Source organism: Anas platyrhynchos, chromosome 4, assembly GCF_047663525.1.
Source record: "Anas platyrhynchos isolate ZD024472 breed Pekin duck chromosome 4, IASCAAS_PekinDuck_T2T, whole genome shotgun sequence".
NCBI lineage: Eukaryota > Metazoa > Chordata > Aves > Anseriformes > Anatidae > Anas > Anas platyrhynchos.
The window spans coordinates 45,468,268-45,595,315 of record NC_092590.1 but is presented as its reverse complement, the minus strand read 5'-3'; the positions used below and the strand labels follow the sequence as shown (position 1 = coordinate 45,595,315).

General features: G+C 38.6%; 1 protein-coding gene and 1 long non-coding RNA gene across 5 annotated transcripts; both read right to left on the bottom strand.

The window, feature by feature from the left end:
- Positions 1 to 5,519: 5,519 nt before the first annotated feature.
- ANKRD50 (ankyrin repeat domain containing 50) lies at positions 5,520 to 68,685 on the bottom strand. 3 transcript variants are annotated; one of them, XM_005015559.6, is made up of 5 exons: positions 68,530 to 68,685; positions 45,280 to 46,569; positions 22,835 to 23,064; positions 10,908 to 14,455; positions 5,520 to 8,560 (listed from the first exon to the last, which is right to left on the bottom strand). In XM_005015559.6, exons 2-4 carry the CDS (start codon positions 45,756 to 45,758, stop codon positions 10,911 to 10,913), a joined length of 4,254 nt encoding a protein of 1,417 aa, XP_005015616.1. In that variant the 5' UTR covers positions 45,759 to 46,569; positions 68,530 to 68,685; the 3' UTR covers positions 5,520 to 8,560; positions 10,908 to 10,910. The 3 variants fall into 3 exon arrangements, with proteins under 3 accessions (XP_005015616.1, XP_027312621.1, XP_027312622.1); XM_027456820.3 differs by lacking the exon at positions 68,530 to 68,685 and adding an exon at positions 47,272 to 47,431; XM_027456821.3 differs by lacking the exon at positions 68,530 to 68,685 and adding an exon at positions 47,222 to 47,428.
- Positions 68,686 to 106,854: 38,169 nt separating this feature from the next.
- LOC106015733 (uncharacterized) lies at positions 106,855 to 123,917 on the bottom strand. 2 transcript variants are annotated; one of them, XR_011809139.1, is made up of 4 exons: positions 123,811 to 123,917; positions 112,036 to 112,126; positions 108,631 to 108,679; positions 106,855 to 108,552 (listed from the first exon to the last, which is right to left on the bottom strand). It is a non-coding gene; the product is annotated as an uncharacterized lncRNA (long non-coding RNA). The 2 variants fall into 2 exon arrangements; XR_002400226.4 differs by lacking the exon at positions 108,631 to 108,679.
- Positions 123,918 to 127,048: the final 3,131 nt, after the last annotated feature.

The following is a 127,048-nucleotide window of genomic DNA, read 5'->3' as shown; positions in this document are numbered from 1 at the left end:
CTTTTGTCTCAAGATACCCTTACTTGCTGTATTATATGTTAACATGAATTGCTGCATATTTATTTCATACCATACGTGATATTTTTATCATATAGATCTCTGGTATAAATCTACTTAGGGATTAAATCTTGTGTTAGGTGGCTGATTGCTCAGTGGTCTTACTCTTAAAGAATAAATATTAAATACTTCTTCAAAATAATATTCTTTTTCCTTCTCTGCTAGTATGATTTAGTTAATATTGACCAATATGTAAAATATAGACAAAGGCACTGCTTTGGGATTTGGAAACCCTCAAACCACAAATCACTGGAGAGCACTCAGGACAAAAATCATTACAAGTTTACCCTGTTCTCACACTCTTCTCTTCCCATCTGGTACTGGTAATTGCTAAAGACAGATTGCTGGCCTGGATGGATCTCTGATTTGTCCTGAAATGGCCCTTCTTCAATTCATCATCACATCTTGGCAAAGGGGAAGACTTACCCTTGATAAAACCAGGCTTTGTGTAAATGAGCTGGCAGCATGAGCCAAAAAGCGCCGTAACATCAATCCAGGCGCAGGTCTTGCCACCCTTCCTCCAAGTGAAGGGAGCTGCGTGAGCCCTTGAAGTCCTGCTGAGGAAATCAACGCAACCACTCAAGGAAGGAGTTTCTATTATTAAGAATGCCCCTGGATGATTTTGTTCATTAATTTCACATGTTAAAAAAGTAATTAGTGGAATCATTTAAAAAACAACTTCATCCAGTCCCCTTTTGGGAAATCTCAACAGAAGACTGAATTACCAGGTAGGTTGTTATCAGGGCAAGCATCTCAACAGAGCCAGTGCAAAGGCGCTTCTGCATCGTCCCTTGTCTGCAACAAACACCTTCTGTGGACAGAGGAAGACTCTTGCTCTTAATTACTCACTCACTAATAATCTTGAGGTTTGTTCTAGTAAGAAAGTGTTTTGGAAGTGGCAATTAATGAACGGTGTTTTGATGTCTTCTGAGATGCCATGAACCTTTCTTTCCCCCTGTTTTTCTTCCCATGCAACCAAGGCTTGTACTTCAATACTTCTTGTGCTTTCTGCTCCCCTCTTTTCAGACAAGCGCAACTGGAAAGACACATAGACAGCTTGGTCCTATCAAGCTTATGAAAAAAAATCTATTTGTTGGGCATTGTGTGCATAAAAGACCTTGTTTCTCAATACCATGAATGCCTTTAAGTGACAGCCTTTAAACGACCCATTAGTTTGTCAAGAGACTGACAGCTAACCAAGGCCAAGGTTACCAGAGATAGAAACAATCATGTTGCTTTATTTTCAATTTGATTCAAAATATTACGTCAGGAAAAAAAAAAAAAAAAAAAAAAGGAAATAAAAATGGGTACCAGACACAAAGGCTGGGATGCATGCCCACTATTGCTTCCCACAACATCTGAGCAAACTCTGGGGTCTCCCCACAGCTGCCAGTCAAGTTCCTGGCTGAGTCTGATGTCTAAGAGGGACTTTTGGAAGATCTGATTGCAGTAGCACAATGACTATATGTGCTGTGCCCTGTCCAACCTCATAAAAGTCTGCTGTCTGAGAGGCCTCTGAATCCGAGCTGACTCAGCCCTGACCTCACTCAAACGGCTGGCCAAAGAGCTTGAGCTGGCTGCACCCAGCTGCGTGAATAGCCTCCAGTGGGTGATACTGCAAATGCACAGAAAGCAACTAAAAAAAGCAGGAGATGAGTTAGTGCCAGACAGCAGGTTATTCAAGGCGACACAGTTCCTACTGCTGGGAGAGACCCAGGGGCTTTTCCTGACTCTGTCTGCGTCCTGTTTGGTGGCTGAGAGGGCAAAGATTTCTTTATCTCAATCCTGCTCTCGTCTTTTCTGCAAAGTGTTTTGAGATTTACTGGTGAGAGGTAATACCTTACAGAAGAGCAATACAGAAAAGCACCAATGCAATTATGACATTACTCTTATTAAAGCAATCTCAAGCGCTGTAGTGCAGCATTTTGTCCAGATATACTGCTGAATAAGACTGGACTGTTCTCTACTTGGGGAAAATAAAGCAGCAAATCAAATGGCCAGTGTAATGAAAGAAGACAGAATAAATCATAATAAAGGTCCACTCTGTCTTTATCATCTATGAATAAAGCTTTACATTTTAAATAGTCTTCCTATGAGGTTGCTTAATGTTTGCCAGGACATAGCAAGTACACAACAGCTGTGCTCATGGCCTTGACTCAATAATGGAAAAAAAAAAAAAACCTTTATTGCTTACCTGAAAAATATTTATTTTTCAATTCTCTTCCCCCCTAGCAGATGCAGGCTAAAAACAACATACATCAAAATAGATAGGAAAACAAGCAAACAAACCCAACAGCTTATTCTCTTTTGTCCCCTAAACTCTCCTCTCCGTAATCTTGCTATTTTCAGAGGGTCAGCTTCATCAAGAAACCTGTAATGTCATTGGGAACTGAGGTGTTTGTTTTATTTTATTTTATTTTTTTTTAAATAAATGCACCAAGCACCTTCCAAAGGACTTTCCAAAAACCTCCTGCCCACTTTGGCAGTTCCAGATAAAGTAGTCTGCCTTCTCTGTATCAGTCTGGCAGTACACATTATCATCAGCCTTCTGGCAATTAAAAAATTAAGAGCTTTTAACAATATGGCCCCTGTGTTACAACCCTCACCAGCTAATTTTACACCACTTCTCTGTGGCACAGACTTTCTTCTTGTTTGCTAGCTTTGCTTGCAGAAGAATACATTGGCTGATATACAGGTGCTATTCCCCAGCAGAAGGAGCCTACAATCTGCTGCAGGTCTACAAATAACAAAACTTAGAAATACAACTTTATCTTTAAATCCAACCATAATCTTTAAATCTAATCATAATTCAACTACCAGGCTTTCACTGGAGAAGCTATAATAGGTGCCCAGGAGGGCAAATGTCACGTTGTTCCCAAAGGAACTTGTGAATCAAAATTTTCGAAAACCCCAAAATTTCCTTAAATGCATTACCTTATTTAGCTGAAACTGCAGAATTGTGGTTTTCTGACTTTTTGATTTGCAAATGCCAAAGGCGGGCCCTTTTATAAGTTCAGGTCTTCCTCTCTCTCTTTTTTTTTTTTTTTTCTTCTTTTGGTTACCATTTTATGGAGTAGTAAAATTCATTCACGAATCGTGAGGGTTTTGCAGACTCAGTTGAAAACTGCTGTTGATGGGGGAGCAACTTGACCACACTATGTGAGTCACCTTAACGTTGAACTATCATCATTTTAAAAAATGCAGGGATGATAAACAGACTGAAGCAAGGGTTTCCTCGCCTAGTTAGCACAGACCTCCAGCAAAGAAAGCTGAAGAAGCTCTGTAGCAGACTGTCATGTTGTAATACCAGTTCTGAACACGGCTGTAGACCTGGAAGCTGAAGATTTTAATCCCCATGAACAGGGTCAACCAAGTTGTATGCTGCTTCTTGATATAACCGTTTTCTTTAAAAAAATTTCTTTGACAAAGCCATTTCCACTCCCTTCCTGAAAGAGCAGAAGGTTTTCTGAGTGATCCTTTAGAAAAGCTGTAGTGACTCTTACTGGAGATGCACATCTACCCGATACATCAACTTCTCCTTTTCCTTGCCTCTGGCTACAGATCCAGTACCCGTCTGCCAGTGGGATTTTAGGGATTTGGACATAAAACCCACAACTGCATTGCAACTGCAAGCAACTGTTAAACCAGAGATAACTTGATGAAAACTTCCAGATTTTAAAAAGTAGTAATTACTTTTCCTTCAGAAAAAAAAAATAAAAATCTGATTATTTCTATCTGGCATAGCTATTTACTGCACCATCCCCATCCTTGCCACCTCCCAGTTTTTCAAGGGTACACATGTGAAATGGCTGAAAGCTCTGTAGCTTTGGCAGTCCCCTACTCAAGTGCTGGACAAGCCCCCAAAGGCAGATACAGATCAGACTGGGGAGCTAAAAATGACCTGGTGAGTCAGGGAGAAGAAAAAAAGGTTCCAAACCAAAACACAAAATCCTTTACTGTGTTTTTAATCAGTTAGAAAGGGTTACAGACCACAAACTAAAATCCCGGAGAGACAAGATTATATCCAGGAGCCTGTTAGAAGTTGTTTTTCTCTAGCTTAAAATTCACCTGTAATTGTAGTTCTGTGACTTGGCTGGCCTAATACAAACTTAATATTTTGTAAGAATTAAAGTGAGAATGGTAGGTCTTTCTGGGACACCAGTAAATTAAATTTTCATCATAAAGGTCAACTTGTTTACATTAACTACATATAACTTTGGAGACTTGTTTAACAAAATGATTTGCCAAGTAGATTTCTCAGTCCCATGCCCTATTACTGTGACTCTTTGTAGCATACAATGGCTAGGATTTAGATCAATGCCAAATTCTCATTGCTGTCTCTCAAAGGGCCCCCGACTGCAAAGCTTTGCACTTGTTCACTGTGCCAACTAGTCCCAGCTTTCATTTGGAAAATACATGTAATGCACAAGCCAAACTGTTACAAAGATCTCACAGAAGATTTGAAGAACTATTCATCCTGATTGTTTATATTCCATAAAATTAGAATTAAAAAGGATTTGGAATTTAAAACAGGTGTTGAATAATTATATTTAGATATTATTAGAGATTATCTGAATAAAATCTCTATGGAACACAATAAAAAAATATTCAATCAGTAAAAATAAGTCTCTGAAAAAATGCCACTGAACAAATACATCTCATACTTCGCTATTTCAGACATAAAGAACTTAACAGAAGAGTGTCAACAGTTACTGTGGGAAACCACAGAAATACTACACACAAAACAAGTGAATAGGTACCAACAGTTCTGCTTGTCACTCTCCTAATCTTGCAAACCAGCCTACCCCTGAGCACCAGCAGCTGCAGTCAGTGTGATGCAGTGTACATGGAGGGCAAGGCGAAGCATCACTGGCAGAAGGCACAGTCAAACTCTCCCTCCACACTCGAAAAACCCTGCAGAGAAATCACCATCAGTATACAACCTGAAGACAAGATCATTGTGGCAAATGAAATCATTGTAGTGACTGGAAAACTTCTCCCTTCTCTTACTATTTCTACTAATTTTTAGTAACAAGCTCAAAGAAAATGAGTAGGCACTGCCAGGAAGCAAGCTTAAGCCAAAAATACTACAGAAAAACACCGAGCAAAGAGAGGATTAACAAATACCATGCAAAGTAGTAAAGAATTAAGAGCAACTGAAATATTTAATTTTTATGCCCTCTTGCTATAGCTGGTATAAATTGTCATATTAACCCAAGTAACATGCACTGATTTTCCTGCTGCAAATACTGAGGGTTGACTCACTTTTAATGTGGAAAAAAGAAAGGTCACCTGAGTGATAGGCAGGTGTGTAGGAATTAATGTTGAGGTCTGAGTTTTGCTTGCCTAGACTGCCTGATGCATACGTTTTGTTCCACAAAGTACGATACAAGTGTTAATCACATTTAATAAGCTTTTCCTGAGATGTCCTGGGAAATGAGGTACAAAAATTAAAACAGATGTATGCTGAAAAGCAAATATATTTATTATGCACTTTCATATACACAGGGATTTTCGCTTAATATAATACAAGGAATAAAATAAAAATTTTACAATGTGAAATTCATTCAATGTACATTAAAGGCTATTTACAACCCACTCCAGGAAAAAAACAGTCTATCTGCAAACCAAGTTAACTGAGAAGTTCAGATGGGGAATATTAAGCAATACAGATGTTTGCATAGCAGAGTAACTGAGGAGGGAAAACACCTTTTTATTTTTAAATAAATGGTAATGTTTTCAATACTGATCACAGAGAGGACAAAAATGCATCATTGTGCCTCTACATCTCTTAACGCATTGCTCTTTTGAAGAGTTTTTCCACATGCATACAGTATTGATGCCAGTGTCCACAAAACAGTCTTTTCCCTAGCTTTCCCATTAGGAGATTTAGGTGTCTTGTGGAGGTGACCTTGGGAGGACCAGTGAAATGTGATGATGAGAAAGAGGATTCATGTTTTATTCAGGCTTTTTGGGTCGGGAGAACCGGTACATTGCCAGAAGCAGCTGTGCTGAGTCACAGCTACGCAACTCCATTCGCCTCCACTTGATCGCGCGGATGTGACGGAGCAGAGCAGGACAGAGAGGACAACGGGGGAACAGCGACTTGCCTTTGCACACAGGAACCTCACAAATGTAGAGATTAAGAATCACACACGACAGCAATGTGGAATTACACAGACCTTCTGAGAAAGTAGATGCTTTAAAGCGATTCGTGCTCTGTTCCAAAGTGATGTTCAAAATCCGTAAGCATTGTTATTTTCCTTCTGAAAATGTTTTCAGCAGGTCTACTTTCTGCTGATTTGGATATGGGGTTTCCCCACCAGCTGTTTCAAATGTAAATACTATTCACACAAAAACCATCAGGCTATCTATAAATGGTGGCCCCTTGTGAAACTGGCCATATTTTTACGTCCTCTGTCCACAAGGTGCAATTAATAACACAATAAAATTAAATAAATATAATCCCAATGACAGTCAAGGTCAGTAGAAAAACGTTAGCATTCAGGGATCCCTTTCTACAGAACAAAACATACATCTAACAACTAAGAAAAGTTTTATTCTTGCACAGCATTGCAAATGGACTGTACTTGAGGTTTGGAACAAGTTTGCTGAGAACATTTTGGTACTATCTCTTTACCGAGCCACTCTTAAGGCCGTTTTGCAAGACTTCTGTCATGTCTATTTTATAATTGTCCCACAGGGACAAGAATTCAATACATGAAACATTCAGAATAATCAATATTGCTGTGTGTCAACTTTTAACATTTAATCTTACTATGCACTGAATGCCTGACTATAAAAGATTCTTTTTACATTTAGTAACAAGTGAATAAGAATGGAGGTGCAAGATATAAAAAAACAACAACAACAAAAACCCAACACTTCAAAAAAATATTCTGATGACAAGAAAATGTTATGATAAGACACTGAGCCCTTTAGTGCCTTAGAATATGCACTACACATACATCCAGGGGCCATTTATCAAAGTTTAGGGATAGCCACACATCTAGTTAATCCTCTATGAAAAATAACCTCAGCTTTCTATCTTCTTATTTGTGGAATGATCAGAATTAGAGTATGAAAAAGACGAATCTCAAGCCTTTAGAAGAAATACTCACGTATAAAAATAGGCTTATTTTCTAAAGAGCAAGGCTGTGTAATGGTGAATAGTAGAATATAGCTTGCATTTTTAGGAGAAAATAATCACTTGTTTAATTCTATCACTCAGAGCTGTGCAAATAAGATATGCACATTCAAAGGAAAAATTCATTCTGTTCACTTGCACAACAATGGGCTTGATTTTGCTCCCCTTTATATAAGTAATCTTTTTCTGCTGTAAGAGTGGGAAATTGTTTTTCTGTTACCTACATATGGACTACCCAGGTTGCTGACCAACCACACACACAGGCACTACCTAATCCACCAGAAGCAGCAACCACATTCATACAAGTTTGTGCTTTAAAGAGTTATTGTCTCAGGACAGGGCTAACTCAGTAATCTTCGTCCTCCACAGACAACGGTATCATTAACCTTTTCTTTCTCCATTATACTTTCAATGCATATTCTCTCAGCCTAACAAAGCTTCTGTATTTTCTGCGGTTGGTTTTACCGACACATTCTCAATACAGTCCTCTGCCTTGGAAAAATAAAGAGCTGTTTCTAATGTATAAAGATGTACATGAAAGCAGGAGCAGACCTTTTACATTAGCACCTAAGAAATACCCATATTCAGTTACCTCATTACCATAACAATAACTGAGGCTATTTAAGATCAGGTGTCCAAGACCAAATTTACCCATCGCTTCCCGTGGTCACAGGCTGCCATCCAGATTTGATGCTACGGTACCAGACACAGAATTTTGTTTCTTAAAAATCCCAAAGATACTGCAGATGGCTGCAGTTTGACCCCTTTGCTACCACGGACCAGCTATTACAGAGACAGAACACACAAGTACAGTATTTATAAAATACTGCTACAAGATTTGTATTTCTCAAGAGGACTTCTTGAAGTACACAGGAAAGACTGACCATACGTTACACCAATGCAAATGTGACACACTGTCTGCTTTTTTCTTTAGCCACAGGAAAATAAATACAAAAAGCACTGCCTTTTCATACAAAGTTCACTGTGGCACATGCACTTCTGCCAAGCGTTCTGGAAATCAGAAATTCCTCAATCTTACAATTTTCAGCTGTTGTCAGGGAAATACCGCGTGTATCTTTCTGCAATTAAAAAAAAAAAAAGTGCTCATTCTGTGTATTAAATATAAAGTACATAAAATAAATTTTTGAAGCACAGAGGGTAATACGGAGAAGGCAGCCTGAAAATGTAGGCACGTTACAGTAATTAAGGTAACTGTACTGTGGTATAATCACATTCTTGAATTTCCAGGCGGACTAAACAAGCATTCATTGGTGTTTTCATCAATGCTTTCATCCCAGCCAGCTGATAAATCATTCGGAGCAGAAGCACTTCTGTTCGTGGCATCATGGAACTGACCTAAAAACACAAAACAAAACCGTGAAGTTTTGAAATATTCCACCATAGATGCAGCGCTGTCAGCCAGGCAGCTATGTAATTTCTAACTCAAGTTAAAAGCACACAACAACATACCAATGACAAAAAGCATTTCCTGTCTAACTCAAATCACGTGATGGATTTCCTGTGCTTGCTACCGTCCAAAACAGCTACAAGGATCCTGCAGCAAGAAAGCCTCCTGAATACAGCTTAAAAGAGGCAGCCAGGGAAGGAAAGCTGGTCCTCAGGTGCTCTGGCAGGGTATTTCTGGTGTGATTCTGCACGTGTGACTAATGCACTCACCGGTCAGGGAAATTACTGCTTTTGTGCTCCAGACATGGCAAAAGAGGAGGTAAATTACAGTCTGAACTTGTGTGCAGTTAATAATGCACACAAGTTGTTTTAAACTTCTGTATTTAAAATTAAGCTACGTGAAAGCATTAGAGAAAAGCAAAAGAAAAAAAATTAGTTATCCATCACCTCATTATGCTTAATACATAAAATAAGTACTTCAAAGAGGAAAACCCCTGACTTTGGAAAAAAGCCCTATACGTTCCTGGTAAAGCAAAGCTCAACATGAGTTTTAAAATTATACACAAAACGTGTTTTTTTTTTTTTTTTTTTTTTTCCGTGTTTTCTACATGTTTTAAAATCTACACCGATGAAAAATTCATCAAAACTCATCAGCTTCAAGGACACAGGTTAAGTTGAAACAATACATTTTAGGTCAGAATTATATACAAAATGTAACATGAAAGCTAGCACTGAACATCAGGCACCTGTGTATGGAGGTAGGAAAAAACAAACAAACAAACAAACAAAAAAACTCTGTTTTGGACAGGATTTAGAGCTGTAGGAATCTATAGCCCTTTTGACTAAAATTTAGGGTCCATTTCCATTTTTACACCTGCTTACCCCCCCCTCTCTCTGCTCCTGTAGTTCTACCCCTTCGCTTTTGTCTGCTTCACAGCTCACCGGACCCTTTGATAAATAACACAAATATTTGCATGTTACAAATGTGCAGGCTCTATTATGTAGCTTTGTGAAACACTGTATTGTTTCAAATATTTCAGTTTAACCAAAATAGGAATCCCACAGAAACATTTTAAGAGTCCAGCACAATATCTCAACACTCTGCAGTTCACAAGAGATCCCAGGTACACCTGGAGAGATGCATTCTGTTAAAGTGAACTCAATTTCTCAGACATTTCAGAGAAAAAACAGAAAATGTCAACATGCTTTTGGCAGCTCAACATCTCCCATTTGTGCATTCTGTTCCATCTGCAATTGCCCTAGAAACCTGCAGTCTTTGGTGGCCTGCAAGAGAAGTGAGTCAGCTACCAAGAACATTCTGGTTCTACGGAGCAGCAGTCTGGTCTGTAAAAATGCAGTGTTTATACAAACAAAATGTATGTTTTCAGAAAAATACAAATAAGCAATGAGAGCTGCATACATTTCATGTATGAAGATGCTGCTTCTTTGAAATTCAAATGGAAAATACTACTTATGAATACATTCCAAATACCCCAAAAAAGAAAAATTCCCCAGGATGAGACAGAGAAATGGTTCTGTTTTAGCTGATTTCCTTACTGACAATTCATACTTGAAAAAGCTACATAATATTTATTTTTCAACATAAAATTTAGTATGGGAGAGAAAATTAGAAATCAAAGTGAACTCCACTGATTTTCAGCTCATACTTAAGAATTGCAGAATGGTGAGGAAATTGAAAACAGATTTGTACCTTGCTATGAGGAATGTCATCTCTTTGTAGAAGGTTATTTCACAGTAACAGAAATATAAAATTAAAGCTTTAGGGTAGCTTCTAAACTTTCACATTTGTGGATAAATTTGAGTTTTCACATTCAGAATCCAAATTCACAGAAGTAAATCTGTTGCCTGTAACTTGCAAGAATCTTCACAAGCTTCCCGAGAAGCATCTTTGTAAATATGATTAATTACTCAATATAGGGGGAACTGCATGAAATAATGAGTGTATCTGAAAATACCACATAATAAAATTCCCAGCTATTCTTATACTGGTAAAGAAAATTCCAGATCAAAGCTACATGAAACTTAGCATTTCATTCAGTAATATACTAAAGACAGTGGGGCAAGATTTAAGCATTTGGAATTCAACAGAAAATACATTGATAAACCAATTCATCCAAGGCTGATGTTTTTAAATTACAACCAACCAAATACTTGTCATGGCTTTCATTAAGAAGATAACTATGATGGTAAACTACAATGAAATGTATTTTGAGCTTACTTCAAACACACAGGATGAAATACATGCATTTTACTCCTTCCTGACTAGATAGTTTACCTTTTATAGTGGCGTTTCTTTCTTGTAGTTGAAGCTTGGGTCACTACCTTCAATCTGAAGTTTTAAGGCTTGCTTAAGGCTGAGTTCTGTCTCTGCGGGAGGGTAGCCTTCCAGTACCTCCTGATGCCCTCTATCCTGCACTGTTCGTGGGACAGAAACCCTACCAAGAAAAACCTGATTGCTTTGAAGATGATAATTGGGATTCGTCATAATTCCGTTTCTCTTCTTCTGCTCCCCACTCTGTTGGTGAATTAGGAATTGCTGCTGAGATCGGCCAATTTCTTGCTGAGCTGGTGGGACCAAAATTTTGCACTGTGACTCTGCCGGCATTGACTTGAGCGGCACACTCGTCCCAGATTTGGCAATAGGTACTCGTTTATCAAACTGAGTCATTTCATACTCTAACACTTTTGGTTGGGAGGAACCACTTTGTTTAATTTTTTTTCCAGCTGATCCAGACTTGCTGGAATTGTCCGTTCTCCCCCCTTTGTTAGCTTTAGTTGATTTCAAACTAGGTTTCACTTGGCTCCATTCAAATTCGCTACTTGGTGAATTGTGATTTTGACTTAGGGAATGAGTTGTGGAAGAAGGAGAAACAATAGACTGCCTACTTCTGCTGCGTGGCAGGGAATGCTGCTGGATTTGTTCGGTAAAGGAGAGGCTATGGAAACTATCGATGGGCACAGTCTGAGCGGTTGCGGTCGATGATGTGGTACGGAGAGAAGAATTTTTGGAACTTTTCAGGGAATTATTTGACAAAGATGACTTCTGACGGTCAACTGTAGAATCAGGTGACTCTGAAGGAGAGCTGAATGCATGAGCAGGCCCATTAGATAAGCCACGCATACTAGGCTGCATATCTCCACCAGTACTCCCTGAACTATTTGACTTCATTGTTAATGACTGCATTTTAGAAGAGACCGACTGTAAGGGTTTTTGCTCCATTGTGTGGACTGGAGACGGAGTACAGCCATTCAGAGTAGATGCACCATATTTTTCCAGTAATTTAATAATCTGAGAATGTCCATTTTTAGCTGCGACACGCATAGCAGTGCGCCCAAACTGGTCGGCATGATTTGGATCAGCACCATGCTCAAGTAATATTTGGACAACATCAATGTGCCCTTCTTGGGCTGCGATGCAGAGTCCAGTAGCACCTTGGTTACACGTATGATCAACCAGAGCTCCATGCTCGATTAGAAGCTGCACTACCTTCACATGACCTTGCCATGCAGCAGACTGCAAAGCAGATCTCTTCTCATTATCTGCAGCATTCACATCGGCATGGTATGTTATCAGCACCTGTACCATCTCCAAATGGCCCTGCCAGCAGGAAACATGGAGTGCTGTTCTTCCTTCGGCATCACTCGCCTCTACGTTTGCACCATTTTCTAAAAAATACTCAGCCATCGTGAGCTGGTTTTCTAATGCTAAAATATAAAGTGTTGGCCGGCCATCAGCATCTTTGTAGTTTACATCTGCTCCGTGGCTGAGCAGTAGTTCAACTATATCTCTGTGACCTTCTAAAGCAGCAACCCGAAGAGCATTTCTCCCATCATAGCCTCTCTGATCAATGTTGGATTTGTTTTCCAGTAATATCTGCACACAATCATAGTGACCTTCTTGTGCTGCTAATATGAAAGGTATACGTCCATCGTTATCAATTTCGTTTGTTCTAGCACCTTGTTCTATAAGAGCTTCACATATCAACCTGTGACCTTCAAAAGCTGCCATATGCAAAGGTGTCCAGCCTGCATCATCTCTATGATTTTCATCTAGCCCCCTGTCCAGCAGAGTCCGTACTACTTCAACATTGCCTTGTGCAGAGGCTATGCTCAGAACTGTTCTCCCTTCACTATCAATGCTATCAACAGCCGCACCCCAAAATAAAAGAGTATTTACAACTGAAGCGTGGCCCATGGAGGCTGCTGCCAGAAGCGGCGTACGACCATTGTTGTCCGTGTGATCAACATCTGCTCCTCCTTCCAGAAGTAGATCAACAACGTCTACGTGTCCTTCATAAGCAGCTACCAGCAGCGGAGTCATGCCATCTTTATCGCAGTGGTCGACCTCAGCACCCCGGTCAATCAGAAGACTAACCACTGAAGCATGCCCCTTGCTAGCTGGTACGCAAAGCGCAGCGACCGACAGCGCAGTCCTTCCGTCCACATCCTCGTGGTTCACCTCTGCACCATGGTCCAGCAGGTGCTCCACGATCTCTTTATGCCCCATGTATGCAGCTGCAATCAAAGCTGTTCTGCCCTCGTTATCCGCTTTATTAACTTCAGCACCATGTTGGAGCAGGTTCAGCACAATATCTTCGTGCCCTCCCCAGGCTGCTGCTCGCAGCGCTGTTCGGCTATCGGCATCCGCACAGTCCACTTTGACTCCGGCATAAAGGAGCGCAGAAACTACCTCGGTGTGCCCACCCCACGCCGCAGACCGCAGCGCTGTCCAGCCATCGTGATCGGTGTGGTTAACATTAGCCCCGCATCCGATCAAGCAATTCACCACCTTGGTATGCCCCTGCCGCGCAGCGAGGGTAAGTGCTGTTTGCCCGTGCGTGTCTTCTACCTCTAAATCCGCTCCCCTCGAAACCAGCAAGTTAACGACATCGAGGTTGCCGCTGTACGCCGCGTTGGCTAGGAGCGTCCTCCCGTTTGAGTCGCACTGGTTGACTGATGCCCCGTTGTCTAACAAGGTGCGAATGGAGTCTTCTCTTTCCAGAGCCTGCCTCACGATGCAAGACGTGCGGTCGTCTTCGCTGTTGACATGAGCGCCGGCTTTCACCAGGAGCTGTAACACTTCTTGTTCTTTAGGAATGAGGGTCGACAGGGAGTCTTTGACAGGCGTGCCATTCCAGATCATCCACAAAGCCAGCTCTGAGGTCTCTAACTGTAAATTTGAGTTGATTAGATGCAGGGCAAATTCTTGAGCTTCTAAGGGCGTTAAATCCTTTGCCCGGCAGGTGTAGCTCATCGCCAGCATTCTGTGTCCCTCTGCTGCATTGCACAAGTATTTCTGCGTACAGTGCTTTACGTCCAGCAACCACTCCGCAAAGCTGTAATGAAACAAGATTTTTGTATTTCCAAGTCCATCAATGAGGACTTTTGACAGGACATCCAATTTGCGTTGAAAATCCTCCATAGTCAACGTCATATTTTTGGTCCACACTGCATGATACAATTCTGTTGTGGTTAACGGCCTGCAGGCTGCAAGAATCACATTGAGAATAGGCTGGACTTTTGCAAACTGTTTTCTCACAAAAAGTCTCTGACAGAGCCAAAGGTATAGGCCATTTAATGTTCCCGGAATATCACGGATCTCTCGTAACATAATAAAATTCTCCACAACTCCATCTAGGACACGTTCCAGATACAAAAAGCAACCGCTGCTTTTGATGTGGAGCTGATTCAGCATTTCTGCAGTTTCTTTTGTGAGATGTTGTCTCAGTGCTTCTTCCTGATCTAAACGATGTAAAATATACTGTTGCACGTCTTTCACAATATATGCCTTTCGTAGATCATCCAGACTTATTTTTCTAAAACCTATCAAAAGAGAAGAAAGTTGTTATTTATTTTTGATCTGGTTTCGCTTAACTTAAGTCTTTAAAAAAAAAAAAAGCAAAAAGGCATTTTGGGGTAGGGCACACCCACCACAGTATGTTTTGTATGCAAACATACTGAATGTAAATCATTATTAATAGCAGAAAACACTTATTTTTAATCCTAATCTACTATAAGCAGAAATACATGTTACTAAAGACAAACATTTTAAAAGTGACTTGAATCAGACATTGTGTGTCTGCCTTGGACAATACTAAACACCTAAGCAAAAAGAAAAATAAATGAAAAACAGAACTGCAACTGAAGTGAGATTATTAAGTATTATTATTTTATTAAAGGGATAATACTTTCTCCAATGTGGTTAACAGTGAAATTCCAAATAATTTTCAGCTATTTAGATTAAGACAACCATTATATTAATATAATTACAGAAGATACTATTTACACCTGGTGAATATTCTTGAAATGAACATAAATTACTTTAACATGATCACCTTAGTTTCTTTTAAAAGCCTTTATGATGTAAAAGAGAGAGATATTCAAGAACAGCTTAAATGCCTTTACATTTCTGTGCACTAATTATCGTGTATTTTTTCAAATAAGGACTTTTAGATAAACACCCCAGTTCTTTGGTAGCTGAATCACTGCATAAGGAAACAGGCTTTCTGATAGTCATAGGATCCCATTGTTTTTCCAAACTATTTACTCTTGAGAAGAAAAAGGGAAATTTCATATATGCATAGCGTGTACGTCTCCTCCCTACATGCATACACGTAAAACCCCACACCCTCTTGCAGAGTAAAGAACCCTGCTCATACAAACAGGTGAGGAACAGTCTCCAGGGCAATTCCAGTAGCTGAAAGCCCTAAAGAATAAGGCGGAATGGAATATGTGAATGGCATTTCAGTTCCATGGCTATCTCATTTAAAGCACTGGTTTTGATAGTACCAAACTGTGTGTTTGAGGAATACCTACCTTCTTTGTTTAACAAAACATTATGTTGTCTGAATGCTACTTTTCTGAAAGCTACAGGAAAACTGCAGAAGACACAGACAGAGTGTCTTGAACTACTGAGGTTAAAACCATATTTTATGCCAAAATTATTCCTCACTTCTCCAGCGACAGGCTTTAATCTCATCCTCCAATGTAGCAGCTTGCACACATTTCCTTTAGAGTCAGCTCATCTTGTCAAAAAAAGCTTTGCTTTGCAAACCAAAGCAGTTACTAACCCCCAAATTATATTGAAGGAAAAGCAGCCACCGAGCAACCCATCCAATGCAATCTCAGTCCTAACTTCATGGAACAAGTAATTGGAAGTGACACTCTGAAGAAGGTCATTTTCAACTCTATGTTTTTATTGGATTAAAATATTCTGTGGATCAAATTGCTCACTCTGTGAACTTGTTCCAATAATTGAGCTTTGTTTCTTGTTCCTGAATATCTTCAGCAGAGGTTCTGAACATGATGTCCAGCTCCTTCTGTTAACTATTTAAGAGTTAAGTCTTCCCAAGCACTGTACAAACACAACAGCCTAGAACCAAGATGCCAATTACAGTGATGTTACTAAAATAGTAAAAGAAGCAGAAATATATTAATTATGGTAGCACGACAAATCTAAGAGGACTAAATCGATAGAATACAAAAGTATGCTTCCCCTCAAAATAAAATCATCGGACAGGATAATTCTGCAAATGCTAAGACCACACTAATGACATTATAGACTTGCAGATTTTTGAATGCAAGGGCAAGGAGGCAGAAAATAAGATCTGGGAGGATCTCTCTATTCTAGAGGCATTTTTTAATGTCTCTCCAAAAAAAAAAAAAAAAAGAACCATCTTTACCCATCACAATTTGTTACCACAACTTCAAATAATGTCCTAACTTGACCTGCAGAATGGCATAATTCACTGATTTACTGTTCATTTGGTTAAAATATTCTGTATGTAACTTTGTAAAGCCCATAATTCATGTACAGAAGCCAAATAAGAAACATTGCTGAGTAAGGACAGCTGGTGCCCTCCCATTCTGCCGATTCCAAGCTTTCCTTTCAAGGAAAGGCTGCTTCTGCGAGCTTTCAGAAGACAGAAAAGCAAAAACAGTGGAGTTAAAAATGAAGGACTGCTTGGTGCATGCATTCACAGTCGTATGCGTGTACAGAGCTGTCATCACACAAGCGTTGCTTTGGTTGTCTCGCCTCATGTGTGCAGGCAGCAGCTCTATTTTGCTCAATTCAGAGCAAAAAGCAACCAGCACAATCACCTTGTAGTTCTTTAAACTCCTCTGTTAAGAGTGAAGTAAACACTTCTGCGAGTCAGATCTGTATCTGTCACTTGGCTGAATGAAAATAAGCACAAAGTTCTGCAAAATCCTTCTCAATGTGTCTAGTAATAGGTGACTCTCCTCACGACTCTCCTAGCTCTCACATCAATTCCATGCCCACATCTTTCCTGCTCACCTACATTTCCATATCTAAGTTACTTTTATTTTTAAATAACTCCAATGCTTCTTCAAGTTTTGCAGTGGTTGATTTCACTTCACCCCAGCAAGAAAACCCCTGACAGACCCACACAACAGCAATCCTAAGACTTCAGCTTATGCTCTGTGTTGACTTATGACCGCTCTTCACCTCCCTTGACTCTCAGCCTTTGCAAGAAAAGTTGCAGAGTCGTAACTGCTCAAACATCTCAGATCCCATACTCGTGCTTCAAAAGCACAAAACTATTCCTTATCTTGAAATGTCTTGAAATACCAATCTCCATTTTGCTGTTCAGAAGGGGTAGGGAAGTCAATAAAACCATTTTGGACATGATCCAAAAAATAAAACCAGCCCAAAACCCCAAACCCCTAAATGCTCCAAGTTTTTCAAATGTTCTTCTTAAGGAAATCCTATATATCGTATCTGAAGAGAAGATCGTATATACAACGAACACACTACAGCCATACATGTCTTCACATGTCCTAAGGACAAAACATTCCTTAAGGGCTGGGATTAATAAACTTCCATTGTAACAGGCTTTTGAACAGAAATTAACTGTTATATTTAACCACTGCACCATGCCATTCTACAATAAATACTCCAAGGAAAGTTTTACGGATAGAAAATATTAAAAAACAACAACAACAACAACAACGATATTCTTGTTGTTAGCTTGAAGGAGTAGAACAAAGCTTTTTTTTTTTTTTTTTTTTTTTTGCCCAACCTTCTATCTAAATGAGCTCATTTTACATTTCCAAACAAAGATCTTGCAAACTTGCTTTTCCACCCTACCAGACACAATAAGTCACTTTCACGGACAAGAAGCATCAAAACACTAGGAGAAAGTTCATTTTGTTTCAGATGCATTCCCATGAACTACTTAAGATCAGCAAAACAGGAGCGCAGCAGACAGAACTTGCAGTCCCACGACCCTGCTTTTTGCATTGCTAAGATTTTTCTTACAACACATCACTTTCAACCCAATGGGAGCTCCAATATGGATTTTCCTGATTTATTAAATTCCTGGCAGTTCTGTAAACAAATCAGTTCCAAATGTATTTCTTGGCAAGGTCTGGGGTCATTCAAAGAAAAAAAAAGTATCTTGGTTATATAAATACTTTTACAGCATATCAACATTTTCAAACTTTAATAATAAAAATAAGCTATTAACTAGCAGGTTCCACTAACTACTTAAAAATAACCTTCAATTTTCATATCCTTAACAAAATATATTTTATTGCATTAAAGTTTTAAATACACTTTAATATTTTTCATTTAACTAAACTGTTAGCTTTGAAATAATCTAAATGATTAAAACCATGGCAACATTTAGGCATTAATAATTTACACTGCTGATCTAAGTATATAGTAAGATCAGTATTTCTCTGGCTATTTATGTACATCTGCTCAAAAAGAACAATGTATCCAGCACAGTAAATGCACCTGAAAACTGCAGCAGCACCCTTAGTTTTTAATGCATTCGCAGCGTACTACGTGCTACAAATTGCATTGCATCTACCACAGGTGCTAAGAGATATTGGAAGAGTCTTGAGGCTGAATTCTGCTGCCGTCACTGGTCCATGTCAATGCATGGAGTTTTATTTTGTTAGATTTACTGAACTACAGACGTAATTTAGTCTTGCCTCTTTAATTACAAAGCTAAAAAGCTGAAAATGCACACACAACTTTTTATTAAAAAAGAAGAAACTCCCTAGCATCAAATTTTGAAGCGTTGATCAGAAGAGTGAGAAAAAAGGAAACAGTAAATAATAAAGTCATGTTTTCCTCCTAACGGAAAAGAAAACCACCCTTATTTCCCAAGTCTCCTGAATGATTTTTTTCAAAACAAAACTGCAAATAACTTTTTCGCAGCTGTAGTCATAATATAGGAGTAAATTTTATAACTATATAAACATTTTAAAATCTATATAAATTATCCTGTATTGTCAAAATCCATCTCCTATAAAGACTTTAATGTAACACAAAACTGCCTAAATAAATTTTAACCTACAATGAAAAATTAGAGGACAACGTAGTTGTTTTTTTTTTTTTTTTTTTTTTTTTTAAGCAATCTCTCCCAAAGAGGTCTCATGCCATTTATACTCTGGGCAGCTGATTTGGAAAGGTTCGGTTCCAAATCAGGCAAGTGATTTGATTTGGGGATTCAGCACTACAGCTACCCAAGCAGCTTCAATAACCAAATAGTCTGAATCTTCTGGGTGCAGAAAAGATGGTTTGTGATTTTTATTACATTTTCCTTCAGTTTTCACATTTTTGCTCAGTTTTTAATTTTAGGAAATGCTACAAGAATGACCCTCCTCACCTATCCAGATCAGAACTAGCAAATTGCAAAAATTGCTGAGACCCATGCTCCTAAGGTTTCCAATCCAGAGCAAGTCTGGATAAATAAAATATCAGCTCTTAATATCTGTAGGTCTGGAGTTGCATGATAGACAAATACAAGAGTGAGAACAGCCAAAAGGTCCGCTTTTGCCTATAGATAAGTTGAAAAACTTATCTATAGGCAAATCGGAGCTGCCTCCGATGCTAGAGTGAACCCTTTCATGTCCATTTTTCAGTCTTTTTATTGCAGTTTCCAGTATGTAACGTTATCTTCACGGTAACTATGACTCTGTGAGATGTGTCATCTGCATGGGTTGTACCATGCTGGTGCCTTGTGCACAAGGAATTTGTTTGATCAAGAATGTCAGTGTTTAATTGAGGGGTACAATCAAGCCGGATGCCACAGATAATATCTTCTTTAAAGATAAAACAAAGAAGTACATGCCCATTAAAAAGCCTCTTCAGACCACTGAATAGAGCATTTGTACATATGCAGTTCTGCCTGTTTATCTTTATGTTGTTAAATGAGGAAATATCCACTTTTTACTCAAATTTATCTAAATAAAATTGCCGGAATTTAAAATGCCTAAATTATTTTAAAGAGGAAATTAGTTTTGCAAGAATAGCTGCTTTACTTCCAATATTTATCCTCTTTTTAGGGGAAACAGTTTAATTATCTAGTTAGCTGAAACATAAAAAAACTATACACATTGTATGGTCTGTGCCACTTTCAGGGCAGATGTTTTTTGAGTTATTTAGAAAATAAAAGAAAGAAAACAGGGAAGAAAAGGAAATAAAGTTTTCTAAAAAAAAACTGTAATAAAAGGATTGAAAAGACTGTTTACTGCAGCTGCTTGACAGTCCACACTTGTTGCCAAATGATAACAAATGACTACGTGGGAGATTATCTGGACAACTATGGGCACTAGAAGGAAAACAGCTAAATTTGGGGCAGAAGTCTGTAAGAAAAGCAGGCAGGCATGATGTGGCAGTTGGTGACAGTGTACATAGAAGAGAAGTCAGGAAGACACGCGTTATCTGTTCCCCCTCTTTTTTTACTCAGTTGGCTGGCTTTTGCTCACTGTGGAGGGTGACCGCAGACTCATGCAGGCATCAATTTACATTTGGTTCATATTTTTGAGGTTGTCTTTGCAGCCACAAGAGGCAAAAACTATTTTCTTTTTTTTTTAATTAATGAAAGCTGAGAATCTGGAGTAAGGGGAAAAGTCTGTAGCACATTGTGCTACTACAGAAACTCCAAACACACAGGGGCCACGAACACGGGGCTGCAGCAGAGGCAAGCACAGCTATTCAACCTGCATAAATAAGTCACCAGCAAAAGGGAAGGAATGAGGACTAGAATAAACTCCCCTCCTTTCTAGCAGTGGCAAGATGACGGTGGATGAGGAAAGGCTGGACTCTTTCTTCCATGTCATGACTATTTTTGGCAGGAGAGATGCTTGCAGAGCTCTCGCCTGTGTTCAACACCCAAAAAAGAACATCGTCGGGACCAAGCAACTGCAGCAGCCCTGCTCCCAATCATTTATACCACATGCTGACATACAGTCTTAGCTCTCATTTCAGCACTTTTGTGGAGGAAGATTTCACACTTCAAAATTATAAGTGAAACCTGATATAAACTGACTTATCAAATTAATACTGGCTAGTATATATTCCATACCTTACTATAACATTTTTTAGCAGAAAAAACACCAGATGGGACTCGTTTTCCTAAAACAATGCTAAAAGGATTCCAATCTATCTTACGAAGTTAGAGTGAAACTGATTTTTTGTGCCAAATGGAAGAAACATCTGAAGAAAACGACCAGTGACTACATTAGCGTTACACTTGCAACCATTTACTGAGAAACTGGAAGCACAAGAAATTCAGTGTAATGGTGTCCCAGAGTACAGTGCAAATTACTGTGCACACCCTTTCTTCTGTCACAAGTACAAAAAATGCTCATGGTAAATCTTAAATTCTGCCTGCCTGTCAATTAACTTTTTTTTTTTTTTAAGCTCAGCTAAAAGTAAACATTCAAATACCACAAAAGAAGAGAAGAGTTTGCCCCAGAAGTGTTAACAACAACCTATCCTTTGCAGGCTAAAACCAGAAAATCAACATTATCTCAAAGTTTGCAACACAAAGTTGCAATATATATGTGTATATTTATGAAGTTAACAGAAGCTTCAACTATGTTGCAACATCTTTCACAAACTTGAGTATTGGCTGTAAACAAGAAAATCACCCAGAAGTGCACTGCTAGATGTAATGCCACAGTTTGCTCTCATTTTGGGAAAAAATCCACCACCATTTCTTACAAATAGACCCTAAAATTTAATCTCAAATTGGGTCCAATTACTTTGGGATTCATTCTTTCTTTTCTGCACCTTTTTGCACAGTGAAGATAGCATTATAATACCGCGAGCCAACTCCCTTTACACTATTCATCAAATCATTTGCTGTGGAAATGAGAAATTAACTCATTCAAGTTAAATTTATTTTAAAGGCATACCCATTAGTTCTGCTGATTTTTTCTGTCAAGAATTCCATCTGGAAACATACTTAGAAGACAACAGCAATTTTTTAGGACTAGCCTGAAACATTATATGATTCAATGGAAAGGAAATAAAGCTGCTCTGAAGAAAGTTTTGTCTGTTTTTTGGCAGTGACAACGTATCTAATCAGCCAAGCTCTGACGAAACTATTCCCATATGAACTTCCAAAGGAGCCCTATGAAGTTACCCCAAAGTTTCCCTTAGTTCTCACATACTCCCAAATACCAGTGTTCGTGTCTGCTACTGATTAATACAGGACTCCATTCCAGAATGCAATTATCACATTGACCTTTTGCCACAGTAGAAATGAGCAAGCCTATGGGGCTGTGTTCTATAATCACATTTTTGTCCTAATTGTTGCCTTAACACACACAGGCTTTATACATAGGCCTGGAATCCAGTCTAGATATTGCCCTTTATTGCATTTCAGAGAACGTCCAGTAACAATGTCATTATAGTGAAGAAACGTTTTCATGACACAGTAAAGCCTGGATGAAGAAGTTGTAAAGAATTCTTTACCACACCATCTTTGCCAAAAGTATACTCTAAGAATCCACATCGACAGCGTTACCCTCTCAAGTTGCACCTTCAAAGGTTATTCACTGCTTTCTGAAAATAAGGGGAAAGTTTTTAATGGGAGATGAAAAAAATCTTTTGAGGTTGTGAGGAATGGGCGTATACAGCTGAAATACTTATGTACTTACACATCACCTACACTGTTTCAAAGCTTTTTAGAACTAGCAAAGCAAGAAGAAAACTCAAAGTCACCAACAGTTGTATTGTGGACATAATTTACCTCTGAATTACTCTGACGATTTAAGCTTTCTGTAGGTCTCAGTAAACTGGAATGCGAGGTTTTTAGAATTACCATTTTTGCCACTGCAGCTTTTTAGAACTAAGCACGCATTAGTGTTTTCAACAGACACCAAGGGTCTTGAGGATACTAGATCCTTATTCCGATGCTTGCTGGGGTCTGCACTCACCTGTAAACATTTTTGTAACAGCTTTGCTCTGCTTGCGGGCAGAACATAGAAGGAGCAACCAAGGAGGGAAGAACTCAAAGTGGCCAGCCAACAGCTCTGCTATCGTCCCAGATAAGCTTGTAGAAGTCTGTTCACCCTCAGAAACATTGCAGCCCTCATCAACTGAGTCTACAAGCAGGAAGAGGCTCTGCTGAGGGGGCTTCATTCCCAAAAGAGGAAGCAGAATGCACCTGGAAGGAACATGAAACAAAAACAGTCTTAGATTTAATAATGTATTTATTAATTGTCATATAATCATTAAATTAAAGCTATGATCAACCTAAAAGGAAAGGTTATTTTTAAATAATCTAGGCAATTTTCTACATGGTTACCACAGAAAATATAGTTAGACTGAACTAACTAAAGATAGCTTGAATAGTCTGTGATGTAATTCTTGCTTAGGCAATATTACATTTTTATTAACTTAAAATTTATAAGAATATTTTAAAACAATGTAACATGGTTCAGTGCTCATTAAAAGACTTTGAAAAAATTTGTTTTCATAAGACAGAAATTACTTGGCCTAAAATTTAAGAAGTTCATTACTGTTGTCTGTGCCAAACCTGCTATTATTGCTTATCTGAAGCTAACAGTAAACGATAGCTGGTCATGAAATAGAACCCTAAATAAAAGACATCTGAAACATCAAAACTCAAAGAGTTCATGTCTGAATGAGCAAGTTTTACAAAGAACTGAATTTCTGCACTTGTAGTACCGTACGTTAACAAATTAAATGTAAATTAATTTAGTAGCAAACTGAGGCTGGCGAGGTATTATTTTTTATTTCTATTGAAGTTGCCACGTTCCCATTACTGAAAAAGGATTATCTGCATTCTCAGGACACCAGCACCTGTACTAATGCATCTCCATAGCTAATAACCAGAGTTCTGTCTCATCTTTACATGTATTGTCGCCATCTTTAACGGTACTCCTTAAAATATATATAACTGCACTTACACATAACTGTCATGTGCCTACCTAGTATTTCCATGCTGCACTACTATTTTGGGGGATGCTCCATTTAGGCTCTTAATTCCCACTGACTAAGTTATCTTTAAATACATTTAACAAATAAAGTTTGATTTGATAGTAAAAAGACTCAGAAAATGAAATAAGGAATGAAAAAAAAATAAAAAAAAATATATATATATATGACTGTTTCCACTCTTTAGCAGACTTATTATCTGCATGTGTCCAGATGGCATCCAAATCATAAGTACTTTTTGTTTTACTCAAGGCCATAATAATCTCCTTCCATTTGTTTTACTGAACAAATTTATCTTCAGAACACTTTGGCCAACACATTAATTATTACCTACCAAGCATGCAAATTAGAACACAGGCAAATCTTGCCTGTTAATGGAAAAACACATCCAGAATCAGAAACGATTCATAAGCACTGCTAATAGAATGTTATTTTCTGGTTTTCTGACCGAGAAAAAGACAAAAGGCAAACGCAGTGATGCATCCTTGATAGTAACAGCGGGATCGAGCAGAGCCAGCTATGTGGTCTGTTCCAGCTGGATGAAATGTTCCCAAAAGTATAAAAAGGAGATAAAAAACCTGAAAGCATTCTGAAATTTTTTAGTATTGGATGGACTTATATCCCTAACATTGGCCTCCCATTTTTCCAGATTCACAAACCTACTTTGGGTTCTTTGGTACTTCCCCAAAACCAGCCACTCTTCCAGAAGATGCCTGCAGTACAACTAAAATCACTGCTCACCAAGACAGGAACTTAAGCAGCTACCAACTTACGGGGCAGGAAATTAAAGTAGCCGTAAGGTCAAAATTGCTTTCCAAAGCAATGCCAATCCCACAATGAAAGGAGGTAGTTGAAATGACCACATTTTCCAGCACTTCCCCAAGCAGAATGCTGCCTTGTCCCCTCAGCTATTAATGTCAAGGCACTTTCTCTGCAACGTTTCTCTTTCTATCAAAACCAATATTCCTCTCACATCGGTCTCTGCATGAAATTAGTTTTCAAGAACAAACGTTACTTTGAGGTGTGATAAAATGGTAATGGTATCTTGAAATAAAATCTCACCTAAAATCTGAGTGACCCTCCTCGAACGCCTACAAAATACCTTGGGAGCATCTGACAATGTTCTTGTGTTAGTACTTACCTGGTGGGAATACCAAGAAAAACTAATTTTATACTGCTGAATTCCTACAGCATGCAGCAGTTGGCTGCAGCAGGTCAAATCAAAAAGTTCATCCTGCCTCCAAATAAGAGCAAATGTCTAAGGAATAATGTAATAAAAATAGTGCAAGCACTACACCACATCCTCTCAGATCTCTCCCAGACTGCAGCAAACAGTGGTTGCAGGTTCTGAAGCTTCACTGCCACTAGGAAAAATGTATGCATACACGCAAACAGGCATGCATAAAATGAGGCATGATGACTTCAGCTGGCTTACAGCTGTATTGTGAGAAGCATGGCATTGACAAGACATTGATAAGGCGTTCTGTGAAAGTGCCCTTAGGAGACATTTGATAAACTTCTGTTCTGTCTAGACTTCTTGTATCTCTGGGTTCAGGGTAGATGCCAAGTAACATAACAGGGAAATTCTTCAGAGATGGTAAGTCTCTGAAGCCAAAAGTCCTGTCATGTTTACCATAATGCGACTTAGTAATCCCCACTTCCCTGCAGTATCTTGCTTGCATATGAAAATTACATCAATCAACACAGAATTAATTAAAGGACTTCCGTGAATGGTGATTCATCTACAGATTGCTTAATTTGCACAGTGCAACTCAGAAGATGAGAAGTTGATTTCCTCTACCTTCTGAAAGGATAACAACAGCCTTATCTTTAAAACTTTTACATCTAATACAGGCCTTAAAATGGTTCTCATTACATGACAACTTCTTGCTACAGAGTATTTCTGAAATAGAAATCTGGATTTAAAACACTAAAATGCATTACTCTGTAGAAATACAAAAGTTATAGAGAAAACAGCACAATTAGGTATCTTAAATGATGGGATTCATCTTAATGGCAATGTAAAATAATGACTTATTTATGCAGAGCTAAGATATTTTCTGTGCTCTCGAGCAAACTGCGTTCTCAGAACAATGAACCGTCCCACAGAATTCTTCAGGATTGCTACTGAATTAACCGAACCCACACAAATATGATTTTCCACATATGGAAGGAATATATAACAGCAAGGCTGAAGTGCTGCATATGATTATCCTTCAGATTTTTAGCCTGGATCCACAAAAATGCTGAGCCACAGCAGAACAAAGTAGCAGGATAGCGGCAGTGTCCACAAAGATTGAAAAGAGAGTCCCAGTGGAATGCACATACTTGTTAAACAAAAAAGGAAATATGCCATGTAACAATGGCATGTTAATGTAATAATGATGAATGAGCAGTCCTAGAAGCAGAAGGAATGATAAAGCTTCATTTCTTATGAATGTGCCCTGCATCTGAATGACTCTGGTGTGTCGGGAAGTCAGAGGTATCAAAGAATGTAAGTGGGGACGCATCTGTTACAGCACGAACAGAGCTTATCCCTCAAGACCCCAGAAGGGTCCCTTTTTCTCTAGCCAGCTGCCAGCATTCACTACTGGCAGACACACAGAGCAATTGTACAAAACTCATCTCCTGGGCAAACCAGAAGGAGCAAGAAGGAAGAACAAAGATCAAGTATTTGTCTGAGTTTTTGATACTTCTGTCTGAGTGTTTGCTACTTTTACCAAAAGACAAAATATTTCAAATTTCATAACGATACAAATGAATTCGGACATTCTGTTTAACTACTAGTACTGCTCTTACATTTCTTTTTCTACATCAATATGACATTTCTTTAAAAGTTGCCTTTTGAGACACTTCTTTGCTCACACTTTGTAGCTGAGCACTTCTGTTTTAGTTACAGCCACTGACACCATGACAAACCATCAGAGAATTACATGTGATATACATAATGTCTAATGGGTATAATATGTAACATTTACAAGCTTTGTTCTTTTTGAAGAAGACCTTTAAAAAGGAGGCAGCATACTTATCTTGCACATATTCAGAGAGGAAAAAAAAAAGCTATAGTTAGGGAGCCAACTTCATGCAGCCTAATGACTGGGGATGCACATTGCCCTCTAGCAAGGTGCTTTGCACCATTTTGCACCGTGAAACTGGTATTGTGTAGGCAGACCAAAAGCCTAGCATTTTCACCTGTGTTACAGAGTGAAACCACTGCCCTGTTCCAAGCTTTGCTGTTACAGCTACTGGACACCAGCACAAGACAAGTAAAGCAGTTCTTCCCAAAGTGGTATTTCCAAATGCTGCTAAATGCTCTGCAGTGATGGCTACTGATGCCTGTCTGGCAAGGCTGCTACTATATTCTCCTTCAGCAAATCTGTCTCCTCCATTCTGTTATGAGTTTTAATATTTCATTAAATTGGCATTCTTCTGCTTGAGAGCACCAGCACCCTTGCTGCAGAGATCTCTACATACTCTCTTTGGAAGAGCGCTGGTATTTCAAAAAGGAAAGCAACAGACATTGCCAGTGAGACAGTCTCCTTGTGGTATTTACAGTTAAGTTGATACTAATGCCACATCACTTGCATCTACGCTGACTCACAAGAAACCATACTCCCAGTAGGTGATCCCACAGAGTACCGGGAAATATCTGCCAACTTCAGAAAAACACTTCCTTGAGGATTGTAAATATCCACTGAAAAAAAAAAATAATAAAAAAATGTGGCATAATACATTGAAAAAATAAGTTTGGCAAAAATTGAGCTGATTAACTGGTATCAGCAAAGTCGTATTGAATTTTACCTGAATTTATTGTTCAAGTGGGCAAAAACTTGCCAACAGAACCTCATAAAACATTCACCTTACTTGAAAGGCAGCACACAGTGCTGTCCTTGCCACAATATGAGTGCCTTGCAGAATTTGCTACAAAATTAAATCTGATTTAAAGAACTACCAAAGATTAAAATAATGACAAAATATGTCTATATATATACCAGATGGATATATTTATGTAAATGTATATAAAGTTTAATAATACCCAAGTGTATAATAAAGCAGACATTTTTTCAAACACTATTCTCAATCTTTGGAAAAAGCAAATGATCATTCTCCTTACGGGTGACTTACACCAACATGATATATCAAAGCAGTTTGCTATACAACTTTTATGGCGCTCATTTCCATTTATGTTGTATCAGAAAATAGAGAAAATGAAGTATATTAACAGTGAAACTGTAAGTAAGCCAATTAAGTCTGCTTTGCAGTAATTTTTGTCAGCAACATAAGAAATTGTTTTGATAAAAATCATATGCAGCAGCCCAGCTGGAATCCCAAGCACAGTAAGCAGGAACCTGACTCTGTCTCTGTTGTCTCTGAATCAGGTGTAGCAGAAGCTTCATCTTCCCCAGGGCACAGCTGAAAGGAATTACATTATACAGACACTGCAGGGGGAGCCCAAACCACTGCAAGGTACCTAAAGATATCTAAGGGCACAAAGCTGCAGGCAATGGGGCTTTTATGAGTTCCACTGCTTATGGAATAAACATAAATGCTTTAAAATTTAAAATTCACTTTAAGAATAGAAGACAAATTGCAGAATTCCAGATTTTATCATCTGTACTTACAAAATTTCCACAAGTGACTGCAATACCCCACCTCACTCCCCACTGTCTCACAAACCCATTTGTATATTATAATCCAGTGGTTGGCTAGCAGACTGTAAACTGTTAAAACTGTGTCCCATGGTTTGTAATTTGCATTTAAAAGAATGAAGCCGGTGAGGATAAAGCTGTTAAACATTGTTAGAGACTTCAGCAAACGCATACGTAAGCCAGGAACTGAATTTTTCTCTCTTTTGTTTTCCAAACTGCATAGGAGGACACAGGTCACAATAAAAGAGGCAAAGGTAAATTTCACTTCTAATAAAATTGACAATTCCAGCTGCTCAGCTGATGAAATATTAACCTCTCCCTGAGAACACTTTCAGGATTCACACAGGGAAAAAAAAATAGACACGAAAACCAGTATCTTCCCCAATTACTTGTAGTACTGTTTGTAGATTAGTGAGCTCTACCTTGTCCTGTGACAAGGCTTTTGTGTGTCACGGACCACTGACAGCAGCAGCCCGCTTACCTGGATCATGAGGTATCCCGACTAATGATTACACCAGTTCTGAACTACAGGTTGTGCAAAATTCTGATGGTAAAGTCCAATAGCTGCTCCCTGTCAGAGTGAAGTTACCTGCCTTGATTTTGTGTGCACACCTGTGTACATACTTACTCATTTGGTCAGATGACTGAGGTAGCTGTTCTGTCACTTTTCAGCCTGATAAAAGCATGCCTGCAAGTGATTACAACTTTCTGACTAAATGCAATACAGGAATTATACACACTCGTGGACTACAGCGTAATCCAGATTATTGTTTTAAGTGAATTATTCATTCACGGGCTGCACAGAAAGGCAAACCAGCTCTAGCAGGTCTAACCAACTGAAGGTAGTCTTAGGAGAAAAGAAAGCCTTATGAGGCAAGGAAGCAGAAAAAAGGCAGAAAGCAGAAAAGAAAAAGACACTGAGAATCACTCATTAGGGAAGCTCCAGTGCATGCATGTAGATTTGGGGCCTGGGCTTTTCAGAGTAGAGAATTAGAAACAGCAGGCAAGGCTTGCTGTGCAATTCAGCACCTGATTCTGCAGTGTCTTCTGGTAACCTGAATTTTATCTGTAATTGTAAAGCAGATTTGTAGTCCCACGAGGAGAGCACAAAAGCTAGCTCCAGGGTATCCGGCCTGACAAAAGCAGAGTTTATCATACAACCAGCACCATCAGTCACACACAAACAGGGCATGCTGGACCCCTACGTATTGATTAGAGACCTCCTACTGTCTCTTACAAATAACATAGGTGAGGTTTTTTTCTATAAAGCACTGGCAGCCAGTGGATCTACTGGCAGATTTGCTAGGTAATTCACAAAATATAAACCATAAGAGCAAATATTTTAGTTGTATTAGTTGGAATGCCTAGAACAGTTTGCACACAATTCAGATGTTATACAAGAAATACAACAGTGGCTGAAAATCAGTCACATCTGCTACCACTAGCACGTTGACTCTTTACATATTTTTAAACAATGCATTCGCCTCATCTGCTTACACACACAACATGTTCTGATTACTCAGAATCTGACATACAAAAATCCGTGTCCCTACCAAAGGCACAGAGGAGGAGCGTACAGGAAACCCTGCAAAGAATTTCCTGAACACACAGTATGGAAAAGGAATTTATTTTGCACAAACTCCCAGACCTATTTCTCAGCAATTGAGGCCACCTAGCCCACTCTCTCGCACACGGCTGGAGCAGCGACAGCCCTCGTGCCGACTTGCAGCGATCAATGCTCTGTCTCCCCTAGCAATCTATGCTGGTGCTTCAATAGCCCTGCAGAAGGCAAGTCTTCCCCTTCCCCGTGTGTCTAACCTTTAAACTCAGTATTTCTTGTGCTACTGCGGGTGCGCTGTGGATCCACAAGCCCCTCGTGTTCAAAATTTGGAACATTTCCCCCTGCTCAGTCAGCCAGACCACTGAGGAGCCAGCATGCTGAAGAGACAGACAGATGCAGGACAGACCTCAGCGAAGCCCAGCAGGATGTGCCACGTCCGATGGAAAGTGACCGACCTACTGACAGCTGCTCCCTAGGTACTCCAATCTTCCTGCACGTAGCCCAGTACAGATCTACCTACAACACAGCCTGGTTGCATGAGCATCACGAAGATATCAAAGCCTTTCTGAAGTCAAAATGATATTTATGGTTAGCCCTTCCCCACAAGTACTATTGTTGTCTTCCATAGGAAGAAATTAGATCAGGTTTGTCAAAAACAAACCACGTCATTCCACGTGTGCTGGTGCTTAAACTCTTATCTTCCTGCTGCTTGCAAATAGTTTGATTATTTGTTCTGGCATTTTGTAGGCAATTGACAATGCCTACACTTTCCCAGTGTCTTTCTGTCCCTTTACAAAGTAGGGCATCTTTTTCTTTCATGTCCAAATTTCCCGAGAAAGATAACCTGTCCTTTGAAGACAACCAGTAACACCTCATAGACTGAACGATTTGAAAACATTTCACCTACTGTCTCTTTTTGTTTGTTTTCTTCTGTCCATGCTATGCTTATCTATAATCTTACTTCTTTGTTGCTAGTTCTCATTGTTAGCTGTCTGACTGCAAAATGACTGCTAAAAAAAGGGGTGGGAGAAGCAATATACATAACCACTGAACATTTCAGCTTTCTCAGAGCTATCACTATTTTTTTCCCTAGGAACCGTGGGCCAACACTTGGTGGGTATTGTCATTTTTCAGCTAACACACAGAATTATTTCCTATCACCAAACAAAATGAACCTGCCAAGAAACAAATAATGCCTTGAACTCTCTGTTTTGCCTCATTTTCATGTTACTCTTTTACATTCACATTCAGCAGTTGATCTGCTTTCAGTAGACTTTGTTCCTGGGTTTAACACATGAATGATGAGGAGCTCAGTTTCACTGCACTGGACGTTTAATGTACTGCTCTGAGACTCTGCTGTTCTTTCCAGCTAATTCCTGTCGTTCTTTATACTTGTCTTCACTCTTCACGAGAAAATTATCACAAATTATCTGAGGCCTAAGTCCACTGCTTTTAGTTTGTTCTTCCTCTTTCTCTTCTAAACATCACACATTTAAGATCATTTCATAGCCACCATCACCAAAAGCTGCCTTTCTATTTTCGCAGCTAGTTCTTTCCAATCTGCTTGAAGCATATTTTTGTGTCTCCACTAGTCTTCTCTTTCACCTTAGAAATACGGTCACTAACAGATTCTTGTTTCCCAGCTGATGCTCATCTCCAATTTCTTATGGCAATTCAAAATTTTAACTACATTGACATTCTCATCCAAACCCTTACTTTGGATAATTTCATTTATTCTCTTAAAGAAGCTTCGTTTACTTGATCTTGTTGGTTTGATAGAGAAAAACATGAAAAACATTCACATTTTAGGAAAGACTTGGTTTAGAGGTGAGGGAATCTCCCCATTGCTCACAACAACTATACTTTGCCAATGCAGATAAATTTTAAGACATGCAAGATGGTCTGGTATGGGAGTCTTATTTATAGTCAGTAAAAATGACTTTTTCTACAAATCTTTAAGTAGATATCACAGATGCAAAGCCATCCCCAAATGTAGCATCTCTCTTTATTCACAGACTTTATAGTAGCTTTAGTTTATTCTACAATTCCAGGCAAGTGTACGATACAGAAAGTAACTCCTAAACAAGTTACTTTTTTTTTTTTTTTTTTTAACATACCAGTCACACAAGTTATCCTGAGAGATCTTTAATAGTATTTAAATCAACCTTGACTGCGTACTAAGATTTCCAGTTCTGCCTGTTTATGCCCCATACCCTTTTTCCATTAGTATAAAGACACCAAAGACATTTGATTAACTGCCTCTCTCATCCTCCTCTCCTCCTCTTTGTCCGTCCCATGACCCTATATCAATACCCCTATTTCCTCTCCTCCTCAGTCCCCAGTTTTTGAGCCAATATCTGAGATGCTGTTATTTACCCCTGGGATTTGTCATCCACCATGTGTTGCTTTAAAGAGCTCATTTGTTAGGGTCAAAATCACTGTTTTTCTTTTTGCATTAAGCATTGATTATATTCTCATTGTTTCTTTCCACAACTCAATCTCTAAATTAATTTAAAAGAAGAACATCAAAGAAACTGCATTTTATATCAAATGTATGAGATGAAAGCATCAAATCAGACTCCCTATAATCTGTTATTAGCTGAAATGAGAGAATACCCATTCTGCACTTTATTTTTTATACCTGTAAAGTTAGGATAATAGCTTTGTAAATATTCAGAAGTCTATGAGTGAAATGAAACAGGTAGGAATAGGGTACCATAATAAGAAACTGTCAGATTTATATATGCAACAGAATATATTAAAATTGCAAAGTTAGTTTTAAATCATTTACGAAATGAAAGGTGCAGCAAAGTGAAATATAGGCTTTTCAGTTTTCCTCATTAACTATTTGGTCCCTTAGTCATAAAAATTAACCTCTATTTGTTAATCAAATATAGCTTCTACTACGAGTAGTGTTATCTGAACACATTAATATACAACTGTATATATATTCCTGTAGCTTAACAGGCAATTTAAGTTGCTGGTATTATTCTGTTTTGGAGACAGACAAAATCCATTTCTTTCTTGCGTCTCAACGTATGCAGAACGTAAACAACCACAGAGACGGACCTGCTTTCCATGTACAGGATTGTATTTGTTGACATGGGAGAAATACAAGCCACAAAAATTGAAACAAGAAATCCCAACAGATGGGACAGGTAGAAAGCTGCACTGGATACTTCAACTGCATGGCTTTTGTCAGGCTATATCCTAGGTTACTGTCCAGCCAGTCGTATTTTCTAATATTCCATGACTTTGTAACAAAAGACAACAGCATAATGCAAATAAAGCAAAACCAATCACAGTTATTACTCCAGTTAAGTCTGACAATCCTATAGTTAATTAGCTTTTTCCTATACATCTGATTTGAGTAGATAAGAATGCATTACTGATTGGGATGTGCAGAGAAGAGGAGCTGCAGGAGCAAGCTGTTTCTTCAGAAGAGAGGGGTCTTGAATTGCCCGCCTGCTGGAACCAGGAGAAACACCAAAAAATGTTTTGAAATCTTGGTCATTCCCTAGTCAGGTTGCTCTGGGCCTGCCTTTCTCATTTCTTGCACATCATTGTAAAACACCCCATGCTTCAACCACTGCACTGATCACAGGATTATGCTGTCCAACCTCATTTCCAGAAAATCCTCTGCACAAATACCAGATGAAAAGCTGTTAAGATCCTACCTTACCAGCCAGGCACTTTAGACAGCTTTCCTTCTACATTTGCATTACACCATGGATCCTTTTCCATCTTATTTTCTCAAGCCAAAAGGATTGTCCTAACCTTTAGATGCACTGTCTTAGTTGATGAGGCAGCAGAGGGAGAACAGCTTTCATATGTCCCGTTCAAAATTATTCTCCCCATATTCCCTGAAGCAGAATCTAAAGTGTATGTTCCTCTTGCATCATTCAGGGTCCACATATGAATTACCTGGTGCTTTTTTTTCTCCCTCTCCCAACTCCAAACTTGACTTTCTTGAACTCCCTTGACTGTAAATCTCCTATTGATCCTTTCTGTATCTTCTTTGTAATTTACTTTCAAAAACCACTGCCAGGTTAGCACCTGTGCGAACCTAATTCTATTATCTCGCAGCAGTGACGCAGCGTTTAGCCTTGGAAGCAATTCTAGAGCTTCGTATTTACTCAGATCTATTTTTAACCCTAACTATAACAGACAATGTGAAATAAATTAAATTCTTTTTCTTTTTTCCCATACCAATTTAAACACCAACAAAGAAGTTCACTGTGGATAGCAACTTTATCATGAATTAAAATAGAAGGGAAATAGTTACAAATAGTTTGTAACATCCTTACCTAAATTATTTGCCTGGCTATTTAAGTTTCTACCTGGTAGAAAAGGTAGAGCTGATACCCCTTTCCTAACTTGGGGCAATTTATAATCATGTTAAGACAATTTCTCTTTCCACCTATCAGCCCTGCTTGACCTACAAATACAGCTTTTTTCCACCGTCCTGTTGAACTCTACTTCATGGAAGTAGACAGAAAGTATAGACACTAGTGATTTGTGTCACTGCAGGCGAGCTAGTGCAGTTAAACCAAGATTTTTTAATTAGGTGCTATGCGACTGAGGTGATGTTGTAATCCCTTTCTCAACAGTTTTTGCCCATGAGGCTCATGCATACCCACTTGTTACTGTCATCTCTATACTGCTCATATTTCCCTTACCTAATGAGATCTCTGAAAAGTTTTCTGTTTCTTCCAGGACAAGTCTATGATTCTTCAAATAACCCTAAGTACGATGCTGCCCTAACATCCCCCTTCCTCCTAATCTCTTCCATCTGCCAAGGTAACTCCGACCTTTAGCACACAGGCTCACTTCTGTGTAAGATGGGTGCCCTTTTCTCCTCTTCACATGCCACACTACTGCTGAATACCATTAGTACATGAAAAAATCAAAATGAAACAAACAAACAAAAAAAAACAGAAAAAGGAAAAGATGTCACAATGACCCTTGGTCTGAAAGTCTGCTCACATATGGTCCTTTATTCCCACTCCTGCCCATTTAAAAACAGTATCCAGAACTGATCCAAAAAGTGTGATCACCTCTATCATAACAAGGACATTTTGGTCCAATGTGTGAAGGCAGAAGCAAACGCACCAGGGACACAACTTTGATTGCAATTGCTTTCCACCGCATTCACTCCATCAGCTACGTAAATTTCCTTATTTTGCTTTCTTCTCTTGATCACATTTTCAGTTCTTCTTTCATGCTATCCTACCACATTTTGATGTCACTCAAGTGTACCAAGAATCCACACACCTACATTCTTTGCAACACTTCCTCTGCAACACCTTTGAAATAAGGATTGGGTTATATATAGGTGTTCAATACATATTTTTTCTACATCACACTCACCCTAATTATTTTTTGAGCAGCAATTCTTCAATCACTGTTTCTTCATCAACCATTTAAAACACAGCTGCTCTTAAAGCATGGAAGGTTTATGAGCATTCCCAGTGCATTGCACACATCATCACATGGCAGAAACTGAAACCTCTTCAATGCATGGCTTCACTAACACTTTCAGAAGGAGATATTTCAATACTATCTTTTCCCAGTATATTAGACACACTAAGTCCTTTCTACTTCACAATCCTCCAAATCCTTTTCATTTTTTCATTAAAAAGGAAAAAAGAAAAGAAACTTAAACCCTTGCACAAGCTATGACCATGTGCATAGAAAACAGGAGGGAAGGGAAATAATTAACAAGTGAGAATTGCTATGAAGGTCCATCTAACTAAACAGCTTATAGGAAAACCTGCAAGGTTTAAGACTGAGCCACATAGATTAAAGGCAAAATGTTAATGCCTATAGAAGTAGAAGACAAAAAGGCCTATGTGAGTTGTCATTATTAAAATGCCTTAGGGAAACTTTCTTATGGTAATTCAAACTGAAAAGGTTAAAACCTTAAGTGGTATTATGTTCAGTCTGTATGCAGAGCTTCCATACAATGAAAGAAGAACATACAACTTGCTCTTGCAGAAACACTGACTGCTGCTATGTGACCTGCTAACTCCACAGATTTAAGGGAAAAGCCTAAAGAGAAACATGCCACCAAGTGCTTAAGCTTCAGGCAGTGTTCAACTTTCTAATAGTGCAGAGCATGAGAACACAGCATTTTCTATGAAAACCTGTGTCGGTAAGAGTCTAAAGCATGTTACCCATAACATGGACGTGCTATGAAGTAAAATGAGTGGAAGCTCCACCAGAGTCAAGATGCTCTCCAAACACTGTGTTTCTGAGATACCAATCCACCTCCTAAAAATTCAGTTTCACCGAGTTGGGAAATAGAAGCTGAGCTGGCTGGTTCTTTTCAACATCTGCATGTTCTTAGAAAAATCTCTTTTCTCCCTTCACTCATGAATCACTAAGATTTTCCATCAGTGTCCTGCCTCTAGTCTAATTTCTGAGTATAAAATAAATCATGGTAGTGAATAATTGAAAAGTAGGCAAATGGTCTATTTACTGGAAGTCTCTGTAATGTACATGACACAACTATGTAAATACTTATAAATTAACAGACCACACGAAAGTGAAAGTCAGCACAGAAACTGTATTCATAATTACTTGAACTGTTGCAACTAGTAAGCTACATTGAAGATGAGCAGCATTTTACCACACGTTTAACATTCATCCACTGTAGTTGTTTACATCTTCAAAGTGCACCACCACACAGGAGACAATATTAAAGTTCAGCGTAATAGATTTTTTTGTACTGTTCCTTACTTCTTTCACACAAACTGTCTTGTTCACCACTTTTCTTCATTAGATCTCAAAAGACCTTTTGATCTTGCAGATATCAGCTTACATGTAGCTGCTTCCTATGAAGGATAGTAAGAGGCTTTGTGCTGTGAAGGCTGTCTGCTGTTTTAATATTTTATGTTTCTCCTACATGATCACTAAGTTTAAGCCTCCACAGCCTGAACATCAATCTACTAAGGAGCTAACGAGTAAAACCATCCAATCTTTCTGATTAAACCCGTAGAAGTTGGGCTGAAAAAAAAGTAGTTTATTAAGCAGTTTTTAAATAAACAGTCCCTCAGCCACTTGATGTTGAAGGTAAGAATTTTTGACACCAAGTTTCTTCACCAGAAATCAAATGTTAAGAGCAAATTATAATTGTTCCATTACAGTTGAGTATGTAGCACTGTCAGTGACATGTTCCTTAAGTTTTGCCATGACTATGTTGGACAGTCTTAAAATTTTCAAGAAGTGGAAAGACTTGAATCTTTTTATGAATCTAGCCTTTAATCACACAGAATTAAGAACCTGTCATTCCAACACTCAGCTTCTGTCCAACACCCTGCTTCAAAATAAGACTTGCACGGGCAGAAGACTACATGGGATGGACCACCAAGATTAAACCTAAAAAAGAAAAAGGAGAGGGATAGGATTTAGAAGGCTACTCCAGCTATCTTCCTACATATACTCTGCAAATTAGAAATCTGTTACCTAGAACCCTTTTCCACCATTTAAGACCTAATCCCTTTAGTATGAAGTACATGGAAGAGGAAGAGATGACAGCAGTGATTCCTTCCAGAGAAAAATTGTAAGCAACGCTTCCAGACAGCAAGAGAAGGCAACCAACTTTATTCAGAGACAAATACTGTTGTGATCTATTTGTTCCACGAACTTAAGAGGAGGATGATGAGAAAGATATCACAAAGTACTTCAATTTTGAGGCAATATTAAGCTTTCTACAATGCTGGAGAGGACTACAAGGTAATACCGTACCTTCTACAAAAGCTCACTGATTATCTGAACTCAGTAACAGTCAATACAGTAACAGAAGAAAGGTTTCAAAATATTTTTTTTTTATACCATGTGTACAAATTTTATCATCTTGAATTGAAAAAATCTCTATACTACTTGCAACGGCAATCAAATCTAATTCTCCTACTAATTCCCTGAAAAGTATAAAGAAATGGTAAGTTCTTCTGTCTCTTCTAGTGTAATGATACAAAATGATACAATTTCAAAAGAAAGAATGGAAGTATGTCCCACTCCACAACTCTGTGGCTAGCTCCTAGAAAGCAAAAATGAGATGAAGCCCTCCCTTGCTAGAGCCCTGCCTGCACTTCTCCTTTGGCAGGTTGTAGGTGCTGAGATCCTGAACAATTCATCGATGCATCAATCAAAGCAAATCTACTGAAAGATACCTAACACAAGATGACTTGCTCTCTCAGCTTGCTTTTAACTGAAAATGTTTATGGCCACTATTATAAGCAGAATCCAATCTTGTACCAGACCAAGCTACTCTGGGCTAGGATCCAACTCACTTCACAGTTCTAGTCAAGCGTAAGTGAATGACGTTGGAACAGACAAAATTCTGGGAAAGTATGGAAGTAGAATGTTACATATTTACACATCTGAGATATTGCTAATGAAACTTCCCTCTGCATACAGAGAACTTTATTTAGCTAAGGGTTTTTTCTTAATATCACATTCCTAGGTGTGACCTCTGAGGAAAGACTAACAAGTTAGCATTACGTAGCTTAAAGATGAGATGAAAGGAAGTAAGACCTTCAAATAAGTAAAAGGCTGTCTCAAAAAAGAAAAGAAAGAATCTATGCTCAATGTCTTGGCGAATACCATAAGTTATAACAAACTTATAGCAATAGATTACAGCAAGAAAAACTCAGGTTAGACGTACAGGAATTTTTTTCTGGTAAGAGCAATGCAGCATAAAAGCAGATAAAGCAAGCATCTCTCAGACTTGGTGGCTTCTGTCCAGGACAAAGAAATAGACTTGACTTTCTGAGGTCCCCTCCAAGCCTCCCTCTCTAGGTGGAAGTCAGTTACTTGCACATTTGAACTTTACATGTGGTAAATGAATAAACACGCTGTGAAGTTTAAAACCTTTCTTCTTTAAAGGGTCTTGTAAATGATTTCATTATGTATTCAGATCTTCCTATGAAATGGGATATAGTTAGTCCTCGGCTTTGTTTCTACCATTTATAGCTCCATGAAATTAGAGTCTGACAAGATCTGTGTTCATACTACCTTGTAATTGTGGCAAGGCTACAGCTACCAAAATGGTATTGGCGCTGCAGAGGCAGCTGGAAGCCTGTGTAGCAGTGCCTTGCAGACAGCAGGAGGTCAGAGAGAAAGATGCAGACCACTTCCAGAGAGACTGAGACCTGGAAGAGAAAAGTCACGGCACCTCTTTTGTACAAAAACATTTGTTCTGCATGATGTTAGCAACTCAGTATTAACTGGTAGAAAGTCCAGCAGCTTTCAAGTTTCCAGTAGCCTGAGATCAAATACCTGTGACTCCAATGTGCTGCCTCTCAGTTTATCTTTTATTTCAAATCCCTCTTAAATTCATGGTAGAAACTTACTAAACACATTTAAAAAAGAAAAAAGCAGCCTGAATACCACACACTACCACCTCACCACCTCCAAAGCAAAACAAATATTGCTTATTTTCACTGAAATTGCAGAACCATGGCTGTCAATGAAACTGTTAGAAGTTTCCTATATATATCCTTTCCATGCTTCTGCCAGCTGCAAACAGCAGCATGTACTGCAGTTAATTCACTAGAAAGGACAACACACAGTTTGTAGGGCAGTATTGAAAACTAACCCTTCTTGCTTTCATGGAAGTCAGGGTACTCTAATCTCTTGCCTCAGTCGTTAAGGTGGACTTGAAACCTTCTATTAGCTAAAGATAATGTGAAAGTAAATGGTTAAAAGAAAAAAGAGAGAAAGAAAAGGAAAGATGAGGAGCTAGCCCTCTACTTTTCAGATATACTCCAAAAAATGTTTAAGCTTTTGCAATTAAGAGTAGGCTACTCCAAAACAGTGAAAAGCTGACTAATTAATTGCTCAATAAAGTCTACACGATCCATGATAATTATATTACTGGCTTCAAGGATAGTACAAGGAGTTCCAAAAAGAACAGCTTCTTCATGTTTCATCTATCACATACAACTCATTTTCTGAACCTTCTCCTTCATCTATGCTAAATAAAAGGCAAGAAAAATGGCATTCCAGTACTGCAGATTTAAAGACCCTGGACAACTGTCACAGAACATTTGCTGAACAAACCTGTTTTTTTCTATAATTTCAGAGACAACCTCGAACATGAAATAAAACTTGTTTCCCCTTATCATTTAGATAAAGGTCAAAGATCTTCTGAACACATAAATTTCGCAGCTTTCTGGCCATATACCACTCTTGGGGGTGGAACAGAAGAAGAAAAAAAAAGGAATTGGTAGCATGGAAATCCAACACATATAAGGAGGCTGAACGGCGATGGAAATACTTGTAGCACTGATTGACAATCTTATATTATTTTTTTTTAGACTGAGTTTTGCCATAAGATTTCCATCACATTGCCAACTATAAAACACCAGAGGCTCAATCCTTCAGAGTTCTCCCACAAACTGGTCAAAGTCACTTCACATAGATAACAGTTATTGGCAGAAGATTTGTTGTACTTTAATGCTGTCCAAACCAATGATTCATGCAAGAAGGTTTTCAATTTTCATCAGTATAAACCACAGCTTCAAACTGACTGTCAGCATAAAACCCTACATGACCTCTTACACATATTACAATCAGGTCTGTGGATATTTGCATATGCCACAGAATTATAAAACTGCTTCATTCTGTAAATCATCTAATGTTGTTGGTCATATTCCACTACAGTGCAAATTCATTGTGTACTCGGACACATAGGAAGTACACCACAGGTACACACACAGGCAACAGAAACTGCAACATCCCACTTCAAAGTTTTGGTGTGGGTGATCTTAGTTAATCTTAGTTAACTCTTAGTTAACTTAGTTAATCTTAGTTAACTCTCTGGGAGTTTTCTTTTCAAGTAAGTAGCACAGATCAGGAGTTAGAAACAGAAGAAAAGCCGTGCTTGCTTGACAACCTGCAACAAGAACCATGACACTGAATTCAGCATCACCATTCATGGAAGAAGGGAAGTCTATGGTGTCTTTTCTGCCATATGCATTCTTGGTAAAGAAGATACACTATCAGCTTGAGACAACTTCTGTGAAGTTCTTACACAGTAACAAATGTGTTCAGCAGCTTTTATTTTATCCTTCTTTTCTTGGGTCCCTACTGATCCAGCACAGGTAATTGCATGGGGATGCAATCTCAGCAATGTAAATAAGCAGAAATCTGAATTCATAGCTTTGTTCTTCCACAGCCTACACCTCTTAGATCTCATCGTACACTACAATTATTGTATAGATATAATTTAATACTAAAGTTTAGGAACGCTGCACAATAACTTAACTGCCCCAATTCAGCATGTGAAAAACACCCATGTGCAAAACCTCACAAGATTTGAAGTTCCTTGAGAAGGCATACAGAGGAGAGCAAATGATTTTGTCTGAGAGTGACAGCAAAGCATCTCCACCCACATCAACCTGCTGGGAGATGTGGCAGTTCAGTTTTTAGGGATTTATTGGTATCATCAGTTCACCCAAGCACTACACAGCATTGAAACTTCTGCTGCATACCACAGGTGAGCTTAGCACAAGCTTGACCACGCGGCGTTATTTAGCAGACAGCTGCTCTCACTCTAAATTCCCTGAAACTGACTCCTGAGCGCTGCTCCTGGATGGCTTTCAAACTCAGAGCACTGGCTGGAAAAGAAATCACTACGTGGTATAAACTGGTTCAACGCTTCCAGTCCGGTCCACTTTCTGGGCTGTGAATTGACCGAGCTCTGCCTTCCGCCACCAACCCTAGCCACAGCCCCACGAGGCAGATGTTAGATTGCTCCCCGCTGCCTGGAGCAGTCTAACGCCATTCTCTTTTTCCAAAAAATATAAACCAAGACCTTAAATTTAGACTAGTTTAAATAGCTTCATGGTTTGTATCTGACTTACTTCCTTGTGGCCCTGGATAACTGACAGCTGCCTGTGTTCCTTCCAGTCGCTGGCAGTATGACCTTGTTCCAACAAAACTGAAAACAACCCCCATTCACAACCTAGCCTGGCAAAATTCAGGTTATTCTGGTTATGATTTTTCTATTTAAATGGGGAAGAATAGCCTAATAGACCTTTTTCTATTAAATGTTTTACACATTTTTAATCTGTCTTTTGGAGTATGTATCATACTTGGCCGTTTCCTTTATACTTTTCTGCTTAGTTTTCACCTAAAATTTGAATGTGAGGCTTCATTGCTCTGCCTTATGTTTAAGACTGCTTTCTGCTCCAGAACAGCATGGCTGGAGAAGAGAAGTGGCTCAGAAGCAGTGCCATAACAGCACTTCTTTCACTCAGCTGTCGGCAGCCAGAAATGCTAAATACACTTGTATGTAGCACACCTTCCGGGTCCGCAATTCTGCAAGATCTGACCCTGAAAGAATATTTATGGCAATTCAAGGTTATAAATAGGTGAGAAAATTTTAAGAGAAGACATTCAAATAGGAAGAGAAAAGTCCTAACTCTCCGGGTAATCACTTGCACATGTACCGCTATGACTGCAAGGGTTGCTGAAAACTTGTTTAAAATATTCTTCCTGAAAAGATTCACTCTTTTGACCAATGCATGTTACGTTGCATAAACTGACACTTTACAAGGCACCGTAAAGTTCTTCTTTCTCACTATTTCTAGGACAATTAACACAAAGACCAGAACAGTGTAAACTTGTTCAGCTCTTCTAACGCCAAGACTTTCCATTTTAGGCCATGAACGTGTAGCAGGGCCTGGAGCAGCCGTGCAAAGCAAAGGAAAAAAAACGACAGTGCCTTTCAAGAAAGGTCTGTCCCATCTTCTGCTGAATAAAGAAAATTAAAATAAGGTGAAAATCAATGGAGCATAGAGGTGGGGGTTTTATACTGTTTCAGGGCCTTTGCACAGTGTGAAAGGCAATCAGCTGACTTAATTCTTCCTAAAACTCATTTCCCATTGCAACAACTTAAATTTAACAGGAAGCCTATAAAACCACTGCAGGCTAGAATGCTCCCTGACAGGTCTTTGGAATCGTGAAAAATTCTTACTTATAGCTTTAGTAAGCATTTTTTCCCTGCTTTATATATTAACAAAAGCTCCATTAAAAAGCAATCAAGGCATTTGAGGGCGAGGTGGTGTCACCAAGATCCTCATGTCTGTGGACAGCGGCTGCAGCAGAACAAGCTGGCGGTGCTGCTGTCAACAGCCACCTCCTGGTCCCTTGCCACAGCGCTGAAAACTTCAATTGCCAGGAAAGCATCTTGTCTCTAACACCTCATCTCCCTTAAATCTGAAATAGGAAGATAAACACCAGCTACCACAGCTGCTTTGGAGAGCAGGGGATCAGGGCAGGTGGGCAACACTGGAGTACAGGAAGGGCCATAAATAAATAAAGAGAAATCCTTGATCAAAGCTGATGTACTACATTGCAAGTATTTTTAGCCTAACAGTAAGAGTTCACAATCACTGCCCCAAAATTTGAGAGAGGAGATAATGGTACCAAACGTTGTCATCTCATTTCTCCAGTACAAACCCAAGAATCCCATATAAACACCTAAATACTAAAACAGCTTGTCATTAAACCCTGCATTCATACAGCAGTCTTATCTAAAAAGGTCTGACTCGCAATTATCTTTTATATTTCTATATTGCATTTTTGTCTAAAGACATTTCTTAACTCCTGTTCTTCAGAGCAAGGCAGTCGGGTTTAGAGCAGAGGCAAGATTCAGGCTCTTAGACAGAATTTGCTCTAAATTAGTAAGATTTCTTTGTAATAGACTTTTAAATGTAAACAGGCTCTTATTCACCAGATTAATCCACTTCCATGATTTTAAAAGACTGCCTAAAGCTAGACAGAGAGTCTGCTATTCTGTTTATAGACACCTAATTTCACCCCATTTTTAGTCATTAGAGATTGAGAGGGCTTAACACTTCTGAAATGAGGGCCTTAATAGCTGTTAGAAGTTGCATCTTCACTTAGCAACAAACAAAAAAATCCAGAAATAGTCTCACTTTGGTCTACTTGTTTTGCTTTTAAGACACTACACTGAAAACAATGTAGACCCGCATCCTGTTTATTTACCAGACAAGGATATCACAGCCACCTGAACTGGAAGGTTCTTTTCCAAACCATGACAGTATGATCAAGTGCTACAGTTCAACCTCAGTGTTTGTTTACCCAGCCTTAGTAGACAGGAAAAATATAAAAGGAGACGGGATTTCTTTTTTATACGATGAACATCATCCAGTAAAACCTTAAGCACCACAGAAAGTTAAGTCACTTTGCAACAGTAAAGAAGGTCAGTTTAACTAACAGCCAGGAAAGTTTCACACCACCAGCAAAACCAGTAGAAGCTCTATTGCTAGAGACAATCCTTGTCCTTTCTGAATGTTCCTTCATAGTGACCCAAAGGAATAAGCTACTGATAAGACACATGCTTGTGAATACCACGCTCAAGATGGCAGGCACTTTTAAGGAATCTACAGATATACATGCTTATATACACCATCACCAGTACCCTCAGAGAAATGCAAACTCAATGACATACTGAAAAGACTCTGGTTTGTTAGGGAGCACTACATAGTATGTATTTTGCTTCATTTTAGCTGACAAACCTTCTAAGGGGCAGGATGGACCCTCTTGATGAGTTTCTGATCCACTCAATACTTTTATTTTTGTGTAAGTAGTGATAAAGTCTTGGCAAATCCATCCACATTGTGAGAAGTAACACCAGGAGTTAATGGACATTTTCCTACTGCGTATTTTTAGACAAAGATAAAACTGGTGTGCTGGATCAGACCCAGAGATCCATTAGTCCAGTTTCCTCTTTGTCAGAGGACAGTACTGGAAGCTTTACAGAGGGTCCTGAAAGGTCTGTTTCAGGTCTATGAAGACCTTTATGGCACACGAAGGCCACTGACTTCATCCTACCTGTATCCAAGCTGTCATCCGCTCTTAGGGCAATTACTTCAAAGTCTTTCCAAAACCCCAGTTACAACTGAAGATATCACTATACAAATGTAAATAAATTCACTATTAATAATAAATTTTGTTTAAAAAGAAAACATTTATTTATGTCAGCTATAAGGACAAACTTCATTTTTTTTCCACAGTGGGTGTGAAAGCTCTGAGAGTAATTCATAGAGATAACAAGCCAAGAGACAAACCATCTATACCGTAGACTCTTTGGAGTCTACTGCAAAACCTAAATAGAAAACAGTACTGCTTTTTATTTGGGTTTTACTTTGGGTAGGGTTTTCTTGTTTGTTTTTACCTTTTAAATGCTTCAGCAGGGTTCCTCTCACATTCCCCCGGTTGTAAGAGACTTTGAATGGCAGGATCTCTTAGTTTGTCCTCATATCCCTGGATCAGTCCACTGCGGCAGATCTGTGCAACTAAACCTCTAATGAACCCTCCAACACAGAGCGTGTCAGAGTCTTGGGCCCTGCAGAAATGGAAGGCTAGAGCTTGACGATGTAAGCCTCTTTGAAGGTTTGCAGGTGAGCTTGGCCACAGTAACTCAGTACAGAGGGCTGTCTTCCCACTACCAGGCCCTCCTACCAACAATACACCCCAGGCAGCTCCTTTCCCAGAGACAACACCGGTATTATTCCCAGAATTTGCTACAAGAGATGGTTTGTTGGCAGCACTACTGCTGCAGTTAGCTTTCTCCTGGAGGCAGTGCTGAAGCTTGTGGAAAACCCACTCCCTACAGTAAAACTGCTTTCCCTGCAGCAAGCTGGTTTGAGCCATTTTATAAAGCTTCTTCTCTTGGACTTGTCATAAGCAGCAGTACACCTTCAACACCTGAGCACAAGGAGAAACGCGTTCATCTTGCACAGAAAGGTCTTCTGCACAGAACTTGACAGAGGTTAAGGTAATCAGTTAACCTTCCTCGTGAAACTAAACAGCCTCTTCCCGGAAAGGGTGTCACTCCATTTGGGTGCTTTATTATGATTAGCATAACACAATCACAGTTCAGCTGACATCATGAAGCAGCGTCTGATACCAGCGCTCAACAATACTTCTCCTATGGCTCAAAAGTCCACACAGCTCCATGACTACATCTGTAGTTTATGCAGTTGTGTATGTTCCCAGTGTACGGGGGAGACAATACATCTGGAAAAACTGAGGCAAAGCCAGCTTTTCAGTATACACTAAGTGCCTTTCAACTCTAGGCATTAATCTCTCTGGATGTAAATCCAGAAAAAGCTGTCCATAATAAAGCGTTCCTTCTGGGAATTTTATACAGAAAGTGATTTTTCTTCAGAGTACTATATACACATCCCAAACACGCGGATATGTGCTATTTACTGAGAAACGGTCAGTTTGGACAGAGAACTTTGCAGGCAGACTTCGTACATCTGGGCAAGTGTCTGGGAAGTGCTTCGGATTATGGTTTCTTATGCGGTACAGATGACAGGAAAAGAAGCGCGTTTACAACTTCTTATTTCAGTACGTTCATTCGTAAGCGTCTCCGTCGGGAACCGGGATTCTTACTGAACCTGTTCTCAGGTATCTCAATCGCAAGATGTCAGGAGAGACAACATCATCCCCTAGAGCCCTGAAATAAAGGAGACAGCACTTTTAACCCTACGTGCAAGCCGGAATTCAGTCAATCGCAAAGCAGACAACAAAGAGTAAAGTCAATAGCTATTACTCCTTCTGTTAAATTAATCCAAAAATGATCTTTTAAAGAGCATCGTTGAAGGGTGCAACTAGCCACGTAGGAACACAACCTCACAAACAATAGATATGACAGCAGCCTCCCGGATCCCGGGAGCCCCACCGAGCGCACCCCTTTCTCTCTGGCGGGTCCCCCCCAGCCCGGTTTCGCCGCCCAGCCCAGCCCAGCCCAGCCCTCCCCGTGCCCGACCCCCTTCCAGCTGGCCCCGGCTCGGGCTGTGCGTGGGGGGGGGCTCCTCCACACGCCAGCGCTGCCCACGGCTCCTCGCCTCGCCTCGCACCCGTCTTTGTTCCGTGCTCGCCGGCAGCGGGACACGGGGCACACCCGGGGGCCGGGGCTCTCCCCCACCGCCACCCCGGGGCTCTGCCCGCTCCCTCCCCACCGCCCCAGCCCCGGGGGCACCACCCCGGGCACGCCCCGAGCCGAGCAGCGCAGCCGGGAGCCCCCCGCGCCTGTGCCCCACGCCCAGCGCCCCCAAACCCCGCACAAAGCCCCCCCGTTTCCCCGCTGTCACCCCCCGCCCTACAACCTCCAGGCTGTGCCGGAGGCGAGGTGGGGTCCCCGCCGCCTCCCGCTCACCTCCGCCGGCGCCCCCAGCGCGCCCCTCCTCTTCCTCCGGGCCGCCGGGCTCCCGCCCCCCGGGCGCCGCCGTGCCAGGGCCGCGGCCAGCCCCGCTCCGCGGCCGCCTCAGCCCGCCCGTGCGCGCTCCGCGGCGCCTCCTTCACCCCCGCCGCCAGGCACCGCCCCGCGGCCCGCCCCGCAGCCCGCCCCCTGCCCGCCGGCCGGCGGAGAAGTAGTGCTGGGCGGAGGGACACGGCGGCGGGGACGCTGCACCGCCCGCCCCCTCCTCCCGGGAGGGACGTGTCCGTGTGTCCCGTCCCCCGTCCCCCCCTCCCCGCCCGGCGGCGGGACCCTGCCCGCGCGGCCCTGCAGGGGGCGGCAGCGCGGCTCCCGCCGCCGGGGCCTGGCGCCCTGAGGGGAGCGGCGGGGGGCGGAAAATAAATACAGGCGAGGAAACGTTTCAAGTGCAAAAACGGCGAGGGGCGAGAACAATGGGGGTCGGATCACGCGAGGGACACTTGGCTTGGCGTCCCCTCAGCCGTCTCTTTGATGCAAGACCGGCTTTTCTCATTTTTTCTTAACCAAGCGTAGACCTAAACGCTTTCATTTTTTTTACTTCTGCCACTCCACTGCCTTTTCTCATTTCGCCCTGAACTGGCCCATTTCAGGCAGGGTTTCAGCATGCAGCCTCCCAAAATGCGTGCAGTGCCAAGCAGTTTGTTGCCCCCCAAGCGAAGCCCCCCCTTTTCTCCCACCCTGCGCTTAGCCTGAGGCCCATGTTGCTGGCCCATTCCCATCTCATACACTCTTCAATGTAAGAAACTCTCCCTCAGCTCACAGACCCCTCAAGGCCCACATCTTCAGTGGTTTTAGCAGGGATGAAACCACCCTAAGGTCTTTCCAGTGACCTTCCTCAGGCCCACACCCTGGCCGAAAGTAGGAGCTTCCCTCCATCTTGGCTGCCTGAGGGCGAGGGGGGAAAAGATGTTCATTAAAACGTGACCTCCTGGAGCTGACTGCATTATTTATGATACGGCACTTTCCCCTTAACTTCTTGATCAACGTCTTCGTGGTTTCTGAAGAGAGCCTTCGTGTTAGCACAGCTCCGTATGGTTTCAGACACGGGGTAATTAAAGTGTTGTGGAGCGCACACTGTGTCCACGCGATGCTGTGCACTCATGAACTGCCCTTCAAGGAGCGTCCCGGGATTCTTTGTAGGAACAAAATGAAAAATTAAATTCATTTGGTATACTGAAGAGCTTAGAAAAACAAGTCTGCCTACTCCTGAAAACCAGTAGAACAAGTTTGAAGAACCTTTGGAAGCAGTGAATTACAAATTTGCAAAGCAATTGGGAGTGGGGGAGAAACAGAGAATCAGAAGTCAAAAAGTCTTAAAAAAAAAAAAAAAAAAAAAAAAAAAACACTTTAGGCAAATAGCCTTCTCCATTTTTTTTTCTTTCCTAGCAGTGCCTAATTTCCAGTGTGAAACAGTGTAGAGGCTACGACTTAGAAAACTGATGCTAATACAAGTTCCAAGAGACTTTGAACTGCAAAATTCCCCCCCTTGTTTTTCTTTTAACAATAAAAGAATAGCAATAGATAACATTCGGAGTGATTAAATTGCAGTTCTGGTCAGTTAAGTTGGCTAGAGACAAAAGAGGTTGACAGTAACAGGAAAAAAAAAGCAAAACTCAAAACAAACAAAAGCAAGAAATAATTGCAGATTCAGCATCCTAAGAGCCAGATCTTAGGCAACATAAATATTAGACTGCTAGGTGTTCCAGGAAAAAAAATAATAATTTGAACAATGGTGAAACCCAGGGGAAAATGGAGCTCCCACTTTCCTGACAACCAGGACACAAAGGAAGACCCAATTTACATGAAAAGTTGTCATCAGATTCCACAACATCTGACATGAACATAGCACAGCAGGAAGAATAATAGCATGGTTTGCTAAAATGAGATATTTAAATGTAATCAAGATTGCATTATAGATAATGACTGTAAAACACTAATCTTTCCATGCTAATGTATAAATTCTACAACTGAACAGATGACGGTAATTTGATTTTAGCATGGGACAGAACTCACAATAACTGTCCACACAAAAATAACATGTAGTGCATTTGAGCAAAAACTTCCCTTCAGAATACCAGTTATACAACTAATATGAATATAAATTAGCTGTGGGAGTGGCATAGGGAAAGAAGCAGAAAGGAGGGAATAAAAGTAGGAAAGAAATGCAGCAGGCCTAGAATGTAATTGCACCCTAATCAGTAGGAGGATTTTTAGTTTTTCTTTCAGAAGAGGACAAAATATTGCAAGATACAATGTCCTGCACACTTATTTCCAGAAGGATGCATGTTTGAACTAAAGGTGAAGGTTCATTGTGGCCTTGCGTTGACCCCTGATTTACTGTTAGGAAGCAAAAGCATATAGATACTTGGGGTGATAATAAGAAAAAAAAGATAAAATTTGTTGGAAGGGTTAAAAAATGAGATTGCCATGAAGTAAGCGGCACAGCTCCTTAGGCTGAGAGCTTTCATCTGTACACAAAAGAGTAAGACCCTAAAGTCAACCTTCAAAAGCAAGGAGGGCATTTTGTTATCAAGCCTATTTGCATAGTACCTCCTATTTATAACGTGACAGCCTACATGACATCATCCTGGTGAATTATTATAGCTAAGAGTCAGATATTACTGATACAATTGTGCAATGCTGTAGTTAATGAGACAGTCTCAGGATAAGAACCAAACCTTATTTTGTGGTTTTGTATAACTCAGCTTGACATAGATAGCAAACCAACCATGATATAATTGGGTGCAACCTTGCAGACTCCAAGACTGACAGATAAGACCTAAAACAGACATAAAGAAGATGAAACATATCAAAATTTCCCATCTGAAAAAATACTTTCTCTTCTTGAAGCTTCAGTGGTCTGAGGCTGTAATAACCTTGCTGCTTAAACTGAGCTGCATTTCAGGACCTAGTCTTAAAACACAACATGAGGTTTCTGTCTTGCAGTTTTCGGCGTGATTTTATACTTATCAAATACTAGTTAACACTAAGAACATGAAGATAAACTGTTAGTAAAAAGATGAAGTTCTATCTTTATGGAGTCTATGCCAACACTGGAAGGTCTAAGGGATGGATTAAACAAAGGTGTGACACTTTCTAAATGACTTGCAGCATCTTTCTTCAGAATGTTAGAAAGGACTGATGATGTGCTTTTCAGTTATTTTGACAGTTAACAGTAAAATGCTATTTAGATATGAAAGTTTGTTTTAAGATAACGTAGTCAACCCTGATAGGCAAAGGAACATGATCAGTTGTGATGACAAACATAGGACAAGGCTGATATTTGAAGTCATCAGAATCTGAGTAACCGTATGCATGTTAAAACTTTTGTTTTGTACATGGTTTGGAGCAGCACTGTTGGTTTGTCTGCTTTCTGGTTCATGCATGACTCACACCCATTACTGGTCCCACAGTCCGGGTGCATACACATCCCGTTCGGGCTGGTGCCAGCTCTGCAGGGCTGCAAATCCTGGGGAATCTCGTAAAGTCTCTGGTAAAGCTTTCGGTAGACAGCCATTCACATCCAAAAATAAATGTTTTTTTATGGGTGGGCCCGAGGCACCATTGTCGACTTAAACACGCAGCAGTCATTTTAACTACTTTTCTGACTTTAACTTACTGGTTTTCATGCATAATTATGTATTAATTCAGCTACTTTATTTCTCTGACAGGTAAAATTAGTGAAGTTGATGGTAAATAAAGATAGTGCAGACTTAATGTAATGTGAGAAAATTAACATAAGAAACATGTTATAATTTCCCAAGCAAATAGTGGAAGCCTTATCACATGAAATGCTTAGGCAAAGACATGAGTGCATAATTTCTATAATGCTGACGTTTAGGTCCCAGTTCAAAACCTACCTGGAGTGAGAGGTTCTTTCATCTTAGGCCTCACAGTATCGCAAAATTTCTCCACAGAACAGCCTGGAAGCCCTGTGTGTGGGAGGCTTGTGTTCAACCTGACACCCACTGTCATGTCTGTGGGTCCCCTACGGCAGGGCTGCTGCTCCACTGGTGGCTGCTCAGCCTGTGGAGGTGCCTGGGGTTATTCTGTCTCTCCCACGCAGAGATCTGCATGTCTCCTTATTGAACTCTGAGGCTGTTGCTGTTCTGGTTTTGAACTTCAGCAAGGTCCCTGTGGATTGAAGCTCTGCTATTTGCCATGCCAGCTACTCCTCCCACATACTACAGGGATATCCACAGGCTCACTAGTGGTGTGCCCTGCATCATTATTACCCAGGCTGGCAATGCATATGCTGGAAATCATCAGCCCTCGCTATCAAGCTTGGAGCCCCTTGCTAGTCACCGGCTGCCAAATGGATGATGCCAGTCATCAACCAAGTGGGATAGGCTTGTTTTCAACCCTCCAAACAGCCTGTTCCTCCAGTCCATGCTTCCTCAGCTCCTTCATGAGAATGCTGCAGGGGATGTCAAAAGCCTTTGACATTGCAGTCACCATTTCCTGATCATCCGGAGAGCCAGTCATAATATCAGTTGTGCTGGTAAAGCACAAGTAGCCTACTGACTACTTGGAAATGAAATCTGAGTGCTTCACGATGTCCTCAAATTGTGGTGAAGTTGATCACATAGTTCCCTGGATCCTCCTTCTTGCCTCTTTAAAGAAGATAACTAGAAAAAATAGCATTATAGATTGAATTATCATGGACTTTCCCTGATTGCTGCAGTTTTGAACAGGTAAAGGTAATAGTGTTATTTTATGTTAGAATATAGCTAGGAAGTACATTAGTTCCTTTCATTTCCTTCCTCAAGCCTTCCTCATTACCCAGTAATTTGGGTAGGAGTACTATCTATCCCATCTTTTCAAACAGGATCTCTGTGAACAAAGGATGCAAGAATGATCGAGCTGAAGTGAAATTAAACAAAAGATCCTGGACACGATAATGCAGAGGTTCAAACACTTGAATGGGAGAGGAAAGAGATGTATTCTTATTCCTTCTGAAAAGGAAATTGTTCCCACTTCCAGGCTGGCATCATTAGTTTCTAGGTTATTATAGAGCTGCTGTACTTTGAAAGGCAAATTAGATTTGATGCAGACAGGTCAGGATCCATGCCCCCTTTAAAATGCAGGATCTGTTCTGTAGCCATCAAAAAAGGAGAGAAGGAAGCTTGCATACATGTAACCCTTGTGAAAGTACATGCATGCACAGAATACCCCAGTGATGGTGGGGGTCACTTCATAGCTCAAGAACAGCGCCAAGACAAGCTCAAACTGCTGTGCTGCCAATGCTGCCAAGACTATACAGCAAGGTACAGCAGCAGCATTGCAGGTATAATTATACGAATAGCTAGTACTCTGGGTATCACAGAATCATCTAGGTTGGAAGAGACCTCCAAGATCACCCAGTCCAACCTCTGACCTAACACTAACAAGTCCTCCACTAAACCATATCACTAAGCTCTACATGTAAATGTCTTAATGTCTTTTATCTTTAGTATCTCAGTTATAACTGCACGATACAATCATCCTACTAGTGCAATCGCTCATCAGTGCTACACTGTGGGAAAAAAAAAAAAAAGCTCCTCCAAATGGCTGTTCGTGATGGAAACCCAGTTTCAAAGCTCTGAAGTGCTTCTGGAGTAGCCTTTCTCTTCCTCTCTTGACATGAGAGCACCACCCTCCCAAATTAGGCATGGGGATTGCACACTAAACTTAACTGATGTGCTGGGAGACACTTTTATGCCTCTTTGGCAAAACCCCAACAGCTTTCTATGTTGCTGCAGCATCTTTTTAATATCCAAATATGCTCATACACAGCCATAGGAAGAGATGAATCTTCTGTTTAATTATTGATATTCAACCTCTGATCCTTACTGGGCTTGGCTGGTTGTCCGGACAATACATTACAATTTTTAGGCAGCTAACAAAAATACTCCAGAACTGTGACTTTGAGTCTAAGAAAAGCATGTTAATGTAATGCTCTGTGTCTGCCCTGCCTGTGCCATTCTGACCTCAGTTGTAGCGTGCACAGGGGTAGGAACATACTCCAGCTTCCTCCTACCATAGAGTAGCATGTAACCCAATATTTGTGCAATGTGAATTCTGATGTAACATTACCATCCTATTTAATAACAGTTGACAGCACAAGGTCAGTCAAAATTAATAATTAAGTATAATATTCTGGAAAACAGGTGCTGCAGTAGATAACTAGTTCTGCTGCATGAAAATACATGAGGAGCTGCAATGAATTTAAATATCTTACATGATGGTATGAAAATGTCTATGGAACAAAAAGAAAAATCCATGAGCAGTAAGCCATAAAACTAAATCAAGAAAGTGACCTGATGTGAGTTGGACCAGAAATATATGCATCAAAAAAATTTTTAGACTATGCATGAAAAAAGATAACCAGATGTCTAAGGATAAGAAATATGTAAATGAAGAATTAGAATTATTACAGTAACAGAAGAATTTATGCTGAAGCAAGATTTCATATGAACTTAGCAAAATTTAAGTATTTATGTGGGAAATAAGCTTTAAGCACTGGGAATTTGTGTGTAGTTTATGCTCTTACTATATGTTCCTCATGTAATCTCACTGCTTTCTTCAGTGTCTGAACGCTTGCCCTGACCCGCTCTGTGATCTTGAGCAACTCGTGTAACCTTATCCGCTTCTGTTTCCCTGTCGGTGCAATAGGATAGTAAATCTTTCCTATCTCCCCTTTTATGCCTGCTGTGCCTGGCCAAACTTCAACCTAAAGCAAGATTTACCAAAATATTTTGTACTGCAAGGTAGTGTTCCTCTAACTGGCTAAGTTTGGCTGAAGTGACATTGAATCAGTGTGAGCTATGCAGACTAAACCATAAGCAATAAGTAACCAAAATACTTCTTGCTGTATTGGCTCTTGCAAACCTCTGCCCTATGCTCACTGTGTGAGAAGTCATGCTGATACACTCTATAGTCAATCTAACTCATTTCTCTCAATGTAGTTTACCCTGTTGCAAGACCATTTCTTGGTATTTGTGAATTCATGCATTTTATACGCTGTTCTGCAATCCTTGTGGAGGCAAACTGCCCATTTGACAAAATCTCCCAGGTCACTAAGCACTCGCTGCTGGACTTGCTGTATTAAACCCTAAGCACTTCTGCTATTCTTCCAAATTTGTTCGTGCTCCACAGATCCTCATTTTTCTCCTGAGTGAGAAAATTACAGGATTTTGCCCGTCCTTTTAAACTTTGCCTGAATGGGATCAGCCAGCTCCATCTGACATGGGATGGGTAATTCTGCGATTTGTTTCAATGGCTACAACTAGCTCTATCAAATAGAAGTTCATCTGTAACTCTGGAAGCTGAGCTTACCAGCATTCTGGAAAATATGGAATGTTAAGGAATAAAGTTGGACATAATTGCATAAGGCATCCTTAAAAACTTTTCTTATGAGCAGACTCAAGTACCAAAGCACATACAACAGCTGTGTTCCCAGGATCAGGAGGGAAGGTGGTAAAACAGTGCTGCAGCATCCATAGCTGCACTGAAGTCTTTTTTTGAAAAGTTATACCTGCTGCTTGTAGAATTATTTATATTAATGTTGTAAGCATAAATATAATCAGCATAATTCTAAAGAAAAATTTTTCATCCAGGCCACTACAGTGTTATAGACACTCAGTGAATGAAGTTGTTCATGACAAATTGTAATCAACAGGGCTAAAGATACAAGGGATTTTGGAGCTGTTTTGCTGCATCTATAAAATCACTTGATTAGTCCTTTTCTAAAAGGCTTCTGAGCACAGAAAATATATAGTAAGATTATGAATTTTTAAAGCATGTTTTGGATAAGTTTGCTTAGATTAATTACAGATTTTTGGATCCAGAAGGGGAAGCTAAAATATGTTCCTAGAAGTATGCTTTTAGACTTTGAAAATAAGATAAATTAATGTTGATTGAAAGAAGCTTTTGCATTTAGTGTGGAAATGAATTTTAGTGTGATCACACATCTCCTTTGATAACCATAATTTTATTCACTTTCCCTAAATAAGAAACTATTTTCCACCTCCCATTTTAATGTAGTTTAAAAATCCCAAATAATTCATCTATAAAAGGAATAAAAAGTAAAAAAAAAAAGTAAAAATCAAATTGTTTTCTTATTCAACCATTCAGAATCTTATACGCATATTAGAAGAGAAGGTTTAGTTGCTTTGACATAACTTTTCCGCTTTCGTTTTCCCGCCATGATGAAAAACAGTGTTTTATGGGCTAAATTTTACCTGCCAAACACAGAAATTGCATGGTTTACTTATAACTTTACAAGCTGAAGGTAAGTCAGGAGAAATTCATCAGGTACCTAAAACTGAACAGAAAGGTGAAGTTAAATTGAAGTTAAAAATTGATTCAGGGCAGATACTAAATATGGTTATTAAATATTTCTGCACAAATTCACAAATAATTGTTCTAAAAAGGAAAATGCCTGCAGACATGTAGATGCTATCAGTTAAGATGCAGACATAGCTACAGAAAACACTACAGCATGTACCAGAAGAGGCAGAAGCAGTGCTAAGAATATTCTTCTCTTCACCTCTAAAGTGTGCAGTAAGCTACTGCAAATTCAGAGAAGCTAACAACCCCAACAGCTTCCACAAATACCCTTTTACAATAAGTGGCAAAATGTTCTCCTAAATGAAGAGTACTATCTTGCCTCCACAAGGATTACAGAGCAGCAACTATTCTGTCCAGTAGGTAGGCCTGTGGCCTTTGTTTTGCCCAGCGTAGTGCACTAGGAACATGGCAAACAGACACGACCATGGCCCTGTGGTAGCTCTTTGCCACCAAAGAGTGCGAGGACACATTACTGAATATTTTCTATGATCTCCTACTATTCAACACCTTATCAAATAGCCAGCTTTTTCTCTGTTGCATTAGCACACTGTAATGCAAACTGAAGTCAAAATCCAGGCCGCATCTTTACAGCCCAAAGGGTTCAGTTCAGGTTGTTTCCATGAGTGCCTCATCTTCATAAGACCCTGTTAACACTCTTAGGGAGCAGGCACAGAAATTGAAACCTCAGGAGAGATGACGATCTGGTTTATGACCATGAAATTCTGTCCAAAAATATTAAAGGGTATTTGGATGTGAAGCAAGGTTTGTCTTGTTTTATCTTTCTCTCAAAAGCAGGTCTAGTCAGAAAAAAAATAAAGACTAAAAACCAAAGATAATAGAAACAAATACTTGTTTAAAAGAAAAAAAACTCATTAATTTGAAGATGCAGTTCTGAAAAATAACACTGGTCTATGCTGAAAATGTCATTATATTAAGCAGAATACAGTCTGGCCTATTCACCTCTTGTAGCTGGGTTCCTGTGATCCTGAACCTGCAGGTAAACAGAAAAAAAAAAAGGAAAAAGCATAAAGCCTATTTTGTTATAGTCATAACTAACAAGGGGCAAAAGACAAATTGCCTTTATTTTGCAGGCTCTATTGAGTCTTAGCAAGAGGAGTCCAGTACCTTTGTGCTGGTTATGACACATTAAGAGATGGCACATAGGACCTTGAAGCTGAGGATTTAGCAGAAGAAATAATGGAAGGATTTAAATGGATTAAGTGTGTGATGGGACTCAGGCAGAAGGAGGTGGAGATAACTTTAGCTATCTAGTAAACGAGAAGAAGGAGAGATGATAAATGGAGTCCTGAAACCTCCACAGATTAAATTATCTTGGTGGGAGGCAGGTGTGAATTACTGGGGAAGTGTTAGGACTAAAGGGATTTTTTTTTTTGTATTTGCTGGCATAAGATAAGTTCCCATTTATGTGACATGGTCACAGTAGTGCAACTGCTTGGAGCTGTGTATACCCGTATACATGTGTTATCTAAGGACTGGGGAATAATTCTTAACACAAGAAAAGGAACTTCCAGTGTCTCACTAGAGACTCAATGAAGTGAAACAGTAGAGCAGCAGGAAGATTAACTTTGACATACATAGAAAAAAGGTATTAGTCACCATGGTAAAGACAATCTTACTGTAACGGCAAGTAATGAAACTAGTCTGAAGAAAGTTATACAGCAAATAGACAATGCTGCAGTTGTTGCTAGAAATCAATTACACGACCTATTTCTGTATTTGTAACATCAGTGGTTTTGCCATCACGTTGCTACAAGTCTTTCACAACTATTTTCAAATCTATTTGTGTTTCTCAAGCAGTAAGAAACTGTTTGGAGCTGAGCCCATTATAGTGTCTATACCCTGTTTTGCTACATTTTTCAGAATATACATGTATTTTCTTCCCATTTAACTTCTAATAGAGTAATCACTATTACCCTTATAGTAACAGGTTAAAATTGGGTTTATCAGAAGTTGAGTCAGATTTTATCAAAAAGGAAAACAAATTCTATGTCTTTCTAATTTAGAACTGCAATTTATGTCCCTCTATTGAGCCCATAGTGCAATTGTTCTAATAGAAAACAAAATTGTTTTCCTACTTTGACAAGTGGTCCCAATTTCAGAAATTGCTGATTGAAAGTCAGTGAAATTTTAGTAAAACAGGAAGTTGAAGACACTTTCTACTTTGCAACCATTTAAGAAAAGCAAACAAAGTAGCTGTTTTCTAGGAGTTTTAGTCTTAGACAGGTTCTTTTGCACTGCATTCAGAGCATTATACTCAGTGGAAGAGGATTAAGTGTTTTGTTACTAACTCAGTCTTATTCCTGGAGGTAATAGCATTCGTGTGTATCAACTGCTAGACTGCACACAGTTTATAATCCTATTGACATAAACCAAAGTCAGATGTGAGCAGTACACAAGAGCAGCCCTGACCATGACAGCTGTCCCAGCTTTATCAGCCAGCAAAACTGTATGCTTTCATTTAGTAGAAATATTTATTTCTAATTTCATGCCTTTTTTTTCCTAGGTTTAAGCTGTTCACCCTAGCCATCTGCATGGGCTAGTTATGTTCTTTAGCACTTTGACTGCATTGTCAGAGGGTTACAGCCACCAGCTCTGCTACTGGCAAGCTTGATTTTCTAAACACTCCTTGAGATCCACCCACACCATGAGGAGTACAGCTCCCCAAATGAAATCAATTTATTATTGTGAAACTTAATGATGCTATGGCAATGGGTACTTTTTGAATGTCATAGATTAGATAGATTAATAAAATGCTTAGAAGGTAGGTGGTTGATACTGGAAAGGCAAAGTGTGTTTGCAGCGTACGTACAGATAATTCCAGAACTTCTAGCCAAATCAAAAGAGATTTGCATCGGTACTTCTAAAGAGAAATAGATTAGTGAACAACATGCAGTTAAAACAAAGTTTTAAAGCCATGCTGATGAGTACAAAATAGTGTAAGTTTTCAGTAAATATTGCATTGCCAGATGCTGAGTTCTCCGATATTGATGCTTGACAGCTCCAATATTATCTCTGTAAATGTAGGATTAGTTATGCAATTCATCTTTGAGAACATTATTAACTGTATTAACATCGTAATTGACTCAATATATCTGGTTCCTAACTACCTCAAAGTCAATGCCTGGTTTTATACATAACATTTGGGTAGGAGACAGGATAACAGGTATGAGTGGAGTTACAATGCGAAGCAAGTATTTTAAGAGCCTGATTTTCCTTAACTTAGCTGAGGCTTGAGATGGAACTGTTTCTAGCTCTGGAAGAGAGCAAGACCCTGATGTAAAGGCAATCCTTTTGTGGGTTCCCCAGAGCAGGGAGCTGCCACTGGGAGAGCACAGCAGCAGCAGCCCTTGCGGGTATGGAGTCAGAACAGTGCATGTATATAATTATATTCATGTTCTGATTATAGAGCCAGATGACTCAAACACATGTTGCTGCTGTTCCTAAGAGCGTAGAAAATTTAGACCACACCAGTCACCACAAAAAAGGTACATGACGACTGTCATTGTGCTGGTTTGTAAGCAAGGCACATTGTCACCTTTATGAAAATCTGCTTCATTAAGAATAACATCAAAGTGACATTTTCATTTCATACTAATGACTGCATAATTATTAATTACAGTAGCTACAGAAGTAAAATCCCAAGGAAGTCTCAGTCATTCTTCACCATTGCCAGGTAGTTCTGGATTGCTTTATTCAGTGGGAAAAATAATCCACCATGATTTTGGGAGAACATTGCATGTAGAAATTTTGCTACTGTCAGTGAATATCCTTCTATGCCAGTCTTTAAAAAAAAATAGAGCATTTATTAAAGTGTTACCACAGCTCAGTTAATTCTAATCATACCTTGCATTATCAATGTTTTGAACATACAGAACAATCAGAAGATTGTTCAACATTGGGCTGAATCCTGCTAAGTAGTAACCATGATTCCCAGTGACAGTTGTACATTCTATTATTAATATATTCTGTTACTAATAGCATCTCTGCTAATTTAAATTAGTTCTTTTTTTTTTTTTTTGCCTTTTTTTAGATATTTCATTTAGATATTTCATTTAACTTGGACAGTGAAATAAAACTAGTGTTTTGTTTTCAATGAGTTTCAGATTTGATCTGTGCTCATTACAATTGAAAAGCCTCCTATTAGCAAGTCAAGGTAGAAAGACTGAAATTGCAACCACAGTATAATTTTTTACAGTACTTTTTTCAAAATGATAGGATACTTTGAAAGTAAGAGCATCTGATGCTTCTCAAATTTGTCTGTTTACATACGCTCTTGCTATTTCTTTGCTCTTTTTGTAGCATTAACAATTATATTCTTAGAGTAGAAGCTAGTAGAGTAGAGATGGTATAATTCAATGTTTTCTTTCCATACTGAAGAGCCAAAGACAGAAAAAAGTGGATGAAAAATGGATTAAACTACACTAATTGTTCTCACTGAAAATAAAGTACCACCATAATGCCATTTTCCAACAAATAATTTGGCATTAAAATTAACATTTTAAAACCACTTTGTGAAATTTTAATTTTGAAGAATGGCAGCTGCAGTCCAAAGTAACCTTCTGATAACTTTCATGCTTCCTCATATGTATTTTAGATAAAGCATACAGACTATTAAAATATGGTTCTAATTTCCACTCACAGATATAATGGCAAGTATCTGAGTTCCACCTGTCCTATTGGCCTGTCAGTGCTTTAAAAACTGAACATTCGCATAGCAGATCTGGATTTGTATCCTAAATAACAATTTGCATACTTGCATGTGCAGAAACATCTAGCATATGTATGCCTGTTTGCACCAGAGGAAATGTGCAGACAGAAGTTTAATGCATGTTTACCTACCACACAAAAATATTTGTCCAGCTATGAGAACCCAGGTTATTCTGTGAAGAGATATCTGTACTGAAGATACTCAGGATCATAGCTATAGACACCTATTAATTTGATCTCTAAAGTTGATTTTTTTTCCATATTAAGTATAAGCATGTATTCATCAATTTGTATATACTAAATATTTTCATACATCAAATTCTACAAATCTATAGTGAAATTTAAAGCCCTTTAAAACTTAAATTGATATTAAATTTGTGCCACCATGGTATATTGGTCAATACAAATAGGAAAACTTTATGAAATACTTGGTAAAGAAAGAGCATTCACGAGCAAATTTTTGCTTAAGAATGGTTGCCCCTTAACATGCATCAGCTTTGTAAAATTGAAAAATGCTTATGAACCAGCACTCAGAGAACATCAGAACTCCCTAGATATGGTAAACAGATGCTGGTTAGCAAAATTATATCCCTGAAAAATGGTAAGGATATGCACTCCAGTCAGGTATCATACAGCAGTGCAGTTTCAAGAACAAGGACATCTTTTAAAAAAAAAAAAAAAGAGGTACTTAAAAGGCTGACTTAAGGAGATAAGTATGCATTTTGGTGGCCAAACACAGGAAAATCTGGAAAGATGTTTTTTGTGGTCATAAAAAGACCCATAGGACTGCTACAGGGTGTCTGGGAAAGAGCTGTGTATTGATACACTGAAGGTCCTCATAATCAAAAAAATGAGACAGTAGAAAAATCAAACTTTGTCAGGGAGACATGAAGTCCAACTAAAGGATATGGATTTGGAAAGCTTTGTTGTAAAGGTGAAAAACCATGGTTAATAGTAAGAAAAGATCTTGGAAAGGGGGAATTTAATTACAACACCAGTTATACACTCTGTAATGAGTTCTGGGACATGAAAGACAGTATGGTGAAAAGGAGGACAGTGTAGGCTTTAATTAAACACAGAGCATGGACCTGGCCCTCTAAATCAATCATTATTTCTAGGAGGCAAGGAGGAGCGCTGAGCTGTGTGAATGTGTGAACAGAATTTTGGGTAACAGCCCTGCAGACTTCTGAGGAAATACTTTGACAGATGCTGAGTGGGACTACTACTCCTTATGTTCATCCCAAAGGCAACAAAAAATTAAAATTACTTCATGGTATCCAAGAAAAATCTAAAAAATATCTTAATATAAGGCTTGGAGTTTATTTTTTTTTCCCCAGGATTGGAGTGAGGTATTGGAAAGAAAACACTAATGTTCTGGTTCGGATGGAACTCACACCCTACTTCTGGCAATTCAAGATAACTTTCCTCTCATGCAAAAACTAATTCTCTTGCCCTTGTTACATACTTAACTGCAATTAAAGCATAGATCCAACTCTCCAAGCAGTTTAAACTTGTCTACCTCCATAAACATGAGCAGGAACATGCTTCTTTAACATTAGCTAAGGATTAGCCCACCACCTATATAATAAATGGTCTAAAACAGCAGTCTCCCAAAAGATTGGAAAGTACGGTTATCATCTTTATGCAAAAATCATAACAAAATAGTTCTGAGTGATAAACCATCACTCAATCTTTTCAGGTAAGTCAGCAAAAACTCCACATTCACACCAAGAAAGGGCTCTTGCTAATGACATTTGAACATCTATAATCAGGTAATATGACATTTGCTTGCAAATTGTTTTACTTGTTCCTGGTTGACTGCTAAGTATTGATGATCCCAATTCCTGTTATATGCCCACTTTATCTTTTGTTATTTTTGTTTACTTGCTGGAAAGGAATTATTTAACTGGACATAAGCTTAGGATTAGAAGACTCCAGGTTTTACAAGAAAGCAGAAAAACAGTAAAAATACTTCCAGGGCATGTTAAAATCTTCCTTTAGGCATTTTCAGGTAACACTAGTTACTAGGGAAAAGGTTTTGAATCAAACATCTGGAAGCAAATCAGTCACAGCATTCCTGCAACCTTTGAAGCAAAACAGAATATATGGCAGAAGAGAAAAAATGAAATTTCAGAAAAAGTTACCATCTTCCATTCATGGAAAACTCATACATTTATCTCATCAGTTGGGTAGGTCTGCACAAACTGAGAACAAACAGCACTGAGGAATGACCCACAACTGACCACTACAGCCAGCCGTGGATATTACATCACATCTCGATTATCGTGATCGATCTTTCAGGTCTTTATTTCTGTTAGTCTAATGGCACAGATGCTCTTTACCTGCTTCCACAAACATTTTCCATTTTCTTTGGAAAAAGTACTTCCTTTCAAACCTCTTTTCACCACAGGGGCCAGAGCTGGAATGTAAACCTATTGCCCCAGGTCAGACCAATGGCACTGGATCATGCTGACGTAGTAGAGAAGTACATGCTTTACCAAATGCAGAGACTAATACTCTAATCAAGTAGCTAACTGCAAGTATAGTAAAGCAACAAAATGATAAAATGTGGTTTACTTCAGCTTTTCTTTCCAATAAGTGTAATAACCGAAAGCTTCCATATCAGCTAGATAATCATGTTTCTCCTGTGTGAACTATCTGGGGTCCAGTTCACACTATAACTCTTCCTTCACTCTGGACATTTTTTTTTTTTAATATTCTGCCATTTATTTCCACAGAACCTGTGAGAATTTTGCATTACTAGGGCTGTTACTCTTCAGTGAGATCCAATTTGAAGTGGTTAATGAATTCACAAGTACTGACTGAGCTGTGGACAGGCAAACATACATTCATGAAGAATGCCTGATTGCACGAGACATGCTTGTCCTAGGAAGACTCACTGGAAAAACTTGAAGTTTCTCTGTTCAAGTCAAGTAGTGAAGCATGCTCCCAGTTCCAAAATAAAATATCTGAAGATAAGGCCAAAGAAATGTGTGGTTAAATATCAAGGCATCAATCCAGAGATACCTAGGTCCTCAGCAGTAGATATAGAAGTTTTTAAAGGAACAGCTTAAGAATGGCTAGATTTTTTTCCATACAACAATTAAAACATACGATAATTCATTTGCTCCAAACCCAATTATTAATATGACTTCCTGGCTTGTCAAGAAGTCCTAAGAAATATTCTTAAATCTTTACACTTGTGGGATTTGAAAATTGTACTTAAATCTTTATATTACTTTTTCCCCTGAAGAACTGAATCCACCTGTTATTGTGCAGAAAATATATTAAGCTTCTATTATAAATATTAGGTTTCTAACACCAGCTTGTCTAATTCCAGCTTTTTTAAAAATAGAAACCAAGCTATTTCTAATGAATACATCACATAACAATTGTGAAAAGTAATAGTGAAATGATCTTGCTGGATCATTTTAGGCATTAGCTCTCATAAGTCAGGCTTTACAAGTATAGTTGTATTGAGTGGTTTTTATGGAGCAAAGGATAGGTAAAGATTACGTGTATGTTCTGCCAACGAAAAACCCTTTCCTCCTAGGGAAAAGCCCTGTACAACTAAATGAGTAATAATATACGGAAATGATTATGCTTTTTTTGCTTAGACCCTTTGCATAATAAGGGACACAATATTGCAGCCAGAGTATTTTACATCTTTTATTTTTAATTGAATTGTTTAAGACAAAACCCTTCCTTTCCATTTATTTTAATGTCTACAATCAACATTGCTAATTGCCTGGATTTTATGAGCTTACTTGCAGGGACAGGTGATTTAATGATATTATATTGGGTAAATACCTTTTCCTGGATGAAAAGAATCCCTAGGGAATAAAGTAAAACTGCCTTCTTTCCCTTTGTTTTGTCTTGTTCCTGCAACAACGGTTTCACTTTTCAAAAGTACAGCTGAGAATACCTTCAATCACATACAACATTAAGACTGCATGCTCATATACGCTTTAGGAATTGTTTCTACACTTTTGAATCTTAAATATCTTCCTGGTGCATATAGTAAAGACAAAAATCTCAAACAGAAAGTGTTTTGAGGATCTAGAAATACCAAGAACTGGTTGATTTCCCTACCTATGGAAGCAACTCTAGAACATGACTAAGGCACTTAAGCTCAATTTTAATAACCTTTCTGGCAATTTGTTCTATGCCACACATTTCTACTGAAGTATTATATACTCAGTCCTAAGAGGCTTTTGGGCCTTATCCCTACATTGATTTAGAGTAACTTAAGGAGGATATTAAAATATAAGCACACTTATGCAGAGAAAAAGATGAGTTGCAACAGAAAGTTAATCAGCTTGGCTTTTTCACTAATGACAGAAGTTAGTATAACAGATTGTTAGATGCTGTACCCTTCTGAACAGTTTCCAACTTTAGAGATTACTGTATGGCTCATGTAAAAGGACCAAATTAAACATCTATTACAACATTCTTCTCGTCTTTGGTAAGTCAATATGTCAAACAAAATATTGTTCAGGTTTCTAAAATTGGAATTTTTAAAAGTGCTTAGATTACTTATTACCCATGGCAAAATTCCAATTTGTAAAGAGCTATTAACTGTTTCAAGCAGTATTGGAGTAATTTTGCAGGTGCACTTTGAAAGCAGTGAAGATGCTTGAATGTTTCTTTTTTAAAGAACAGTAAGAAGGGATATTGCAAATTATTTCTAGAAAGATCTAAATGGCTTTGCAATTCGGCATCTTATTGAGAAACTGCATGAAAAATTGCATTCTCAATCCACTATCAATTAATCACTACAGCAGTTAACTCCTTTTCATATATCTTATACACAATATAAAAAATGTGTATCTATTGCTGACTAATTTCAAAAGAACAATTGAGTTTTTCATGTTGTCTGAAGTTTTCTAAAAATTATGTAGAATTTAAAAGATAAAAGTGAGAACAGTGAGAACAAAGTGGGACTGATAGAATACTTTTGCCTGTTACCTACTTGCTCTGGTGTTTCTGTGAATCTCATCAGAAATGTTTGAAATTTTAGGTTCTCCAGTGCTCTTGTAGATGTGGCCTTTCATTTTCAGAAATGTGTGGCAGAAATATCAATTAGGCTGTTTTTAAGCGAACATTTTCCCTTTAACAAAATTACTGTATTCAGAAGACAGGAGGTACTCCTAGCAGTGAAATTACTACATTTTGACTCCAAACATTGCTGATGTATCTCAAAAAGAAAAAAGCACATGGATTACTTTTTCAAGTGTCCTATTTTACAGGTTGAATAGGCTAGATTATATGTCATACAGTATTGCTTCCAATTCTTTGGCTGCCTTTTCTATCCCGTGAAATAATAAGAATTATCTATCCAGTAAAATAATAAGAATTACTTTAATTACACCTCCAAGGACAGCAGGAAGCATGATGTGCTCCTTCTTGTACCTTGCAAGCAGGAGGCCCTTCTTGTGTGCTCTATCAGATCTCGGGAGGGATGATACCTTGGGGTGGCGTAGGCTCTGCATGCATCAAGGGGAACCAACCCTTCCCATGCAAACACCCAAAACATCAGGTCATCTCTTTCCTAATACAAGCATTCTAGGCAGGGAGAGATGCAATTATCTGATGACAGGCTGGTTTGGTAGGTCCTCCAGGTTCAGATAGCCAAGATAAGCATCTCATGCCCCACTTACTCCCCACTCTCCTGCTGTAACTTCTCCCCAGCCTGTGGTTTTCCCCTGTGCTGGCTGCCTTGCAGCATTTTTTCAGTAGCAGCATGTCTGGTGCCTTTCCAGCCCTGCTGCAGAGGGGTGGCACTCAGCAGAGGCTGATGGAAATCACAGCCAGCTCCATATCTGTACCTACATCACCAGAGACACTAGCCACAGCTGTCAGCTTCCAGCTTTCTTCCTTTGATTTGGCTACCTCAAATTCAAATAAACAGCAGCTTTCCATAGGCTGACATACTGCAAAGGGAGCAAGATCTTCCAGGGGAAAGACCAGTGGCGAAGACAAAGTGCAATCGTGCTATTCAAAACATGCAAGGAATGAAGTAATATGGGCTATTCCTCCCACTCCTTGCAGGCTTTCATCAGAACTGCAGCCAGCTGAAGGCATTGATCTCAGCCTGTAGCTTTCTTGGAAGGCAGTCTAAAGAAGAAAATTTATTTCCAGAAGAATTAAAGCCTATTTCAAACCTCAGCACCCTCCACCATTCAAGCACCTTTTTCATTTTTTTGGCAGCCTTCGCTTTATAGAGCCACACAACTGAAACAAGCTCATTCAAATGTTTTCCCCTTAGGAATGCAGAGAGACATTCATTACAGATGTTATCATGTAGGCTTACCTTATACTGAAATACAGTAACAACCACAGGTATTGGTGCACATGAAAGTGAATAAAACTGACATCCACTTGTTAGCCTACCTAATGAAGGAGGAAAGGGCCAAGTCATGGCTGAAGTGCTATGGCAGGAATGCACTATTTGGCCTTCCACTTAGCAGAAAATTCTGTTCAATTACAGCTGGTCATTTAGCACACAGCTTTACAATTTACAGCAGTGAATGCAGTAGCCTTCAAATTCCAGTTATAAGCACTAAGCTTTTCCTACGTGCATTTTAGTCCATATAACACGATGGCTAACAACCTCTAATTTTTCTACTTTCTACAGGACAAACATTGCAGAGATATACAAATGCTTCTATTCATGTGACTTAACTTTAAGTATAACATATCAAAAATGCAGAATACATAGCAAGACTGCTGAAGCAGTAAATATGCAGCATACCTATCAAGGCTCCAAAGCTCTTTTGACCACACACACACCCTTGCTCTTGCTCATGTAAAACAATGAGTCAGCTCAACTGCATGAAGGAATTTGTACACTATTCACAGGAACAACATCCCAAAATATTATGAGTTCATGTTTTAATAGTCATGATTTTAAAAACCACGAAGTATTTCATTTAAATTCCAAATCTCCATGTCTCCTTTTGAGAAACTGTTCCTGATGATATCCCACTGATAAGATTTTCCATTAGGAAAAAATAAAAACAAACATCACCAATACCTGCAATACATTTTCTGCATGTCTTTGTGCTAATCAGCCATCTATGTATTTTCTCTCACAAATGCTTATTGTGTCATATGGCTTATTCAGAAGGGCAAATGATGACATTTGCCTCAGAAACTGAGCTTCTTTCTTAGACATCTAAGAATTATACCACATAAGGTTTTAAATAGTACTTTGCATGATTCATCAGTTCATGACATCCATACATCATTACTTCTTAAAGCAGGTTATGGCAATCAGAGTTTTATTCTATATTAGCAAATGCAAGTAAAAGGAAAACAAAACACAGAATGAAAAAAGATCTTAAAGCTACATATCCTGCATGTTTTCCAGACAGAAGATTGGAAGATCTCCAGTGGAATCTTGATTTAATTCAAATGGTGGAGACTGCACAACTTCAATTGCTATTTCTCTTTCATACAAAGTAAAGCCTTCATCCTGACCTTGAAAAAAAAACATCTAAAGAGGCTTTTTTCTTCCTTAAGAATACAAATAAATTTTATTTGTTGTGATTATTTTGCTCATTAGTCAGTCTTGCATTTAAAAATAATCAAAGCCATAACTTTTCCTCTGATGCTTTTGAGGGAGAAAAAAAGATAACAATAATTTGATCTTGTACTTGTCAACGTTTTTCTTTATGTGGTTTGAATCTGCCTTTAGCACACTCTGAGATGAGAACCAAAGAGTCACTATTCAGAGTTGCAAAATTCAAACGATGTATGAACTCCAGAAAACTCTTCCTTGTGCCAGTAAATACATAACTCTAGAAAAAAATTGCAAATGGCACATTGCTATATTCTCAGAAGATCTGTAAAGCTTTAAATGGAAAAATTGGATAGTAAGGTTTATCAGCCAAAGTCTCAAGAAGACTGTGCTGTGATGGGAGCTAGATCACAAGGTCTTCCATAATAGCCAGCCTAATCTAGGAAGTTAGTTCCTTAAAAAAGTTTCACAAAACAAGTTTCAGCAACACTGTTCAGGATGATATTCTTTTACAACATAAAACAAATCCATTCTGAAAACGCTCTATAATGTTAACTTTTCTGTTTTCAGCAGTTATTAACTCTTCTCTATCAAAGTAGCATTTAGTTTTGCTATACCTTCAATACCCTTCATCCTTGGGATTTGCCCAAGCAGCCCAGGACAGAGGACTCCAGTATCCCAAAACTCTCCTCAGCCTGTAGCAGCCAGCACACTGCTCCAGGAGGACTAAGCAATAATTTGGGAAGAGCTCCAGGAGCAGGGACCCTCACAGCACCACTCAAACCAGGATTAGAGCCAGGGCTGGGCTGAAATAGCCCCTGAGGCAAGGGATGGGGTGGGGGCATCAGGTGCTTCTACTTGGGCAATTAGGAAACATTGGTTCCCTCAGGGCACTTGGTACCAAATCTTCATAGAATGGGGAAGGTGGTCTTGTAGTTATGTGAATGGTCTAAACTCAAACCAGGTGTTCAACAATAACTTAATGTCCCCTCCCTTGTTCTTCAAGACAAGCAGTGGCTCCTAGGGGCTTTGAGGCAACTTGATATGGTCACTGAGAGAAGGGTTTGCCCCCTTTGCCACTTAGAAATTTTTTTGAATTTTTTGGACTGTTATCCCCAAGTGGTTTGATCCACTGATAGCAAGGCCACTACAATGTCTTGAGTGGTCTAAGGCAGTTCAAAATTGAAGATACTATTTTATTTCTTGATATCTACTTATTTATTGCTGGTTCTCAGGAAAACCTTTTTGTGCTCCCACGGAATAAATTGAAACACTTTTTTCTTTTGATGTAATACATAAGGAAATTCCCTCCCAAATTTTCCATAGATTTAAGTATCTGCCTTAAAAATGTCAATAATCAATTTTTATTGCATAACAGAAATGTTCTCAGTATTCCTTTATTTATTGCACATTGTGAAAAAAAAGTGAATATGCACACTATAAATTTAAGTGGAATAAACGATGGACATACAGGCACATAAACTTTAAACTTCTAAATTTCCTTAAACAAGATGCTCACTGTCCCTTATAATCTTGGAGTGAGAGGGGGCTGTTTCTTGTTTTGGCAGTGACTGTTTCTGTGGTAATGTTAACCGAGGCCGGATCATTGTTCTGATTTTAATTACTCTTGACATATTTTGTTTAAAATTCCACACTGCTGTTGTAAGACACTTTTACTGTAGACACTGCTTACTGATATTTTTCCCTGATGAAAACATCACAGTTAGAGGTCTATTAAGGTCAAATATTTCCTGCTGCAGTTCTGGAAGTTCAGGAACTTCCCATCACATTTATTTGTGTTTTGTTTTCAGAAAGACTTCCCTTAGAAAAAATATACAAACCTTAAAATTAACTCATGGTATGTAGGCAAACAAATCTTAAGGGATAATTTAATGAAGAAAATTGGCAGTTTCATTTTACCTTTCTTACTTATTAGCAGAATGCATACAATTGTAATCTTTTTAGGTTAATTTATTTCTATACTTCAGTTTCCTCTTCAGATTCAGAGGATCATAGAACAAAAATAGCATGCAGCTGGAAAAGATGATGTGAGTTATTGAATCATATTACAAATAATCCCATCATTTATCTTCGATCCAGCTTAACGTGGTGAGGTGTATTTATGTGCAGATGCAAGAGTGCACAGAGGGACAGCTATGTGGAGGCTCTGTGATATTAAGTCTTCGAAGTTGCTCAGTATTTTCAACAATCTTAGGGACACCAGGGAACATTGATTTCTTCTCAAGGTCTTAGGGGGATACTCTACTGTATTTATAACATGGAAAGAACTTTCTTTTTTTTTTTTTTTTTTTTTTTTTTTTAAGGAGCTCTGTGCTTGTGCTTTCCTAGGCAAATGCATTTTCATTTCATTTAATGTTTTGCACTATATGTATATTAGGTATATCTCACTACAGCCAGGAAAGACCGTCGCATCTTGGCAGCGTCTTTAGCCATTTGGTTCAATTTAATTTTCACATTCAGAATTTGAAAAGTAGGGTCAAAGGAAATACAATAGCTTTGAATTGCTGCATGTTTACAGTATTCATCTTACAGAAGCATTCAAATGCATTTCTGTACTACCCATTGATGGTAAGGATCTCAAATGAACAATAGAGAAGACTGAATGACTGAATGACTTTTTTTTTTTTCATAAAAAGTCTTTTTTGCATATTACATAATTTGTGCAAAAGTATTTGATGTGATTATTTTGAATGTACTGCATTCATGTCCAATTTTACAGTATTCTCTTTGTACTCACAATTTGGTAAAGTGACTCAGTATCATACCACTCCAATCTCATACGCATGAATAATTTTTTCCATGAACTTTACTTTCCTTTGGACAAAATGTTAGTTGTAATAATAATAACAACAAAAATATAATTACCAGGAAATATTTTTATTAATAATAAGTAATAAATACAAATGGCACTAATTTATGTATATTTGACCAAGCAATCTTGAAATGTTTTTGTGTGTTTTTTAAGCTTTTCCAAATAAATTTTCATGGTTTTCATATGCAAGATATTTAACAAGCCTTAGTTTTGGCTAGATAAACACATCTATTCTTAATCTGGTCTAAAAGTAAGTTCATTATGCTTTTCCGTCTGTTTAGTTTTGCGAAACAGAAATAATGCCTTAGCAGAAAGAACTGAAAACTTTGGCTTTTACATTATCTGTCTTCTCCAAAGACAACCCACAAGTATGTTAGCTAGTTGCAATTCTCTGAAAATAGATGTACTAGTGAACTCACTTCAGTGTTGGTTCCTGAGGAGTATTCTAACTAAATGGAAGAATGCTAGTTTTAATCCTTTTCTGTCTTCCTTCATTAGATGCTTTGTAACATAGTTTGGAGATGTAAATACTCTTTCATTAAATTAAATTCATAAATTAAATTCATTAAATTAAAAGTGTAAATTCACTTTCTACTATCATGACCTAAAACCTAGTTAAGTCAGTAGGAGTCATTCCAGGGATTTCAATGGTTTTTGGATTGAGCTGTGGTAGAGAAACCTCTAATTGATAGAGGATTATTTCTTCCATGTTTATTTTGTATACCATATGGAATAAACCTCTGGGCTACACTACAAGATAAAGTAGGAAGAATAATATATGTTTACACCTACCATCTAAACTAGCTATGTAACTTACAGTCTGTTTAGTGTGAAACTGTAGAATGGAAGCAGGTTTCTTTGTGTGGACTGTAATGACAGTGCCTATTTTACCTTACTGCTGCATCATGAATTTCATTTACATAAGCTGATTTATTGAAACAGATGATGTTCAGAATCAAATGTATTTTACACTCTGTATTAAAATTAGGCTCACAATTGCTCACTTAAAGCCAAGCACAGGATAAAAACATCTACATTTCAAGTTCACTTATTTTGGAAATGAAAAAAAATAAAAAAAATAAAAAATAAAAAAATAAAAAAATCTGACTTTCTTATCCTCACTCCTTAACAAATACTGCAGTATCTAAACTGAGGATTCAAGAATGTAAAGTCCCATTTCTTCACTGTAAGTGTCAAGGATCACTAAAAAGTGTAAATGTTAGTTATTTAAACACTAATCCATTCTACCATACTATGTTTTAGGATTAAACAACTATTTACCTTTAAAAAATCATGTATGTACATTTGTCAAAGAATAAAGAAAAACAACTGAACACATTATTTTTAGAGTTTATTTTGTCTTTTACTTTGATTTCTCCTTTCATGTGCATGTAATTGAGTCTGGAATATTATATTACTTTGGCAGGTAGTTTTACAAGAAGCTAACTGGCTCTGCTTTTCAATATTGTTTCATATTTATATACTGTCTGCTATCCCAGAGGATACCGGACCTGTTTTGCAAACTAACTGCACACAGCAAAAGTGAGCTGCAGCTGCCCTGGTATGAAATTGGCAGACAAGAAGCAGAAAGTGTAGTGCACAGCTGAGAAGGGAAACAGCAATTAATGCCATTTAGAAAAAGCTGAATCTTATAAAATGTTCTGCTGGACTGGTAATGTTTTCACAGTGACCAAAAGAGAGCAAAACCAGTCACCAACTCCAGTCTCGGGTTATTCAATCTAATACTTATCTAATCTTAAAAGCAGATCTGAAGATGCACCGGGGGACTTGTGTATGGTGGTGGGGAGCATTGCTGTGTGCGGGTATTGGGTTACCAGCCCTTGGATTCAGAATGCAGGGTGAGGTGCCAAATTCTTCCTATAACAACATATGGTGAGAGTTAAACTTCTGAGGAGGATGCAAAACAGCCTCTGTGCTGAGCAGGGAGAAACATCAGTTGGTTTGATATAAAATGCTGGTGAGGACGTCCCCTCTCTCCTTGTCTTGGGTTTTTACCCATTATTTTCCCTTATGTGCCTTTAGGATCTATCTAAAGCTATTTGAACTCCCTTCGTAAGGACAGAAATGTCTGAGAGAGATGCATTTCACTTAGCTTAGACAATTACCTTTAGGTGGAAATAATCCTTTGGAGGTTCTTCTTTCCCTGCCTGTCTATTACTTCTAAGAAAGAGCCTGCAAAGTGAGAACCCTGTCAGGACTCCTCTGCCAGCTGATGGATCCCCTCTCTGGAGGCTGGTGGTATCTCAGCTATTTCTCCCCACTTCCTTTCTACAAGTGTTTTATTTTTGTTTATTTTTTTTTTCTGCTTTTCACAACATATTTGAAAGCAATCTTCTAGCAGCATGACATCTGTGTGGAATGTATGGTGATCTTCTCTACAATCAGAAAAAGCTGACACACCTCAGCTAGATCTGCAACTAGGCTTAAATAATGATATTCTGTACAAAAATCTGTTTTCTTGTGGCTCATTTGTCTGTTCACCTTTAGGTAAGCAAGTTTCATTTTCAGATGGGGTTATGCGAAAATATTGTGATGACAAATGCAATTTAGAAACAAAGCCTTCACATTGGAGGCATTATCCATTAAAAGTCCGCTTTGAATCTCATTTTTCCTAAATATACTCAACTAATTTGAATAATTAAAAAGCTTAGCATGACTTGAACTTCTACATACAAATAGTCTTGAGAAACTTCAATCAGTCCAGTTAGTGAACAGAAGCAACTTTTAATAAGGGACTTAATAATTGCCTATCACAAAGTGAAATTTTTAATATAGTAACCCAGTCTTTAGAAACTTAAAACCATCCTTTGGATATTCATTGATCAATATTAGAATTGTATCTTTTTATGCAGAAGATTAAAAGATTAAAAAAGAATAACTTTGTCAGACACTTATAATGGGTAATGTGAGCCATTATTGTGACCTTTGTACAGCAGCTTCTTAATGCTGTACTACATATGCTGCAACGTGTAAACTGCTGACTGACTGCAAAATTTGTCTGTACCTCTAAACAGAGTGCTATATAGCCAATATGTTTCTGGTGCACTGGATTTTTTTTCTGAAACAAAGTAATTGTTGAAACTTAACTAAAGGAAAAAGTCAATTCTTTGACCTAAAAGTCTGTTATATCTTGAAGTGTTAACAATGAAGAAGAGCCCTCAGTTACAAAAGAGAGTTTCATATAATAATAATACAGATGGCAATAGTGAGAGATTTCTATTTAATTACGTGATTACAATACTTACATTTATTTACAGTACCTGTTATTAAGAATATAAAATTCTCAGGGATGAGGTCAGAGGACAATTTGCTGATGATTTGGATAGGTCCTAGAAAAAAAAACACACTGTATACATGGTTAACTATAGAAAACTGTGAAGGGATAACTCTATACTTTTAAACTGAATTCACAACAGTATCCTCAATTACAGCATTTTATGACTTCCAATATCCTAATAACAATTCAGAAAACTGAAAATTTTTAGTTGACTCACTATGACCAGAAATAATGGGTTGAAACTGGAATGAGTCACAGCAGGCAGTAAGAAAAGTTTACTGTGAGTGAAGTTTTGGAAGCACTGAAATAGGTCACCTGGGCAGGGCTACAGTCCTCATCCCTGAATGCCTTGAGGAAGAACTTAGATAATTATCTAACATAAAGGATGTGAATCTGATTGGTCTTCCTCATACAAAGTGAATTCTGAAATGTCTTTCACCTCCAGGATGGCATTGTACAGAAATAACACATAGCCACTTGCTACTCATGATGTCCAGATCCTGGTCTGAATCCAGACTTCTACAGGGATTTAAAGATGTTCAGATACCATGTTAGGCAGGGGATCATCCCAGATTGAGTCAGAAGTCTCAGATTCTCCATGTTACAGACTGAATTTAAGTAGCCCTGGTTCAGTCTGCTCCTTGGAAGACTCTGTTTCAGTAATTATAAAGTGTGTTATGTTGGTTAAATTTGACTTGAATTTGCATTTACAATTCTCTGTTCTTTTTACTATAAAGAACTGATCAAAGGTACATACTGCTTTGAATTGTACTTGTGAAATATGAGTCCCCATCTGGAAAGCTTAGAGTTAGCTAAAATATGTGTGGTTGCATGCACCTCTGACTTCAGTTCAAAGCAAAAAAGGCAAAGAAAGGCCAAGTGATTTCTGACATTAATTGGTAAACTCAAGCTACAAAATGTACTGTAAGGGAAATGATGTCTCAAATCAAGCATTCAACCCTACCTGTAATTCCACTGAATTAGGCAAGAGTACTTGTATAGATAGTGCTTACAGAGAGTAAGAGTGGAAGGATCAAGCTCCCTAACTTGTCTTTGTTTATTAATTTCTTGGACAGAAAATCCCCACACAGTACCAAGTGTATGATTAATGAGTTAGAACTATTTAATAAATTCCTGGATTTGCATTCAGGCATTGTTTCGATGTATCTCTTCCAAAGAGACCAATAATCCAAACAGTTAACCTTGATCTTGCTAAAACTCCCTCCTTGTTAGAAAGTAAGGCTTAGAGGCTTTTTTGTTGTTGTTGTTGATTTTTAATTAGTAAAGTTTATTTTTTTCTTTAATTAGTAACTAACAGTTGTTTAATTATCTTTGCTGCTGCCTATGCCCTTTCAAAGGAGAGTGGTAAGCAATTTGAAGTAAAAATAAGCAGAATGTTTGAATGCTTTGGAAACAGTGAACATCCATCAGTTGCATAGATTTCCTGTAATAACGACGATTGGAGTGTATCAACCCAATTGTTAACTGCAGGCAGTTAGCCAGCCAGCCACAGTTACTAAAGCAGTTCCATGACCTATTGGCACCTTGCCTAATTATATTTTTGATAACAAGCTGTAGATATAATTAGAAGTGTAAGTGCAATATAAAGAGATAGCAGGCTTGTTTCACACCCTCTTATAAACTGGAACATAATTAGATGCAGGATACTGTCACATACCATGCTGTGTAGCTGATTTCAAAAGCACTGCATTATAGGTAAGTGGGACTGTCTGACTGACTCTGGAAAATTGTGTTCAATCCCCAGGCTCTCAGAAACATAATTTCCTTTTTTATATAGGAAATTTTAGCAATAACTGAGGGGAATTTTTACCCATTTGGGAAATTATGCCATTTTTACTTGGCAGAGAAATATGATTGCATTGCATCTTAGAGGGAAAAAAAAAGTGAGCTATGAAGAATATAAATGTCTTTAACCATTCAGATGTTACAAAAAGGAAAGTCTAATCAATGAATATTTATTGATTGTTCAAACCTTTCCCTCAGTGTCACAGCAAATATCTGCTTGAAACTGTCTTGGGTACCAGTCTTGGGTACTCATCCTTGTTTTGCCATTGGATGTGACCAGTTGTTCAAGACGATGCCAAGCTTAATTACTAAGCCAGACAGTTTTGTGCTTCAAACAAATGTGCATCTTGGAGACTTGTTACTTAAATGTGCGAAGTGGGTATAAAATGCCATTTCTCCCAAGAAAAGGAGAAGAGTAGCAAGAAACCAACAGGTGCAGTGCTGTTCATGATAACTTTTTAGATCATTTTTGTCTCTTTGATCAGAACTGGGCTGACTGTGAAAATACCTGGGAAATTACTCCTTGTGATTTGGAGGTAATGGTTGTTTGCAGAGTAGGGTCTTTTAATGGGAAAAAAAAAATAAGGAAAATGAAATGCTCTGATTTGAAAAGAGAGGAAGGAAGGATTTATTAAAACAAATATCCATAGCTATTAATACCCTGCACTAAAGTCAGAGTGACTTGTCCAGTGACTGTGACAATTCACAGAGTTAGAGTATCTAGTGCCTGATCTGCTGAATTATACTGACACAAACTGCCTAGACACTGATATGTAATAATCCTTTTCAGCATGGAGATTTAACTAGAAATGACAGCTTTCAAATGCTTATAGCTTCATTACCTGAGCCCAGAAATAATCTACAGGAAAAAAAAAAAAATCAAATCCCCACCAAAGGCAATTGAAAGCAAAGGAATTGGAAAGCAATTTCATATAGCTAAATTTTACAGAAGAATGCTTTACCATGTATTCTGCAACTATATATGACCTGTGCACATTGCATATGCAGGAGATACATTGGTCATAAGCAAATCCCCTTGCTATCATGTTTCCTGCTGTACCAGTAAAAGAGATGTGAAGGACAGACAGGCTACTATAAACAGCCATGCTCTCAGGGAGTGTAAGAATGGGTTATTTGATAGAAAATTACCATAGGTTCTATCATCTAATACAAATTACAACTGAAATATATTTGTTTGTCTTGTTTGAGTGATATAGGCCCACTCCATTCCATCCCATGAGTGTCTCTAGCAGAATGTGGTTGTACGGAATGATGAAATTAAGCACAGCAAATATTCCGTGCCTCATAACATCTAATGTATGTTATTAAGGAGTTCATCTTCCTTGGAAATTACTCATTTCTGGACGTTAATTCTTTCTCCCTTTGTCATGATGTTCAAACAGATTCAAGAACCAGGCAGAGGTGTCAGGATACCTCTTGCTCTTGGCACTGAGCTCTAACACAGACAGAGCCCAGCCACCAGCAAGCCCTCACATAGCATGAGTCCTCTTTGCTCCCTGCAGTACTCAGCAAGCCATAGCACACCTTGTCAGCTCTTTGTGTCATTTTTGTCTGATAAATTAGTTTAGCAGGCCTCTTCACAGCTGTCTCTGTGCACCATCAGAAACTGCGAGGGAGAATTCAAATCTTACTGATGGAGTCATTGTCTGATATGACTCCGTGTGTTCAAGAGGAGATTTCTGATGTAGCCTGAAAGTGCCTAAACAATGAAGAGGGGAGACTGCCAGAGAGAGAGGGAAAAAGAGTTCCTTGGGGAAAAGGTACAAATGGTAAAACTATTGACCCAAGAACTTTGTAGCTTTTTCTTGAACAGTCTCGCTACAGTAGGAGTTAACTACACCATCCCATCAGCATGCCCAGACATTTCTGTAATTGGCCTCCGTGATATTCTGCAAAACTTTGTCTGGACCCTGCAAGAGATCTTTGCATTCTGGTGTAGCACTTTAGGCACAGTCATACCAGCAAGAGCACACACATATTTTCTCACATGTGAAATAGCTCATACAGCCATTTGAGCTCCTTCTACGACCATACAGGGACAGATCCTGCAGTGGTGGCACTTTGATGTCGATAGGACAATGGCAACTTGCAGCAGCAGAGAATCTGCAAAAATAATCGATAGTCACACATTAGCTTTTCTAGTTATATTTTCACCTTGCATGGTCTTGCTATTTCTTATTTCCCTGGGACATACTCATTATTACTCTATCTCCAGAGAAAAGGTTAGCTAGCGAACTTACAAAACATTTTAGACTGTACACTCAGCAATTCTTTAAGATCATTTTTATGGTGAAATATGACCACAGGTTCCCTTTTATTTTTCTGTTACTGGCTTCAGTGGGAATGCATAGCATTTTATTAAGAAGATTAATGCCTCGGGACACTGTGTATGAGAACTCAAGCTGGCAGATATTTAAACAAGTTAACAGAAAAATAGGTTCAAAAATATTGCCAGGCAGAGACATTGTGCTATAATACTCCTGCATTACATATATTATTTTTATTAAGTTGGACTTTTCTGGCCTGAATTCTAGAACCCCGTTCTTCAAGTTACTTTAACCCTGCAAAGTTACAAGCTGCAGACCTCACAGAATCACAGAATCACAGAATTTCTAGGTTGGAAGAGACCTCAAGATCATCGAGTCCAACCTCTGACCTAACACTAACAGTCCCCACTAAACCATATCCCTAAGCTCTACATCTAAATGTCTTTTAAAGTCTTCCAGGGATGGTGACTCCACCACTTCCCTGGGCAGCCTGTAAACCTCCATCCATATCTTTCCATCTATGGGTCTTTTTTGATGGTGATCTACATAGCAATCAAAAAACCAGACATTTGATGAGATCCTCATTCTAAAAATCCTAGCAGAGATAAATACAGGGCCAGCTTTCATACAAGAAACAAAAGTAGCAACGTTTCCTGCTCTCTCTATCAATTATGCTATGCATTTCCGGATGCCTCCCACAAATATGTTATGTTGGCTCCTAATTTCCAGTCTTACCTGACAGACTCCCCCAAAATAAATGCCCATAACTAAATATTATACATATTTATAAATGGGTTTTTATCAAGATTAAAGAGCTGGCTGAGCATATTAAAAGGTACTTTGCCATACCTCTGAGTAGATCTGATGTGATTTTATTCTAATAGTCAAATTTCTAACTGAAATTTGATACCTAGTATTTTGAAAGAGAAGACTTGTTTGTTTATTTTCATTTACCTATGGCCATAAGTAATTTAGAAACAGAGAGATTGCCATGAAGAATCAACATATCAAACCACAGCCAGATACATGAGAATATGGAGAAAACATCTCAGAGGGATTATGTGTGTCTGGGAGGCTCTCATGTTGGTCATTCTGCTCTTTAGAGATTGATATAAACTTTGAAGTATTTTTATTTTTTTCTGTTTTATTTTTTTTAATCAAATTTCCTGATATTTCTTTAACCTACATTACTATCAATCCACCTTGCCAGGTTTGACTTTCCAACATGCTCTTTCTTGCAATTTGAATTTAGTGCTTTCCATTCTCATAAATTGTCATCAGTTTGAATAATCACAGAAGTAGAAGCTTCTCATATACTTCTTTACCTGCTCCCCTTATTTCAAATATTTCTATTATTGTGTCCAGTGTTGTTAAACTCCTTTAAGTGAAACAGTCTTAAGGGTTTTCAAGTCATTCTGAACAAGAGCTCTTTCCATGCCATTGACCATTCTTATTGCCCATCTCTGAAAGTCTTTCATGCTGAATCTGCAATATCTTTTCTAAAATCAACTAATGAATATTCAACTCTTATTTTTTTTTTTATTTTTATTTTTTTAAATCTGAAGCTTTACTCTGAATTCTGATATAATTATTTTTCCCTGCGTATCCACTTGCTCTATTATTTCACTTTTGGATGGGTATGGAAGAAAAGGATACTTGCATGTAATTAACTACAGCTGCACAGTGAATATCAGGTTCCTTTACTAAAGTGAAGTGGGCTTAGGCAAGTAAATATTTTCCTTCAGCACTGACCTTTGTTGTTTCTCATTTCATTACTTTTCATCATCATCAAGTAGTCTTACTTCTCTACCCACCCTCCATTCAGATGATTAGTAAATACATTACACATTGAATCTAATGCCGACCCTTGTAATACTTTTAGGAAGTGAACCTAAAACACTGCTTCTTTAAATTTGTGCCAGGTTTGTGATTCATGAAAATGCTTTACCTTTAATGTGATGTGTACTTCTGGATAAGGATTTCTTGGTAAACCTGAGCAGCTTGTGTCAGCCAGTTTTCTTCATGAGTTGCTTGATTTTTCCAGTTTGAAGTTTCTGATGAAAAATTAGATGCTTTTTTTACTTGTAAAAAAACATTGGTTAAACTCACTCCTGTTATGACACCAGACAATTGGTTATTCTGTTTATAAGTAACACTTCAACTATATTTTCCAGGTTTTGATGTAACCCTTACTACCCTAATTCTTTTAATTGTCTGAATTATTTTTTTAAACATTACCTATCCACAAGTCTTCTGAAACAGTAGCTGTTTCTAATGAGAGATTGCATATCTTTGCAAGAAGCTCATCATTTTTATTTCTGAACTTCTTCAGAACTCAGAAATGTATGACATCTGGGTAGCCAGAGTGATAGCAGAAGACAGCTTGAAAAAATAAAAACGAGTCTTGTCTGTAAATCAGTCTGGCAAAATGCCACCATCTCAGTAGTTCTGGAAAACCAGGCTTTTAGAAACCTTGCAGTTCAAACTTTTCTTAACCCAGCACGTGCAACATATTCATAGCTGCTAAACTAGCCCTTATTCTACCTGATAATCCAATAATAGCTGTATTGTTATGTAGCTTTTATGTGTATTCATTATTTGTTAGGTCAATGTGCAGATACATATGAGAAGAAAAAGAGAAAATAGAGCGAGAAACATTCTATCTCAATTTCTGTAATACCAGTCATCTTCTGAATGGAAATGGAAGTATTTTTATCCCTGAAATGGAAACCTTGACATGTTTCTGTTAGGAGGATTTTATTCTTCAATATAAAAATAAACAAGAATCCCCTGTCAAATAACACATGTATTTCCTGTTTTCAGTAATGCTAGATGCTCAGCCTGAGAAAGCCACTCTGCATTGGGACATAGATCTTTTTAAATAAAAGATTGATACAAAATAAAGATATGAACACCATTGTGCCTCATGTATCGATGTGCATACCGGGGAAAATGTAAGACTTTTCTCAGTAATTAAAAACACGTGGTTTATTTTCTTTCACTAAGCTTCCTTAATGATACAGATACACTTGGACTCAATGATAGGTCCCTTCCAACTGAACTATTCTATTCTAGTTCAGGTTCTTTATCCCTATCCCTATCTACCATTTCTCCTTCTGTTTCATGGCAGGAGGCAAGGTGGTGGTGGACCTTCCACCAGGAGAGGGGCAGCAGTTCCTACCTCACAGGTGCCTGAGAGCAGCATCATTGCACTCACCAGCAAGGAGTAACAGTGCCATTTTTGCAGTGAGCTCCTGGTGACATTTTTATCCTTTATTTCAAGTATCATAATTTCATCACTCAGGGTTTCCTTGGCGGGTTTTGGAAGCTCCAGGTGACTCTGAATGATACTAGGAGCCCAGAAGAAATGAGAGGATATTCAGAAGGAAAGCTTAAGAAGGTCCTAGTTCCTGGCAGCACTTATTTAAAAATAAATAATAAAAAAAAGCAAATATGTCACAGGCATGGCAAAAACTCAAGAATGCAAAAGTATACCTCAAGATACACTCCGTAGAAAGCAGTTCAAAAATAAAACCAACATCTAAATTTGGGGACCATAATTTTCTGTCAGAATAGAAATCCAATAGAAATCTCCATTATTTCCATTAAGCTACCATTTTCTTCTCAAAAATACTGCCAGGGAAAGTCTAGATACTCACTTTGAGTGGGGTCACTGCAGAGGACAGGAGAGATCATTGTTTCAGCTTCCTCCTCATTTGAAACGAACAAAATGTTGAAATAATAAAATTTCCTGAGGCTCGCAAGTTCTAATTTCACTCTTTTTTTTACAGGAAGAACGTACATGTGGTCAAGCAGATGTCTGCAGGCATGCATGGTATGATCACGTGGTGATTAGAAGGTCACATTTTTCTCATGTTTCCAAGACAGAACTTCCAAGCCTTCCATATGTCTCTATAGTTCCAAGAGCTCCCAGTTTAACCTGTGGATTATTTTGGGGCTGCTATTCGGTATGGAAGAAGAGATAATTCATTGCGCTACTTACTTGAGAATGAACATTTGGCAGGGCATCAGGACTTGAACAGGAAACAGTCCTTTTCTGCAAATATGTGGGAGATGCATTCAGGGGATGCATTTGAAAAGACACAATACAGCACGCAACCAGCAGCAGACTGCAGCCTGAGGCTTTGGTGCCAAAAAAATTACAGTTTGTACAACAAGGTCAGTTCAAGGCTGAATTTAAGTGCTCTCTAAACTCACATAATTTAAACAAAGCTGCTGTAAAGCTCTCCATTTCAGACCAGAAATCAAAAGTTAGTAGATGAAGACCATTAGGTTTTTAACACTTTGCAATAAAGCTTGTGGACTGTTTAGATAGAGTATTTTACCAAGGATTAACAGACAGGATTGTGCATAACAACTGGAATTGGAATGGATCTCCTGTCTTTGCTGCCTCTGAATCACAACTAATATTAATGATCACGATAAATTACCCCTAAATAAATAGTTTTATTTCTGCTGGAGTTTGAACTGTGTAAGTGGTAAGAGACTCCCCCTGCCCTGAAATGCTAGGCTCTTCTCCGGTGTAACCCCAATGCTTGTTTATGGCTTTGCAGCAGGAATGGCAGGTCACAGAGTAAAGCCATGTGTGAGCTATTTCTGATCTAGCCCTGAAGCCAGTGACAGAGATGTTGGAAATCTTTAGAGAAATACCATTTGTTCTAGCTGGCAGTTCACGAGGCCAAGGCCCAGCTAGATGCTGTTAACCGTAGGTGCCAGCAGCTACCCACACACCTAGCAGTAGCATGCTGGTGCTGCCGATACTGTTGGAGGCCAGCCGTCAGAGGCTGGAGCTGATTCCTGTCCTGGGCAGAGCCCTCTGGCACTCTCTGTGCTTTGACGGGTGCTGTTAAGTCCACACCTGCCAGGCTGTGGGGCTGGGCAACAGGATGGAAATGGATTGCCCGGGTCCAGAGCAACAAGGCCTGCAGTGAGCACTGAGAGCAGCTCTGGGCTCCACAATACCGACAGCATGTTAAGGCACTTGAAAGCCTCCAGAGGAGGGCAATGAATCTGGTGAATGGGCAGGAATGTCTGTCCTGTGAGGGGAGGCTGAGGACGCGTGGGGTGCCCAGCCTGGAGAAGAGGAAGCCGAGAAGGGACCTCCCTGCCCTCTGCACCTCCTGAGGAGGGGAAGCACAGAGGGAGGCACTGGCCTCTGCTCACTGGTGGCAGGATGTATGTGAACTAAACACTGGAACAGGCTTCCTAGAGAGGTGGTTGATGCCCCACGCCTGTCAGTGCTCAAGAGGTGTTTGGGCAGTGCCCACAGTAATGTGCTTTAACTTTTGGTTAGGCCTGAAGTGGTCAGGCACTTGGGTTCATTGATCTTTGTCGGTCCTTTTCAACTGAACTATTCTATTTTGTTCTGTTCTGTTCTGTTCTATATTTTCTTCTGCATATGGCTCCCTAACTAGGGCTTCCTGTGGGGTGTGCATGAATAAGCTACAAGGACTGGGCTTCATTGGCATCAGGGTTAGTGCCCCATGGTGCTGCTTTTCCCTTTTGCAAACACACGCTAGTAAAGAACAGTTTGAGTCTTCTGTAGTCCTTTTGGTTCTGTTGAAGTGTGGCATATTTCAGCTGATTGGATTTCAGTTTTAATGAAGTGTGCTGAAGCAGATTAGTGCTTTTCAGAGCGCTTCTTGTGGTGTCCTTCTGATCATGCAGGAGAGTGTGGCAGAAATGTGAGGACTAAAGTAATCTGCTTATCTTCCCTGGGGGATGTTTGTTCCCTGGCAGCCCATTTGCTCTTGTGGGATGGAGTCGATGGTCTCCATGTGTCCGCTCAAACGCCGGCTGCTGCCTCTGCGTGCAGCCCAAGCCACGGCAGCAACATGAAGAGCAAGGAAGGGAATCTGACAGAAGCCACAGCGTCATGGCAAGAAAAGGCTTCTAAGGCACTCCAGCAGCTTTCTTTATGCCAACTATCCCACACCCAAATTGGATGCAGGTGTACAGGATTTTTCTATATAAAGCACTGAAAAAGATGCATATAAAACTGTACGAGTTTGATACAGAGACACTTGCGCTTTAGTAACATTAAAAATCATCAGGAAGGATCTGAGAATTCAATTCCAGGCACTACACACGCACATTAAATGGGTTTTGCAGCTAAGCAGGCGAAAATAAAAACAAACAAAAGATAAAGGATGGAGAAAATGATATGAGTTTTCTCCTAATATAGATAGGCAATTGAGCCCCAGTGATGTTGGGCTAGATTTTCAGAAAGCACGTAGGAATGTTAGGAGGAAATCTGCACTACCCGACTGAAGACAAAGGGACCTTATTTTGAGGAATGCTGATGCTCAGTTTTTCTTGGAAAATCCAGGAAATTGTTCATTAAATCCATTATTATTATCCACTAAATTGTCTTCAATTGGGCAACCTCATCTGGAGGAAGCTGAAATCATTCATTACTTTTGACAGCCCTGCCCTAAGAAATTTGCACATGGAAACACAAAAACCCTTGCAATATTCAAGAATCAAACTTTCATCCCCAAGTGTAAAGCCAGTTTCTTAACCACGAACCATCCTTCATCCCTGTCATAAAGCAGTCCACTGTGGGAAAGCAAACAGTTTAGTTAACTTTTTCCCTTTAATTAAAGGGTGCCCAAAGTGTTGCCGTACAGCTGTATAAAACAAAAATGTGATCCTGAGATGCCATTTTCCTGTAACTGCAGGGCGATGAGATTGAAGACTTGCTCCTGAATGCAGCCACAACACAGCTAGCTCCCAGAGGAAACTAAAGAGTGAGCAAATATAACAATGCTTTAAATAGATTGTGCATGTATTTTAGGTACTGTGCTTCATAACTTTGCTGGTAAGAACTAATACAATCTTGAAGCACCACTGCTTTCTGTTTCTCTTCTCTATGACTCCCTCAAGCTACCTACAAAGTTTCAGCTTTAAAATTAAATGGCGTTTAAGGTGAATTGAAAAGAGATGAGTCATAAAAGTGTTTTCATAAGAAAAGGGTATTTAATCATTTCTGTCATGTAGCTCCCCAGCATCTAACAGACTGTACAATTCTACCATGGGGAGCTGACAAAGACCTGTTTACTCCTTTTGTAACAAAACTGTTGTACTAAAATTGTAAAAACAAGACACAGGAGAGGAGATCAGCATGAGGTCATTGCGTTACTGCACATTTCAGATATCCTCAGAGTTACTCCATTGCATCTGGTCAGAGAAGGTCCTTGCTGTAGGACTCTTGAGTTTACTCCAGAAAATGACAACAGGGATTTTAACTGCCTTTATTATTATTCTTCCCCTCTGTCTATTTACTTATTTTACATGATTTTTTTTTTTTTTTTTTTTTTTTGCTGAGCTGTAGACACAAGCCTGGACCATGGTGGGATATTATTGCTTTTTGTTTCTAGGTTGCAGTCTGTAGCAGTTAACAAGTCAATTAGAGGTGCCTTTGAGAAAGCAGTCACCAGACTTTTCTAGGAGTTATGAATGCACTCAGTGTCTGAGTATACTCTTTGGCTTCTACATAACAAACTTGAAGAAAAACAAAAGCTCCATGTTACTGTAGGAACCTATATTCATGTGTCCTGTGTAGACAGCTTCCTTTATGAATGACAGATGCAGGACACTGGTAGCTTGACCTTCCTAACACTGCCTGATTATGCATATGCCAAACTTTACATTTCTGTCAACTGTACTTCACATATTTATATATATATATATATATATTAGTGCAAAATGGCTGTGGCTGTTTTTTTTTTTTTTTTTTTTTTTTTTTTTTAAATTGGCTTTTTTTTTTTTTTCTCTTTGTGAGTTCACATAACTTAAGGCACTGTTTATAAAAAAAGAAAACCAAATACAGTTTAGACTTACCCATGGCAACTAAAAATGATATAAATATATGTCTATTTTTAAGCCGTAATGCTAAGCAGCTCTGTGACATAGGCTCATCTGGTTATACTCAGTGATAACCATCCATGCATTGTGTCTGTCCATAGCCAAATAATATACGAGGTGTTGTAAAGTTTGCCCGTGTGGTTGCATAAATGAGAGGGACGCCAGAAGTAGGAGCTGGACCAGCTCCAAGGATGCTCAGCCCTCCAGCGTTTGCCAGAGAAGAAACCGGTGGCCTTTTGTGCTACCAAAGCTGGAAAGAAATGGCTGGGGCTGAGCAGCAGCTGCTCAGCCACCCCCTTTGGCTGCCCTTTGGCCCATGGGTCTGAGCACCGGGTTGTGGTGTCAGCTTGGGAGGCTGCAGAGGAGCTACCCCCTGCTGCTCTCAGCACCAGGCTCGCTCCACATTGTACTGCAGCTGGCATGGCTGCAGCTCTTCAGGCTGTCTTGTCTGTCCCAAGAGTTCATTCAATGAAACACGTGTGGACTTAAGTACAGCTAATATCAAAATGTTAAGTGAAAATGCTGAAAATGGAGGTTTAGGAGATGAACCACAAGAGAGGGAAGGGATGCTTTGAGTACAAGACCTTCAGTATGTTAAATGTTTTAAGTAATTTCTCAAAGACAGGACCTAACCTTTTTTTTTTTTTTTTTTTTTTTTTCTTCCTCTTTTTAGGCTGATGTGCTCCATTTAATGCCTAGGACACTACAGAGCTCCTAGAAAAATAAATAACTGTTTAAAACTGCACAGGTATCTGTGTGTGTGGTTTTTTTTTTGTTTGTTTTTGTTTGTTTTTTTTTGAACAGTGAAAAAGGACGAAAGAAAGAGAAGAGCTCAGTTAAGCTAATTCCTAAACCAGAGGGTTTATCTTCTTTCCATTTGTTTGGTCACTGTTCATCAGAAACAAAGAGAAAGTTGTGTTTAATTCTAAAAATTGCCTCAACACTAACCACCAGTTACTATCGTAAGTAACAACAGTCAGCGTATTGTGCAAAATACATTTAATCACAAGTGCATCCTGCTGTGGAAGGAATCAAGGAGGAGGTGGAGGAAGGTCTCTAGGAACATTGAAACGCGTGTGGGAGTAAGCCCCCTAATTTATCTAGCATAATTTGTGCTGCAAATTGTGTCAAAATAATCAAGTGGAATTAGTGGAGATTACAATGTTCAGCAACAGTACATTTGACTTGTTGCTCCCATTTTCCAGTTCACCTCCTGCTCACAGCATTGCTGTTTACTGTCACAACATCCCTCTTCCACGTGTCTGACGGGCTGTTAATGAGGATGCTGAACAGCAAGCAAATACCTTTACAGATATCAAGCAGGCAGCATTGGCGCTTGGCTTTTTCAAATTAAGCTCATGGCTAAACTGTGCTTCGTCTGTGTTCTTGGTGGCCTTTTTTAAAGTTAAAACTTGAGAAGAAAAAAATGAAAAGGAGTACAGAGAGAAAACCACAACAGAAGGAAAAGGTAAATAAATAAGAGACCTGCTTAATTTAAGGCTCTTACTTTGTAATGTCATGACATAGCATACCCCAGTATCCCACATCAGAGAACTTGCTTACAGATCTTTTTGGGGTAGCTGTTCCAATGTATATAACACGGAGCCTAGGCAATGTTTTAGCTAGGAATTACATCTTTTTTGTTTGTTTGTTTGATTTTAACATAGTTTTTTGTTGTTGTTGTTGTTGTTGTTGTTTTTTCTGATTATTTTCCCAGCAACTTGTATCAGATACTTTCTTGTCACAATAAAGACATTGCCCGTATTTGCTTTTTTAAACATACAAAAGAAAAAAATGTAGAACTGAGTTATAATCAAACAACATCCTCTTTACCTACCATGTTAAAATAATATCTGTATTATGCCCTAAGTAATTAAAATTCCTGCCATTTACAATGTCAAATTCAATTAAACTCAGAGGAAAACACACAAAGTACAAGTTTGTTATGCTATAGTACAGAGATTTGCATTACAATTTTTACTTTAGACAGACATACATGATGAAAATTATTACTGTTCTTTATGTATGCTATGAAAAACATTAATCCTCTTTCTCAAACACTTTTAAATTGTTTCTCCCCTTAAAGGAACACAATGAAGTCTTAGTCCTGTACATTTAAAAAAGCCCAGGCAAAATAAGACCTTATTCTTATAAACACACAAATGCTTAACTTCCTGCACGTGAGTAAACCCATAGGCTCTTAAGAAACTATTCATGAATGTAAAACTAACCATGGATAGATGAGTTTATAGAAAAGGTCCTTGTCATTAAGATAAATGAAGTAATAAAACAGATTGACCAAAGAAGTTCTTGTTAAAATCTCCTCAATCTGAACCAGAAAAGCAAAAATGAAATTAAAAATGGATTACATTTTCAAAGAATAAAGAATCAACTGTTACACTTGTGAAAATGTATGTGAGTGTACATCTAAGTGTAGCAGATTGTAATCTAAGTAAACGGCTCAACACTAAAAAGCGTAATCCTGGTAAAAGCTCAGAAATGATATTGACCACATATCTGCTACCAAAACTTTCAAGCTAAGTAGAATTTATTCTCTCTGCACAGTTAATAGTTAAGGAGGAAAAATATAGTTTGTCTTCCTAGGTGCTGAAGCAGCAGTCTGTTTTATACACCAATACAAAGAAACTTGATAGGAGGAGGGGAAGTGCGTTGCTTTTATATCACAATAATTTTCAATAATTGCTGTAATTTTCTGTCTGTCTTGCAAATGCCAACTGAGATCTGTACAGCACATGAAACATAATGGAAAATAGTTTAAAATGCAATGCATATCATAATCATTGTTCAAGTATGTAGTTAAAAAAATTACATGGACAAGTATATATTTCATTGTAGCATGTAATCTATCAAATGGAAGACAAGCTGTATAGTATAGGTGACAGCTTCTTAGCAGGAGATTGTTAAATACCTGAATGTTTTCATACAGCAGCAATACCCAGTGTCAGAAGGGCTATATGTGTTACAGGAAACTTGCCAAGTGTTTTAAACTCCAGACAGCACCAGATAGCCCTGAATGTCTCTGATGAGCAGGTTAAAATGTGTCTTATGCCCAGCTGTTGTACGGACAGAAACTGTTACATAAGCAAACGGCCCCTGATGTGAACTGTGGACAAGACATCATTGTCAAACTCCCAGAACAGTCTGACTATTTTATCTGAACTAGGCGGTATACTATCCTTACTTGTCACTTTAATGAAGCAACTGGCATTTCACCTTTGCCTAAATACCTTGTTGGCCTGAATACATGAAACTGTGCCATGCTTACTATTTCCCATCAAATTCTCATTAGAATGCAGGTGTCAGATAATCCCTTATTGCTAAGTAACTGTGAAACGTGGTATGGAAAAGACAACCACCCACTTGTGAGGTGGATTCTTGAGCTTGGGAAGCCAGTGTATAAGTGTCCAATAGGAGACGGCTATTTTTGGCAGTGACTGTTATTTTGGATACTCAGATCAAAATTAAGCTGACAAACAAGACAAAATTCTGATAGTCACGTGTAAAATTATTCAGCATATTCAGCAATGTCACACAAACACTTGAAATTATTTCCAAACACTGAGCAATGTCAAAAGTTCTTGTCAGGTAATTTAAAATACCGTGCAGTAGGAGTTCCTGAAAAATGAGGGGTTTTAATAGTAAAAACAGCAGAATTTGCCAAGTCATTTTCTCTAAATGGGGTATTTTTTTTACCAACTGTCATTTTTGGCAGTTTTTTTTTTTTTCTTTTTTTTTTTACAGTCATAGTAATTGTCTGAAATGGAAAGCAAGGAAGAAGCTGACAGGAGAGTCTCAACACAGAAATAATTAGTTTAGAATGAGACAAGTCTTATGAAGGAGTTCCTGCACCAATAAAAATTGCTGATTGTGTTTGAATTACAGAAAACTTAATGAAGCTTACTTTTTGTTACTGAATCAATTGCACTATCAACTGTTCAATAATTACTGCAGTTTCTTTGAACTAATGACAGGCATATCCCTGGCACTCCAAAGGGCAGAATAAATTAGAAGAGAAAAAGATATTATTGTGAGGTGCTTTTTTTTTTTTTTCTTTCTTTTTTTTTTTTTTTTTCATTTTTCTGAAGTCTTGATGCTTCCTTAGAGCCAAATAGGTGTCTGTACTGCATAAGCCTATGCGGAACAGAGGTCTGCAGTCACAAAAACTTTGTGACTAGTCAGTAGCTGTATGAAACCTAATTTTGGGTGCTTGATATCAGAATTCCAAAACTACAGGGCAATTCCTCACATTTCCTACATGCATTAAGTGTCATCTGTGCTCAGGGTCAAGAGACAAGCTGTTAGATGATATGTTTGAATCTGATCTTTCAGTAGCAACAAAAATTAACTTCATAAAATACTTCCAAAAAAGAGTAAATTCCAGTCAAATCCATGTTACCACAAGAAAATAGAAAAGGTGAGTTATTTGTTTAAGAATTGTGTCTCTCCATTTCCACACAGACATTTGTTGAATAAGGGAATTGTTTAAAATGTTGTCTCACAATAAAACAACTAATTCTGCAGTATTAATTTTCTCCCTGTCTAACTGCAGGCTGCAAAGCACTGTCTAAACGTTAAAAATAAAATGTTCTGTATTCCCAAAGTGTTTACACTTTAAAAATAGCAAAATTCATCTCTCACACAGTGTGATAACTAGAGATAATAATGGGCACTACACTCATAAAACATTTTAAAGCAGCATGTTTTTCCTCTTCTCAACTGTACCCATGTGAGAGTAATTATGGGTCCAAACGTCTGCACCAGACCAGCTTCACTGAAACCACAAGAACCAGGTGGACATACAGGTAGTCTAACTGCAAGGGAGAGTGAGTCCATTATATACTCTTTTGTTCTTCAATTGTTAATATCTAATGTCACTCCAATGCTATTTTTAGGCACAGTTGTAAGAGAATGGCTAAATAATACAAGAGATGAAATCATAGGTAGTTGAATGTGGATGTTCTTTATGTCTGTACTATAAGAGACTTCAAGGTACCATGTCTTACCAGTATTGAAAAGCTAGTAGTGAATTCAGTTACTGGTTTTGGTTGCTGATGTTCACTGCCAGTTGAATTTTGTGGTGGGCTTCAACCTCTTCTGATCCCAACTCCTGAAAAAATAAAACTTCGTCTCTGCTTCTTCTTCCCTCTTGCCTTCAAATCTGTTAGCTCTTTTTCTGTACAGCATAAGGATTTCCACTCACATGGGATGCCCTACTCATCCACCCAGCTGACTCTTCCCCTCATCCTTCATTTTTATGAATTGTTTCATAGGCTACGAGTGACCAGACATTACAGCCAGCAGGTAAAAAAGGTAGAAAAAAGAGGGAGGGAGTCACACTGACTGTCAGCGTAGGCTGTAAATGTGGAAGAAATTGGTGGAAGTGTAAACAATTGGTTTAGGGGAAGAAATTGGTGATATGAGTCTGAATGAAAAAGGTGAGAAAAGAGATGATTTTTGTGAAATGCAGTCCAAGTGTACGCCCGGGGTTCTTTTCACAGTTCATTGCATGATTCCTGGATTATTTTAGGTCACTTACAATGCAATTTATGGGTTTAAATGCAGACCCTATGTATCCAAGACACGTGCATGAGGCTGGCAAGTATAACCACAAAGTCAGAATACAACCCTGGGAAACCCAGGAGTCCTGGAGGATCACCATGAAGCTTTTAAGTTAGTACCAGCTGCCTACATTTAGACAATCAAACCAGCCTTAATGCCTCTGTCATCCCACATGTAAAACAGGGATAACAGCCTTTCTCTGTTACAAGGTCACTTGGTTATTTTCTTTGGGTATTCAAACAAATTTACCCATAAATATTCTGGTCTCTCTGCAGTGAAGCTGTCAAAAAATATATGCTCATTTCTCTGCAGTCCATGACAATAAGATCTGTCTGTGTCATAACACCATTTGGCTTCTAGTGGACATTTTGTCATTGATACCGTACAGGGGCTGTTTCTAGATCATGGCAGCTGATGTCTCTCAGTTTCGTTATGAATTAACAAATCAGCTAATTTAGCTAACATTAGCAAATCTCTAAGTTTTCAACCTGTAATTTCTTCAGGCAGAAAGGGAAGGGTTTCAGTCTGACCTTAAGGAATAACCCATGCTGAAGGCATAACTGAAGCCTGGTAGACCCTGTGCTGGGTTTCTGAGCTCCTGCTCATGATGCTTCCACCAAAAAGCTGTGACATCTTTAGTGAGGCAATCTGCTTCTCTGTGCTAGTGTTGCTTCTTGAGAAGTTGTATTTAGTTTAACTTGCTCAATCAGGTGGTGGATGCTTAATGGCAGGAACTGTCTCTTGCTATGTTTTGATTTCTCTTAGAGCAATAAGCCCTTAATCATATTTGTTGGGATATCTAATTACTACTGTATAATATAAATGTAATGTTTATCCTCAAAATTAGCTGTGTTTGGTTCAGTTAAGGGATGGTAACTGCCACATGCTGTATTGAGCTTTCATTCTATGAAAATCAATAATCATTAAGACAATCCAAACAAATTCTGACACCTGACATGATTTATAGTCTTTACTGTGTGTTAAAATAATGATCATCCAAATTTACTACTGCATACTTCAGTAATTTTCAAATTGAGATCATGCAGTAGCTAAATGATATTTAAATGCCCCAGAAGAAGAACTTTTTTCATTTTCTGTGATGTTTTTGACTAGGCTATTGTGGATATATAACACCTTTTCTAAATGTGTAACAACAGTCAACAAGCCAAATCTGGGATATCTGGGAAAAGAATGCCATTACACATGATAAAACAATGGCATATATCAATTTTGCAGAGAGCATTAAAATTTCAGTCATGTCTTGTGACTGAAAAAAAGAGAGACAAATTTTAAATAGCTCCAGAAATGAGCATGATTAAAGACGCAGGGGTCTTCTATGTTAGAAGTAATTTAAAACATTAATATTAATTACATTTGGAGAGGAGGAGAAATATAAACTAAAGGATGATATCAAGAAAGTGAGTCATGAACTTCTATTTTGCTTAATAGGAAATTATTAAAGTTAAGCAATTTATTTAAAGAGATATGAGAAATATTTCTTTATATAGCATATCACACTACAATGTATCACTCTAATGTATGTATACCGGGCAAATATCTTAGCACAGCTAAATGAATTATTATTGATTTGATTAAGTCTGACTGTTGCTTTAACCTGAGCTAGGTTAAAACAATACTACCCCAGCCACCAATCTTCACATTAGACACACAGACTGTTTTCCAAAGGAAAAAAATAAAATAAAATAACACAAAGCAAACAAAAAAGTGTTTAGCCTCCTCCTCATCATTTTTTTTTTTTTAAATATTTTCTTAGTTTGGGATAACACTGAGGAGTTGGTATTGCACATACCTTCACACTGCAGATGGAAGAGACAGGGAAGTGTATCCATATTAGTATCTACATGTTGAAATGAAACCTGTACCTTAGGGGACTGATTCTGGATGGACTGATGTAAATAAGACTTTTACCTTTACTTTAGGGAGAGGGAGTAGGATCTAGTTTGGGAAGTGGGTAGTGACCACAAAGTAATTACAATATATTCTCTCTTGTTAGCAGCTGCCACCTGGAGTAAAGCTGAGTTCATTTGAGAAGGTGCTCGTTGGTGAACTGGCAATCTTATTTTCATCTTAAAACTAGGAACTATAAAGAAGCATGAATACTAAAATTTACAAATGAAGTGCATCATCAAGTATCTGAGTATAAAAACAGTGAAAATAATCATCTTACTTGTTCACTAAGAAGGCTAGACCTGTTTCCCTGCTCCAAACTGGGGAAGGCTAACAAAGGTGAACGAGTGATGCTAACAGGTAGTTTCTTCGGTAGACAATTGAAATGTGTAGTCAGATAAGACAAAAACATATCTGTTGTAAGGAAACTAGTTAAATAATATCTGGCCCAAATTTTCTTTCACTTGGATTTAAAGTAAAAGGCAGAAACTGAACATAATTTGTCTGAATGTCTCTAAGGAATGTCTTCATAACTCTATTTAGGCCACTTGTATTAAAGTCAGAGTCTCAAATACTTCAGATAATAAAATGGAATACATTTATGACTAACAACATGAACTTTACCAAAACTGGCTATGCAGAAAAGAGTGTTTCCTACTGCAGAGCTTTAACTGATCTTAGATAGACTTGCAAGAGAAGTGTTGGGGGTCATTGTGCCTAGGGATTCATGTAACACACACATTCTTCCACTGCTGGGACTGCAACAGTTGTGCTGAACTTCATTTTCATTACTTGTCTCCTCTGTCAGTAATTTGTGAGTGCACACTACAATGACCTGATTTGGAGCAGACAGACTACTGTTTTTATTATTTTTTTATTATTATTATTTTTTTTTAGAGGGCTTTTATTGTCTAGTTCAACTTCATGGCACTCTGAAATTACCAACTAGCTTATCAGTCTGACTCCTCTCTTTATCAGTTCCTTTCTTCAACTCTTGTTCACTTCAACATTTTTTATGACCTCATTGCTATTTATATTTCTAAGTGTATTAAATCTAGCTTCTACAGAAGAAAAAGAAATGGAAAAGACAAGCCATTCTCTAATCTATCTCTATAAAGAAATTCAGAGGAACTAATACTACAGGGAGACAATTTGGTACTTAGATTAGTGTGCTATCCTTGATGATTTCTTTGATGTTATTTATAGCCTTATTATTGGATCATGGTTTTAAATAAAAACATTGTTATGATTTATTTTCATTTTCACTTTAGTGTCTCCTGTCTACATAATCATCACTTCAAAACTTAACATAATTACATAGAAATAATTAATCTCCAACTGAGATTTGTTAAGCATGAGTGCAAAGGAAAAAGGTGTCTGAGTGCTAGCTTTTTACTTTTCTGATTTTAGTGTCTGGAACCTAGGCTGGCCTCTGGAATAATTATGCATTTGCCTTGGGGCTATTGTAAATTAGGCCCACCTGCCTATATCTGCAGGGACCATTCACACAGTGAGAAGTTGTGAAGGATAGGTAGAGTCTGGGCTACAACTCCTTCTGCCTGGCTGCCACCCTTTGTTAGTGCCAAGCTGAGATGATGTGCGTAGATCTCATCTACCTAGAGAATTCCCTCATGTTGGGCAGATCTTTAGAAAACTGGCCATGCTGACATTACAGCTTATTTGCCTCACTAGATCATTGCAAAATAGGCACAGGAAGCCACCGTTATCCAAAATTTCCTTTCTTCTGAGAACATACTGCTGTTTAAAAACAGGTAAATAACATCTTTTGTAGTATTTGGAGTATAGAAACCTGATATTTGAAGTTCACTGAGTCATCTGAACTCTGGACCTATTAGCTGAAGGCTGTCAGGTGTGGAGAATAACCTAAAGGGAAGCAAGCAAAAAAAAATAAAAAATAAAAAATGGCAGGAACACACAACAGCTGAAATGTTCCAGTAACAAGAAGGGCTTGCTGACTTTCCCCAAATTAGGCTTCTGGAAGTCTGGGTTCTATTGCTGATGCAGAGAAGGCTGAAAGTGTATTTACTGAAAATACGAGGATAATAACTTCTGATCTTTCCACACATATTAAAGCATGACAGTTCTTTCCAGCATGGGCAGAAAAAACTCCCACACAAACTATTCTGGAGTTTCAGGTCCACAGATCTATGGAGAACCTATTCCCTCTTGGTTGTAGATTGCTATTGGGGATGTACTGTAGGTCCCTTCTAGCCTGCAGGCCTTAGCTTCTTTTCCTCATTAAATCAAACACAGGGGAGAAGGACACCAGGTTGGTGTAATTCAAGCCTGGGCCTTATTAAGCTGTGGAATACTGAAGGTGTACACTCAAACAAAGGGAGCAGGATGTGCTCCTGGGCCAAGCAATTCAGAGACACGGAGATGCCAATTTCTGGCCAAAGGTTAAGAGAATCAACATAGTATGTTGTCTTTCACCTTATTTACTTCCCAGTGGCTTCATCAAATTGTTTTCAGCTATGTGGTTCAAACCACAGCTTGCCTCTTGCCTCAGATATGTTTAGCCATCTCTTTGAAGGGCTGCTCATCTCACATGAGCACATGCACTTCAAGTGAGATGTAGTTATTGAGAATCATTATAATTGCTGGTCATATATCACACATTCTTCAGTTTTCCCAGTACCATGAACTCCTTCATCATATGTATAGAAAGGAGCCTGTTTTCACAACTATCTTTCCAGCTAAGATAGGGGAATCCATCCATTTCATAGTAATAAGAAGAATCAGGTTAAAATCTTAAGGTCTTAGTAACAATAGAAGGGGTTTCATTAGATGTTGTAGATCATTTGTTCTTAGAAGGGACTGTAATGTGTAGGCTGTAATATACTGCACTGCTTAAAGACAGACAAATGAGAAGAGAGAATGAGAACGTCAGAGGTAGAAGAGCTCAGTTAGCCCCTGTGTTGCTGTTGTGTTGCTTGTCCCCCAGAAATTATCTGAAGAACTAAGTTCCTACTGGTTTTATACCACCCAGCAGGCTTCACATACAAGGGAAAATATACAGCTTCATAGAGTCACAATGAACAAATGTGCACAGGGGTCTCTGTGTATCCTGAAAGCTGCAAAATTACATTCTGCAACATTTTCTTCCTGTTGTATTGGAATAGGAGCAATGGAACTGCCATGGGTTTCAGGTAAAACTGCTGGAAAAATTGCCATCTAGGAGTCTGGGGATAGAAAATAAAGTGTTCTGGTGATTTTGTTTCAGAATACCTATTTTTCTTAATGACTTTTCCTGAATAAGAAAACAAACAAACAAACAAACAGCTATTGAAATCTGGTTTTCAAATTTTAAAATTTGAATAATAATAACATTGATATTGAAATTTCAGTCTGGCTAATAACTGCCAGTTCTTTTTCTCTCCTCTCTTCTGCAAGAATAAGTTTAGGAAAGCGTTTTTGTTTGCTTGCTTGTTTTAAATAAGAATATAAGAATAAATTAAAGAATAAAAATTAAAGAGTAAAATTCCTCCAAAGTAGGTAAAAAGGTGATTTTCAGGACACTGAAGCAGGATGCCTTCACCCTAGAGAAATGAAGGCAATCCTTAAAATTAAGGTTGAAAGCAACTATTGTTTGTTTGTCTTGTCAAGTTAATTTTAATCCAGATCAGTTTCATGGTCCAACTGAGTGACCACACAAATGCTTATGCTAATAAATGTTAATTAATCTCAGGAATAAGAACCTGGGAGAAAGAGTACTTCATTCAGAAGCAGTGGTTTACTATTATGTTAAAAGTGCTGTATTTATTACATAAGATGAGAGTCATCCAAGATAAACATCTTTAATTAGTCCTGTTTGTTCACCAATAGCCTGTAAATTAATATTCACTGTTGACTATCACGATCTTTTAATCAGTGGATTGTTCAAGAGCAAATCTACTGTAAACATTAAGTTCTTTACAGCCAAACTGATACTTGAGCTATGTAACTAAGGTTATTATATAGGATGCTGCATTTTTCTGGTAGTCTAGTAATATTAATCAAATTTATTATCACAAGTGATTGGGGAAAAAAAAAAAGTATTGGGAGTATAATCTTTCAGGAAAAGTATCAGGAAAGAAAGGAATATGAAATGTTTCTATTATCAACAGTTATTTTATGATAAATAGAAAAATAGATATATAGATCAGTTGACAAATAGATCTTGCAGAAATATAGTTTCTAACAGAAGTCCAGCTCTTGTAAGAAAATGTTTTCCCCACCCACAAAGTCCATGGTGTCTGTTTCATTTTAGTCATTTCAGCAACAAGTTCTTAAATTTTATCATATAAAGTATGACAAAATAGGGAAGGGTACACAAGTTATTTTTTATCTTTTCTGGGGATAATGTTTACCAGACTCCACTTTCATATAATTTCCAGGAAGCTCTTAGGATTTTAAAATATCTCCAGATTACATGATTGTAGTTACACATTTTATTCACTCCACATTCACAGAAAGTAAATAGATGCAGATGATTCCAGTGCTATATATTCAAATTAGCATCTGAATTTTTGAACATCTTTTTCAGAGCTCAAGTAAGAGACCATGGGAATCTTGTTCTCCTATTCTTTGCAGTCAAGCATTTCATACATCTTTGATAATGCAAGTTATCACCCCAGTCATTGGTATAAAGTAAATGAGTGTGTTTTTGTGATCTAAGAAGATAAATATACTCTCAGCAGCTTATCTTGCTGTCTTAGTAAAACACCTCTTTTTCTTGGAATTGTTTATACTCTTGTACAACTAAAAGGCTGAAGCATGTACGCAGTAAAGGCAATATCTGTTATTTATATTAAGTCAAGATTTTGTTCAAAATCTCACAAGATTTTTATATATGTATATAAGTGGTGTTGTGTTTGTCTTATTATGATGTCTGTTCTTGCCTTCATTTTGTGTTATTCTTGATATGACATATCTCATTAGATAATATTTTTCTGGTATTAATGAGAACACTATCCTGAATTCTAAAGCTGCTGCCTTTGTCACAGCTTCTCCTGCAATATTAATGACAGTTAAAAATAACTAGTTCTGCTTTATCTGTTTCCTCTCCATCGCCTCCTGTGTGTGCTGGCTGCATTTTTATTTGTGTCTGTGGCAGACTCCATAGGTCTCCTATAGTGATGAAATCACTGATTGAATATTCTGCTGCTTCAAATAAAAACCTCACTTGCTCACTGCTGAGTGTGTGATGGAGGTTTTTCTTTCATTATTTATGAAAACAATCACACTGGTGTTTTTCTCTGGTAAAAGAGTCATTTTGTTCCAGGCCAAGAATAAGCATTAGTAAATTGAGGTTTGGTTTAAGTAGAAATGAATCTAATTTGCTTTGTTTGCAAATCCATGCAGTTGAGCTTTTCCAGCACCAAGGTCACCAGAGAATGATTTTCCAGCTGATCTACACAAGTACTCCTAGCCCTCAAGTTTGAAATTGGATGTGCTGGCCGTGCTGGCAGTCCCATCCAAGCGGGTGGCAGGATCATCTGACCTCGTCAGGTGGCATTGTCATCTTGTGCCACAGGTCATGCACCATGGACATTTTCACATCCCTGTGTCTCTCCTGAGCAGTCAGAGTCCAGCAGAGTGGTAATTCTTGGAGACAAGTGTTTCCCAGTACGACCTCCAGAAACTCCCATAAATACCACGGTGCCATTTAATGACAGACAAATAAACTGAATGCCATGCTGTCTTAGCTTCCTGAGTCTTACAGTGCACAGAAAAACATCCAAGAGTCACCAGAAAGGATGTATGAAATACATGCAAACGAGTGATTTTTAAAAGTCAGTGTTTGGGCATTGACTGTACTGCAAGCAAAATTGGAGTGATAAAATACATGCTGCAGGCCTTGCTAAAATCCTGTTTCTCTGAAACCATTTTGTAAGGGAATACACTACCCATCGACAGACGTGTGCTGTGGCAGAACTGTTGCAGGTTATCAGCTTTCTTCATGTTAGGGATGCTGTAAAACCAGAGCAGCTCAAAAAATAGACAGAGGATGTACTATTTTGCATTTCTCAGTACCTTTATAGTCCTTCTGCAGCTCTTGTTTCACAACTCTTGTGTTTTGTGTGTTTGCATTACTGCTAGAAAATAATATATTTAGAACCAATGTCTTTGCTACTTCAGCCAGAAGTGGGCTGCATGGCCTCAATGTACATCCCTAATCTACAGCTGCAGAAGTCTGCAGAATGACTTGAATATTTCATTTTGCCTTTTCAGACTAAAGCCTAAAGTCACATATTCCCCTCTTCTATCTTTCCTTTCCTGCTTCAAAATACTATTCCTATATTTTTTTTCTAATAAAGATTTTTTTCTAATTGCTCTGCTAGAGATTTTCCTTCATGCTGCAGCATGAAGGAACCCCTTAGCATCATATGCAGTTCATTAAGACCTTTAATTTGGTCTGCTATCGTACTGCACACAGCTTCACATTGCCATTTGTGGAATAATCAGCACTGAAGCAAGCTGAAAGAAGAGAGGAAAGGGCAAGCTAAGGTCTGACACCGATGGCAGAAGACAAGATTGAATATAAATAGATGTGAGTCACCATTGTGGCATCACTGTTGGCCAAGAATGTCATTTTTTTGTTGCAGAAGCCATTGCAGTTGCACATAGGAAGTAAACTTACTGCAAACACAATTCCATTCTTGGAAACAAAACAACAAACAACAACAACAATTAAAAAACAAACAAACAAAAAACAGATTGTGTCTCTATTGTCCAGGTAGTTCTCATATTATTTATAAATGCATTTAAAATTATATGCATATGTAGATATATGTATAAATATAAATTTATATATAAAACCACATACTTTAGATACATATATGCATATATATAAACTCCTTAATATATATAAATTCCCTAATCCCATGCATTACAGAAAATTTATATCAGCTGGAGATGGAGAGATCAAAACCATCCTGGGGACACAGACACTGGAAAAAAGCATACTGCAGTTCAAATGGGGGTAGTCTTAGGAAAGAAAATTGTATTAATCTTCCACAGACACTGAATGTATAAACATTAGGCAGAGACAGGAAAAATATTCTGAATGCTGAAGAAGCTCAAGTTTATATAAGAGATTTTAATTAGAGAGTGAAAATTCAATGTTTCAGTAGGCTGCAATTGCAATTTTAGAATTTTCTTGCTTCAGCAATTCCAAATATAGTCCTCAAGACATCCAGTTTCTCTATAATAAGCCCACATTGAAGGTTAACAGTGAATACACATAGTAAAGCCACAGAACATCTAGGAATAGAGCATAACAGCCAGCATCTCACCAAGGCAGTCCACATCCCTCTCTTACTCTCTTCAACTTTTTGATTCTGTGGGACAGCTTGGGCGGTGGGGGCAGAGGGCAGAGCCTTGAAGCCATCGTTTGGACAATTCCCAAACAAATGATGTTGTGTAAGTGGAAGGGTGGCTGAACCATGCTGCCTGCACAGCAAGGCAAGGCCAGTGAGTGCACATAGCTGGCTTTGCTACAGGGAGGGGATGGGCAGGCAGTTACCTTGGTGGTGATGTTAATGAGCTTCTGCAAGCTTCACTTGCATGATGTATTAGAGAGTGCAGAGACCTTTCTATTCTATTCTGTAGTGTAGTTCTATTCCGAGTGTCCTCATATACATGTTTTAATGCGCTGTGTTATAAATTCTTATGTGCTAGAACAAAGGGAGCTTTGGGAGAGTCCTTGCTACCTCGCTTTAAAATAAAAGCCAAGCATTCTCCTAGCTGTGAAATGATTTTTATACTAAAAGCAAATGCTTAGGTCTGAGCGAGCACGTATCTAGCCTGTTTCTTGGCTGCATTAAACCTGCTCTGCACACTTGAGCAACACAAAGCCCCCTTGGGAGCTCTCCAGGGCCAGCTCCCTGACATTCCCTCCACGACACAGGAATCCCCTGGGGGCTCTGAGCCAGCCCCCCGCACCAAGCCTGTCCTCTGTGCGGAAAGGTGGAGGCAGCAAAACTTCTGTGATGGCTGAAACTTCTGTGCAATCCAGTCAGCCTCAGTCATATTTTCATCCTGGGGGCTAGTGTTTTTGACAAAATTAAAGCAGCCCAGCTATAGTTTGAAGGACAACCAAGTGCAAAGCCAGCTTACAGCCTTATCCTTTCTCTCCATCCTGTCTGGCACTGAGGTATTGGTGCTGGGGAGTCAGATGATGATGTGGGGCAAAATTTTCTCATTTGTGGTTTTCCTGAAAGGTCTGTTATGCAAAATGGCAATGTTGTTCACTTTACAGAGTGAAATTGCTATTAGGAAAATGTAATTAATAGCTCATTTTTGTGAGAGATAATTTACAGCCAAGTGAAGATGTTATTTCAAAAATTCTCAAAGACTTCACTTCTGTCTGTTTCTGAAAAAGTAGATTTGTATCTGATGAACTCCGTTCTCAATAGCGGGTGACAACTGAACACTCAATTTAATATCAAGGATCATGTTTAAATATTTTTTTGTCATAGTAAACGTTGACTTCAGTTTGGGTTTCCTGTGGGTGGGAACTTATATTCTTAGTCCATAATTGTACAGGGAAAGTCTGATCCCTGTTGATTCAGTGTCTGACAAATCACTTTAACACCAGTAGCCAGTATGATCTGTCTGCAACACTGGGGTAAGCTGTGCTTTAGAGACTACTCTAGACAGGTCCTGAGTGATCTGACTGAACTTCCAAGCAAGCCCTGCTTTGAGCAGGGGTTTGGTCCAGTAGACGTGCAGAAATCCCTACTAACATCAATTACTCAACAATTCTGTTACTTTAAGCCAAATGTCCCTCTTCCAGCCAGGGTCAAGCCCAGTTTTTTTTTTGTTAGAGTGAGTAACTGCTCAGCATCTGTGCAGTGGAGAAGAAAGAACAATGCACCAAAAAGACAATACCTTTCTTGCAGTTATCACACTTGCATGCTACGGCACCTTTCCGCCTCATTTCAGGAACAATAAATGTTGTTACAAAAGTAGTCTACTATTTTTTCCTTACCCCCAACCAGCACGTCAACACCATATTTAATTTACATTGCCCTGAACATAACATTTCATCTTGATGAGTTCTTCTCCCTCAAATGTTCTCTTTATGGGAGAAATGATTTTGAACCATTCCCATTTTCTCTCCGTGACTGCTGGATGTCAGTGTCTGTTGTAGCTTAAATGGTGTGGGACAAAGTAAATTTAAATTCAACCCAGCAAATGGCTGTCATCAACACATTACAGCCTCAAAGTCATTTAGAGGTTTCAGAGCAGCATAAGAACAGCAAACAATGTTCAGAATGGGAATCAAGAAGGATCCAAGTTAAAAACAGCACTAGTTTTGTGAAGCCATTAAATGTGTCCATACATAGGTCACCCCATCTTCATGTGCATCAGCTTTGCTAACAGAGGAAAGGTGTTTTAAATGTGTTATGGACCAGAATGCTCAATTTCAACACACTGTCTGTCAGCTATCCACCTATATTGCATACTGATTGCATTCTGCAGGTAATGTGTTAAGCTCAGTGGGGTTACTTTCGATTTAAACCTGCAGAAGACCATGAATACTTTAGAGATCCCAGCAATTTATCAATTCACGCTTTTTTTTTTTTTGGAAGAGGAACACTACTTGTGTGATTCATCTGCACAACACAGGCACAACATCAGATGCCATTGTTCTGTGCAGCAGTGTAAATGTACTACAAGCAAATAATTTTAACACATCAGTTGCACAGACTGAGGAAGATGGGAGAGTTCATGTTAAACAAGATTGCTTTTTAATCTGGAATGATTCATGTAGTGTCCAAAACAGCTTGAAACAATTTAACAGTGACTTTTTTCCCCTTGACATGAGGCAAAAGGTGCCCAAATTAAAAATTCTGAATGAACTTAAAAAGCCTATTTAATGCAGACAATTCCTGTCAAAGTCTTCCAGGGCCTTCAATGTCTCCTGTGTGTATGAGTTAGAGTAACCTTGCCCCTGGTTACTGTGCCTCCAATGTAACTTTTCAACATTGCTTTGACTTCACTGTGGTGAAATGAATGTGCTTACGTTAAATGCAGAAAGCAATTAATCCCTAGCCAGGTCAGTAGAGCACTGCTGTAAGCCATCCAGTTTTACTTAAGGGACCCTCCATGACAGCTTTTCGACTGAAATAATGAATCTGGGCATGGAACTGACAGTACATGCAATCAGGGAATGGTTCTGCATCTGGGTAATGCTGCAGGTTATATTGGAGCCTCAGCTCTGCAGATTTAACAGCAGACATGCTATTTGGGCACGCATTTCTTATCCCAGCCATGGAATCTGTCATGGGGCACATACACAGCGTATACAGGTATGGACATGCGCTGGGGCTCTCCTAAATTGAGTTTGGCAGACTTTAAAGTTCTCTTCTGAGCTATGTTTAGAAACTGTGCATCCAATAGGAACTCCTTTCTCATCTATTTGCTGCTGTCATCCCTTTTGAGATATATTAGGTCTATAACATCTACTGACTAAATGCATGGAGGTATGGTGCTTTCATGTTTTTTGTTTTTTTTAGCAAACTTAATCTTCAGACAGGAAACTACAACTGCCGTCATAGCCACAAACAAGAACTACTCCTGAAGTTTGGTCCATTCATCCCATTAGAGAACTAAGGGGTCTTTGAGATAACAGCTTTTAACTTTGAATTTTAAGTTAACGTAGCTTCTTAAGTAGGACACTTCTGCATCTCCTTGTTAGTTTTGTTTTGTTTTGTTTGTTTTTGTCAATACTACTGCTCATGTACTAACGATACAAAAGGTTTCACAGCCAGCTGAAGTCCATCACTGATCCATACTTTACCTGAGTGTCATGGCTCCACTTTCAGTGAGAAGCACTGAGAGCAATGTGAAGAGACCGATGGGAACATCTTCAAGCCCTTTCCCAGTAGTGGTTCTGATGCTTCTGGCTGTGAGTCCACTCCTCTCACATTACACTTTCCCCTTCCCCGTGACTTGAGCTGTTTCCTGTGCTCAGATATGAATAACAGTACTGATGGTTTTGGTTGAAACTACTGCAGTTTACAAATATATTTTGCACAAACAAATAAACAGTATTTTGTTTAGTTAATTAACTGCATTTGAGGGCCACCTTTACATCTTTTTAGAGGCTGTCACACATACAGCCTCTTCATACCTTTAGATGTATGCTCACATAGAGCAGCCTGGAGCTCCTTACTATACTTTTTTTTTTTTTTTTTTTTTTTCCTAGCAAGACAGGTAAAAACTGCTGGGAAAGTCTGTGCATGCCAGAGGAGAGTGCTGGGCATGTTCCCTGCCCCGCATGCTCGGACTGGCAGAGCGCTGTCAGTCATCACCCCATGTCTCAGAACGTAAACCTGCAAAATGAGCATGCACAGGCTCTGATTCTCACTTCAAGCTGGGGTTGAGTGCTCACATAAACTGGAGCAGTTCTGCAGCAAATCCTCTGCTTGATGTACCCAAGAAACTCTCCTCTTCCCCTCTCTTCTACTGTCTGTGATCTTTTCTTTAGAGAATAATAAACAAGAATGTGCCAGCAGGCTGCTCTTACATGGTTCAGGCACGTTGCTTAGCCTGGTGCCTCAGGTACCTGAGAAGGGTGCCAAACCCTTACTAATGTTCATCTCAGATTAGGCGCTGTTAGCATAAAATAGCTGATTAAAGCTATACCTCATTCCTTTCTCATTCAACATTTCCTTCCCTGAGGAAAGGAGTCTGTACTGATATACAACTCAATAGGCAAAAAGTTGCTATTCTTTCCCTTTGCTAACTTAAAATATTTAGTTCGTTTTTCTTCTCTCATTTTTCTTTTCCTTCAAGCTTCCACCACTGTATGGAGCCCCACATGTTTAGCTCTTATCTACTTCCACAGGGATCCAGATATCCTTCTAACAGCGTTTGGAGTATTAACAGCTCACAGCAGAGCAGAGGGGGATTTAACACAGCAAGCAGGTCAGGATGAAAGTCTGTGAAAAGTTAGCTTGTTGTATGTTCTTGAACTGTCACTAGTCTGTCTTTCTGCCTTCTTTTCTCTTGCTTATAAAAAAGATGACAATATGCTAGGTGCCCATTCAGTTTCTTTTCTTTTTTCACTTATAAGGAAAATTGTTTCTCAGACCACTGATGCCCAAGATCAAAATGCCAAGCTCAGAGCTGACAGAAGCCAATACAAAAATTCCCAGGCCAAATTCAAAGTGTTTAATTCATTCCCTGAGTCTACTGCATGGATGACAGACATGGAAAGGTTCTGTTTGTCCTTTGTTGGAAGTGTGGCCTTGGTGCAAAGGACTTATTTACCCTGTATTTGGTTTCATTTTCCTTCACTGCTGGGGAAGACGTTAGACCAGGCTAACACTGTGTCTAATATGCTAGCTCACCACGGTGACAGGCAGCAAAAACAGCAAGGGGTTTCTCAAACCCAAACGGCAGCAGAGTACACTGAAGACCTCAGGGCTTCCTGTGGCCCTTCCACTGTCTTGTGCACTGAAAGGAGGGTCATTTTTTCCTGGGGAAGGGGGGAACCAGGTAGGGATGTGGTCTTAAAGCAAGCTTGTTTGAACTTTGAGCAGAGCCTTAGCCCTTCATGTAGAAGAAACAGCAACTGTAGGCTTTGTCAGAGCAACTTTTGCTAGAGCTGGGGAAAGCCCTGCAGCAGTGAGCACTGCTACCTCCAGGCTGGCATTTCCTCCTGTCCAGGGAGGGCCAAGGGCATCCAGCTGAGCCTGGCCTGGCCTGTGGTGCACCACCTGCAAAACAAAAATAAACCAGTGGTGTTTCAGGCTGGGTCTCTATGAGAAGTCCCATTTCTTACAGCTGACATGGAATATGGAGCTTCTGCTTTTCTCAGGTAGCACATACCCTTGAACAAGAAGGGGAGGGTTGCAAGATGGGGTGTTAGCAGAAAGTGTATCTGAACTTGCGTTGAGAAGACAAAAGTGACAGCACCTCCTGCCCTGTGACCACCAACACCACCTAGGCAGATAGGTAGGACACTCAGTGTCCAGTAGGCTTCTTAGCTCTTTCTAGTCCAACCAGCACCTGGGAATCACTTTAGCTCTTACCCTCCTTCCTCTTAAAGAAATGACCTTGATAAGACAGAGGAAGTGCAAGCTTCATGCTTGCTACTGAAGGGCTGCAGCTGAGGGTGGTCCAGAGGGCACGCTGCACATGTTTCAGGGAGAGAATGAAGGATTTATTTTCTTCTGTCTCTAGCCTAGAAGTTTCACAACCAATAAATTAAGTGAATACTTCCAAAAATGAAAAATAAAAATCTCTGGCCCACGGAGCTCTGAAAAAGAATCACATAATCTTTCAAATGATTTTTTTCAATAGTAATTTATTCAAATAGCAGCCAGTAAAAATGCAAAGCTGGATTGTTTTGAGTGGTAGGAAAGTTTTAGCTTAGAATAACATTAAACAATCAAAACAGAGCAAAAGATAAATATCTGGAGTGCAATTATATTTTGCCAAATGCAGACATGGACTTATATATACATATTATATATTTTGTATTTGGCAAGATATATAATATATATTATATATAACATATATATGACACCTATAGCAGTCTGGAATTCTATGATCCTGTAATATTAATCACAGAGTCATGCTTGCTCTGTGAAGAATGAGGAACAAAGACAGGAAGTAACAGAGTTAAATTATAGTAGGAGAGATTATACATAAGTCTAAAGTTTGTTGCGTGCCTTTTCATTGCTGTTTGTAGGGTCTTTGTTATGCAGTCTTCCAAAATGTTTTTTATCTGACACTTGTTTTACCAGCATTACTAAGGTTCAAAGCAAGTTACTTGACACAATGAATTGGGTGTTCAGATTTGATTATAAAATTTGATTATAAAATTGTTCCTTCACTCTTAAGCATCATCTTACTATGTTTATATTTTTGTGTTATATACTGAGAGCTTTCACTTTTAAATACACTCAGATGTTACTTCCAAAATAAACATCCATTTTCCCAGAAAGTGTTTGTCATCTAGATGCATTTTTTGACAATTATTTCCATAAAGTACTATTTTTTTTTTCTATACAAATGCTTCATGCATGCTACTAACTTGGTTGACACAGGCTGTCACATTACTACTGAGTGTTTACTTACTACTGAGCTGAGCTGAATTAGAAGCTGTAAGCTAGAGGTAAAAGCTTTCTTTCCAGTCACCTCTCTGTCTTCCAGAAGACAGACAAAAAGAACAGAATTGTTCAGAGTGGACCAGAAGACTTTTTTATTAAAAACATCTCTCAGGAAATGTGGAGGTGACACCATCCTTCCTGTAAGAACACATCCTGACATTTCCATAAACTCTTATAAAGAAGTGGAAATGAATGGAAATGAGGAATAAGTGAGGAACATGTTGACAGGTGAAAGCATTAAGTACAGCTACACAGGCTTTGCTATGTTGGCCCATGGAAAGAGAAGGGCTGTGCCTCTTTTTCTTCTTTTTAGCCTGTAGACATTTACCACCCTTTGGTCGGATTTCAGCTCTCTGCCTTACATGGGTGGAACTTCATTGGCTTCAGTTAAATTATTACTGGTTTAGATATTGTTATGCTTTTGGTGACCCTCCAAATTCAGTTCAAGCCATCAAGTTTTATATGGCTTCTACTCAAAACCATTAATTGGCATCTATTCAGTTGAAACTTGGTCAAAGCTTGACATCACCTTAGTACACATTTGTAAATTTGCAAAGCATGAGTGTTGGGTGATAGATAACCTCATCATTTCCATTACTTCCTATGGGTAGATGTATAACAAGCCAAATCTGTATATATGTCAAAAGAAATGGTTTAAGTGAATTTATATTTACTGCTATACGCATTTCTTCAGATAGTTCTATAGGTCTGTATATATTTTAAGGCATTCTGCTTATCTCCTGGGAGTACTTGTTGACCAAATACAGGTCAAAAGATACGTAGAAAGTAGTTTTTGTCTTTTGCAGTTTTTTTCCAGTGAACAATGTTCAACTATCTGGAGTTTACCAGCAACAATGACTCTAAACTCTATATTATTCGGACCTCAGAGCTCAACCGGGGGAGAAAACCTGATAGGAAAAAAAGAAAAAAAAAAGTGAAAAGTGAGAAGAGCTATTGTATCTGTTAACAAAATAGAGGTGAGATACCTGAAATGTACTTAAGCCTGCCTTCTTGATTTCTCTTTGACTGTTTGTGCTGCCATCAAAGATGATACATATTATTAACGCATGGCATAAAAAACAAACAAACAAACAAAAAAAAACAACAACAAAAAAAACCACAACGCCGTAAGAGAACAAAAACACTGCATATTTGGAAGATTACACCTTACTGTTTATTCAGTATGTTGCAACATTTTTCCACAATGACTTGGGAATTGGAAAGTTCATTAATTTCGTGGATTAATAACACTTCTCAGAGATTCTTTGATATTACTTTCAGGACTAGAGAAGGAAAAAAACTAGAATCCCAGAAGCATAAATGTTTATATTTGCAGTCACTATGGAATAAGAGAATTTCTGTAATGTAATATGAAGTGTATAGTATCAGACATTTAGAAAAAAATAGCATCTATTAATTTCACTTCTGCCTTGATTGAATATGGTCAACATTGTGTGTCAACTTGGATGAAAAAGCAAGAATTATACCTCCATGAATATTTTAGGCTCATTTCTGTACAAAATATCTTGGCTGCATGCTGGTGAGCTCCCTGTCCAATGTGCGTTATCTGTTGAATGCACAGACCATTTCTCTTCTCGTGACAGAATATCTGCCATAGATCTTAAGGCATAAATTGTTCTTGAAGGGTTTGGGGAAGAATAATGATTTCTGTTTCTCTGGTGGCTTCTTTCTCCCAGTGCTGCCACACAAGCAAACTTAGAGTTTTCTTACTGCAGTAGCCTGGGTTTTGCTCAACATCATTTTTGCTGAGTTTAGCACTTGCATGTTCTTCACAGAGGTAGCACCACTGATGGTACTGGGACCAGAGGACAGAGCTACCTGACTGTTGACAGCTGGCCAATGATGCCCAAGTACAGATTTGAGAGTGAATTGATATGCAAGCAGCAGCAGCTGCTGTGGAGGAACAGACCTCAGCAGAAGGATCTGCAGAAAGGTGCTGGAGGAGAAGTCCCAGCTGAGAAGGATGGTGAGGTTATAAGCAAGAAAGAAATCCTAATAAAGTCCAGAAAGATGAATCAAGGGGAGAGGATGTATGGGAGAGGTTATATGAAAGAGAAAAACCAAAAGCAAACAAAAGGTTGATGGGCACTCTTGAATAAGACAACAAGATCTTGAATGGCTGTCCAAGTGATGGGGCTGACTGACAGCTTTGGGGATACATTCAGGGGCTTCTATCACTGTAGATTGTAGCAGATTTATTTATTTATTTATTTATTGCCTGGCTACTTACTTGCTTATATATCTGTCTGTATTTATTTTTTTCTTTTTTCTTTTTTTTTTTTTTTTTTTTCTGTAGGCTGGTTTGAATACATCAGCCTTGTTTGAAGAGAAGGATTATCACAAGAGTTTCCCTGAAGCACTCCAGTTCTCCATTTGGTGCTAATAATCCATCCACACCACACAACCTTGTCAAATATTTCAGAAGTCTCTATCATTAATGTAGCAAAGTTAGCAAATCTTCAAAGAAAAACCTATTTTCCTTTTCTCTCCTCCTTTTTTCCAATGCTAACTTTAAAGATAGGACAAGAATTTTGCAAGTGGGGTTACAAACATAATATGAAACTTTAATCTGGAATATAGTATATGAAAATATATATATATAGGTCGAGACTGTTTTATCAAAGGAAGTATCCTTCTACCCTGTTTATTTTTACTTATAACTACAACCAAAGAGGATGAGGTGGTTAATTTTGAAAGCTTTAAATTATGGCCTAAGCCAAGCCTAACTCGTCAAAGAAAAGTTTTGTGCTTCTGCTAACCATTCTCCCATATAATTTAAAATTGCCAATAACTACAGGAACAATAAAAACTCAAGCCAAAGAGTTTTAAAAGGAGTATGTCATGGGCAGGTACACTAGGAGATGGTCTTACACCTCTGCTCTGTAATGCAAGGGATTTAAGTCTTGGTCTTCATCATTTCATACTAGCAGATATTTTTCAACAGCTGAGTCTGTTGGCATACAAAAGGCAAAAGAGTACACCAAACTTCAAGCTAGTAGCAGCCCCTAATGCAAGTCCTGTCTCTTTTATGGAGTTTTTGGTGCTTTGAAAATTTCTAATTTCTAATTTAGCCATGTCTAATGCTGGTCTGCTTTTATGTTAAACTAAATAAGGCTGTTCTGTTTTAACACAATTTCCTCCTGCTTAGTCATTTGTACCCACTATTAAACAATAATGTCAGTTTTGTATGACTGCCTTTCCCTGGGCTCATGGATAACCACATGGCTTTTGCACACTGTTTTAGTAACAAGAGATATGGCTGTAGGGAGCCTGGACATTTTACTCAGCATATATTAAGTTCAAATCCATTGTTTTTTTTCCCATGCTTAGCCAAATTCTTGGCTGTGTCAAACCTTGGCTTGTCAGTTGAGGAGTGTGTGCCCGGCATGCTGGGGAGTGCTGGGGGAAAGAGGGACAGCTGAGAAACATATGGCTTCAAACCACCTTTTTGCTTTCCTTATCCTCAAGAATAGCAAGGGCTGTAAGCTTAGAGCACCCCCCAGGGCTTCTTTAAATTGCATCCAGCTGCAGTAGCCTCTAATGGGAATAGTCCATCACAGCGGTCAGCAATATCAACACCGCTCCAAGCCGCAGCTCCAAAATGCTTGGGCTGTCGGCTGGATTATGGCCATCCCCAGTGGCTCTAGGTATTATTATTTCTCCAAACACATGGCTGAATGTTGTGTTATTAAAAAAAAATATGTAAAGAGGGAGTACTACGAGCGCACCATATTAGTGAACCCTGCGAGGTGATGCAGAATGACAAACTAGCCCATCATCACAACGTTGTAAAGAGACCTCACTTCATGAAGGGATTTTAACGGTGTTTACAGCGCACTTTAGAATTTATTCTTAGTGGGGTCAATATTGCCTGAGTGATGTGTATGACAGAAAGCAGCAAGCAAAATCTATTGTCTGTTGTGTCAATATCAATTAATAATACAAGATTATTCAATTATTTTCAAAAATAAGTTAACATACAGGGAGCAGTCACACTTTAAACAGCTTACAGGCTTGATATAATAGCTTCTTAGTCCACTGTAAACATGGATGTTATTTTTGCTCATCTGTTGTAAAATGTACAGTAACAGACATAGGATAACTCAAGAAAGATACTAAATGCTAACTTAAACTGAACTAGAATAAATGGAAAAGGCTTAGGTTGTTGAAGCACCAGCAGCTAAATCTTGCACAGGATCTGAATTAAAGATGTTACAGTGTGAAAGGTCAAACTCATCCAACAGCTTCTCATAAGACTTGTTCTTTATGGAATATGAATTCTCGTATGGGAGTTTGGAACCCCTTTCCCTCTGCCACCTCCTTCCCCAAATCTTAGGAATATTAAGAAATGCACAAACCAAATGACTTACGTAGAAAGATGAATGAAGCCATTATAAAGAGATGATGGCCTGCAGATGGGGAACAGTCATCCTCGTTGCTGCTTCCTCCTCACCATAAAATCTAGGAATGAAATCATGATCACATTAAGGTCAAAGGGAATGTAGCCAAAGAAATGATGGGTCAGGATTTTCATAACTGCCCTCTGCATGCCAAAACTTGACAACATCTCTTGACAAACCCAGATAGATCTATGGACTTTTATTATTCCCAAGCTTGCAGAGGTTTCCAGAGCTCATGCATTTCTCTTCGCTGTCCTCATCTTTGAAGACATCAGTCCTTAACAAGCCCTGGGCCTGCCCCTGTAATCCTGTTCCCTGATTGTGTTCCTGTGTGGGATGACAGGTCACCCACCTTCTATGTAGTGCTTGTCAAAGGGCAGAGCTAGCATGCCCTGAAGTAACAAGGGTTGGTTAAGTCCCAGCCTTTTCCTACCTCACTTGCCTCAAAACTGGTCTAATTTTAAATTATTCTTCCTCATCCCACCAGACCTCTTGCTCACAAGATTTCTACCTCCCAAATCTTGGCTGAAGGCTATGTTGGAAGGCATATGGATGAGTGCAAGGACAGTTAAGAATTCAGCTCTGTAATGAATTATTTCACAACCATAGACTCTTTCCAACCAATGCTGAATTAAAATTCATTTGAAAACTACTTCTGATCATCAGAATATGCAAACGATTAAAAGAAAACAACCCAATGACACACCGATTTAAATAGAGAATTCCCCTTGGGACAACAGAAAAAGAAATACAATACTATAATCAACAGTCCCTGAGGTAACACATGCTAATCCCAAGTGAGCGTTGGCTATAAATGTTACACATGGCTCTCACACAGCTTTCAGGATGTAGGGAGGAATACTGAGGCTGTAGTGTAGAGAGACTCCATGAGATTTCTTCTGCAGAAAGTAGCAGATTTCCTGTGAGAGTCTAAGCAACTTCGAGCAAGCTTCACCCAGATCTTGTGTATGTGTCAGGAGCTGTAGTGTGGATCTATCAGGCATCAGTCCTTCACTGCATTGTGAGATGCCGCAGAATTTTCTGCATACCCAGTATGCCTCATGTGGATGATCCCAAGGGCCCTCCTGCAATTGAAGTTTCCAGGATTGTGCAATAATTCACCTCATTAAGCTAGGAGTATAACCTCATGCCTCACATTTGCCAGAGGGAGAAAACTGCATCAGATATGGGAGGGAGAATGAGCACTGATGTTGCTTGTATATAAACAACATTGCTACATCATGTACAAAATAATTATGTGTCTGTCATTAAACACTGCTATTTCTGGGGAAAAATCACCAGACCCTGTGAAGAATCAGTCCCTGTTTCCTTAATCTAATAGGGTTTCACTGAAATGCTTTACAATATCAAGGAGTTTTGATAGCAGTGGAAAAAGAAGCACAGAAATGATCAGCACAGTGGAAAGAAAATCTGATAAACAATCTTTCAGAGTTGTGTCTGACCCTCCAGATAGCTTTCCATCCTTGCTGTGCCTGGTGTGAAAGGTGAACGTCAAACTGGGCATCCTGTCTTAGATAAAAGCCTGCTTTAATCACCAGGGGACTGGTTTACTGATCTTCTAGCTCTCTTTCTACCTCTCTCATATTTTTTCACAAGATGCTTTTGAAAGACAAAGTAGGAGAATATATGAAATTCTGAAAAAAAAATCCAGCAGACAGAAAATGTCCCCCACCTAACACTCAGGGCTGAGAAGCATGCATGTAATGTGAAATATCTGAATAAAAGTATTTTCTTTGATCCACATACTTCTGTGCCCTTTCTGTGTTTGTGCTTCTTCAGCAAAAGGGGTTGGAAACATTGAATGTTTTATTTTTTTAAATATTTACACTGCAAACACAACATAAAAGCATTTCATCTGAGACTGCAGTCATTCCAGGAATACCAAATTCATATTGGTTCACCGAAATTGTAGGCTTTAAGACCAATGGGCTGAATCTCCAGCGTATTCTTCCGCCATGAACTGGAGTGACAGCGGAGTTTAACCCTGTTTTTGAAATTGCTTGTGATTTCAAAAACTCACCAGGAAGTACTGCAAAGTTTTGCTCTTGCTAATGAACCACATTTTGTGGAGCTTTCTATAAAATGAGAAGAAATTAAATAAAAACAAACAAACAAAAACCCACTTCAATGGTTCAGCTCTGAATTGGTATCAGAAAAGTCAGCCATAGTCTGATTAAATGTGAGTTATCTGGTTTTCTTTTCATTATCTTGGTTTCTTAACTACCTTATTTTGCACTTTGTTCTAGACAATGTGCAGGTTTGTGAGACATCATTTCCTGAAGCTCCTCTGACTGTGTTTTGGGGCTCAGGGGGACTGACCAGTCTTTCCACTTCTTCGAGTTGCCCTGGCATCACACGCTGTGCCATTGAACATCAGTTTTTGTCTACACCTTGCAAATCACTCACACGTCTGACTTTTGAGATATTGTCTCACGAGAAAGCAAGGAACTGCCAAAGGTATTGTTTATATAACTTATTATACAGACTTTAGCTCAAGTTAAAGAGCTGAGGAGCAGTCTTACCAAATCTGAACTGCTGTCAGAGCCCAGGCTGGGACTTGCAGGCATTTGTATATTTTTACCTGGCGAGGTGATTTTGTAATTGAAATATTGAAGAGTAGGAAGTCATGGTGATGCTACGGGTGAAAGAACCAAAGACAGTCTGATAAATGAACGTGGTTACCAAAGTGAGCCGAGGGAGGCATATAATGTATCCACATTGACACAGTATCCCTGTGTAAAACCCAGAGTAAAGTTACTCTGGAGAATAAAGTAATAAAGAATGAGACCAAAAATGAGACTCTGAGGACCTTTGCAGTGGGTAGGAAGGGCAAAGTATGTGGAGGCCACTGCAGAAAGGAAAAATCACAGAAGAAACAGGGTTTGGTTTCAGTCCAGAGAAAAGATACCACTCCCACAAAAGGTGCTCCAAAAAATGTAAGCTGATAATAAACACTCCCAGAGATCAGAGTAGGAGGAAAGCAAAGCTGTGTTTCCTGAAATGCAGTCAGTCACTGGCTGTCTAGATCAGGCTTCATGTGGAGCAGCAGGTGGAGGAAATCAAAGAGGTAATGGTATTTTAATGTCCCCAGTTCATTTTTCACATGCAGTACAAGAATCTGTCACTTGCATTGTTAAATGCACTGAAAGTTAAAGTTTCAGCTTCTTTTCCTTCAAAAAGGTGATTCATAGAGTTCTGCTGTGCCAAGACAAACTCTTTTATTCTCCCCCATCAAGCGTTTCACTTTTCCTGCCGTGTACCCTGCAGGAAACCAGAGAATTATTGGGACTGCCACAATTTCTCTGTTAGGATCAATCCATTTCTATTACTTCTTTTTGTAAACTTTAATTGTTATCCCCTTTTCTGTATTACTCAGTCAAAAATAATTTTAAAAGAAGTTACAAAAAAGAGAACACAACACTTTCAGAAAGTGAAAAACAATGCATTTCCCACATACCCCATGGGAAATACCAACCACTGCAGTTCTCAGTTACTGAGAGATACACAGTGTGCTCTTGACTGCAGCATCTGCTGGTGTTAAAGAGATCCACATAAAGAAGAAAACATGTCTTCCTGGTCATGGGCAATCAAATGAGAGAAATTCACCCCAAATTATTTACTGCCATACATAAGGAAACATATATGCAGTGAAACAGGAATAATATGTAGTGCCAAAGAATAGAATGCTGTAAAAGGAGTTTTCAGATCAATACAATATTTGCACAGGATGTTGAATTTCACTTTAGAGGATAAGTTAAGTTTTCTCAATCAACATTTTTTTTTTTTTTTAACAAAAAAATAAACAAAAAAAAAAAAAAGGATGAAATGCTATAAGGTATAATGATAAACAGGCTACTTCACATAGTAATGTGACATGCCAGGATCATCATCCATAAATGCATAACCAGCTATTTCCTGAAGATTATACACCCAGACTACTGCTTAATGAATGTCCTGGTTTCTGTGAAAAAAAGCAACAGAAGTAATCAATTATCTCCTGGTTAAGTAAGATAAATGTTCTGTAGAGAGGGACTGAGCTCTCTGAAGACATACATGCTTGTGGGTGTGTGTCTATGTGTTTACATATAGTGCTATGGCTAGCTGCAAGATTACCTCCTACAGAACCAGTTATGCAAGAGGATAAAAAGACTGATATGAACTAGAGCTGAGGTTGTACATTATTTTAATATTAGAAATACGAAAATGCGTAATGAGTTATGAATGCTTATGTCCAGATCACAAACCCTTACAGCCCAAGCTAGTGCCAACACTGCATTGAATAAATGACTAGATATTCCTGGGGAAAGAAAGAGCAAGCTACCATCTGCCATTCCAGATGAGCCCTCTAATTGCTGGCCCACTTGCTTTTAGTCTTTGCCTCTTGCTGGGGTTCTTCCACTTTGTGTGAATGGTTAAATATTTGATAGGTGAGAAAGAGAAAGCCCATAACCTAACCAATGGAGTAGTCACTGAAAAGCTGAGAAGCCAAAGAAGAGATCAGCAGGGTTTTGCACATGCTTTTTGAATAAACATGAATTTTAGCAGATGACTGGGACCAGCCCAAGACAGACCTCTTCTCAAGGCAGGTCACCCCAGAATAGCCGCCTTGTTTCACTCACAATCAAGTCAGGGGACACAGCCCAGGGCACTTTTCTACCTGATTTAAGGTAGTCTGCAGGCCTTATTAGCTACCTGGGATATTTTGCTGCTTTCTTTAAATAAAAATTTCCTGCTGGACCTGAGAAATGTGGCTGTCATGAAATGTCTGTTTCTGCAAAATTAATTTAAGTTGCTACTGGCCTCCTTTGAAGGTGTGCAGAACAGCTCCAATTTACCTTTATACATGCTTTACTACTATTTTGTTATAGTATAAATATATAGGCTGAGGTTGTGACAGTGTATTTCTGTTGTTTCATGAAGAATGCAGTGTTATAATACACCTGTGCATAGGATGATATATTGAGCTACATTTTTTCCAGCTTATAAATATTTATATACTAGAACACAGATATTTACAGCATTTTTGCATGCCCTTCTCCACATTATGTTTTGTTCAAGATTGCAGATCATTATCTAGTGTCTCTAAGAAAATCATTTGTCATAATAAAACTTCTGCCATCAATTCATAATAGATGTTAGGAACAAGCTGGCTTGGTAACCTTGTGCTAAAAGCCTTAGCTGTTTTGTTCAGGCTTTTACCCTCAGCAATGGCTCTCACAATTTTTGCTCACATCTCATCTACGGTCAGACTGCTAGCTAATGTTTTATTTGTTTGCTTTTCGCTTTTATTTATTTGCTATTCAGAATGGCGTTTATTTAAACTTTTTCAACAAACTTTTCTATGCTTAGGTTTTGTACAGATACCACCCTCAGGTTTGTATTATAATGAAAAAGAAACAAAAATAGCCCCGTCTATGTATTTTCAGGACTAGGAGCATGTTAAAGCAAGATATTTAAAGACAGGTTTGTTCAGCACAGATCTTCTATATATCAGTGGCCTTTCTGAACTGTATTGGCTAGTTGTCAGTTCTGAAAGCCTAAAACCTTTCTGATGTCCAGATTCTGGAGAGTTTAAACCACAGACCAGTGCTTGGAGGGAAGCTGCAGTGTCTTCAGTCAGGTCCCACATCTGCCCAGCTGAGGGACCAGACTGCAGGGTGTCACTAGCTCACGGCACAAGCACGATTCACCATTATAACTAATTTTAACTCCCTTTCCTTGTTTCTGGAAATAGGCTGGCTGGGGATATCAGTTGTTTTATTGGGCTCAACTTGTCCCACCTCTCCCAAGTAGCTTATTTCTGTCTGTTCAAAGTTAGTCAGAATAAACTCTATTTTAACTCCATGCAAAATTTCTCTAAGTTTGCTTGTGGTGACTTTTTTTTTTTTATTTTTTCTCTCACATACCAAATAATTACTTATAGCAGCTGCAATTGCACAAGAAAAAAAATTGTCTATCCATTTCTGAGGTATTTCAGGTAGCAAACTCAACACACTCAGCAGCCTTTCTCCTGGGGATTACTGGCTGTGCAAAAATGACTGCTCTCTTTCTGAGGGCTTCAGGCAGAACTTTATGGGTGTATTGAAAGAGGAAAAATATTTGACCAAAAAAAAAAAAAATCTACATGTAGTTAAGTACAAATTCATAGGAAAAAAATAGGTTGGCAGGGAACTCTGGAGGTCATCTAGTCCAACCACAAATTCAAAGCAGGACCAACTTCAAAGCTAGATCATACAGAAAAGTTTCCACTTCTAGATGTTCAATGAATTAGACATAAATTAAAGGGTGCAGCCTTTGAGTGGATATACTCTGTTTCATCTTCCAGCAAAGGTTGATCCACATCCTCTCCTCATCTCCTGCTGGAGAGCAGGCAGAGATTTCCTCCCAATATGAATCAGCTGCATTCTGTGCTCCCCTTTCTCTCTGGGCTGTTATAACTTTCTGTGGCACCACGCTGGCATCTTTGCACCTGTGTTCAATTTAAAAATAATAAATGTTCCCTTTGCTTTTAGGATGTCAGTCAGTTTATCTTCTGTGGCAAAGCTGTTCTGTGCACCTATAAGAAATTCTCAGGATGGTATCCTCCTTGCCCAGAGTACCTTTGCTGGTGGTTGCCCTCAGTTGAAAAGTGTTAGTCTCAGCACCTACATCTTAGCTTCAACTAAATTTCACAGTAGAGGAGGATCATTGTCGTGTTTTGGGGAAGTTCCAGAATGAGTTCCATGTGACATAGATCTTTTAATCTGAGAAAGATTGCTGGATTTTGCTTGTATCCTGTAATTTGTAACAGTAATAAGATTTATTTTTTTTTTCAGAACTCCTACTCAAAAATGCCATTTTTTCACCCATAGCAAACTGCTGGAGATGCTGGCTTACAGATTTTTTTTGTACAACACTGTTGGTAGACCAGAAAACTGCAGCCTCTGTCCTCACTGTAAAAGGAAGACTGCTGCTGACATTAATGTCTAGGAGATTTTACATCTGGCAACAATCTTGAGAGCTGTCTGCAGCAGCAATATTTTAAAAAGATATAGTCATTCCTGAATTTAGGTTTGTGTTTTCTGATTAACAAGCATTCAAACTACTGGTGTTCCACAGATAGTGAGGAATAACACCTACAATTGGCATTTCAATCTACAAGGAGTGATGAGCTACACACCCGGTATTCCTGGAGCTCAGATTAACTCTATGTTTCAGTTTAGCAATTTAATATCTCCAGTGGATTAAGAAAAGCATGCCAGCTGGCAATTAGAGCTTTGAGCACTGGACACAGCAACATCTGTTCTCCTTATCATGTTTGGATTTCTCTAGGTTCAGAAATCATTCAAGCATTTACTAAATAGAAATAAGTGTATTGCATAGGCTGATATCTTCTCAAGAAACTGTTGATTCACTTCAAGTCACTGAAGATTTCTTTAATAGTCCTGACAATGACTAAAGCACTCTTTGCATCTTTACAGTTGTGTATCTGTACTAGCAATGAAGGGAAGAATAGGAAACGTTCCACACAGAAGAACGCATGTGCTTAGTTTTTTGTTCCCTATTTTATACATTCTGGTGTTATTGTTATTATTATTTGTTACTACAGGTGAACTGTTATGTTGCAGAATATTTGTTCTATTTTATTTTTTTTTAACCTGTTCAGTGAGCACTGCAACTTGTTCTTCTTGTAGCAGGTAAAATATTTAGGAGAGAGCAATACTTTAGGTGCAGCTCAAATTAAAGCTGGTCATAATACCGTTTTCCATTTAAAATGTTACTAACTAATGAGGTAAAGGTGATAACACTAAGAAAATACGTGCTTTTTTTTTTTTTTTATGTGAAAAATAGAAAACCAAAAATTTTTGCCAAGTTCTGGAGTAAAACTGCCATGTGAAACTTCTAACTCCATCAAGGCTCTGAGAAGAGCTCTGTCTTCCTCCTGTGCAGGACATTTGGTTTGTGTGGCAGAGACCCTCAGAAATACAAGCTGTGAAAGAAACAAGGGCATTTACAAGTTTCTTGACCAGGATGTATGAGCTCAGACCCTGGAAGTACCTGATGTAACTTCTGACTGTCTTATCCTGCTTAGCCTACATATACGTGGCTGATACAATCATAAAACATATTTCCCACAAATGTCTCAATACACACCCTTACAAGAACTGCCTGAGTAACTTGCTCTTCTACAGACAAAATGAAAATCACTTTTCTTAAAGTTTTTCAGAGAGATTTAATAATATTTTTCCCAGTTTCCTTTTGACCTGAGAAAAAAATAGTAATTTATTTTACTCTACTTCTTAAAACTAAATTATGGCATTAAATTGTGATCTTAACATTCTAATAATATGCTTAGGAAGAAGTGTCTCAATACCAAAAGTGATGGATAACAACATTTTACTTCAAATATGTCCAATGTAAATTCTTTGACCTCACTGCTTAAATAATGTCACCTGACTTATCAGCAAAGTGAAGGATCTTAATTTCTAGTTGTCACTGAAAGAAATTCAAGATTTCATAGGCATGGATATTAGAACCACAGAAAACAGCACCATTTTTGTAAAAACTTTCTAGGCAAGACGTGAGGAACTGGTTCAACCTTATTTTTGGCCATAACCTCCAACTGGTTGCCCCATCTCTTCCACCACAAATATTCCAGAAAGATCACGCTTCTTTCAGATTCTTTTCATCAATTTAGTTATAAATATGGTAATCATCTAAAATGAGTAAGTCCTGCAGACTGTGGAAACAAGCTTCTTTTATCATTTTGTCACGTCACATTGCCTTCCCTCTTCTAAAAATGAATGACTCATTGTGAGAAACTTGTTAAGCAGAGAGTTAGCAAGTCTGACCTGAAGCATTTAAAGTATATTTCTGATTCATTGTTATCATTCATACAGACAGGAATTAGTTGTTTTTCATTTACACAACACTTGTGAAATGATTCCTTTTAGGGTAGCACTTAGACCATGCATAAGCCATGGGATAAGACCACGGATAACAATGGAATTTCAGGGAAGATTTAAACAAATCCTCAAAGCAGACTTGTAGTTGTATGACCTTCAAGGACTTTACCTTCAGCTGACCTTAAACTCATCAGCCCTAGAGGGATAACTACAGAGATAACCAGGGCACAAGCAAATGCAGTAGTAGCAGACTTTCATAGGTAGAGTCACTTTCATAGGTAGAGGGGGCTTTATGATAATAAATCTCTGACAAAATCAACAAGTTTAAACTTGTATTTACGTTTTAGGGCAATGCAGAGAAAATAGGAAGAAAGAAATCTTTATATATTAAGTATGCTTTTAATATATTAAATCTGAAATATTTTAATATATCTCCAAAGTTGAAACTCTTTGAAACAGATATTAACAAATTCTGGATGGAGGGTACATCTGGAGAAGCAAGCATGACTGAAGAATGTACAATTTTCACTTTACTTTTCAAACTAAAGACATATACAAACAGTGATGACTATTTGACATGGAATCCATCTCCTAGAATAGATCCAGAAGCACAAAACTTTATCACTGGAAATAGAAAGTGATTTATGTGTTTGTGTTCCATGTATGTCCTATGATGAAGTTAATGAATTAAATAGAAATAACAACGACCAAAAAAGGATGAGAAATGCTAAGAACGCCTTTAGTACTTTGCTGTACTATTGACCTGTCCTCAGTATGGCAGCATTCTCATTAATTCTCATTATATGAGGTGAGTTAATATAATTAGCAGTAATGTTGTGTCGTGATACCCTAAGGGTATATTAAAGCAAGGTTTGAAAGGAGAGATGAGAGCATTTTGAGTGAAACGATGCAGCTGGAGAAATCAGAGAAGCTTTTTGGCACACAAAGACTTCCACAGGCCCAAAAACAGTTATCAGCAAAATTGGGTCTTGTCTTCTAACCTCCAGAAAGACTCCCATGCCCAGACCTTCACCTATTTTTTCAACTGTTTTAGGTGGCCTAATGAAAGCTGTTACTTCTCCATTCACGCTTCCCCAGGCTTAACAAAAGTAGACACTGAATGCAGGTATTTCTGATACCAGCCACCAAGCACAAGAAATATTTCCTGCTGCAGAATCCCTGTTCTTCAATCTTCAGTGTCAGGGATATCCTGCATCATAACTCCCACTCTGTTAAAGAGAAAGAACTGAAGTAAAAAGATAATAGAGTCAGGTTTCTATCTGCAAAGGCCCACTCATTCAGATGATACTGTAGCAGAGGTAGCAAATACATCACAGTAAAAATATTTCTAAATAGTAGATTATCTTTTCTGGCTGGCCATCGTTATGGATATGCGTTTCTTATCACCTGCTCAGCTGACAAAGCCTGCTGTGAAAAACAGTTTATACATTATTCAGGTTTAGTCAACTGATAGAGTAGATTGACCTTGTCTCCTATGAAAAGAAGCAACTTTTTCTTTCTGGTGGCTTGCAGAAGAATAATGGCTATGATGATAATGAATAGCTTATTCATATTTCAGACGTGAAATACCAACAGCATGCCAATTAGGGAAGGTCAGAGCACATGGGAGTAAAACGTGAACCTCTTAACCTTGAGGAATTATTAAGGAACTTTTATCTTTTGTTAAGAAATTCTAATCAGGTTTGGAACAAGCCACTGGATGTTCTCCTTCATATCCCATCCCCCAAATCCTCTCCTCAGTCACAGCTATTTCCTTGCCTTGATGGAATGCAGCTGAACCAAAGGGCCACATGTGCTCTCAGGTGGCCTAAGCAACTCTCGGACAACTTATATGTTTGGGAAAATGGACAAGATCAAATGAGAAATACCTGGGTGCCCCTAAGAAGGGGGATAATAGGGAGAATAAGAAGACCAAAGAAAGGAGCTACAGTCCTGGCACACTGGGAAGCGGCTCTGCCCTGCCCATCACCTCCTTTGCCCCATATGGGGCAGAGCCACCTTCTTGGGGAAGCCCAGCCTGGAGCTGTAGCTCCTTCCAAACCTGGGGAGAAGATATCATTTTATTGCTGGAGACAAGCTCTGTCCCCATCAAGGGTGATGGAGCAGGGACAGACTGGCCCTTTTCAGGATATGTCTGCTTTGTGTCCACTGGGATAGAAATGTTTTGATCCATTCAGAAGGAGGTCTAAAAGTCATCCAGCTCATGGTAGTTAAGATCAATGTTCATTTTTAATTAGCAGTGTCATCTGGTTTGACTCATTATTAGCTATACCAAAAAAAGTTATTTTCCCTGAAACACTCTAGCAGATACTGCATTTAGTGGCTTATTTAGTTATTTTGCTTGAAATGCACAAAAAAAGTCTGAAGAGATCTTTTGTTTAAGCTTCAGAGTCTCTTATCTGACTATCTACATAATAATTTCATATTTGCAGTCCAGGACTGTATCATTTTCAAAAGCTGAATCAAATCTGTTATGTTGGAACCATCCAACCATGAAAATTGTAATTTTTACACTCTGGGAGGTCTGATCCACCCCCCATCAAAATTGGCTGGAAAATTCCCATTGATTTTAACGAGAGCTGGACTGGGTCCCCCCAAAAGTCACTGATATCTTTTTGTGTTTTGATGGCTCAAAAGTAGCATGTATTTTAGTTTCAAGGATGGTAAATGGTGTATAGCACCCAGTCTTCACACCGTAATGTAAAGCAACTAGACTGGAAATGATTTAAATGTAAAATCAGGACCTTCAAACCTATGAGAAAGGAGTGAGGTTTTCTTTTACTTTTTCCTAGGCAAATAAAGAGGCTGAAACAGGTACCTGATGTGTTTCATTAAGTAGTACTGGGAGACAACAGAAGAAGGCAGCATCTGATCCCTCAAGGAATGGGTGGAAGAAGAGAAGCAAACATTTTCCACCCTTTTTATGTCTTCTGTCTCTGAATCAGGTGAATTGTATTTGGGCTGAGTTGGTTCTTTTTTTTTTTTTTTTTTTTTTTTAACTTCCAGGTGGCATACAATTTCAGAGCTGAACCTGAAGAGATGTAGATAAGAAATTGATTGAAAATTGAAGATTGCTCTTATGCTCTTATGTCAAACTGTGAAACTGTGACCCATATACCTAGACTATAGTCATTTTAGCAGTCCAGCTCTGACTGGCCCCTCATGCCACCTCATAAAGCTAAGACATTTTCAGAGGTGTGCGGGTTGGGGGTGGACAGGTTATGGTGGGAATGAGAACTGTTTAATTCTGTCCAAAGATAAAATAGGTGACCTGTTGGTTGCAGAAAGTGCAGAGGTTAATTAAAATTGTGGTTGCAGTAGTCTTAGTAAACAGGTCACAGCTTTCAATTAAATGAGTGACTGCGGGCAGGTTTTTTATGACCCTGCTGTTGGCTTGCATGAAAGAGTGGACCAAAATAGCTGGTCAGTGGATCCCATTAAGCAATTTCTGTACAGATTGAAGCTGAGTGCTTAAAGCAAGTGTTGAAGAAAAATTGGTTTCTGACCCACAGCACAAGGATTGTCATAAAGGGAATAGAGGGGAGCCAGGTCAGCTGGCTTTGCAGGAGGTTGTTCATTCTAACCTGGACAAAATCATTTCTCCTTTGCCTGAAGTTTGGCTCTGGCCCCGGACAGAAGGAAGAGGATTATTAAGGGAGAAGCAGTGTGCTCTGGCTTTTTCTCCCTCAACTGGGAAATCCTCGGGACCTATAGCAAGGAATCAGTTAATGTTGCCTGAAACAGATTAAGTTTTCACAGGACCCCAGCTCCTTTTTGGCATCCTTTCCTCCCTCCTCTGCCTCCTCAGTATTACTGATGTGAGTTTGCAAGCCAGCAGTAGGTACAAAATAAAAAATGTTTTCAGCTCCCTTTTCCCTACTCATTCCAAGGGTGCAGCCCTGGTTCTGCTCACCCTCTCATGCTGCAAAAGCTGAATATGACATGAGGAGGAGTTTATATAAAAAGATATGTAGGGAAGAGAAGCCCATGGGAGTAGTGGACCTGGAGAAAGGAACAGTGAAGGGTGCCTTCATGCCATCACAATATCCTCCCCGTCACTACTTCGCCACACATTTACTACACTGCAACCCCAAATCTTGGCTTGTGGGTACACAATGATGTGAGCCCAGTTACTGCCTCAGCTTTGAGGTTGCTTTTCAATGCTGTGAAAAGCCACCTACTTTGCATCAGGCTACTGTCACTCAGAGAGGTGGTGATGGAAAAGATGTTCAGAAATCTTAGGTGACTTCTGGGTAAAAAGTGAGGAATATTTTGCTACAATAAAAATGTGAGCTTTTCTTTCCTCTTTTCTACTGATCCTGACTAGGTTAACCTGGTCTTAGGTCTGACTTTCTCCAAAATGAGAGAATTCACTAATTCACTAATCCAGAGGATATTTGTCCACATCAGAATAGAAATATTTTTGGCAGACATAAATAAGGAAGGTTTTGTTTTGTTTTGTTTTTCCTTTCAATGGCATAACTTGAAAAACAACAACAAAAACAAACAAACAAATGAAAAAGCATTAAAACATTGAGAGCCATTCAGATAAAAAAAAAAAGGGGGGGGGGCATTTAAGAAAAACAGGAAGATTTGTCCTATATTTGTCCTATTTAGTGGTCTATGGCAACGATGGAGGCCATTGAATTTTTTTACTCTAGATAAAAAAAAAAAAAAAACAAAAACAACAAACAAACAAGAGAAACTACATGCACAACATTGGTTTTCACTTGAAGGATGCAAGGTAGTGCAAAAAGGCTTGTGCACAAAAGGAAAAGTCTGTCATTTAGATACACAAAGAATAGTAGCAAATTACTCTGTTTGAACATGACAGCATTCATATAGAAAAATAAAGGAAACATTTTATAAAATTGAAGTTTGGTAGATGTGTAATTTATGAAAAAAAAAGAAAAGAAAAACAAAAATCAAACATATGCAATACATGTGAATAACTGTTTTCTGAATTTAACAATTCTGAAGAAAAAAGTATTAATATTCCTAAAACAAAAACAAAAACAAACAAAAAAAAAGGACAAGAAAGTCTTTCTTAACTTGGTTTCAAGAACTTGAGGTTAAATTCACAGTGGTGAGAGCTACTATTGCTCCAGTGAGCACTAATGCTACTTTTGTAAACATTTCCAAATCCTCAAACCTCATTGTAACTACTACACACTATGCATTGGAATAAATATAAGAAGTATGTTCTGAGGCTGACCAAAAAGAGAATTCAGACAATGAATCTGACAATTACAAAACGAAAACTATTTGTGTTTAATGAACAGAATGAAGAGATGAGAGGAAAATAGAAGAGACTATGTAATCATACATAATAAGAAAGGGGCAGATGTTGGCTGTAAGAATACCTCCCAGGCATTAAATGTCCTATAGTCTGGAGGAACCATCCAAAAAGTGTAGAAGATAACACTGCAGATGGTCTTTAAGCCCATCTTTTATCTCTTTGAAAAGAGGGTTCTCCCGGTATAGTATGAAGTAGTTTCTCTCTAATATTCAAGGAAATGTTAGAAAATGATGCAAATTCTAACTTAAAGAATGATTCAACATTAACATTAATTTTTAAAGGCTTAAGAACAGAATATTAGAATCAAGTTTTTAACTATCAGGCTGACTGCCAAGATTTATCTTGTAGCCAAATGTAAGAATGCAAACCTACAGTATGTTTTTTTAGGTAAATGTATGTCATCCAATGGAAAGAGTACAAGCTAGAGTGTGGTTTTGATTAAATTCAGGTGTATGTTAAAAAATAAATTACTCCACTACTGCTAAAGCCAAAAGATGTTCAGTAAAACAGTGCTTATTATTTATTGCACCTGCATAAAAATTAGTGTTCTGAAGTGGTGAAATTTGATAATGGCTTCAACCCATTACTGGCATACTGTAATTATATTTTTGTGATAATTCATTTACTGACCAGCTGGCGATAAAAGCTGTTATTTCTAGCCAAATGAAAAGCTCCTTGATTGAACTGAATGGTTTGGAATAAAATGTTTCTCCCACATCGGGTTGTGAACCCTCCTGAAGGTCAAGGTCCAATTGCA

Coding starts and splice junctions, on each gene's coding strand:
- ANKRD50 (XM_005015559.6), bottom strand. CDS start 45,758: ATGGCTCAAACCAGCTTGCTGCAGGGAAAGCAGTTTTACTGTAGGGAG. Junction 23,065..45,279: donor CCTGCTGAAGCATTTAAAAG/GTAAAAACAAAC, acceptor TGTTCCTTCCAG/GTGCATTCTGCTTCCTCTTT. Junction 14,456..22,834: donor TGTTACAAAAATGTTTACAG/GTGAGTGCAGAC, acceptor CTCTTTTGATAG/GTTTTAGAAAAATAAGTCTG.